General features: G+C 43.1%; 5 protein-coding genes and 1 long non-coding RNA gene across 6 annotated transcripts; 2 read left to right on the forward strand and 4 right to left on the reverse strand.

The window, feature by feature from the left end:
- Positions 1–14504: 14504 nt before the first annotated feature.
- Positions 14505–20483, forward strand: C8H19orf33 (chromosome 8 C19orf33 homolog). The gene is made up of 4 exons (XM_075836059.1): positions 14505–14676; positions 18082–18179; positions 18289–18360; positions 20274–20483. Exons 2-4 carry the CDS (start codon positions 18084–18086, stop codon positions 20379–20381), a joined length of 276 nt encoding a protein of 91 aa, XP_075692174.1. The 5' UTR covers positions 14505–14676; positions 18082–18083; the 3' UTR covers positions 20382–20483.
- Positions 20484–24927: 4444 nt separating this feature from the next.
- YIF1B (Yip1 interacting factor homolog B, membrane trafficking protein) lies at positions 24928–33151 on the reverse strand. The gene is made up of 8 exons (XM_075836066.1): positions 33050–33151; positions 30465–30691; positions 30173–30277; positions 29044–29122; positions 28896–28953; positions 27673–27828; positions 26249–26342; positions 24928–25985 (listed from the first exon to the last, which is right to left on the reverse strand). Exons 1-8 carry the CDS (start codon positions 33075–33077, stop codon positions 25830–25832), a joined length of 903 nt encoding a protein of 300 aa, XP_075692181.1. The 5' UTR covers positions 33078–33151; the 3' UTR covers positions 24928–25829.
- A 2937-nt stretch (positions 33152–36088) lies between these two features.
- LOC142658822 (uncharacterized) lies at positions 36089–37986 on the reverse strand. The gene is made up of 5 exons (XR_012850194.1): positions 37746–37986; positions 36718–37399; positions 36545–36618; positions 36362–36454; positions 36089–36255 (listed from the first exon to the last, which is right to left on the reverse strand). It is a non-coding gene; the product is annotated as an uncharacterized LOC142658822 (long non-coding RNA).
- A 6650-nt stretch (positions 37987–44636) lies between these two features.
- Positions 44637–74064, forward strand: KCNK6 (potassium two pore domain channel subfamily K member 6). The gene is made up of 4 exons (XM_075836060.1): positions 44637–44953; positions 48379–48695; positions 62484–62879; positions 72633–74064. Exons 2-4 carry the CDS (start codon positions 48389–48391, stop codon positions 72854–72856), a joined length of 927 nt encoding a protein of 308 aa, XP_075692175.1. The 5' UTR covers positions 44637–44953; positions 48379–48388; the 3' UTR covers positions 72857–74064.
- A 4209-nt stretch (positions 74065–78273) lies between these two features.
- Positions 78274–92766, reverse strand: LOC142658823 (HHIP-like protein 1). The gene is made up of 9 exons (XM_075834434.1): positions 92310–92766; positions 88053–88699; positions 85881–86024; positions 85105–85433; positions 83252–83378; positions 82821–82966; positions 81868–81949; positions 80933–81015; positions 78274–80432 (listed from the first exon to the last, which is right to left on the reverse strand). The coding sequence occupies exons 1-9, from the start codon at positions 92571–92573 to the stop codon at positions 79525–79527; spliced, it is 2730 nt and encodes a 909-aa protein (XP_075690549.1). The 5' UTR covers positions 92574–92766; the 3' UTR covers positions 78274–79524.
- Positions 92767–96930: 4164 nt separating this feature from the next.
- On the reverse strand, positions 96931–113457 carry LOC142659682 (zinc finger FYVE domain-containing protein 1-like). Its single transcript, XM_075836061.1, has 11 exons — positions 113270–113457; positions 108442–108946; positions 108131–108348; positions 107414–107520; positions 105764–105872; positions 104362–104459; positions 103758–103875; positions 102920–103090; positions 102514–102691; positions 101561–101668; positions 96931–100391 (listed from the first exon to the last, which is right to left on the reverse strand). The coding sequence occupies exons 1-11, from the start codon at positions 113378–113380 to the stop codon at positions 100159–100161; spliced, it is 1956 nt and encodes a 651-aa protein (XP_075692176.1). The 5' UTR covers positions 113381–113457; the 3' UTR covers positions 96931–100158.
- Between the last annotated feature and the right edge of the window lie 16901 nt (positions 113458–130358).

A 130358-nucleotide genomic window follows, 5' to 3' on the forward strand; every position in this document is an offset into this window, starting at 1 on the left:
TGTGAGTGCTGAGCTGCTTCGTGTCTCTTCGGCTTTTTCCGGAAAGCCTATGTATCGGAGTACGGGCTCATAGACTTTCTATTGTGTCCGTACACCGATACATTTATTTCCGTAAAAAGCCGAACAGACACGAAGCGGCTGAGCGCTCACACGAGGACTTCAGCTGCTTCGTTCTAGCGATTGGAGGGGGTCTCAGTGCTCGGACCCCCACCAATCCAAACTTCTGACATGTGACTATGACATGTCAGAAGTTTGTCAAACGTTTCGCTACACTTTAATAAAACGTTTTGTAGGTGGTAACAAACATTACCACCTACAACACGGCAGGTCGCCACCATGCATGAACCCACCGGCGAGAAATGATCAATACTAGAGCTCTACGTGACACTATTCTAGACAGACAGTTTCCAGTTAGTCCAGTTTTATTCTGGCTAGAACATTTTGCGCTTCCCGTCGAGGTCTTTGTCATGTTTGACAGCAAGAATAACATAGCATGCAACATTTTTACATACGTGGTTGGGGAAAAAAACAGGTCCATCAAGTCCAACCTATAATTTTTGCTGTCTAAGGCTACAGGCACACGTTGTGGAATTCGGTGCAGAAAATCTGCATCAAAACCGCAGATAATATCCACACCTAAGGTTGGATACAGTGCAGATTTGGCATGTGTTTTTTTTTACAAAGCCAGGAACGGAACTTAAACAGAAGAAATATATAACGCAAGGTCTTATAGATCCGCACTCCTGGATCCAATTCTGGTTTTGGCGTAAAAAAAAACACATGCAAAATCTGCAGCAAATTTTCACAGTGGGAACCCAACCTAATAGTGCATTTTCTATGCATTTTTAGTTGCAGTTTTTACATTTTGATGCAGAAGTAAGAGCGTTTTTATGCTGCAGATTTTGGTGCGTTGTTTTTTTTTTTTTTTAAGTAGTCAGATACAATTCACAACTGAAACGCAAGATAAATTGACATGCTGCAGATTTTAAAATTATGCACGCAGGTCTATTTACGCGCGGAAAAAAATCTGCAACGTGTAGATGAGATTTCTTGACATTTCACTTACTTTGCTGGTGCTGTATCACGCGGCGGATTTGCCACACTAAAATCTGCGCTGCAAATCCGCACATAATACGAATCGTGTGCATTTGGCCGTCAGACAACTCCACACAACCCCCGACAATCCCTATTATAAGTCAATGGGGTTCCGTCGAGAGACATTTGGATCTGTAGTGTGACTGATCCGGCGCAGCTTCATGGCTTCTGTCATAAACAGAAGCCAAAGCGTAAATGTGAACACAACCGAAAAAACTAAGTGGCAATAAAACCGACATATATAAATACATCCTTAGGCCTCATTTACACGAGCGTGTGCGTTTTGCGCGCGCAAAAAACGCAGCGTTTTGCATGCGCAAAAGGCACTTGACAGCTCCATGTGTCATCCGTGTATGATTCGCGGCTGCGTGATTTTCGCGCAGCCGCCATCATAGAGATGAGGCTAGTCGACGTCAGTCACTGTCCATGGTGCTGAAAGAGTTAACTGATCGGCAGTAACTCTTTCAGCACCCTCGACAGTGAATTCCGATCACCATATCGAGTAACCTGTTTAAAAAAAAAGAGGTTCGTACTTACCGAGAACTTCCCGGCCGTTGCCTTGGTGACGCGTCCTTGGTGACGCGCCTCTCTTGACATCTGGCCCCACCTCCCTGGATGACGCAGCAGTCCATGTGACCGCTGCAGCCTGTGCTTGGCCTGTGATTGGCTGCAGCTGTCACTTGGACTGAATTGTCATCCCGGGAGGTCAGACTGGAGGAAGAAGCCGGGAGTTATCGGTAAGTCAGAACTTTATTTTTTTTACACGTTCACGTATATTGGGATCGGAAGTCACTGTCCAGGGTGCTGAACCAGTTTAACTCTTTCAGCACCCTGCACAGTGACTGTCTCCTGCCGGGTTCGGTCAAAACGAGTTCGGCCGAACCCGGTAAAGTTCGGTTCGCTCATGTCTAAGACACTCAGTTCGGATGTTTGTAAACAGAAAAGCACGTGGTGCTTTTCTGTATACATTCAGTTTGACAGCTCTTGCGCGAATCACGCAGTTCGCACGGAAGTGCTTCCGTGCGACCTTCGTGGTTTTCACGCACCCATTGACTTTAATGGGTGCGTGATGCGCGAAAAACGCACGATTATAGAACATGTCGTGAGTTTTACACAACGCACTCGCGCTGCGCAAAATTCACGCATCGTCTGCACTGCCCCATAGAGTAATATAGGTGCGTACGACACGCGTGAAAAGCACGCGCGTCACACGCGCGTATATTACGCTCGTGTAAATGAGGCCTTAGTCCTTGGACTGTCTTTTTTTCTATTCTATTCAGCTTTTTCCAAATTATATCTGTTTTTGAGAAACCGACACCTATCATAACCGCCTTTAGGCCAGGGCCACTCAGGGATTTCACGAGCTGACATTATTGCACTTTGCTATTGCGGTTAATCGCAGTGCAATTTTGCGTGTTTACGTCACTAATGTTAACCTGACCCATCTGACCCAGCCTCATGAATGGCTAAACTGTCTAGATTTGAAGTGAAACATCTCTTTTCGAGTCAGTATTCAGGGGTTTTGGAAAGCTGGTTGACAACTCCTGTGGAAACTGTTGTATAGGTGGACATATTAGTCGTCATCCAGCTTTCCTAGAAAGCAGAATTTATTTCAGCTGGGCAGGTGTATAATTTAAGATTTTATATATACTGGTAGTGACTTATGTTTGTTTGGGGGGTGCCGTGTATTTCTGAAAGTCACTTGCGGAAGGTTTGTCTGCTTTGCTGTCGTCTTGGAGTGTGTGAGAGGAAAGGCCGCTGCGTGGTGGCAGGTGATTGAGATGAGTCACTGTTTGCTCATACACAATAGACATGAATATTTTACAAGCCTTGGCTTCAGGGTGTGACCTGATCAGATATCGTGAGCTCACCGCACACTGACTTCTAGTTTTCCACTCAAAATGTAAATGGGTATTCCAGCTAATACTATTTTTGATGGGTGATTAATGTTAGATCGGTGGAGGTCTAACCACTGGGACCAGCACCAATTGGTGTAACAGGAGACGCCAGTCCCCCCCTCCCCCCTCCACTAGCACAACTGCAGTGTGGAAGAGTTGTAAAGAACGCAGTTAAAGAGGCTCTGTCACCAGATTTTGCAACCCCTATCTGCTATTGCAGCAGATCGGCGCTGCAATGTAGATAAGAGTAACGTTTTTATTTAAAAAAAACGAGCATTTTTGGCCAAGTTATGACCATTTTTGTATTTATGCAAATGAGGCTTGCAAAAGTCCGAGTGGGCGTGTTTAAAGTAAAAGTCCAAGTGGGCGTGTATTATGTGCGTACATCGGGGCGTTTTTACTTCTTTTACTAGCTGGGCGTTGTGTATAGAAGTATCATCCACTTCTCTTCAGAACGCCCAGCTTCTGGCAGTGCAGACACACAGCGTGTTCTCGAGAGATCACGCTGTGACGTCACTCACTTCCTGCCCCAGGTCCTGCATCGTGTCGGCCACATCGGCTACATTTGATTCTGCAGCAGCATCAGCGTTTGCAGGTAAGTAGCTACATCGACTTACCTGCAAACACCGATGCTGCTGCAGAATCAACTGTAGCCTCTGGTGCCGATGTGTCCTCGCTCGTCCGACACGAAGCAGGACCTGGGGCAGGAAGTGACGTCACAGCGTGATCTCTCGAGAACACGCTGTGTCTGCACTGCCAGAAGCTGGGCGTTCTGAAGAGAAGTGGATGATACTTCTCATCAGAACGCCCAGCTAGTAAAAGAAGTAAAAACGCCCCGATGTACGCACATAATACACACCCGGTTGGACTTTTACTTTTAAACACGCCCACTTGGACTTTTGCAAGCCTCATTTGCATAAATACAAAAATGGTCATAACTTGGCCAAAAATGCTCGTTTTTTAAAAATAAAAACGTTACTGTAATCTACATTGCAGCGCCGATCTGCTGCAATAGCAGATAGGGGTTGCAAAATCTGGTGACAGAGCCTCTTTAAGCGTGCACGCCACCACTCCATACAACTCTGTGGGAGGTACAGATGCAGCAGTGCGCGTTTTAACACATTGACATTTTTCTAATGTAAAGTGGCGGCCATTTTTGCAAAAGTCGCAACTGGATGCAATGCCATATTGGTAGTCATTTTTTAATTAGCTTCTCAGCAATGTACTATAACCTGTCAATTTATTAATAACAGTATAAGGTGACAAAGTGACAGATTAATGTCTGTCATGAGAAACTACTGAAAAAATTATACCGAATATGGTGGCATTTCCTTCAGTCAGGTCAGCCCAAAAAGAAATAAAATTTTAAATGAATCTCCAGGCAAAAACTATAAATCCAGCCTACCCCACCCGAAAGTGTAGCTTGCCTACTGCTCTGTGAGGGCTATACGGAAAGTGATTCAGTATAACTTGTAATTTATTGATATAAACCTCTGATAATTCTGGGCTTAGGAGTCCAGTGGGCGGTCCTACTAAGTAATTGACCGCTATCTATGTATGCACACTTATATAGGGACGGCTGTCAATTATCAAGTAGGATCGCCCACTGGACTCGTAAACCCAGAATAAGTCGCTGTTTAGATCAATAAATTACAAGTCATACTGAATATTTTTCCACAAATCTATATATATATATCAATCTGCTCAGCGTCTCCTGCTGATATTCAATGTATGAGGCTCCCTTTAAAGGGTATATTCAACTTTAAACACCCCTTTACAGCTTATATAATGTACACAGAGTTGTGTAATTTTGTACATACATTGCATTATTTCTTAATCCTGAGTTAGGCCGGACTCACACGAACATGTTCGGTCCGTAATATACGGTCCGTATGTCGGCCACATTTCCCGGACCGAACACACTGCAGGGAGCCGGGCACCTATCTTCATAGTTCTCTATGACGCTGGGTGTCACTGCCTCTCCACGGAACCACTGTCCCTTACTGAAAACATGATTACAGTACAGGACAGTTTTCCCGCAGCGAGGCAGGGACACCTAGCGTCATAGATAATTATGGCGCTAGGAGCCCGGCTCCCTGCAGTGTGTTCGGTCCGGGAAATGCGGTCGACATACGGACCGTATATCACGGACTGAACACGCTCGTGAATCCGGCCTTAGTCTGTATAGTCAAGTGCTGTATTCATACTACTGTATTTTTGCAGCCTCAATTTATCCGCATTTTTGCGGATAAATTGTGGACCCATTCTTTTTTATAAATTCTTTTATTTTCATTTTGTTATTTTATATCACAAAGCGTTTACAGTATACACAACATAGTGCGAAAATGGCAGTGCAAAACATTTAACAGGTCACAGATTAGCTATCAACATCACATAAGTGCATGGGGTCACCTGAGAGTACCATGTCGCTGGAAGCAAATAAATAAGGAATCTCCGATATGCACCCTGAACCCGCAGCCGTGCATGGTATTCCAGTAGCGAGCATGAGAACATGAAAAGGAGGAGAGAGAAGCAGAGACAGTAAGAAGGAGAGGAAAAACGGAGAGGAAAAAAGGTGGAGGGGGTGGGGGGGGGGGGGAGCTGACCTGACACACCGGGTCTAGGTGTGAATTCACACGGCCATGATGGTCTTATATTCCGTGGTTGTTTGGAATCGGATCCATTCACGCCATGTTTTTAGGAAGGAGGCATGGGTCCCCTTCATTGATGCCGTGAGGTCCGCAATTCTCATGATCTCCTGAATCTTGCCGAACCACATGCCCACTGTCGGGGGACAGGACTTTCTCCAAAGTGCAGGAACACACGCCCTAGCCGCGTTCACGCATCTATACGTAGACAGGGGGATCTCACACAAATGGAGCAGGAAGAGGCCCGGGGATCGCGGGAGGGGGAAATCCGTAAATTTTGAGGAAATGCGCCACACCTCGGACCAGATCCCAGTCAGGAGTGGGCAGTCCCAGAAAATATGCATGATTGTACCCACATGGTCCCCACATCTCCAACATAATGGCGAGGCCGCCGGGATCATTGCATGCAATCTGGAAGGCACCCTATACCAACGGGACAGAATCTTGAACCCTGCCTCCTGAAATCTACTGGCCATTGAGGACTTATGCGTCATGGTGAACAGGCGTTCCTGTTGTTCGAGGGTGAATGTCTCGCCCAAGTCCCTCTCCCAGCTATGCAAGTAATGGGGTGGGGGCAAATTGGAGGGTGAAATCAAGAGCATATAGAGTCTGGACAACGAGTGACGAACCGTGCCCTTGCCAGTACATAGGAGTTCAAACGGGGAGCAGTCTTGTAGCTGCGCTCCAGGATGGTCTAATGACGACAGGAAATGTCGCAACTGGGTAACCTGCCATGCCGAGAAAGGGACCGGGTCCGACAGAGACCGTAGTTGAGCGCTCGACATCCACCTCCCATCCCGCTTGAAATGTACTTCCTGTCCCTTACCCGCCCTCAACCATACTTGAAATGGGCCACTATGCAGTCCCGGTGGAAAGGCAGGATTGCCTAAGATCGGAAATAGCGGGGAGGGAGACGGCGAGAACTCCGCCCGTGGAAACACCCGTGCTGCGACTGCAAGGGTGGGACCTATTGTCGGGTGTGTCCGTGCGACCACAGGAACACGTCTGCCCAGCCAAGGTAGTGCCTGCAGGGGGATTGTCAGAAAAGCCTGTTCCATTGATACCCATTCTCTCATCCCGCCGTGTCGGAACCAGTCTAAGATTTGTGCCAAGTGGGAGGCGTGATGGTAGGAGACAAAGTCAGGTAGACCAATGCCCCCCTCCCTCTTTACACGAAAAAGCAAGGATCGGGCGATACGTGCCGGTTTCCCTGCCCATATGAATTTGTGCACAAGGGACAGCAGGGATTGAAAGAACGGGCGCGGGATATGTATCGGTAGGGCCTGTAAGAGATACAGAATCCGTGGTAAAATGTTCATTTTAAAAATCGCACACCTTCCAAACCAGGTAAAGGTGCCCGACGTCCAGGAATCCAGGTCAGTCTTTATACGTTGAAGAAGCAAGGGTGGACCCATTCTTTTCTATGAGTCCAGATGACACATGGATGCACAACAAAGGCTTTTTCTGGTCCGACGGACAGCAACGGACCCGTGGTTTTGCGAATCGCAAAACCAATACTGTCGTGTGTATGAGGCCTTAAGGCCATTTTACACTGGGCAATTATCGGGCAGACAAGCATTCATAGAACACTTGTTGCCGATAATTGCCCTGCGTAAACAGGGCAGCAATCAGCAGATGAACGAGCAAACGCTCATCCATCAGCTGATCGTATCATTTTAAAAAAGTTAGATATTATCGTTGTCGGAAGCACATGTTCCTGTGTAAACATGGAGATGCGTTGCCTGCCGATAAGATAATAATGTATGGGGACGAGCGATCGGAGTAATGACCACTCGTCCCCATCCATAGCTCCATGTGACAGGAGCAAACGAGCGCCGATCAACGATGTCTTGTTGATCGGTGCCTATCTGCTAGCCTTTGGTGAATCAGCATCTCTTTTTTCAGACTAGGGCTCTGTTCACATCTTCGTTGGAGACTCCATTGAAAACCAGATTCTCCCTTCCAGATTCCGTCACGTTTGACAGAAAAAATAATGCAGCACTGACACAATGACAGAACCCAACTGACCCTATTATAAGTCAACGGGGTCTGCCGGGACGCGTCACAGACCCCACTTTCCCATGACGGAACAGAAAAAAGAAGAGGCCGTACTGAAAGAAGAAAAAAGGAATAAGGGAAGGCCTCCATGACTAAAATAGATGGGAGGGACACAGAGTTGGCTGGCCTATGAGAGGAAAGGGGGGGGGGACAGCAGGAGGGCTTGAGTGAGAAGGGGTGGGGATTGAAGGGGATGTACCTGTTTCCTGTTTGTGCTCTCCCTCTCTTCGCCAGGACACAGAAGCAGGAACATGTTTGTTACCCCTGCTGCGTCTGATGAGGAGGCTATGGAGCTGTTGCGGGCCGCGGCAGCCTCTCAGGGTCCTGGATGGCTCGGAGCACGAGTGGCGACGCTGCTGCAGGGACAATCGGGCGCTCCGGTCCAGGAGCGAGCAGAGTCGGCTGGAGCAAGCGGGGAGCGCTCTGTCATGCCGGTGGTCGCGGGGCTGCTGGAGCAGGCCGAGGTACAGGACCGGCGTACCAGGGGGTCGGGCAGGAGAAGAGGAGAGCCCGTTTCCCCCATGACTCAGGCCAGGGCTGGCACTCTCGGCGTGACGCGCAGCACGAGGCGCTCGCGCCCGCCCGCAAGGCTGAGTCCTGAAGACATCCCGCGGGCGCGGCGGCGCAAGAGGAGCCCATCAGTGGACCCTGCAGGCCAGACCCCAGGGCGGCCTGCTGCTGCTCTTTCGTCTGGTCCTGGGAGGAATCCCAAAACGCGGCAGCGCCCGGCGGCAGCGGCGAGGAGGACGCGGCCTTCACTTCCGGTCACATCCTCTCCTTCTTCAGCACGTGGCGGAAGGGCAACGGCGACCCTGCATGGTGATGTGCCAGCCAGAGGGTCGGCTCATGGTGTCGTCGAGGTGGAAACGACCAGAGGTCGCAGGATGAGGTCGGTGGTTGGAGTGCCAGGGACGGAACAGCTTGGAGCTGGTTCAGCGGGACGGATGAGGCATGAACTGGACCTCGGCCAATTGGATGATGCGATGTCACCCCCCCTTTACTCAGACGAAAATCGGAATTCCCCGTGCACACATTGCCAATGCGGACAGCGCCAGAGGGAGTCCGGAGCATTGGAGGACGGTGAGCGGCGGGCCTCTCCACGTGGACATGGGGGTCCGGCTGACGGGTTCACAGCCCCTGGGCAGCCTGGTGAGTTGACACCTACGTTACCATTTCCAGCTTTATTGATGTCGGGTATCGGTGTAGAGGGTGTCGAGGCGGTGGGCGTCGCGGCGGAGTCGGGGGTCCCGTCGCTACAGGCGGGTGCGGGGGATAGTTTGGCGGAGTTAGTGGGATGTTTAAAAGTGTTAGTGGGGCGGCTAGGTGGTTCCCCTTCCCAAGAATCGTCAGGTGTGGCGCCGGCCGCGGTGTGGGGGGGCAGTGTTGGAAGCGCTCCGGTTCGTCAAAACGGTGGGGGGTTGAATGCCGGGGCAGCGGTGGCAGTGGCGGCGGCAGTTCAAACAGACTCGCCAAAGGAGGTTGATAGGGTGCGTCTTGATGATCGTGCGCGCGGGGAGGTTTATGTTTGTTATGAGGGCCCGTTAGGGGCGCATTTAAAGCAGGAGGTAAAGGAAAGGATTTGGAAGGACGAGTATGTGGAGATTTTTTCCTTGCTTCCGCTGGAGAAGTTTAATTTAGATAAAGTGAAGCGGGATGAAACAAAAAAGGATGAGGAAGAAAAGAGACGGTACAGGTTGATTCCAAAAACGTTCGTCAATTGGATGCAGGCTTTTGCAATTTTGGCGAGCGTTATTGGGGAAAAGGCGCCAGATAATTGTTCCGGCTTGTTTTGTTATTTGGATGCGGTGGGGGAGGCGCATCGGGTTTATGGGGGCCAGGCCTGGCTTCGTTACGATGAGCAGTTTCGGCAGAGGAAAGCGGTGCGGCCGAATATACGGTGGGACCATAAGGACATAGCCTTATGGTTGAAAGTGACGGCACTTTATAAGCAGGGGCAGTCCTTTCCCGGGAGCGGGAATGCAGCAGGAACTTCCGGCGGGGGTAGTCAGGCCTCAGGTTCAAAATTTGGGACGTGTTGGCAGTTCAATGAGGGGCAGTGCAAATTTGGAGCGACGTGTAAATTCAAGCATGCGTGTTCACATTGCAGCGGGCAGTCACATGGAGCGTCTAAATGTTTTAAGAAGGGTAAACGACAAGGGGGAGCCAGCGGTGCGTCTGGTTATGGGGGAGACTCCGGTGAAACTCATAAAGATGGCCCCCTTTCTAAGTAGGTACCCCAATAAGGAGGGGGCGCGGTTGATTAGTTTAGGTTTTGGTTACGGTTTCGTTATTCCGCCCCCTTTGCATGAGGTCCCTTTCACGCAGCGCAACCTTAAGTCGGCATATCAGCATGCGGGGGTAGTCTCGGAAAAAATCCGGAAGGAGATTGATCTGGGCAGAATGGCGGGCCCCTTTAGCACGATCCCAGTTCCAGGTTTGGTGGTGTCACCGTTAGGGGTGGTTCCAAAACGAGAAGGTAACAAATTCCGGCTTATTCAGCATTTGTCCTTCCCGAAGGGGGCGTCGGTTAACGATGGCATTGACCAGGATCTCTGTTCTGTGGTCTACACGTCGTTTGATGCGGCGGTAGCGTTGGTACGTGGTTACGGAAGAGGGGCTCTGATGGCAAAAACTGATATTCAAGCGGCGTTTCGTTTGTTGCCGGTTCATCCGGACAGCCAGAGGTTGTTGGGATGTTATTGGGAAGGGGATTATTACATTGATCGATGCCTTCCCATGGGTTGTTCGTTGTCGTGCGCGTACTTTGAGGTGTTTAGTTCTTTTTTGGAATGGGTAGTCAGGGAGGTCGCGGGGGTGGAATCAGTTATTCACTATCTCGACGATTTTTTGTGCGTTGGCCCGTCGTGTTCGGGGGTTTGCGCAAATTTGTTGGAGACGGTCAATTGGGTGTCAAGGGAGTTCGGTGTACCCTTGGCTGTGGAAAAAACTGAGGGTCCGGTGACGACCATTTGTTTTTTGGGAATTACTATCGACTCCGTAGCAATGGAGTGCAGATTGCCGGAGGATAAGTTGGGGGATTTGCGGTTGGTAGTGGAGCGAGCGTGTCGGATTAGGAAAATTACGCTACGTGAATTGCAGTCCTTATTGGGGAAGTTGAATTTTGCCTGCCGCATCATGCCGATGGGCAGAGTTTTTTGTCGGCGGTTGGCAGCGGCGACGGCGGGGGTTCGGGAACCCCATCATTTCATTCGTCTGGCTGCAGAGCACAGGGAAGATTTACAGGTCTGGCTCCATTTTCTGGCACAGTATAATGGGCGCTCTCTTTGGATGTCCCGGGCGTTAGATAGCTTCGATTTGGAATTGTTCACTGACGCGTCGGGGGCGGTGGAGTTCGGGGCGTTCTTTAAAGGTCAATGGTGCGCGGGAAAATGGCCGGTTGCATGGGTGGAGGCGGGACTGACGCGTAACTTGGCCCTACTCGAACTGTTTCCCATCGTGGTGGCGGTCACCATTTGGGGAGACAGGTTCCGGGACAAAAAAGTGCGTTTTCATTGCGACAATTTGGGGGTGGTGATGGCTATAAATAATACTTCGGCGTCGTCCCCTCCAGTGGTTCGCTTGTTGCGTCAGTTGGTGCTTTCCTGTTTGAGTTTAAATGCATGGGTGGTGGCGGTGCATGTTCCCGGGGTAGAGAATTGTATTGCTGATGCGCTTTCTCGCTCGCAGTGGGATCGTTTCCGGCAGCTGGTCCCGGACGCGGAGTTAACAGGGGTGGACTGTCCCAGTCATCTGTGGGAGCTGGTATCCAGGCGGCAGGTGCATTGATTAAACGTTCACTGGCCAGTGCGACGTGGTCGTCGTATGCGGCTGGATGGAGGCAATGGGAGGAGTGGGTGAGATCTTTGGGAGATGTGTGCTCGGATCATGATAGGATGGTGGCCTTGCTGTTTTGGTTGGGGGATGCGTTCGCCCGGGGTTGCACGGTCGCTAAGGTTAATCGCTTCGTGGCGGCCATTGCTTTCGGTTGTAAGTTACGGGGGTTGGCAGATATCACGAAGCGGTTTTTGGTGGGCCAGGCATTGAAAGGGCTGAGACGGGGTGTAGTGGTGAGGGATAAGAGGCGTCCCGTGTCATTTCAATTGTTGTGTTCCCTGGAGGTGGTGGTGCGGCAGGTGTGTCGTTCAGAGTATGAGAGCAAGCTTTTCCGGTTGGCTTTTGCGTTAGCCTTTTTTGGTGCTTTTCGGGTAGGGGAATTGGTTTCCCCCAGTTCGGTGAGAGCGGGGGGCTTGTTGCAGGATAATGTCGATTTGTATGAAGACAGGGTGGAGATAGTGTTGCGAAGGTCCAAAACGGACCAAGGAGGGGCAGGACGTCGAGTGGTTTTGCTGGCGGTCCCAAAGAATCCGGTTTGTCCAGTGTTGTGTGTCAAGGAGTACTTGGCGGGTTTAGATCTCTCAGACGGGCCGTTGCTGCGGCACGAGGATGGCTCGTTTCTGTCGCGGTATCAGTTTATTTCGGTTTTCAGAAAGTGTCTGGTGGCTAGCGGGGTGCAGGCAGAGCAATACTCGTCTCATTCTTTCCGTATAGGGGCAGCGACGGAGGCGGTGAGATGGGGTTTAGATGATGCAGGCGTGCAGCGGATAGGGCGTTGGGAGTCGGCGCGTTTCCGTTCTTATGTGCGCTTGAACATGTTGTGATATCTTGATGTATAGCATGTTCCGGGTGCGTGCGTTTCCGCCTGAGTATTAATGGTACGCGGCAGCAAGAGGTGGTGCGTGTATGTTCTTCATTTGTTTTGCAGGCCGTGACTCATGCATGGTGTGGATTATGGGACATTCTTTTGTGTACTGGGGTGCCCTTCGCGCGGATGTACGGCCGGACGGTCGACAGCTCAGGATTCCGCGGGACGCGGCGGTTGTGAGGTGGATGGGTATACGGGGAATGACATGGAACAGGGTATTGCCCGAGTTTCACAATTTTGTACTGCTTGACAGGGCGCCGGAGGTACTGGTGTTGCATGTGGGAGGCAACGATTTGGGTATACGCCCTTTCCGGGAGTTGGTACGGGACGTCAAGCATGATTTGCTCTGCTTATGGGCAACTTATCCTAAATTGGTGACGGTGTGGTCTGAGATGGTCCCTAGGAAGAACTGGCGGATGGCCCGTTCTGTGGGAAAAATTAACAAGGCTCGCATTAAGGCTAATAGGGCCATATCGAGCTTCGTGACGCGTAATGGTGGGGTTGCGGTGCGCCACTGGGATCTGGAGGCTGGGACAGGCAGCTACTGGAGAGAGGACGGTGTGCACCTCAATGAGGTGGGGATGGATATGTGGAGTCTGGCTTTGACCGATGGAATTGAGCGAGCGGTGGGAGTGTGGAGGAGCTCGCAGGCGTGAGGTGGTCAAGGCCTGTTTCGCTTTGGCGGGGGGGAGTCCTTGAAGTAGGTCGTAAAAAGTGGTGGGGGGGAATGCATCACGGGATGCACCCCCAATTTGTCGGCTTCTTAGGGTGTTACCCCTTTTGAAAGCTGGGTTATATATATTTATATATATATGGTGGTCATCTGCAAAAAGGTAATTTGGTGCTCCTGGGCCGGGTTACGGCTGGGGGTAAGGTATTTGTGGGCAGATGGCCAAAATTAAGTATCGGTGGCTTCAAGGACTTGCCCCTGTCATTCTGGTTGGTTTATAATGTTATGACCCTGATAGGGTTGCAGTGGGTTATTTGTTGTTATGATGTATCCCCTTTTTTGGGGATTCAAAAATTATGGTATTTAAAGTTATTGTTATTTAAATAATAAACGGCTGCTGTGGCCATTAAAATCCAACTCTGTTTCAGTGTCTGCTTTGGGAGGGTAGATTTACATAAGGGGAGAAGCGACTCGACTTATTTGAGTCATGGAATTCACAACGCAGATGGGATCCTCAGCCTAACACATGTGCACCTCAGTTGTATTTTGCTAGTGTACAGGACAGACCATGTGGCCAGCAAGGAATGTGCAGTCTATATACGCAGCTTGAAGTCTTAGGGTATGATCACACGGCAACACCTATTACGTCTGAAATTACGGAGCTGTTTCCAGGAGAAAACAGCTCCTGAATTTCAAACGTTTTGACAAGTGCACCCGTTTTTCGCGGCGTCTTTTACGGGCGTAATTGGAGCTGGTTTTCATTGGAGTCAATGAAAAACGGCTCCAATTACGTCCCAAGAAGTGACATGCACTTCTTTGAGGGGGCGTCTTTTTACTCGCCGTCTTTTGACGGCGGCGCGTAAAAAAAAAGCCTGTCTGCACAGAACACCGTAAGACCCATTGAATTCAATGGGCAGATGTTTGCAGACAATTTGGAGCCGTTTTTTCGGGCGTAATGCAAGGCGTAAAACGCCTGAAGTATGTCCATAAATAGGGCGTGTGAACATACACATCTTACACCGGCCAATTTTTGCCGATGCAACGAGCGCCGAACAACGAGACAGCTCGTTGATCGGCGCCCGTTTGCTCCTGACACAAGGAGCTATGTATGGGGACCAGTGCTCGTTACTCCGATCGCTCGACCCGATATGTACATTATCATGTCAGCAGCACGTCTCCGTTTACACAGGGAGATGTTCTGCCGACAATGATAACACTACAATTTTTTCAACGGATACGATCAGCATTCTGTGAACGCTCATTTGCCCGATAATTGGCCAGTGTAAAAGGGCCTTTATGATTCCCCAGCACCAGATAATTCAGGGTTCCCTCCAGTAAGAATATTTAGCCTGGCTGCTCGTGTTCAGCCTTGCACAATACTTGGTCTGTAACGTGATATATTTAGCCAGGCTGGATGCCGCCTCAGGCTCAGGGGTGTATTCTCCATCATGTCCCCTCCTCCAGCTGCAGGGATAAAGGCTCAGCATTCAAGACACACCTAGCTCTGTGTAGTCAATACAACAGCTGCCTTACCTAATCCCACTACTCAGAGAATTTTCGACCTTACCGGACCCAGAACCAGGCACAAAACAGACTCGTGTGCAGGTAAGAGAAGCCTCATTGTATGCACCACATCTGATCAGTCCTGGGGAAGGGTCTAGGAAGCTGAGATATGAGGCGCTGGTTACTGCAGTTGATTTAGCCTTTGTTCCTGTCTCTTTTGTGATGAAAAGACGTATGGGAGGGGATGCCACAACGGATGACAAATTATGACAATGTATACATATTTTTACAGCAGATGATAATTATAATTATGATTTTATCAGTTGAGTAGACTAGCGGTTCCTATGACGTGTAGATAACATTGTGGTATTTGGTTAATTTCTCTCCCTGGCTAAAATAGCTATTTTGCAGTGTAAGGCTATGTTCACACACTTAGCAAAAAATGTCTGAAAATACTGAGCTGTTTTCAAGGGAAACCAGCTCCTGATTTTCAGACGTTTTTTTAAGCCACTTGCGTTTTTTACGGACGTTTTTGGAGCTGTTTTTCTATAGAGTCAATGAAAAACAGCTCAAAAAGTGACATGCACTTCTTTTTTGCAGGCGTTTTTTTTAATGTGGCTGTTTTTCAAAACGGCCGCGCAAAAAAAACGCCCCATTGGAATAGAATGCCGTATTTCCCATTTAAATCAATGGGTAGATGTTTGGAGGCATTCTGCTTCCGATTTTTAGGCCGTTTACGGCCCGAAAATAAGCCGTGTGCACATACCCTTCAAGTGAATTGCAACTTTTAACACCTTGTATTTTTTTTAGACGCAACGTAATGTGCTGATTCATTTCTTAACATATCTTTACTTTATTTACCTGACACAGATACAAATCTAATGCAGGACATAGTCAAATAATAAAATGCCTGATGCAATATATACGCAGTATGCAATAAGCTCCCCCTAGTGGTGGCTGCAGGCATCCAGGATTTTATAATTTAACTCTACCGCTAGGAAGGGGATTTAGAGCTCTGTACAGAAAAACAGACCTCCAAATGTTATAAAGAGGTATTGAGAAATTAATCAGCCCCAAATTTTGAACCAATTTAGATAAAACAGAAAAGAAAATGGTGTTGAAGGGTGGACATTCAAGGATCAAAATGTTGTAAACATTTTCATACGTGATCACAGGGTTTCTTCTGTGTTAAAGGGACAAGTCTAAATGTGGCCATATACAATCTTGACATCCGGACCTGCTGATTTTGGCAGGATCTGTGCACAGGCAAAAAAGCTAAAAGATGGTCATACACAATAATGTTATCCAGACCTGCCGATTATGGCAAGATTGGCCAACCATCTGAATTGTAAGTAGATCCCTGACTCTTCCTCCGTCAGCAGATGCCAGGGGAGAGAAGAATCAGGCAGCTGGATTTCAACATGCCGATCCTTTTGTTCTCAGGGGAGATAAGCCGCTCCCAGATGGGCTTACTTCCCCCTTCCCATTCAGAATACATGCATGTTTGGCTGAGCCGAGTATGCATTCGCATAAGGGGGGGGGGAGAACCCTGCCAAACAGAATCACATATCTTAATTTCCTGGACCCCTGTGAGATAAGAAAAATTAAGACCTTTCCTTCTTTCCAGAAACAGCGCCACTCTTGCCTATTGGGTGTGACTAATATTGTAGCGACTGTAACGTTCTCAAACCTGAACTATGAATGTAGTTTTAATGAGTGATACATTTAACATGTCGGTTCTTAGTAGGATCGCAGCCTATCAAAGATAATGCCTCCCAAATAACCATATGATCCTTATGAAGATGACGTAATCCATAGGCTAGAACAACATGGTATCAACAACAGTGATACATCACAGGAGAATGGAAAACCGCATGCTCCCCTGGGTGATAGGCGTTGCTAGAGTAGGGGCTGACGGCTATGTATGTGTATGGCTGGTGTAACGCAAGTCTTGATAATAACAGGGTGGCTTATGTCTGTAGGGCACTCCTTAGTTCAGACTTTGACAAATCAATTCATCATTGAATTTTACCTGTGAAACATGGGTGTGTGTGTGTAGTACAGATGTTTTAGAGGCATGTATGAGGCTCAGGCTGGTGCTAGATATCTTCTGCAGCCACACCGCTTAGCAGGCTGCAATCGGAGTTGTGGCTCAAAGAAATGCATTAAGTTCACAATGTAAAGGGGCTAAGCCAACCCGGCAATCATCTGATCGCCAGGTCCGGCTTCTGGCTACATGGTCGTCACTCAAATGTATAGCCGTCCATGTAATACATGGTGAGGTCGGGTCCGACAGAGTGGGAGCTGCTGTTACTCAGCGCCTCTCCACCCAGGCCTATAGAAAGAGAGTCAACCAATGTTGATTACAAACGTGAACTTAAGGGTATGGTCGCACGCTTAATAAAAAAAATTCAAGGGAAAACAGCTCCTGATTTTCAGCCGTTTTTTAAGCAACTCCCGTTTTTCTCAGCGTTTTCTACGGCCGTTTTTCTATTGAGTCAATAGAAAAACGGCCGAAAATAAGCCGTGTGAACATACCCTAACAATGGAGCAGATTTACAAATACTGTCTAAGTTTTAGTCAGTGTAAATTTAGATAAGGCAGTCAGAAAATGCGAAAAATGTATCAAAATGGTGCGTGCTGTATGAAAAATTTGGCGCAACTTGATAGACATGCTAGACTTTCTCTTCCTTATACCCCCTATTAGTTGGCTTAGTTTACGCAATTTTTTTGTGCCATTATTGTCCCAGTGTCTCATTTTAAGCCACACCTATTTTGATAGACCACACCCTTTCCCAATAAGCTACGCCCCCTTGTTGCACATGTCGAAAAAAGTTTCTAAAACAGTTCATAAATGTGGCGCAAGGCATGTACGCTAAAATTCTGGCTCAATTTGACTAGTAAATCTGCCCCCATTATGTGTTAATGTGATGTTTAAACAGAAATAAATTTCCATCTAGAAAAATTGTCTTAAAAAAAAACCCAACAATACAAATACACATATTCTTTAAAAACTATATAAAAATATATAGGTATTACTATAATTATATACGCTAGCTATATTTATGTGTGTGTGTGTGTGTATATATATATATATATATATATATATACACACACAGGTATTTTTCGGTTATGTTATAGTTTTTTATTTCAATGAACACAAACTTTTTTTAGGGTAATTTTTCCTAAACGTAAAGGATTTATATGAGATACCCTAACTGATGTAGATATACATAGGGCATGTTCACACAGGCTATTTTCGGGCCGCAAACGGCCTGAAAAACCGGGGGCAGAACGCCTCCAAACATCTGCCCATTTATTTCAATGGGAAATACAGCGTTCTGTTCCAACAGGCAGTTTTTTTACAACGGCCACGGAAATAAACACCCGCGAAAAAGAAGTGCATGTCACTTCTTGAGCCGTTTTCCATTGACTATAGAAAAACAGCTTGTGAACATACCCTTACAATCAAAATGTAGTGATGTTCTAAATATAATCTTTTATTAGCAATGGACCCAAAGAAACTCGAGGAAGCTAAAAAGCATGGACATGGTGATGTGAAACACGGCGATAAGCATGGAGGAGGGCACTGTAAAGGGCCCAAGGTACAGCAATTTATAGATTGAAACATAATTATAGCAAAGTATATATATATATATATATATATATACACATCAATAAAGTGCAATACTCTAAGACTTCATGTCTTCACAGGGTGAGCACGGCCATTCCAGCAACTCCAGTGATTCCAGCAGCTCCAGTGGAAGTGACTGTGAAAAAGGAAAGGTAAGAGGGCACTCAGCGGGAGATTGGTTAATGCAATGAGGCCGTCAGTAGACAACCATAATACCGCCACATTGCAGACATAAGACTCGAAACCCCCCAGGACTCTACTGAAACTTGAACTTCGATCACTGTAGGGCCATTTGGTTTAGCAGAACGGTGGGAATCCTGGTTTTTTGGCTGTATGAAACCAGCCTAGGCCTCCTTTACAAACGATTTTATTTATTTTTTCGCTTTCAAGTATTTTTGGTGGCGTTTTCTTTCAATTTGTTACATTTGTTTTTCAATTCCTATATAAAATAAAAACGGCAGAAAAAATGACATAGCGAGAGAATGCTGCGCTTAAAAAACAAAAACAAAACAGTACTTACCCGAATAATGCAACTATACACCAGAAAAACATTGAAAATAAAAAGGCAATGTCCGTAGTGCGTTTTATATTTAACTATAGACTTTCACGTAACATCTGGTTGCAAAGAAAAAAAACGCAGGAAAGACAGCTGTATGTGAAACCACCCCGAGGCCGGCTTTCAGCATGAATCTCATCGGACATTTTCATATATGTCAGAAAAAAGGGCATAGCTTTAACTTTGTTTTTTTTAAGGAGGTCTAAAATTCTGCGATTTACTATATATTTTTATAGCAGTCAGTGACCCATTTTCCTGATACACAGCTCCAAATTCCCTGTATAGACACGGGGGTCCTAGAAGCTGTACCCCACTGATCAGCAAGTGATTGCATATCATAGTGACATGACCTCACTCCTTCTGATGGGAAAGCCAGATCTATTAAATGGTTAATGATTATTGGTATTCTCCGTTCTATCGTTCCACCATGGGCTCTACACTATTCCCCTGTCCAAGCCACTGCATTTACTTACAGCCAGACAACCGGCCTGCCTGGCTACTGCAAGGACGTGGACATTGACCAGTTTCTGCAATATTGTTCATGAATCACATCTTAATGGAAAAAAACGAAATCAGATTAAGAACTTGGAATCAACAAGACGTCAGCAGTCCTAATGCGGAAGATACTCTGCACGTTATCGAGTCGTAATAGTCCAAAGGCTTTAGCTTGACAGAAGGTCTTAAAGGAACAATAAGGGTATGTGCACACACACTAATTACGTCCGTAATTGACGGACGTATTTCGGCCGCAAGTACCGGACCGAACACAGTGCAGGGAGCCGGGCTCCTAGCATCATACTTATGTACGACGCTAGGAGTCCCTGCCTCTCTGCAGGACAACTGTCCCGTACTGTAATCATGTTTTCAGTACGGGACAGTTGTCCTGCAGAGAGGCAGGGACTCCTAGCGTCGTACATAAGTATGATGCTAGGAGCCCGGCTCCCTGCACTGTGTTCGGTCCGGTACTTGCGCCCGAAATACGTCCGTCAATTACGGACGTAATTAGTGTGTGTGCACATACACTAAACCTAAAGTTTCTATCTGCTCTAGATTTGCTGTGAAGTTCATTGCAGTCTATTGTTCCCTGTTATCAGCCATTTCAAACAGAAGTATTCTGCAATGACTTTAATGAGGGGTAGTAGGGAAAAAACCCTCTCCCCATGACCCCCAACTTTATCTAATAGATCTCCAGTTCGGAGAACCTCCAGAAATGGCTACATAAAAGTAAAAACCTCTTTGAGATGACCACCCAAAATTGCATTAAATGGTCTAGAGAGGGGTCCAATCAAAGAAATTGGCCAAGTATATAATAGAACTAAAAATCTGTCAGATGAAATATGGAGTGGTTAAAAGGATGGTCTTTGGTAAGGGTTTCACCACCTATTAATTTTTATTTAAAAAAAATAATAGTAAAATTAGTTCTAAGTACTGCCACCTACAGGCCACTGTCCACATAGCACTATAATATCAGATAAGCAAAGGTCCTAAATGGATGTTCCCCCTCTGTAGGCACACGGAGCAGGACATGAGCACAAGAAGAAGGAAAAGAAGGTGCATAAGGAGAAAAAACCAAAAGATAAGAAGGATAAAAAAGAAAAATCTGAGAAGAAACATTAATGAAATATTTTATGTTTTCTCCCTTCCTCAAAATCACTATCAATCCAAAAGCACTGAGGCTGTTATGTTTGATGTGTTAATAAAGGAATCCCTACGCTTAAACTCATTGCATATTATACTTCCTATATACAGATATGATATACTATATAATGCAGTCATTTCTGGATTGACAGATTGAAACTACGGCCGTATGATGTTACCCTTAGGGCGGATTTACACGAGCGTGTGCGTTTTGCGCACGCAAAGAACGCGGCGTTTTGCGTGCGCTAAAGGCACTTAACAGCTCTGTGTGTCATGATCATATGGTGCGCTGCTGCGTGCTTTTTGCGCAGCCGCCATCATTATGACACTCCGTTTGGATGTAAAAGCACGTGGTGCTTTTCTGTTTACAGTCAGTGTTACTGCTGTTGCGCGAATAACGCGCGTCCCACGGAAGTGCTTCCGTGTGGCGCGCGTGATTTTCACGCACCCATTGACTTCAATGGGTGCGTGATGCCCGAAAAACGCCGAAGTATAGAACCTGTCGTGAGTTTTACGCATCGGACTCACGCTGCGCAAAAATCATGGACAGTCTGCACTGCCCCATAGACTTGCATAGGTCCGTCCGACCCGCGTGTAAATCACGTGGGTTGCACGGACGTAAATCACGTTCGTGTAAATCCGCCCTTAGGCCTTATTCAGACGAACATTTTAAACGTCCGTGGGACGGCTGTTGAAATAGCGGCCGTCCCACGGACCTATGTAATTCAATGTGGCCGCTCACACAGCCGTTGTTTCAACGAACCGTGTGAAGGGTCCGTGGGGAAATAGGACATGTCCTATCTTTTCACGCATCCCTCCATAGACTCATTTATGGGGGATGCGTGACATTGCGTCCCGCAGCGCTGAGCACGGATGCACCTCGGACGTGAAAAACTGCAGTTTTTCACGTCCGAGATGCGCCACGCACGTTTGAATAAGGCCTTAGGAACATCATCGTAAAAGCTGCACAGCGTATCCGACCTGGAACCCGCCACACCTTCCGTCCGAAAAAGCACACTACACTACGCAAAGCAGCGCTGGGGTAAAAAAAATAAAAATACCATAATTACCCCCTCTTGCTTCTCTGCACACAGTCCGGTCTCCTATGATGACGTTGCAGGCCATGTCACATGGGATCAAACGTCATCCCAGGAGGCCGGACTGCAGGAAGGAGAGCGTTCTGGGTAAGTAGGATTTATTTTTTTCCTCAGTTGCGATTTTTGAGGTGGAATCGCTTTTATTCCACCGCAAAAGTTGCAACACTTGGCTTTCTGTTGCGGGTTTTGCATCCCCATTGAATAAAATGGGGAGAACCCGCAACAGAAAAATCAACTAAAACGCAACATAAATGGACAAGTTGCGGGTATAATTTCCGCACCGCAGGTCAATTTATTACCATTTACGATGCGTTTTTTTTTTCCCCCCCACAGTGTGGGCATGAGATTTACTAAATCTCATTCACTTTGCTTCTACAGTAAATGCTGCAGAATTTCCACACGGAATTCCATTGTGAAAATTCTGCAGCGTTTATGCCACATGGGAAACCGGCCATAGGCCCCATGCACAAGACCATAATTTTGATCCGCAATTACGGATCAAAATACTGATACCGTACCGTTCTCCCATGCTTTATAATGCGGACCACTGCCCGCGGCCATCCATGCCCGTAATCACAGACCATTCAAATGAAACGGTGACCATGTAATATGTAGCTATAACAAACAGGGGACCCCCTCCCCACCTCTATGTAGACAACCACACCAACAAGTGCTCTGTTTTGAGAATTTCTGGCAGCGCCGTAGTGATGTGGCTTTCTACAGCACCTCCAGTAAGTGAGGCCGTACCTTAAGAGAAGCAACTAGCACTTTATGGGTAGGATCACACATGGCGTAAACACTGCAGATTTTCCGCATTGGATTTCACTGTGGAAAATTCACAGCATAATACAGTAGCAGCAGAGTGGATGAGATTTCAACAAATATCACCACACAGCGGAAAAAAAAAACCACACAAATTGACCTGCGGTGCGTTTTGTTTTTTTCAGCTACAGCAGGTCAATTTATCCTGCGGAATCGCTGCTCTCGTGTTGCGGGTTTTCCACATTGAATTCAACGGTGTGCTTAAACCAGCAGCAAAGCGGTGTGTGTTGCAACGTTTGTGGTGGAATTGCAGCGATTCATCCGCAAAATCGCAAGAAAAATAAGTTATACTTACCCTGAATTCCCTGCTTTTTCTCCAGTACGGCCTCCTGGGATTACGTTTCATCCCATGTGACCGCTGCAGCCAATCACAGGCTGTAGCAGTCACATGGCCTCCAATTTAATTTTAGGAGACCGGACTACACACAGAAGAGGGACGCAGTAAGTACAAACGTGTTTGGTTTTTTTTCAACGCTACTTTTCGCATTTTGCCTGAAAAACCGAACTACAATGTGGAACGGTATTTCAGATGACATTCCTTGTAGGGTTCAGGACGGAAATGCCGTGCAGCTTGACGCAGCATTACGCGCCCTGAACACGCTGTGTGTATTTCTACCCTTCAGGGAACCTTTTACTAGCATTTCACCCCTCACTGGCCGCTGCTGTCAAAGGTTCATTGCGGTTATCCCCTTCTAAACTCCTCCTCTGTCCGTGAATAACGGTCTGCAAAAATTTCACCCCTTTTATGGTAAAAATCTGGCAGTCTCGTTCGTTCCTCTTCTTATGCCCACGCACCAACGAAAACTCGCCTGCCCTGAATGCCGAAAACTCATCTGAGATCGCGAACATGCGTCCGTCAGGTATGGTCCAACAACCTTCCCTGCTTCATCCAGGCCTCGAATCTAGTTACTGCACATGGGCCGCCATGGTGTCCTGTTGCCCGCATGCACCAGGTCATCAATGCGCAAGCGCGGGATTTCATATGTGCTGAGGAGAGGAGCGGTCAATCAAAAGAAAGGAGGCGGGGTTAACTCAGAAAGGCTCGAGGAATGAAGATCTGACTCTTATGCTCATTAGCATACAGCACAGGAAAACGAAAAAACAATCCTAAAAGGCACAGAGCCAAAGAAGAGAATTATAGGCTACGTAGAAATGATTTTTCACCCACTTCCACCAGGTAATGCTGGGGACAGGTTCCCTTTAAATGTAATTTTCTTCCAGCCAGTATATTTCCCAAGGGCACTTGTTTGAAGTCTCTGTACCTTTCTGCTGTATCTCCCTGAGGATTAACAACAATCTTTCCACAGCACTTCACATGAGAAACCTGAACTCCGTAACAACTAGAAATACAAGCCATGTACGCCGAATGGTTGCTATTGTGAAGGAGGGTTTATTTGCTTATATTCTCTGTATTAAATTACATTATGAATTCTCAAGCAGGATGCCAAATTACAAAGATATTTATTCTCCATTATTTTAATGACCTTTCTTCTACATAGTTCTGCTCAAGTCTCAAAGAAATGTGTTATGTGTTTATCGTGTGGCCTTCATGCATCCATGGCTAGTGGGTTGGCTGAACACTCAGACATATAGTGCAACTATTTGTCGTTATCGCAACAAACTTGTAATTGAGTTTGGCAATAAACCCCCAGAGGAGTATTTTGAGCATACCAGCAGCATCTGTGTGTTACTTCTCCCCTCTCAATATATATCGGTACGAAATCTCCTGATTAGGATGCTGGATAAAGTGCCTGGCGTGAGTGTCTGTTGGAACACTCATCTAAATTTCAGTCTAATACATTTTGAGCCATTGACTTCCACAACACTATGACCATACTCTATACACATCACACAAAAATTTTAGTGCCAGGCCCGGCGACATAGATCCTCCAACCTGTGAACGATTGTACGGCTATATCAGAATAGGCAAATGTGCACTTTCCTGTAAAGATGCAAATACACAATAAGGCTTCTTTAATGCAAAAAAAAAAAAAGTAAATAAGTTGAGCAATTACATTCCAGAAACGCAAACACCTGCAGTTCTCAATATCAGCGTTCAGGGGCCACGTGTTCAGAGAGTACATATTGCATTACAGATCCTATTTGATTAAAGAAAATTTAGCAGCGATACAGACGGCAGCGCTCCCGCCATGAATGCAAATGACAGCGCCATTGCTGAGATATTGTCATTTACATACACCCTGCTCCAGACACAACTAATGTCGCTCCCATCACAGATTCTCTTTAAAGAATTTTTTTTTTCCTCTGAGGTTTCTCATTACATTTAAAAATTGTATAAATTGCTCCTTAGTAATAGACTAAAAACATATGAGGACAAATCACAAAGTATCAGTACACACGTATAATCCACAGTCCGCAGCGCAAACACCAGAGGAAAGTCCGCACATGCGATCCCACAATAGATGAAGAGGAGTAACTGTGGCGAGTGCCAATTTGTCTTCTGAGGAACAAACATTTAGACTTTGTAAGCTGTACCTGTAGAAATCCACATATCCCATAGAACAAGCAGATGCACAAAGCACCAGCATGGAAAGCAATAAATGTGTTAAATGGCTGGAAAAAAAAATAAATAAAGAGAAGTCAACTTGACACTGGAAAAGTATTAATTTAATGTACTGATGGGATACAGACTATGGCGGGCGACTCGCAGATAACACTACATTCCAAATCACTCCTGTACAATTCTTTGCCGTCCTATACAGACACTATAGTGACCCCACATCCTATAACAGCCAGACCATACCTATATGGCCCATTTACGTACATTAAAAAAAAAAAAAAAGAAAGTCAGTGTAAGAAGTTCCATGGGACGTTCTCACCATCAAACTTACTAAACTTGTGAAACATTAATTTATCGCAGGTTGTCCAAATCCAATCGTGTGCAGGTTTTTAGTGTGATTGTGACAGGTTCGTAAGTACGTACACTCTACAGATACTTTAAAATGTGTGTAAACTCCCAAGTGTAAAATCAAGGACATAAATAGAGTTCCTCAAACAAAAAGCTACAATCAATTAATGACTTTGGGACTTAATATAATGCGTAAAACATAAAAGGCATTTTTTTTTTTTTTTGTGTCTTCTGTTTTCTAATACCTATTGACTCTTCCTTTGTGAACACAGAAGGCTTGGCCATGTCTAATAGATCCTAAAAGACAATAGGCAGCAGCACAAAGACAAAAGGGGGGCGTCATACAAGGGGGGTCATCAGCAGTAGGTGACGATTCTGCCGACTGCACTTACGAGGATCCCACAACCATCTGAAGAGGACGTCGTCCAGTGACCCAGGTCATCGAGGTTTCTCAAGGAAGAGATGCAGTAGGGACCCCTATACAAATAATATCCAAGCAATGGGGTCCATGCAAAGAAGACAGTACAAAAACAGTTAAGGAAGGATGCCTGTTGGAAGGTGGGAGTGAAGTCATCCTGACATAAGGGTGGAATTCCAATATGGCACCTCTGTCCTTAGAACACGCTTATGGGCAGGGAATCATCTCACTAGGTGGTACGTCAGCCAGTACATGAAGGGGGGCTGCACTGCAGCGATTGCCATAGTCAGGTACATACGCAACTGGTTTCTGGCTCCGCGTACCAGAACGCCCTGTGCTGCAGCTTCTGACAGGATCTTTAACCTCAAGGTCCGAATCTGAGAAGACAAAACAAAAGAGGAAATACTTAGAGACAGATATTATATGCCGTTTCCGTAACTTCCCATAGACTAACATGCACTGCTAATTCTCCTCCATCTCGTAGCTGGGAAGCTATGGGGGACACAGACCCAGTTCTCCCAACAATGAGACCCCGCACCTATCAGACATTTATTGCATATACATAGGATATACCATAAATGTTAATCGTCAGAATACCATTTAATGTTGCAAGTAAAATAGGTCATAGTTAAACACTTACCATGAAAAATACTATGGAGACACAAAACCAACTTAGGACGACGTAGTATCCCGTCTTCCCAAAAAGAAGGCCTGACAGAACTCCTGAGATCATCCTGCATGAGATTGTACAAGGTTAGGCTAGGAGTATTCACAGAACATACACCCCCACTTCCATAGCCAAAGTATCAAATGAAGATATTAAAAGAGGGGGTGCAAATGCAAAACTGCCTCTCCCTAGCAATCTCCTTTACTGCAAATGACTACTGCATAGAGGGATATAATGCAGCTACAAATCAGTGGCCTCAGCTGCCACGTGCCCGTACCACCGCTCAGTGATGGGACCCATGATACCAGGAGTACGGCATGTGACCACAAATTGGCTGCAGCGGTCACATGCCAGCCCCTTGAAAACAAACACCAGGAGGTTCAAAGAAAGGAGTATTTTTTTTTTAGAACATTTGCTGCTGTTTTTTTTTTTTTTTTTTACAGAAGTCTGATAACTTATTTATGTAGGAAAACCAATATAGTCGGCTACATGTCAAGTAGAAGACTGCAGAGCAAGAACGTTATTTGTAGAAATAACTTAAAGAGGCTCTGTCACCAGATTTTGCAACCTCTATCTGCTATTTCAGCAGATCGGCGCTGCAATGTAGATTACAGTAACGTTTTTATTTTTAAAAAACGAGCATTTTTGGCCAAGTTATGACCATTTTTGTAGTTATGCAAATGAGGCTTGCAAAAGTCCAAGTGGGTGTGTTTAAAAGTAAAAGTCCAAGTGGGCGTGTATTATGTGCGTACATCGGGGCGTTTTTAATACTTTCACTAGCTGGGCGTTCTGAAGAGAAGTATCATCCACTTCTCTTCAGAACGCCCAGCTTCTGACAGTGCAGATCTGTGACGTCACTCACAGGTCCTGCATCGTGACGGCCACATCGGCACCAGAGGCTACAGTTGATTCTGCAGCAGCATCAGCGTTTGCAGGTAAGATCGACTTAACTGCAAACGCTGATGCTGCTGCAGAATCAACTGTAGCCTCTGGTGCCGTCACGATGCAGGACCTGTGAGTGACGTCACAGATCTGCACTGTCAGAAGCTGGGCGTTCTGAAGAGAAGAGGATGTTACTTCTCTTCAGAACGCCCAGCTAGTGAAAGTATTAAAAACGCCCCGATGTACGCACATAATACACGCCCACTTGGACTTTTACTTTTAAACACACCCACTTGGACTTTTGCAAGCCTCATTTGCATAACTACAAAAATGGTCATAACTTGGCCAAAAATGCTCGTTTTTTAAAAATAAAAACGTTACTGTAATCTACATTGCAGCGCCTATCTGCTGCAATAGCAGATAGGGGTTGCAAAATCTGGTGACAGAGCCTCTTTAAGCACGAGGTTGCCTACAAAAACAAGGCACTGGTCGGCCTCCACAACCATTTTACTCACCCCACATATTTGTAGCCAGAAAAAGCTATGAGATCCACCGTGGTGAGCTCCGTATTTACACTCACTAGATAGAGACTGAGAAGGACAGCAAACACCTCCACTATGAGCCATGCTAACGCAGAGCTGGCCTGCATGCCCAAGATTTCCGGGGAGAAGCTGAAGATAAGAAGCAATATTATAAACCATGATTATATTACACAACGCACCAGGAGAATAGTCAGCCATTCAAAATTAAGATGACACCTGGTGGTGGAGAGTAACCATTGCAAGTGTGATTCAAAAGCTATGTAAACCTTTGATGTTACGTATGTATGTATGTAAAATATTTTTTCTAAAACATCTTTTTTTTTTTAGATGCAGCTTCTGTGCATCCACTTTGCATAGAAGCTGCATCTCAGCACGTTAATCCAAATCAGTCAGTCTAGCTGACTGACGGCTATGCTCAGAGTGGCTCCGGTGTGCATCTGACCCACAAGATCACCCTACTAATAATCAATTCTAAGTTTATCTACTCATTAGCAGGGTGATGCTGTGTGTCAGATGCGCACAGAAGCCGCTTCCGAGCACAGCCGTCAGTCAGCTGGACTGACGGATTCAGGGTAAAGCGCTGAGATCGTGTCTATGCATAGTAGCTACATCTCAAAAATAAAAGCAACTTTTTAACAAAAATAGATCTTTCATGAAAAAATGCATGCATTTAAAAACAGTACAAAAAAATTAAATTACAGCGAAGGTTTACATGGAGTTTAAGCTTCCCGGTGATGGGTCACAGCTGGTGTCGCTTGTAATCTAACATCATTACAGTGCAAAATAAGGTTTTCAGATTGATGCAACCATGTGCGCACTCTGCCACTCACAACTGCAAGTGTCCCTCATGGGGGACAATGGGAGTCATGTGCATTGTAGGCGGTCACAATTGTAACTACACACTAGTCAAAATGTAGTGTTCAGCACGTCAAAGGAGAATACAGTCCAAAGTATGGTGGACGGTCATGTGCTCTAACCCTTTCACTTCCAAGGACATACGTAATACCTAGTACCGAAACTAAAAATCTTTTTTTAAAGTCCAGGAGCAAAGCTCTAACTTCAGTATTTGGGTCGCAGCCCCCGATTGAGGTCTTTCGGCCCTGATGGTGAAAAACATTAGAACGCTGATCAGATCAGGGGCAAATCTTCCCAGCTTTGGTGTTCTTGACACCGACAATTCACAATACATTACTCACTTGTTCTGCGTTCCCAGAGCCAGCCCAGCAACCAGAATATAAGTGATAAAAGCCATGACTGTAAGACGAAAGAATAGAACATTACAATTTATAAACTTACAACAATTTTATAGCAATAAAATATAGCGCTGCTATTCCAGTAACCCACCTGGAATGTACAGGTCTGGAGCATTCACGTCAAATCGCGGAGCTACAGGGGTATCTTGCTGGTACCGGACTTCCCAGTCCTGAAACGTACAAAGGATAGTTTAAGGAGTATTCAGGTTACAACAAGTTACCCCCTATCCGTAGGGTAATAGGTAATTTGCCGATCGGTGGTTGTCAGACAACTGGGACCCCCCACTGTTTACAAGAACAGGGGGACCCGTACCCCACATTTGAACCGAGCTGCAGGTCGCTTTTGCGTACTGCCGCTCCATTCATTCTCTATGGGAGCGCCGCATATAGCCGAGTACAGCAACCGGAAACTTTGGAAATGCTAAAATAATATATGTAACATGTTAAAAGTTTTTGGGATAGTGTGCAACTGTGATATTAATTACAACTTGACGCATTAGAAGTTAGAAGACAAACATGCAGGGAGGGGATTTTCCATACAGGACTACTGCCAGCATCATTATAATTAAAGAGGACCTGTCATGTCCCCTGAAAAAGAGAATTCTCTGCCATGCCTGTATTGCTCCCTTGCCCCCGATTCCAGCACCATTTTTTAAAGTTGCTAGGTGGCTCAGTGCCCCCACAATTAGCCCATTCAGATATGCGAATTCTTGAATAAATTGACAATTGGCAGTCTCCACCACCCAGATTCAACGGGGCCTGAACTTAAGCCGCTCAGACAGCCCTCTTTAAAAGGGGTTGTCTGAGTTTTGTCATAGCCCCCCACCCCCACCAGAAACAGCGCCACTCTTGCCCGGTCAGGTAATCATAAAAGGGGCTGAGCTGCAATACCAGATACAGTCGATGGACAAGAGTGTCTCTTTAACTATCTGTTAATTTCAAAGACATCTCCACTTTTGAAACTTTTTCTTTCCATGCACTTAAAATCTCCACAGCGGCTTCCAAACAACCACACCAACATGTCAAATGTTAAAGGAATCACCAACAAGCATGGAAAACCACAGAGATCCATGGCCTTCAATGCATATTAGTAGACGGTATCATTTCTGTAGGTCTACCGGCAGTTAAAGCTTCTGGTGGGGAGGGCCACAGATTGGACATTGTGGACGGGGGTAGTCAGCCTCCCTCTGCAGCTCCTACATGGCAGAACGGGACCTTACCTGGTGCATGTAGGGGAAGAGGAGCAGCCCGATCTTTTTTCCAACATAAACTGTGTCGACTGCAAAATAATACTTGAGCTTGTTTACTGGGATTATTCTGTCAATCTGCAAGATATCGAAAAAAAAACTATTACACTCAATCCCCATACGTAAAGAAAGTCTAAAAATGTGATTCTTCCCATGAGGCATTGGATGTTTTTAGTTATTTCCTAGCATAAAACAAAAAGAAATTGAAGAATAAAGGCAAAAATTTACATTTATTCCCAAATATCACCCGACATGATGCACTCACATTTTTGTCCACCATCTCCTTGCCCTGGCTAGCCAAGCTGCTTCCATATGCCATGGCGAAGTTGGACATTGGTTCAGACAGGAAGGCTTGAGTAGGGATGCCCAGAGCAGGAGAGCCATGGTTGAGGTACTCTGTGCCGTGAGGTCCAGGGCTGGCACTTGTATCATCGAACAACTGATGTGGACTGGCCATATTGGGGATGGAGCCTCGAAGGCGCCGCTTTGAAGCTGTTAAAAAAAAAAAGGAACAAAAACAGGTTGGTGAACTCCTTGTACATATCCGATGAATATACAGTCCTATAAAACAGCAGCTAATATCATGCACACAGATGTATAGAATGCTTTATAAAGGTTCCCAGAACTGGATAGAAGTCAGATAAAGCAGTGATCACAGGGACAGGGATTTTTCCCGAGGATTCTTCAGTCTCAGAAGTCTCTTCCCTACGGTCAGTCTTCCTCTGATTCAGTGGATTTGCCATAAAAGTCCCAGATCAATCTGACACCAATCAGCGAGTTCCGATGGCCCTACTCCTTAAAGAGGAGATCGCAACGTACACAGGTGAAATCTAGTGCTACAATTTACAGAGGATGTCTGACCAAGACTGTAGTCCCCTTCGGTGGAGAAATTCCCAGAATAGTCAACTGATCGCCGATGGTCTGGCCCTAATAGGGTACATGGGCAGACGTGGTCTTGATAGGGCACTCCTCTAAAGTGGACCTCTCCTGACAGGTCTGTCTATTTAAGTACTTGCATTGCCCAAGAAATAATTCTGGTGCATCTTTTCTTAGAACTCTGTGTTGTGCCGTTCCTCTGTTATCCCTCCTAAAAATGTATGCATAAATTGACAACAGAGCATTACCATACCCTTGTTAAAGGGAATGTGTTGCCAGAAAAACATGTTTTTTTTTAAAAAATTAAACATTTAGTGTGTGGGTGATTAAACATGGTTCAAATTTTTTTTATTTTTTTCACGAGTCAGGAAATAGTCAGGAAATATTATAAATTAATTCTAATTTATAATACTACCCATTTTTGGTCACTAGATGGAGCTATTCCCAAAATTGCAGCATTGCAACAATGGGTTAAAAGCCCTCGCTCTAGTGAGCTCTCAGCATCCCCCCCTCCTTTATCCTGGCTAGTGCCGGGATAAACGAGGGGTTTGAACGGTGTAACCTCCTACGCTGTGTGTCGCCATTTTTTGAGCTAACACACAACGTAGTAGGTTTACATACAGTAGTAAACACACACAAACAAGAACATACATTGAAATCTCTTACCTGCTCCTGCCGCCGCGGCTCCCTCCGGCCCGTCCGCTCCGTTTGCTGCCGCTGGTCCAAGTGCACAAATCCGGAAGCCGCGACCGGAAGTAGTAATATTACTGTCCGGCCGCGACTTCCGGTCCACAGGAAAATGGCGCCGGACGGCGCCAATTTCGAATTGGACTGTGTGGGAGCGGCGCATGCGCAGTTCCCACACAGACGCCGTACACTGAAGTCAATGGGACGGGAGCCGTTCGCAGTCCCTATGGGACTGTGGCTGCCGTATTCCATGTCTGTATGTGTCGTTAATCGACACAGACAGAAATGGAACAAAAAATGGCAGCCCCCATAGGGAAGAAAAAGTGTAAAAATAAGAAAAAGTAAAACACAAACACACAAATGAATATAAACGTTTTTAATAAAGCACTAACATCTTTAACATATAAAAAAATAATTTGTGATGACACTGTTCCTTTAAGGGGGGGGGGGTTGTCCCTACAGTTAGTATTGATAGGACATTGTCAGTCTGTGTAGAGACACACCCCAACTAGTGGTCATCAATTTATTCATACATTTCTAGGAGGAATAACAGAGGAACAGCACAAAATAGAGTTCTAAGAAATGCTCCAGAACTGACATGTCATGGAGAATACAAGTATTTACTAACAGACACGTCAGGAGAGGGGACAGGTCTTCTTTTAGAAGGCCCCAGATGCAAAGCTCCAACCCAGACACCCCAAGATGTTATTCTTACACCCACTGGGAGAGGAGGTCCGATGACGGTCAATGCAACCAGACCACAAGAAAGTTACTTAGAGCAATAGTCGGATGTCAGGGTCACGAGCGATTATCGTAACAAATGCGCAGTAGCAAATGTATACTCACAGGAGGAAAACATCATTGTTACCACACTCTATGGGGGTTGTAGTACTAATGATCACATTTGGGCCAACGAAAAAAAAATTCCTTAAGACATAAGGGGGGCTCAAATTTACGCTACATTAGCGCCAATTTCTGGTCATGTCTGATAAATTAGCGCTTCGTCCATCTTTACCCCAAATGTCAGTTACTACCACCCATCATGTAGGTCTATGAACCCCATTGCATACTCCACCATAGTTAGTACCAGCCCCTCCCCCCATAACTTGTACCCTCTTTACCTTGAGGCTCTATGTACCACCACTCCCAGCCTCTATCACTAGCAGAATGCACAAAAGCCCACTACTACAGTCCTACTGCGCCATACTTAGTGCAGCGGACTACACCTTTTACCTTGGTATCTCTGCTCCACCCACCACCAACACCCTAAACCCGTCCAATACTTACGGGCCCTAAAGCTGCTCTCACGGTTCATGGCTCCGGTTTGATGACGCGGCCTCGCCTCCTCCTTACCAGGTGACGTAGGCAGCCTACTGACGAATGACAGGGCTGCTGGAACACTGTGTTAATTATAAAGAATGTTAATAAAGCTTGTTCAGTCGTTGAAAAAAAAGAGAACGCACCCAGCTGTGATGTGGCATGGGAGGGGTGTAATGACGTCACGCTAGAGAAGGGAAGAGGACAGGCTAGAACGCGTCATATGACCCGGATAAGAGGGCGCTGTAGTGCTGTCGTGTCAACTCTGATAAGCGCTAGTCGTATTGTTTTGGTAAACCTGCACAATGTGAACTGTACCCAACGGTAAATGTGACCTACTGTAAAGGAGATCTGCCATAAATAAACACACATATCTTGTACATTTTTAAGCATTTTTCGTCATATTTTATAATACTGTACCTAAACCATCTAAAGGTACTGGTAAAAAAATTAGCTTTTTGTATTTCACATGCATTTAAGCATGCAAAAACGCTCGCAAGCGTTTTTTGGCAGCGTTTTAAAGCCTCCTTTGAAATGTTGTTGCAGAAAACACGCCGAGAATTGACATCACTTTTTTTTTCCGCAATGTGTTTTTTAATTATGCCTGCATAAATAAAGACACAGTATGCACTAAAATTCACATTGAAATTAATTGAAAGCTTTAAACATGTGTTGTTTAATGTGTATGTCGGCATGTAAAAATCTCCGAAATGTGTGTCCGAAATACGCTAGAGGCTAAAACTCTTTCTGTCACCACTAGGGGGAGCTCACTGCGTATGGATTTGTTAGTCTCAGGGCCTGTTCACATCAGCGTTGGTTCCGTCGGAGGTTTCCGTCAGGTGAACCCCACAACAGAAAGTCAAACTGAAACCACAGCTTCCGTTTCCGTCACCATTGATATCAATGGTGACGGAAACATTGCTAATGGTTTCCGTTCGTCACCATTCCGGCAGGTTTCCGTTTTTCCGACGGAATCAATAGCGCAGTCGACTCCGCTATTGATTCCGTCAAACGGCTTTATCAGGAAATCGATGTAGCGGAGTACGGGCTCAATAGAGTAAAGTCCCCCAGTGGGACTACAAAAAACAAAGTAAAAAAAAGTTAAATAAAGTGTCAAATAAATAAATGTCCCAAGTAAAAAATAAATTAAAAAAAACACTTTTTCCCCTTACAAAATACTTTATTATGAAAAAGTTACTCATATTTGGTATCGCCGCGTCCGTAACGAACACAACTATAAAATGATTACATTATTTAACCAGCACGGTGAACGCTGTAAAAAATATAATAAAAAAACCGCCAGAATTGCTGTTTTCTGTTCATCCTGCCTTCAAAAGAATTTGATAAAAAGTGATCAAACCGTCACATCTACTCCAAAATGGTACCAATAAAAACTACAAGTCGTCCCGCAAAAAAAAAAGCCCTCATACAGCTGCATCCGTCAAAAAATAAAAAAGTTATGGCTCTTAAAATATGGCGACACAAAAGCAAATAATTTTTTTAAAAAAAATGGGTTTTTACTGTGTAAAAGTAGGAAAACAAAAAATCCATATAAATTTGGTATCGCCGCAATCGTAACGACCCGCTGAATAAAGTTATTATGTTATTTATACCACACGGTAAATGGCGTAAAATTAAGTCCTTATACAGCTATGTAGACGCAAAAATAAAAAAGTTATAGATCTTTGAATGTGACGATTGAAAAACGTAAAAAATTGCTCGGTCTTAAGGTTTAAAATACCTTCGGTATTAAGGGGTGAAAGTAAAAATTTTTAAGACCTCATAGCAAACTAAATACATTTCTAGCAGAAATAACAGGGGAATGGCACAAAAGATGCTCCAGAATAGTGACTTTATGGAAAATACTAAAACAGACATGTCAGGAGAGATGACGGGTCCTCTGTAAGCGTTAACCACTAATGCACCATAGACCTCCAAGGATATTAGAACTTCAGCATCGTGATAATAACCCATTACCGCCATGATGATCTCCCAGGATACAATATTTTCAACATTTCCTGGGCCGTTTAACTTGAAGCCACATTCACTACATACAATGCCACCGATAGCCTGGATCGGCAGCGCATGTAATGGCTCATTCAGACGAGCGTGATTCTCGTCCGTGTGCTGTGCGTTGAAACAACGCACAGCACACCGACCCATTGATTTCAATGGGGCTATTCACACATGCGGGATTTTTCATGCAGCAAGTGTCCGTTGTGTGAAACTCGCTGCATGTGCTATATTGGTGCGTTTTCACGCACCTTGTCGCCCATTGAAGTCAATGGGTGCGTGAAAACGACGGACACACGTGCGTGTGCTGTCCTTGTTTCATGCATCAATTAGATAGAAATAAAAAAAGAAGTGCTTGCGCGGGCGTGAAAAACACACGCCACACGCAAAGCACACTGATGAAAAATTGCAACGCACACGGACAGAAAGCGCAGCATAAATCTGTCATGCTCATGTAAATGTAGCCTAATTGGCTGGAAGATCCAGACACTCAGCATGGGCATTTTACTGGTAAAACCCCGGTATTACTAAGTGCATGCTGTGATTGGCTGTATAGTAGCGCCTCTCTACAGTTCAGTGTGGTACTACATGTCCTGTACTGCTCTAATGACATGTATATAGTGTGGTGATATTTGTGCAGTGTATGACATATATACCGCGTGGCACGTCTCCAATTGTGTGCCATTTATTTGCTGTGTCCAATGTATGTGCTGCGCTTGTCTGACACATGTACAACGTGTATTTGTTGGGAGGGTTTGGGGGTATTTGTGTTCTGCAGCAGCTCAGGTGTGTATTATGTGGTTCTGCAGCAGCTGTGGTGTGTAGTATGATGTTCTGCAGCAGCTGTGGTGTGTAGTATGATGTTATACTGCAGCTGAGGTGTGTATTATGATGTTCTGCAGCAGCTGCGGTGTGTATTATAAGGTTCTGCAGCAGCTGCAGTGTGTAGTGTATATAGTAAACAATAACTCTACAGACCAGATATAAATAGTTTTTATATTTAGGAATAATTTGCCATTGAATAGAATATATGACAACATCCAGGACTGGAGATGTCGCTGTTCTCAGGATCACCGCACATGGTGGGATCAGTGTTCCTATGCAGCAGGTGAGGAATCCTCCGATCATGATGGACGTGACCTGGAAGTGACTTTTATAGATTTCTGAAAAGTGAAAGAGAACATGTTATTATATCACATCTATGGATTCATGATCAAAAGTAAATACAAACTGGAAACTAAAAGAAAGCAAATTCTAATATCCACTTACTTGTAGTTCAGGTCGTCCTGATCCGATTGCTTAATGTTTTCCAGACTTGGTGATTTCTTCCTCCTCAATTATTTTTAGATTTGTAGATTCTTTCTAGAAAAAGGAGAAAATATAAATTATTTTTATGTCACATACAATGTACATCTCATAGGACGCAGATAGAGGAGGGAATAGGTGACTTACCGTCTGGTGTCTTTGGGATCTCGCTGTTCATAGCCCTTCATGCTTGATGAGATGAGACCAAATCTGATGGTAAACTAAGGAGAGACCAAATTGTCAGGAAAATAATGATGATTTTTTTATTTTTTTTGCAGCTTTAATAATAATACAATATTAATGTATCTGCGGTCTCTTACCTGGGCTGGAATATAAGCCGGTCTCTTCCCCTGTCAGCGCCATATTCTTCACTTCCTTCTTGAAGCTTTTAGTTATTTTTAGTGCTTCATTGGAAGCAGCGGGCACGACACAGGGGGCACCGAGGGTTGGAGCGGAGCCAGGTAGAAATGCAGCCCTGATGGAAGTTATGGGAGCACGGCAGCACTGTGATCTGCTCCCCGATCTCATATTCAGTCATACAGATGATACATGACTGCGCCTCCTCTTCAGATGTTACATTTCTTGTTGGGAGGTTCTGGATTTGCAGCGTTCTCCTGCCGGGCCGTGGCGTTGCCTGTGGCGGTGTTGGCAATAAATTCACCCCCCGCCGTGTAATCAGCGTGTAATATAAATAATTTGGATTTTGGGGGTGTTCTGGAGAGCTGATTGGAATATCTCTGGGGCTGCGGTTTGGTGGAATATGACTTGGTCCTGGAAGGTCATATTCAGGTCTGGCTGCAGATCCACCTGCTGGACGGCTGCTCTCTCCTGTTCTCCTGGAGGGCTCCGCAGGGACGGGTCTTTGTGGAGAGCGGCTTCGCTCTCTGGTCCCTACTTGTCCCCTGCGCCGCGGAGGATCTCTGGTCCGTCCCCCTGTCCTCGCAGTGACAGCATTTGTGGCTCTTTGGGTAGACCTCAGTCTTTCAATTAATATGGCCTGACCTAGAAAGAAATTACACATTTTTAAAATATAATAAATTATATCACTTTTTGGCCATAGGGACGGACCTGCTGCTGCTATGGGGTTTAGGGGGAGGGGAACCTCAGCATAGATTAGTGTTCCTTTGGGATGAGTAAATCTGCTCTGTACATCTCTTCTCTGTAGACATCACAAGGCAGGGGTAGAACTGGGCTGAAGGTAAAACTGCCCCCCAAGGGATAGGAATGGGATGTGGAGAATGCGCTGTCTGTCCTAAAACATTGCCCAACAGACCCCGGGGATAACCCCTCCCAGGAAAGCTCCTCTATGGGGGAATATTGTCTATCTCTATCTAAACATTTCACTTACCTTGATTTTCCGGTCGGCTCAGCCATGCGTCATTGTCAGCGATCAGCTGACGCAGCTCTCGGGCACTCATGGCTTAGTAACCCCCGAGGTTGGGTTGTTGGAAAATTGGAGAACTAAGTTCTCAGGAGGCCCCGGTGTTATTGGGGCTTGATCAAAGATCAATAAGAAGCTCGGGAAGTAAACACTAGATATGTAATACAAACTAGTTCACTCTTCCACAAACCAAAATGAAGTATCAGCAAAAGCATCAACTCAGGAAATGGCGCTGATGTCACAGTGCTCAGGCCTTCTATAACTTATTAAGTCATTATGACATCACAGTCTTTTAGAAAAATGGGACCCAAACCCTGATCCATAGCTCTGTGACATCACAGCAGTCAGGCGGCCATATTGCTTGCTGCCAACTACTGAATATCTGAATATGGCTGAGATTTGTTCCTTACTGCACCATATTGTAGAATGGAAATATCTCATCTGCTATAATATAATTTATCCCCTTCCCGACATTTGACAGATGCCTACGTCATAGCCGGGTAGGGGAAGTATGGAACGGGCTCACGGGCTTAGCCTGCTCCATACCTTGTGGGTGTCGGCTCGTTTAGCCCATTAAATGCCGCGGTCAACAGCGAACACTGTATTTAAATCGTTAGAAAGAGGGGGGCGACTCCCTCTAACAGCCCATCACCCCGTCAGCGGGGCAATCGTGGGGTGCCGATGGTTGCTATGGCAGCCTGGGGGCCTAATGAAGGCCCACAGGTCTGCCATCTTTGAGCTCCTATTAAACCCTGCCTCTGGTAGGGCTTAATAGAAGCCTGTCAGAAAGACGATATACTGCAATACGTTAGTATTGCAGTATATAGTTCAAGCGATCCAACGATCACTGGTTCAAGTCCCTTAGGGGGACTAATAAAATAAAGTAAAAATGTACAAAAAATATATATTAAAAGTAAAAAAAAAAAGCTTTTCCCATTTTCCTCCTAAAGTATTGTGAATAAAGAAATAAATAAACATAACTGGTATCGCCGCATCTATAAAAGTCTGAAATATTGCAATATATCATTATTTAACCCACACGGTGTGCGCCGTAAAAATAAATAAATAATTAAAACTCCAGAATCGCAATTTTTTTGGTCACCTTATGTCCCACAAAAAAATTAATAAAAAGTGATCAAAACCTTGGATGTACCCCAAAATGGTTGCATTAAAAGCTACAGCTTATCCCACAAATAATATGCCCTCATGCCGCTTAATCAAGGGAAATATAAAAAGTTATGGCTCTCAGAATTTGGCGACACAAAATAAATTTTATTTTTCACAGTTAGTTTTTTCCTTGTAAAAGTAGTAAAATATAGAAGAAAACTTTATAAATTTGGTATCGCCATAATTGTATTGACCCACAGAATAAAGTAAAAATGTCGTTTTAATTGGACGGTGAATTCCGTAAAAACGAAGCGCAAAAAAACAATGGAGGATTCGCTGTTTTTTTCATTTTCTACCCGACAAATAATTTTTTCCCGTATCCTAGTACATTATATGTGCTGTTAAAAAGTTATGGCTTTTGGAAGGTGGGGAGGAAAAAATTAAATGGACACTAATTGAAAAATGGCTGCGGCGGTAAGGGGTTAAATATAAGCTTGCTCCAAGTTTCTAAAACAGCATCTGATGTTCTGCCTAAGCTGTTTGTTATGCAGTTTTGCTGCAGCTAAGGCTTCGTTCACATCTGTGTCAGGGCTCCGTTCAGTCGTTCCGTCTGTGCTTTCCGTCAAGGGAACCCATGAACGGAGCCCTGACTGAAACTAAAGGAAACCATAGGTTTCCGTTTGCATCACCATTGAGTTTTGCATCACCAGTCGACTCTACTATTGATTCCATCAAAACGACGGAACCCTTGCATAATGGAGGCAAACGGAAACCATTTGCACCGGATCCGTCACCATTGAAACCAATGGTGATGCAAACAGAAACCCATGGTTTCCGTTTGTTTCAGTCAGGGTTTCGTTCATAGGTTCCCCAGAGGCATGGCTTAACAGAGGCAGAGAGAAGGCAGATCTGGAGGCCTTCATTAGGCCCTTGGGCTGCCTTGACAATTATCGTCATGATAGGCTGTCGGAAGGGGCCATCCCCTCTTTCTAGCGCCTTAGATGCCGATGGTTGCGGCATCCATGGAGTTAAACGGCCAAGAACAGTGCGATCACTGTTCCTGCCCGTTAGTCCCAGGTGTCAGATGTAACACACAGCTGACACCCGCAGTGTATGTAGCGGGCACAGTGTGTGAGCCCGCTCCATACATCACCCCCCTCCTGCACCAGGACGTGCTATTACGTCGTGATGCGTGATAGGCTTAACCACTAAACCACTATAGACTACAAGGAGGATGACAGGAGCACTATCACTAACCCCAAACCCACCTCATGTAAAGATGTGTGATGTCATCTATGTAGAAAGTTGGCAAAGTCTGTATTATCGGTAACATTTACTGTCTCTGTTGTGAACTTCAACGGATGTGAAAACCCACCCCCCATTAAACTCCTGCATTTGCCCCTTAATATAGGACCAAAGCCTGAGACTGCATTACTGACAGCATTTCCTGTCATCCGGTGCAGTGTTGTCATGGAGACCTTGTGTGGATCCAAGGAGGGCAAAAAAATGGCCCTCCACTCAAAAGTAAAAATGTGACTACACATTGCAAATGTATAGTCAACATACATGGCAACCTACTCCTAAACGATCTGACTGCCGTCTCTGCGTTTTGGTCCCCTTTTTTTATCTTCCCAAAAATGGGTGCCACAGCCTCAGACTTCCTAATGGAGAGCTTCCTTAGGAAGTTTGAGACTTGCCCCCACTCCCTTCTCTGCCCTTTGATGGACCAGCGTCGATGAGATCTGAGCATAGGGAAGCCTGAGATTGTGGCGGCCATTTTGGGGAGATGAAAACCAAGGACTGGACGCAGGAATGGCGGCGTTAAACTAAAAGTATACGTCTTTGAACGGCAGTAAAAAGTTAAGCAATATATAAGGTCCCATAGGGTTCTTTGATGCCTTTTTTTTTGGCATACATTTGACAGGGTTTCATTATTGTACTTTTTTTTTTACTGAATATTGTAGCCAATTAGTAAAGCAGAATGATAGAGCAGTGTCTCTCAAAGGTTCAAAGCCAAGTACCCCTAACTCAAATAAATCAAAGTACCCCCAAGTCTATGATCACACACTGTGCTGCCCCTGTAAAGACCTTGCGACTACCTCCTGTAAACATGGCATGTATCACAGGTTGAGCACGGAGGATATACAGTGAAGGAAATAAGTATTTGATCCCTTGCTGATTTTGTAAGTTTGCCCACTGTCAAAGACATGAACAGTCTAGAATTTTTAGGGTAGGTTAATTTTACCAGTGAGAGATAGATTATATTTAAAAAAAAACAGAAAATCACATTGTCAAAATTATATATATTTATTTGCATTGTGCACAGAGAAATAAGTATTTGATCCCTTTGGCAAACAAGACTTAATACTTGGTGGCAAAACCCTTGTTGCCAAGTACAGCAGTCAGATGTTTTTTGTAGTTGATGATGAGGTTTGCACACATGTTAGATGGAATTTTGGCCCACTCCTGTTTGCAGATCATCTGTAAATCATTAAGATTTCGAGGCTGTCGCTTGGCAACTCGGATCTTCAGCTCCCTCCATAAGTTTTCGATGGGATTAAGGTCTGGGGACTGGCTAGGCCACTCCATGACCTTAATGTGCTTCTTTTTGAGCCACTCCTTTGTTGCCTTGGCTGTATGTTTTGGGTCATTGTCGTGCTGGAAGACGAAGTCACGAGCCATTTTTAATGTCCTGGTGGAGGGAAGGAGGTTGTCACTCAGGATTTGACGGTACATGGCTCCATCCATTCTCCCATTGATGCGGTGAAGTAGTCCTGTGCCCTTAGCAGAGAAACACCCCCAAAACATAATGTTTCCACCTCCATGCTTGACAGTGGGGACGGTGTTCTTTGGGTCATAGGCAGCATTTCTCTTCCTCCAAACACGGCGAGTAGAGTTAATGCCAAAGAGCTCAATTTTAGTCTCATCTGACCACAGCACCTTCTCCCAATCACTCTCAGAATCCTCCAGATGTTCATTTGCAAACTTCAGACGGGCCTGTACATGTGCCTTCTTGAGCAGGGGGACCTTGCGGGCACTGCAGGATTTTAATCCATTACGGCGTAATGTGTTACCAATGGTTTTCTTGGTGACTGTGGTCCCAGTTGCCTTGAGATCATTAACAAGTTCCCCCCGTGTAGTTTTCGGCTGAGCTCTCACCTTCCTCAGGATCAAGGATACCCCACGAGGTGAGATTTTGCATGGAGCCCCAGATCGATGTCGATTGACTGTCATTTTGTATGTCTTCCATTTTCTTACTATTGCACCAACTGTTGTCTCCTTCTCACCCAGCGTCTTACTTATGGTTTTGTAGCCCATTCCAGCCTTGTGCAGGTCTATGATCTTGTCCCTGACATCCTTAGAAAGCTCTTTGGTCTTGCCCATGTTGTAGAGGTTAGAGTCAGACTGATTCATTGAGTCTGTGGACAGGAGTCTTTTATACAGGTGACCATGTAAGACAGCTGTCTTTAATGCAGGCAACAAGTTGATTTGGAGCGTGTAACTGGTCTGGAGGAGGCTGAACTCTTAATGGTTGGTAGGGGATCAAATACTTATTTCTCTGTGCACAATGCAAATAAATATATATAATTTTGACAATGTGATTTTCTGGTTTTTTTTATATAATCTATCTCTCACTGGTAAAATTAACCTAGCCTAAAAATTCTAGACTGTTCATGACTTTGACAGTGGGCAAACTTACAAAATCAGCAAGGGATCAAATACTTATTTCCTCCACTGTAGGTCCTCAGTTGATCTGAAGACCTGAGTAATCTGTCACAGACTGGTTGCTAGGGAGGAGCTGCCTGGCAACCACATGTAAAAGGCAAGTTAAGAGTTACGAAACACATCCCACCCAAAAATGGGAACACCCAAATAGAGAAACAGAGATGCAACTGTCAAAATAAAATTTCTGCGTCAAACCAAAGTTGCCGTTCAAGGTAAATTGATTTCCCCTAATCCTAGGTTACCTGGAGCACATTCATCCATCACAGATGAATCATGTTCACTTTTAGCAGAACTAGATAATGTGATTCTTAGGGTATGTGCACACACACTAATTACGTCCGTAATTGACGGACGTATTTCGGCCGCAAGTACCGGACCGAACACAGTGCAGGGAGCCGGGCTCCTAGCATCATACTTATGTACGATGCTAGGAGTCCCTGCCTCTCCGTGGAACTACTGTCCCGTACTGTAACCATGTTTTCAGTACGAGACAGTTGTCCTGCAGCGAGGCAGGGACTCCTAGCATCGTACATAACTATGATGCTAGGAGCCCGGCTCCCTGCACTGTGTTCGGTCCGGGACTTGCGGCCGAAATACGTCCGTCAATTACGGACGTAATTAGTGTGTGTGCACATACCCTTACATACATGACTCAGGATGCAGCGGTGACATCACAGTAAGGAGGACTGAGACACTCTCACAAGGACAGTCATTCATTCTTGGTCAGTCACTTAAAACACTATTAGATATAATAACAGTAGACAGTCAGTGATTCATAAATATGATTTTTACGCTGTTGCAGTCGCTGCTTCTTCTTCTTGACTAATTATGGTGCAGCGCTGAGGATGCAGAACAGTGTTTGTCGTTGTTCCTTTAGATTACTATCTTTATTTCTCATAGGAGTTGTCATAGGGACATTGTGTGGATTCAAATGACCATTCACATCAATGTTCACATCCTAACTCCCCTCCTCTGTCTATGTTATTTACTATTTTATCTCTGTTAGCAAGAGAGGAATTGAAAGTAAGAAATGTTACCCTGAGGGCTTATTTACATGAACGTGTAATACATCCGTGCAACGCGCGTGATTTTCACACGCCTCGCACGGACCTATGTTAGTCTATGGGGCCGTTCAGACAGTCCGTGATTTTCACGCAGCGTGTGTCCGCTGCGTAAAACGCGGGACATGTCCTATATTTGTGCGTTGTTCCATGTGACGCACGTGATTCGCGCAACAGCAGTAAAAACTATGAATGAAAACAGAAAAGCACCACGTGCTTTTCTGTTTACAAACATCTAAATAGAGTGTCATAATGATGGCGGCTGCGCGAAAATCACGCATACACGCATCCACGCATCATACGTGGGTGACACACGGAGCTGTTAAGTACCTTTGCGCGCGCACAACGACGCATTTTTTGCACGCGCAAAACGCACACGCTCGTGTAAATCCAGCTTGACCATGATGATATAACAAAATAAAAGCATTTATGATTTCTGGCCATTGGAACAAATAATATTAACACCGTGCAAATGGAAAGTGAATATGTGCCCCTAGTGGTCAGAATGAATAAGTACTGTAGGTTTTCTGTTTCGTTTTTTCTTTTCTCCTCAGGACAAGATAGAGTGCTGCAATCTTTTCTTCTATTTTATTTATCTTGTCATCTATGTCATATTTATCTATCTATCTATCTATCTATCTATCTATCTATCTATCTATCTATCTATCTATCTATCTATCTATCTATCTATCTATCTATCTATCTATCTATCTATCTATCACATATCTATATATCTATCGCTCTCTATTTTTGCTACCTCTTGTTTCTCTTCCTGCACAACTGTCTCTTTTCTAACCCTGCATCTCTCCTCCCTTTTCTTATAATGATCATCTCTCTTTAGCCTCACTTGTCTCTCCTCCTACACACTAGGTCTCTTTCCTCCCTCCCTCAGTGGCTGCTGTCTCTCCTCCCTCCCTGCACTCTCAGGAAGTTCTGACTTTTCCTCTCCTATAAAAGTTTTAGTTGTTCAGAGGTGGAGAGGGCAATAAAGTGAGCAGGAGGGGGAAGGGAGGTGTAGAGAGAGTGGGCACAGTAGACAAGCTGAGGGCACCCACAGGAGACAGAGGTACAAATAGAGAGACGGGTAACTGCTGAGTAGATCTGACTGACGCAGAACAGGGCAGAGACTGGAAAAACTGAGACATAAATATGTATACATAGAGACAGGCAGGTCTGAATGTGAAAAAAAAGAGACATCTAGGATAGAGGTAAAAGGAACCGAGACTGCCTATCTCAAAGAAGGAGCTGAGAGACCTCGAAGAGGCACCAGAGACTGAGCAGGTAAGTGACAGACTTAGTGCTTTACTTCATTAGACATCTCTTTTGCTTGTGTTGTATCTATTTTATTGTGGGATTTCTATGTGTTGCGAAAAACAACTGTTTCCTTCCAAAACACGAGAGAGTCAGTTATTGCAAACCGGAGACTCTACGTCATTTCAAGGGTGTCCTAAGTTTCTGCTAGAAAGAATAGTTTATCATAGAGACCATCAAGGGCAGATATATGAAATACCGTGTGTCTCAATACATCATCTGTTGGCTCAGGACAGGACGCCTCTATAGATGTTGCCTTCAGAAACTTCCTACTACCACTGCCTTATGTATAGTACAGACATATATCCTTGACGTATGTGTTTGTGAATAGTCTTGACATATAAATCTATTTAGTGTCTTTCACCCCAATGAGAAAAGCCAACAGAGATGAGTATCAATGCTAGAACATGTCGGAGAACTTGAACTGAATGACTCATTTAAAGTTATTGATAATTTGCATGGGAAATGTTTATGAGCTGTCCCAAGGCATTTGAATTCAGGGAATTCAGGAAGGATTTGAGAATTCAGAAACTTAGAATAACTACTAGCCAAATGGTAATTATCGGTTCCATGCAGTTTTATAACTTATCTCTATTCGGGCTATGAATTCAAGATGTCTTACAAGAAACCTTGAATTCACAGTAGTGCGGGTCTGAGCCTTTCCTCTTCTTTGAAGACTTGTCTGATGTCAAGTTCTTCTGATGGCTAAAAGTGCTCTATATATCTTCCAATCCTTAGGCGGGTGACCCAATGTGACCTACTTAATGATGTCCCTAAACAGTACATAATATGATGAGGGTAGGATACTGTTCCTTAAACTGGACAATTCATGGCTCATGAGGGCCAGTTAGAGAAACACCACATAGCAGCCAAAATAAAATCATATTCTTCAATCTGTAATACTCGTAACAGTTCTTTAGATCATGGTGTTCATAGAGAACCACATAGCAAAGATAAAAATTAGGCCCTTTTCAGGGGCTACTTGACACCACCACAATCTTAACCACCTGTTATAGAAGGTCCTGGTACCCCCATCACAGCTTCGTGTCTAGAGTACTTGGTATTTTCCACCTCCTTGCTTGCTAATGTTGCGTCACTTGTAGAAGCCACATCCCTGTGCTGCTTTGTCACCAGGGGCATAACTACAGTGTACTGGGCCACATGCCACACTTTAAAATGGGCTCCCCCTGAGCATTGACCCTCTAAATCGGACTTCAAATCAGACATGAAAAATAACCAACAGGCATTTTCTCCTCGCTCCTGGCTTCTCTTGTCGTCACGGGCCAGCACACAATGCCCCCCATTCCAAATCGGGCCCTGGCACACAAGGTCTGTGCCGTACACGCATAAATGGTCTTGTCGTGTCACAATCTTGTGTCCTGAGGCCTGATGTGGTAGAGGGGCCTGTTAGGATCCAGAACAAGTCCCCTTCCCCTGGCAGTTGGTTGCCACTGCCATTGTTACACCACTGCTTCTCATCATCCATTAAAATGGGGACAAGACCAACCTGGTATGTGTCCACTCTCTGTTTAGACGCCTCATAGCAGCCTCTGGTCTATAAGATTTATTACTGGTCCTAGTGGGACTGGGAGACGACAAATGAAATACCTCTGTAAGTTGTAAGTGGTCGATTCAGATAGAATAGAACTAGATGTCCATGTATACCTTGCAGGGCTTTATATACATCTTTACCAAAGATGTTTAATACAATAGCTATAATAAGACACTGTGTAGTAAATGAGTTATTGCAGTTGTATAGTACAACAAGTCTGCAGGGAAGTGCTAAGTACCTTAGAAAATTTACAGTATGTGATCACACCTAGATGCAGAATGAGGGGTCCTAAACTGATGCCTCCCCGGGTTACATGGTGGGACATTCTTTTGTAATTAAAGTATTTCAATTGCTAATAAGTGCATAATGAGTTAATTCTCCAGATGTGCCCCCCACATGACAGGTAACCCCTACATAGTCATCTATAGACTACAATTTTCCTACAAATGGGTTTCTTTCTAAATATGTAAATACCACCATCCAAACCATAACCCTATTCTGAACCGAGCCGATAAAATGCACTGGCGGTCGGTGGGAAACCATCCTGTCTATAGAAGCTCTGAGCAGCGAATACCATCGCTTTCCAACCTGGGCAATAAATGGCACATGTTGGTATAGACATAAGAGACATAACTTCTTACATCACACCATGCTGAATGGTCAACTATATAACTAAAATTATGCGTTGGGATTGTTGATGTGGTAGTAAAAGTGGTTCTTGGGCCCCCTGCTTGTGGCTCTATAGGCTGTTGGCAGCTGATACTATTGAACAGTAGTGGCACCAGAGTAGTCATAACATTGCCAGAACTTGGTACCAGAGTCAAAACCAAATTACTGGCAGTTAAAGTGGATCGGTCAGATATTTATGCTGCCCTGTCTGAGGGCTCCCCGCCTCCCTCCTGACCTCCAGCTTCTCATAGACCCTTTTCTCCCGATTACTGTGCATAGAGCCAAAAGGGTAAATTAGCGACTGGAACTTGGGGCTGAGCATGAATGTATGAATATACTTACTGCGATGGCTGCGCACCGCAGCATAAATATATGACCAATCCCAAGAGCCATATCACCCATATCTGTAATAGGATTTTTCCATTTTAATATTCAGCGGGGCTCAACATCACCCGTCGTATTGGAAAAGGGCTTGCAACTTACAAAAGGTTAGAGAGCTCTGCCATAGCTGATCACAACCCTAAACCCTACAACATCTAAGGCGCTGTTCACATCTGTGTCAGGGCTTTCTGTTGTTCTGCTCCGTCATGGGAGCAGAACAACAAAATTTTTTAGCCGCATGACGGAAACCAATGGTGCCCAATGGAACCCATTAACTTTAATTGGTTTGTCGGGTTTCTGTCACGTGTCTGTTGTTTTGCCGTACATGAAGGAATCTGCGACGGAGGTTCCTTCACGTGGATTTGAACAGAACCTTAGCCCTCTTGCACACAACCGAGTGCCACTGGACATTTTTCACAGCATCCGAGTGGCTCCCGATAGTTTTCATGGACTTATTCACTTCAGTGAAAACGGACCCAACACTCCGATCCGTGTAAAGATAGAACATGTCCTATCTCTCTACGAATCACAGATGAGATTCGGACGGAACACTTGGTCGTGTGCATTAGGCATTACTGTACTATAAGACTTGCTTTACAATAAATGATGTGGTTTCTGGAGGGAATATTTGTCATACTTGTATAGGACAGCATAAAACTTGTAATACTTAGTATGTTGAGTGCAAAGCAGAACATGCTACCAAAGTCAGCATAATTACTACAATATTTTCCAATATCAGCAAATACCAGAAAGTTTAGTAAACTCCAAGTTTTTTCTCTTTTCTTTTATCTAGTTCTTTGGACATGAAGTCCTGGCTGGTGCTTACATTGTTAATAATTGGCTATGTGGCCTATCTTTTTCTGGGTGCATTGGTGGTCTCCTCTATTGAAGCTCCATATGAGGAAAGTTTGCGCCAGGAGCTAAAAAAGCTAAAGCAGATATTTCTTCATAACAGTCCATGTGTGAACGAGAGTGGCTTAGAAGCCTTCCTGGAGAAAGTGATCAGCGCCAACAAGTTTGGGGTCTCAGTGTTGAATAATGCATCTAATGAAAGCAAATGGGACATGGCATCATCCCTCTTCTTCTCCAGCACATTGGTGACCACTGTGGGTGAGTACTAGGGTTTCCGATGGGGTTAATGATCGATTCCATGAATATTTTAATTATTACTAGAAATTGTTTGACAGATGAAGAGTCAATTTACTTTGTGTAATAAGTTGTAGACTATTTTGCATCGTAAAAATAGTATAGAATAATACTAAAGCGCCTTTTTAAAGGCGTGGGCGAGTAACCCAAAGTTGTGTGTTGTTGCATCTTGAATCTAGGTATGATGGCATAATCCAGAACTCCTCAGTCTCTGGACAACTTGGTTGTCCAATGTCCTCCTGTGGTAAGGGTCCATATTCATAGCCTAAGCCATAGCGGAGAGAAGCTTCAAAGAGCATCTCTTTCTCTGAAGGACCCGACATGCCAACATATTACAAAGCCATTGATTTTAAAAGACATTGTGTAATGCTTCATCCGCCCTGTGGAGGAGCTGCAAGCAATTTTAACACTTGAATAATAGGTTCTGCAGATTACAGCTTGTTGTTGGGGGTCCCAGCACAAAGTCAGCAACCCCTTAACCTACAATAAATAATGGTTCCTGTGTTTGATTACTGTCAATAATTGACCCAGTGGCCTCAATGCTGACATTTTGCAAGGCACAATGGGGTTATGGATCAGTTTGTTGAGCTTCTCTGTGTAAGGATATACAGGGTTAACATATACATGCAAATATCCTGGAGACGTTCCCTTATCTTTGCGAGCAGAATGCAGATGGAAATGTTGGGAAGTCCTAGCCCTTTGATAGTGTTTCCACCCTTCATAAACTCGTTTTGCTCTGACAGATCAGTTTATTACCAGTCACATATGCGGTAACACCTGTACTCCGGTTACACTTGGTGAATAAAAGTAAACATAAGAAATATATCAGACTCCATAATCCCATGTATTTCCCTCCAGGGTACTGGAAAATGTCTAGATCTTTGTCCAAACATCTCTATGTGTACACATCTACTAGCTGAGCTTTACCCTTTCATAGAAGATAATCTGCCACACAGCAACAGGTAACAAACTGATAATACAAGAGGCTGCATATGTTCGAGACAGTCAAGTCTAAAGGTTTTGAAAGACGCAATTAGGGACCATCGGATATTACTGAGTCGAGCGAGCTGGGAGAGACAGCCAACTTAAAAAGAACATCCACCCTTAAACATCATTTTCAAATCTAAATAGGTCCAAGATTCAGTGCTGAGAAATTTTCTTAATATATCTTATTCTGCTTATAGACTTTTCCCGATATAGAGCTCCAAAACCCTGCTTAGAAATAATGAAAAATATGAAATTCTGTCTGGAACCACCACTTTGAGGAGCTAAGGAGCGTACTGCATACTGTTTATACACTGAAATCAATGACAAAACAGTATGCAGTACGCTCCCTCTAGTGGTGGCTGCAGGCATAAAGAATTTTATCATTTAGTTCTATGTCTGGAATTGGAGCTCCGTATAACAAAATTAAAAACACAAAGCTCAAACTTCTGCAAAGACATGTTGAGAAATTAATCAGCACAGAATGTTGGACCTAAAAACAACATGGTATTAAAAATTGGAGATTCCCTTTAAGGTTGGGTTTGCATGCAAGGACTAAAGCAATGAATCAGCAGAGAAATTCAGATGACGGCAATAATCAATATGTGTAATTGATCATTATTCGACTTGCACAAAAACTTTCCTGAACCGTTTACTGTGATTATTACAATAGTAATATGTGGACAGTAATAAATGAGAATAAGAAGATGATCTACATTGGAATAAAGCCTATATTATTCTGTATAAACCGACCCTAAGATATAATTAAACTACGACTCGGAAATTGAGAAAAACAAGTTTAATTTAATAGGTCAGGTCCTTCCCATTTCATGTACTATTGACAGTATGTTTAATGGGTCACCTCCCTTTAGAACTAAGAGTAATAACGTCACAGGCAGGTTTACAGGTTTAACTACACTTTTGTGGTAGTCAAAATTTAATATAAGGGAACTAGCGAGTGATGAGTGGCGGAAAATTCCCCTCTGATTTGTAGGAAATGCATTATATTTATGGTGTGTCCTTAGAGCTGGTATTTAGTAGATGGCCATTATATTCGTAAGTCAATGACGATGAGACAAACGGTTTTTTATGTATGTGACCCCGAGCTGGGCTGTGTCTCAGATTTCAGCGTTACTGGAAATACCGTACTGAAAGCCTTGACTGTGCACCCTCCATAGCGTGGCCCCACGTTGACTAAGTGCATCTATGTGTCTTGGCTCAGGGCCCGATCGTAGGTCAGCAGCTTGTTCAGCTTGTAAACATATTACATACTAGTGGAAACAGCAGGGTCAGTGCAGGTCACACTAGATCCATGTGATATACCGTACCGTATATGTTTACATATAGAATTTCATCAACTATATATTACTGAGTTAAAATAAAGTGTATATTTTAGCCCCAACAACAGTAACAACACCATTGATCAATGAACACAAAAAGCATAAAATTGTGACCATAGATATGCAATAACTGCTAGCTGAAAGTTATTTGGTCAGATATTATTATTTGCAATCCCCTAATCTGCAAAGAAGGCGTCATATAAAAATCCTGCAGGATCGGGGCCTCGTACTGCACATGACATCACTCCTCCTGGACCTTTAAAGGGGAATTCCTCACTTGGTTATCAGTCCGGGCGATGTGTTTCCTGGCGTTTGTTCCTGTTGTTTCCTGTAATTTTGCTGTGTTTGACCCGGCTTTTTGTCTTGACTCCGATCGATCTGATTTATCTGTGTACCGACCTCCAACATCAACCTGACCTTGTCTCCTGATGCTGCCCACCTGTTACTGATAGTTCACGCCCATTCACATCTTAAGCCTGAACGCTTATTGGGGACAATCCTGGGGATAGCGACCTGGGAATCTTATCGGCAAAGTCCATACCTGTTAATGCCAAAGAAGAGGGGCATTCCCTAGGCTCCGCACCAACTCAAAAACGGTCCCAGTCATTCTTTGCTAGCTGCCAAACTACTCCTGTGCTGTGCGCAACTCCTTCTCCAACAAGTTTGCATGGTGTCACTCAAGTCACACTACACTATGCTACTCTGCTTCACTGTCCCTGAGACGTCCTGCTACGCTGTGCTACTCTACTACATCGTCCTTAACACGTCATCCAAGTTCCGACTACACTAACCGGGTACCGGCATCCAGGTACGCTCTTAGGCCTATAGTCCAATATGGAGCGTTACAACAATGTTCCAGTCCATGGAAAGAAGGAGCAAAACTTGTTGCCACCGTGTTTTCGTCCCATCACTTGTAGAAGAGAAGGGTGGTATGACTATCTGGCTGATTCTTCTTCTCCTAGGGGATAAGCAAGGGCATGGGTACCGCTATTAATTAGGGACTCGGCAAGGGCATAGGTACCCATGCCCTTGCTTATACCCTAAGTAATTTGTATGTTTGAGTGATTCTCTTTCACCTTTAGATCTAAAGGCTGGAGGGGTCTGCCAACAATGCAGGGATTTGCTGTCTATGGCCAGCTTAATACTATACACGGCCAGTTCTTGTCTGATTAGAGCTGTGTATTGAGGCCACTGATCGGGCAAGAATCCAACCATCCATGAAGGACTTAAGAGCTTTCAGTAATTATTGGATAATCTCCAGGTTATTAACACAATCCTTCTATTACCTATGAGATGGGGGAAGGAGAGTGCTCAATGCTCTGCTGGCTAGATCTCTGAGATCTCACCGGTCCACCGATTTATGTCCACTTTATTAAATTAGGACGTCACGTTCAGACAGGTGATGCTGCTTCCTCCAAATCACTATTGTATTGTATATCATATATAAGGTATATGGTATACATATATAACATTGATGGCTGTGTGGTTTTCACCAGCCAGGGGGGTCCAAAGACAAGTAGATATCTCACTTAATTGTTGTCAGTAAGATAACCGTCGAACTATGGCCGTCTTAAAGATGCCAATTATTAGATTAATGTCGGCCATAACCAACCATTTTGACTGATTTGGAGGACTAGCAGAGAATGTGTCCCCTAGTCCAACAACCTAGCAGATATCTATCAAAAATGGATAGGTTAGATTTTTTTCTATTGGCTGTTCTTGGGCATGCAACTGGTTGTGGACATGGGCATAAATAGTTTATGGGTGAGGGGCAAATGGCAATGTCAGCCAAAATAGGTACTAGCATGTATGAAACCATCACTCAAATACAGGTGATAAAATCTGCTATGCTGTCGGTGGAGTCAACCGGTTGTCTATAAGGTGATTGACCAAACTGTAATGTCTATATGCAGCTTCATCAAACTCTTACTTTTTAGATTTTAGATCATACTATGTTGTTGTCACTGTTCAGTTAATTGTTAGACAATTGTTATATTTGGGTGGATAATATTACCATGCATGAACTATAAATAAAAAAAAAACAATACAAAAAAAATAATTGATATATATATATACAGTAATATATATACAGTATATATAATGATTGAAAAGCAGCAGTTGAATTTGTGACATTAAATAAGAAGCTGTCGCTGCCTTCTACATGCCCAATGAGGAAGCGGGTGATTTCCCAACTGATTTACCTATGATCACCCCTCCTCCACCCCCTCACCCCCGGACACACGCTCTATCTCCTTCTATAGTCTGTATTATCTCTCTGCGCTCAGTGAGGTGGTTTGGCTGGTTCTCTGTACTGCTACACTGCACGGCAGGTATTCATTCTTCTGCTGTGAAATTATTTGTAGCTGGTGGCAGCATTTACTGGTTTCCGCTGTAAACCGTCTAATAATTTAGACAGGATGTGGAAGAGTTCAATTATGCAGAACATTTGCTAGACAAGAGTTGAAAATGTACGATTTCTACTAACACACGAGTACAAAAATACACACAGCTTCATAAATGAAATAGTTTACAAGTATATACACTTAGTACACATTTCGTATAGTGATAAGGTCCTAATGGATGGATTTACAGTACTCGCTAAAGGTCCAATTACGCAGGCTGATTTGTGGCGTGAAAACGAACGGCGATCAATGAGACTGCTCTTTGATCGGCGCTCGTTTGCTCCTTCCACAAGGAGCAATGATCGGTCATGTATGGGGACGAGGGATCATTATTACCATCGTTCCTTGTTTACACAGGTAGATGTGATGCCGACTAGCGACCATTTTACTGGCCATATAAACGAGCACATCAGCCGATGAACGAGCGTTTACTCATTCATCGGCTGATCGTTGCCCTGTTTACACAGGTCAATGATAAGAAACGAGCGTTCATATAAACGCACGTTTGCCCATCATTAGCCCATGTAAAAGGGCCTTAAATTACGGCAAAGGCACCTCCTCTACATAAGAAGACACCAGTATTATAAATGCCACATAGTATGTGGGGGGGGGGGGCCCTCTTACACATTTTGCACAGTGGCCTAAGAGCTGCTTATGCATTTTGGGATCCTGATACTAGAAGTATATATGGGATTTGCTGTATATGCAGTTTTTTTATTATACAAGCATACATTAACCTTAGGCTCACCAAATCTAATCCTTGGGGAACCAGCTACAGAGCAGAGGCTCGCTGTAACATTCATGGACTAAGTCTTGCTTTCAATGTAGATTTGCCCTTTAAGATCCAGTGACAGAACAGAAATGTCTGCCGAGGAAGACTGGTAACTAACAAAGTAAAGATTTTCTTGCTATAGCACTAGCAGTGTAATTATTACTTGTGACATTATTACTGGATGACACAGTGTGATCACACCCTGGACTAATATTTGTGATCAGTTGATAGAGAGCTGCTTGTTTGTCTTGCGTTTGGATTCCGCACATAATAATGAGAACATAGTATGACTGTAGTCTCCAGTCTGTTCATCCTACCTACGGAGGTGTTTTTTTTCCAGCGAGAGGTAAAACCGGCTCGTGGGAAAAAGAAGCGACATGCCCTATTTTTGGGCGTTTTTAGTCTCTGACCTCCCATTGACATCAATGGGAGGCAGAGAATGGTTTTTCGCCAGCGGCGCTCAATGGCTGCGGGCGAAAAATGCGGCAAATGACGTGCAGGCAGATCAGCGGAATTTTGAGGCGGAATTTTGAGGCAGAATTTTCTGCCTGCAAAAAACTCAGTGTGAACAGGGCCTCAAGGTTGAGTGGCTCCTTATCACACAAAAATGGGAAAATATTTATCTATATTCTCCATACTAGAGAGAGACTAAATATAAGCATCTAGGTTAGGAACTAAAAACAACATAGAATCGTTTCAGACAATCCTTACAGATATTAGCTTTAAAGCAACCATGATTTATTTAATCTCAAAATGGCTCCTTCCGGGCACAAGATGGATTCCAACGATCCAAAATGGACGTCACCATACAAGATGGGGTTGTTAACACACATAATTGGCCACTTGGAAAAAAGACGGAGCCATTTGGCATGTGTGAAAGGCACCTTAAGGCTGAGTTCACGCGGGGCGGATATGCTGCGTAAAAGCATGCAGCATATCCGCCCTGTACGCCGCAGGCAATTCTGGGTGAAAAAAACGCACCATGCATGGTGAAGTTTTTCACCCAGAATGTCCGCTGTGAAAAACTGCAGCACTTAGTCATTTCATCCCAGGAAATGTCAAACAATGGGATATCACATCACCAGATATACGATTATATGGGTGCAAGTCTCAACAGAACCTGATCCAAAGTCCCTTGATATAATCCAAATAGAGAGACGAGACAGCACATCCGAAAAATATGGAATTTATTCACCCAAATATGCAACGTTTCAATCCAATAGGACCTTACTTGCTTGAGAATGGTCCTATTGGATTGAAACGTTGCATATTTGGGTGAATAAATTCCTTATTTTTTGGATGTGCTGTCTCGTCTCTCTATTTGGATTCATCCCAGGGGACCGCTGCAGCCTGTGATTACATGCAGCGGCGGTCACATGGGATCAAACTCTGACGTCATCCAGACCGGCCTCCTGGGATGACTTTTATCCCATGTGACCGCCGCACAAGCCAGTGATTGACTGCATCGGTCACATGGAATGAAACGTCATCACAGGACGCCTCACTCGAGAGAGGAACACAGACTTCTGGGTAACTATAAGATTTTTTTTTTTGAGTTTTTTTTGCGGCGGAATTGCTGCGGACCCGCTGCAAAAAAAACACAACAACTGCTATTTGTTGCGGGTTTTACCTCCCCATTTAATTCAATGGGGAAAACCCGCAACAATTAAGCAGTGTTTACGCAAATACAATTGATGTGCTGCGGAATAAAACTCCGCAATTTCTGAGCGTTTTTTTCAGCTCAGTATTTACGCAGTGTGTGGATGACATTGGTTCTATCTCATCCACTCTGCTGTTATAGTATTTACTGCAGATTTCCCGCTATGAAACGTTTGACATTGACCCCAACTGTACTTTATTTCCCCTCATATACACAAAGGCTTCCTTTATTTGGGTAATTACCTGTATAAATTGTATTTGAGTCATATGATTCTTGAGAAATCCAGGTTCTAGGTTTAGCTGCCACTGCTGTATATATGTCACTAATCCCCCTATACCGATCCTCTCCATTACACAAATACACAGCAGCAGGATTGTCATTAACCCCAATAATATAATAAGCAATTAACATATAATAAAATACAGCGACTGGGTCCCAGCTATTTATGTGTGTCTGATGTGGAGGACGCCAGATCTGGTAGAACAAGCCTTTCTCTGTTTACAGCTCTAGAATAAAGTAGCCAAGAACTGGATATGTGGCTTGTTGCGTTGAGGTGGGAGATTAGGACGGTGATCACAGAGGTGTTTGTGTGAACTGGGACATGGGGGATGTGTCGGCTCCGAACTGTAGAAAGGAAATTTTCCAAGAACTACGTATGTACGTTTGGAATAAAGGCTAGTTTCAGAAGGGTGTATTGCACCTGTATTTAAAGGCTATGTAAACCTTTAACATCTTTTTTTACTTTTTTTTATTAAAATTGTGCATCAGTGTGATTGGTGCAACTTCCTAAATACCGGTACATTTTATGAAAAATAATTTTTACTTTTTGCGATACAGCTGCTTTGTATTCTGTATACAGAGCAGCTGTATCGTTCGCTAAGACCTGAAACCGTCAGGTACGCGGGACTGACGGGTTCAGTAACAGCGGGTCCTGCATATCTCTGTCACGCAGAAGCCACCTGTAATCGATCACATCTAAGTTATGAACCTTGATGTGATCGTTAACAGCTCGATCCTGTGTGTCAGAGACACCCAGGACCCGCTGGCACTGAACCCGTCAGTCCCGCTGATCTGACAGATACAGGATTTAGCGCAAGATACAGCTGCTGTATATACAGGATACAAAGCAGCTGTATCTCAAAAATTATTTTTAATAAAATGTATTTAGGAAGTTGAACCAATCACACTGATGCACAATTTTATTTAAAAACAAAACAAAGTCAAAGGTGTACATAGCCTTTAACAGTCCATATTACGGACTTAACACCCGGACCCCCATAGACCAACCATACTTAGGTCACCATAGCACCCCATGGTGGTAAATGTTCAGGAGAACCATAGGGAGTCTAGCTAAAATAGGGGTTTAATAAAACCAACTGAAACTGGCCCAATGGGTCCATACACATGGCAAAGCTATAGGGGGTGCAGGGGTAGCAGATGCCCCAAAGGGCTCTCTTTTACAAACAATGATACCATAAATTATAAGTAGTAGGTGAGGCCCAGGAGCTTCAAGTTTCGCCTCTGTCCATGTATGGTGGCACATGGAGTCCTTATGGTTTTGTGTTATGGACCCATGGGCCCTGCTTCTATGCGAGAATACCTTTGTAATATTGCATGTGATGGAACATGCTACTATTATTTTCCCATGGATTCCCAACAAGAAATAAACTCTCTATTGGAACCCATGATTTTGTTGTTATAGACACATAGATTACTACTGCTCCAACTGCTATGAAGCCTGCAGAATTGTGAATGCAGCTCTAGAGTATCATACATGCTGCAACTCAGGATCAATATAAGATACAAGTTACACTAGGTGTAAACAAAGTCTCTGATCTTTTCAAGTAGATTCTATCTATATGTAAACCTTATAATGGTGCTCAAAGGTGAACATACACTGGGCTCATGCACACGACTGTATTATAGATCAGTGTTGTACGGATCTAATATGGTACCCGGGCTGCTAGGGTCCATACTGTACCTTAGCATGTCTTCTATTTTATACATTAATTCCACATGAAAAAAGATCATGACGTGCTCCATTGCATGCTGTATTACGAAGATATTCGGTCAGAGAATACATTGCCTCATGGAGGTGCCATATATCAGGACAAAAAGTTCCTAGAGTCCGTAATACTGCCGTACAGGGACCACGAACTCGGTGAACCCTAGATCTTCAAGACGTCAGGAGGCTTGGCAGGCTGCTTCTCTATTCTTGCTCTGTCATGTGTAGCTAGAATGTCCGGCATAAGTAATATTTTTGTTTTTGCACATCACCTAAGGAGGCCATACACATTATATGTATGTTAGCTGAACCAGCCAATTTCGGTGGGACTGACCGTCCATCTAAAGTGCATGGTGGTGTCCCAACTCTGCTTTCATGGCTGATGTCAGGGGAGAGAGGGATCGGACTGTTGGATTCCAACATGCCCCATTCTTTTATTTGCAAGAAGATAAGCCACTGCCAGAGGAGTCTGGCAGCGGCTTTAGTCCTTCTCCCTATTGAGAACACACGCAGGCTCGGCCGAGCGTGTATGAGCATGGGGGGGTGGGTTGGGAGAAATAACTATCGGCCGTACGAGTCTTTGGCCCACAGCAATATGAACTTTATAGCATTAGGAAGATGCTGTGTGCTACGTAATAAGAGACAATGGGAATTCATCACAGTTGTGTTCTTCAGCCCTGTGCAGAAGGAAAGTGTCTACCTTGATCTGTGACAATTAGGATGTCACAGATAAATATACCCCCCCCCCCCCCAGATCAGGAAAACAATCCTATACTTATTCTACATCAGCATATGGAGTAGCATGGCAAACTACAGTATGATGATCACCATAAAATGTTTCCTGATGGAACAGGCTTACTGATGCCAATTTATGGTATTTGCCATCAGAAGACTCCCAAATAAATCTATGGGCCATCAATGAAAAGAAAAGTAGGTTTATAGGTAAAATAACGGAACAGAATAATGTAGAGAAAAAAACTCTATTGTAAACAGATCCTAAAAATTACAATGGGAAATTCCAGATTTTGACCTTTTCCCTTTAACGAGATGTAATAGATCATGGTATTGTCCACCGTCACCCTAATAACACCTCTGCCCCGGCCTGACAAGACAATCCTGTGTCTGCAGCAGACATAACCCCATAATGAGTGCCGGCTAAAAACATAGAAGCACACACGGGTCAGTTTACATGAACTTCAGCTCAAAATACCCCAGGGGCTTAAATACCATTGTATCTGTGACCATGTAACATCTAAGGTGAGGGCTACATGACATTGGTATGCAGCATTAGTGCGTGGTAATGCTATAACCCATAGTAGTCCATAGCCAAAGCATTGCAACCACTTTCTAACCACTTCTATCTATCGATCTAGTGGCGGACATACCATTGGTGCAACCTGTGCAGCTGCACAGTGGCCCAGTAGGTTAGGGGGCCCGCTGCCACTTTATAAGCAGATGTAAGGGTTTACCCTAAGATATTCAAGAGCAAAGGGGCGAATATACTGTTCTTGCTCATGGTCTATCTATCTATCTATCTATCTATCTATCTATCTATCTATCTATCTATCTACGTATCTATCTGTCTATCTAATACCAAAAAATGGCGACAGCACTCTGCAAACACTAATGCTACCTAAACACTATATATAAATAAATATGCATTGCTGCGGAATCTACTTACAATGTGAGGTTCTTAGAGCACATTTTGATCAAATCTTGTGAGCCCACCTGCCACAACAAGGCGACCTCTATAAGATGGGTCCCTACGCTGCTCGTACTCCCAGAACTGGGACTAAGCCTACATATACCTGGGGATGGTAGGAACCAGAATTAAACTAATAAAATCACCCAGGGCAGAATAGGAGGAGTGCAAGATCAAAAAATGGAGGCAGTCACTAACCCCAAATATATGAATCACATAAGAGATGACAAAATTTTATCAGCACATTCCAACAAAATGAAACAAAACGTGTAGATGGGTGCAAGAACGCCGGTGACGGCAAATTTATACAACACACAAGAAAATGGCGACAGCACACTGCGAACACTAATGTCACCTAAACACTATAAATAAATACATAAATGGGCATTGCTGCTGATTCTTCTTACAATAGTGACGTTCATTATCTATCTATCTATCTATCTATCTATCTATCTATCTATCTATCTATCTATCTATCTATCTATCTATCTATCTATCTATCTATCTATCTATCTATCCATCTATCTACAGTGAAGGAAATAAGTATTTGATCCCTTGCTGATTTTGTAAGTTTGCCCACTGTCAAAGACATGAACAGTCTAGAATTTTTAGGCTAGGTTAATTTTACCAGTGAGAGATAGATTATATTTAAAAAAAAACAGAAAATCACATAGTCAAAATTATATATATTTATTTGCATTGTGCACAGAGAAATAAGTATTTGATCCCCTACCAACCATTAAGAGTTCAGCCTCCCCCAGACCAGTTACACGCTCCAAATCAACTTGTTGCCTGCAATAAAGACAGCTGTCTTACATGGTCACCTGTATAAAAGACTCCTGTCCACAGACTCAATTAATCAGTCTGACTCTAACCTCTACAACATGGGCAAGACCAAAGAGCTTTCTAAGGATGTCAGGGACAAGATCATAGACCTGCACAAAGCTGGAATGGGCTACAAAACCATAAGTAAGACGCTGGGTGAGAAGGAGACGACTGTTGGTGCAATAGTAAGAAAATGGAAGACATACAAAATGACTGTCAATCGACATCGATCTGGGGCTCCATGCAAAATCTCACCTCGTGGGGTATCCTTGATCCTGAGGATGGTGAGAGCTCAGCCGAAAACTACATGGGGGGAACTTGTTAATGATCTCAAGGCAGCTGGGACCACAGTCACCAAGAAAACCATTGGTAACACATTACGCCGTTGTGGATTAAAATCCTGCAGTGCCCGCAAGGTCCCCCTGCTCAAGAAGGCACATGTACAGGCCCGTCTGAAGTTTGCAAATGAACATCTGGATGATTCTGAGAGTGATTGGGAGAAGGTGCTGTGGTCAGATGAGACTAAAATTGAGCTCTTTGGCATTAACTCAACTCGCCGTGTTTGGAGGAAGAGAAATGCTGCCTATGACCCAAAGAACACCATCCCCACTGTCAAGCATGGAGGTGGAAACATTATGTTTTGGGGGTCTTTCTCTGCTAAGGGCACATATACCGTCAAATCCTGAGTGACAACCTCCTTCCCTCCACCAGGACATTAAAAATGGTTCGTGGCTGGGTCTTGCAGCACGACAATGACCCGAAACATACAGCCAAGGCAACAAAGGAGTGGCTCAAAAAGAAGAACATTAAGGTCATGGAGTGGCCTACCCAGTCTCCAGACCTTAATCCCATCGAAAACTTATGGAGGGAGCTGAAGATCCGAGTTGCCAAGCGACAGCCTCGAAATCTTAATGATTTACAGATGATCTGCAAAGAGGAGTGGGCCAAAATTCCATCTAACATGTGTGCAAACCTCATCATCAACTACAAAAAACGTTGGACTGCTGTGCTTGCCAACAAGGGTTTTGCCACCAAGTATTAAGTCTTGTTTGCCAAAGGGATCAAATACTTATTTCTCTGTGCACAATGCAAATAAATATATATCATTTTGACTATGTGATTTTCTGTTTTTTTTTTTATATATAATTTATCTCTCACTGGTAAAATTAACCTACCCTAAAAATTCTAGACTGTTCATGTCTTTGACAGTGGGCAAACTTACAAAATCAGCAAGGGATCAAATACTTATTTCCTTCACTGTATCTATCTATCTATCTATCTATCTATCTATCTATCTATCTATCTATCTATCTGTCTGTCTGTCTGTCTGTCTGTCTGTCTGTCTGTCTGTCTGTCTGTCTGTCTGTCTGTCTGTCTGTCTATCTATCTATCTATCTATCTATCTATCTATCTATCTATCTATCTATCTATCTATCTATCTATCTGTCTATCTACCTGTCTATCTATCTATCTATCTATCTATCTATCTATCTATCTATCTATCTATCTATCTATCTATCTATCTATCTATCTATCTATCTATCTATCTATCTATCTATCTATCATATATCTATCTATCTGTGATATGAGTAATATTTTACTTCTGCACATAGTAAACTGTTACCGCTTTACGAAAAAAAATCTATAGTCTTACTTAATAGTAAAAGTTTGTACTCTGAAACTCTCTATGAGGAAACTGATCATATGATGAGCCAAGTACCTGCTGACAAGCCCAAAAAAAAAAACTGTGTGTAAAGTAACTAATGCTATATAAGTCACAGTGACTATTCCTCTATATTTGTATTAAGGACCTTATGACAACCCTTATGTTGCAAGTACAATAACTGCAGGCCGAAAGTTGTTGTAAGTAATCCCATCCTTCGACTAATCACCCCGTTAATCGGCTTGCTTGGCTCCTACACTTTTGGGCGATAGTCTGATGAAATAGATAGAATATTCCTAGACAATATATCGCAGAAGGTTGCCTTCTCTGTATGCACGGCCGATGAAGTACGTGCTGTATATACTAATGACTAATAAGTTTCTTGCATTTTCTTTTTAGGTTATGGATATACCACTCCTCTCACAGACTCCGGGAAGGCATTCTGCATCTTCTATGCTCTGGTTGGTGTCCCATTCACAATGCTGGTCCTCAGTGCCGCTGTCCAACGCCTTATGTCCACTTTTACCTACCAGCCAATCCGCTACTTCCAACTTCACAGAGGCTTTGACCGCAAGAAAGTCGCAATGGTTCATATTGTGATCTTGGCTTTGGCAGTGCTGATTCTGTTCCTTGTGGTACCATCTGCAATATTTAGTTCTATAGAGAGTTCTTGGACTTTCCTGGATGCATTTTACTTTTGTTTTATCTCGCTTTGCACAATTGGACTCGGAGACTACGTTCCCGGCGAGCAGAACAACCAATGGCTCCGTCAGCTGTACAAAGTGTCTGTGGCCTGTAAGTACTACGGTCGCGGGATGTAAAAAATAAGATTACAACCAATTTTATGTTTTTTACATACTCTCAATACAATGCGTTATTCTGCCTTGTTATCTGATCAACCAGTTCACTGGAGGTCCCGTTTCAGCAGGATCCAAAAAATATATTCATTGACCTGATTTAGGCGAATGAGCCACATGATGTACACACAACTTCCGGCATAAGGACTCATTCACATGGCAATATTACGGTTCTGAAATACAAATCTAGTGCTACCTATCCCCAAAGAGAACTAAAGATGATCAGATGAAAATATCAGTCTGATAGCACCTATACACATTAGATTGCAGGTAAATCCCACCAAAACTACGGGATCTTCTGACAAAACTGTAATGTGTCTAGGTAACTTAAAAGCTATGTACACTTTTGCTGCTCCAAATCATCGAAAACAAAAAAATTAAGCAACTTTGCAAAAAGTTTTTGCTAAAAAAATCTTCTACCGTTTTGTGTCTACAGCTTCTATGCAGACCTATGTCATGGTCTGAATGTCTGTAGTCTGATTATACAGTTATGTGTTATGGTCCTTTTATAAGGGCCAATGATCGGGCAAACGAGCTTTCATATGAATGCTCATTCCCGATCATTGCCCTGTGTAAACAGGGCAACGATCAGCCGATGAACGGGTAAACGCTCGTTCATCGCTGATCGCATCTTTTATGCAGTAATAAATATTATCGTTGTCGGTAGCACATCTCCCTGTGTAAAGAGCTAGATGTGCTGCTGACATGATGGTAATGCATGGGGACAAGCGATAACGATAGTAGTAATCAATTATTGCTCCTTGTGGAAGGAACGAACAAGCGCCGATCAACGAGCTGTCTTGATTGGCTCCCATTATCATGGCCCATATTGGCCCGTGTAAAGGGATCGTGTAAAAAGAACCGACGAGGGCCGGGTAAACGAGCGTGACGATCAGCGAGACAGCTCGTTGATTGGCGGTCACTTGCTCCGTACCCATACATATATATCATGTTCACACAGGGAGATGTGTTGCCGACAACAATAATATTTTGCCCAACTCCTTAACCCCTTCAGGACTGAGCCTGTTTTGGCCTTCAGGACGAAGCCGATTTTTCAAATCTGACATGTGTCACTTTATGTGGTAATAGCTCCGGAATGCTTTTACCTATCCAAGCGATTCTGAGATTGTTTTCTCGTGACATATTATACTTTATGTTAGTGAAAAAATTTGGTTGATAAATTCAATATTTATTCGTGAAAAACACCAAGATTTGGAGAAAATGTGCAAAAATTAGCATTTTTCTCAATTTAAATGTATCTGCTTGTAAAACAGATAGTAATACCACACAAAATAGCTACTAGTTAACATCCCCCATATGTCTACTTTATGTTGGCATCGTTTTTTGAACATTCTTTTATTTTTCTAGGACGTTACAAGGCTTAGAACTTTAGCAGCAATTTCTCATATTTTCAAGAAAATTTCAAAAGGCGATTTTTGCAAGGACCAATTCAGTTCTGAAGTGGCTTTGAGGGCCTTATATATTAGAAAGTCCCCATAAATCACCCCATTTTGAAAACTGCACCCCTCAAAGTATTCAAAACAGCATTCAGAAAGTGTATTAACCCTTTAGGTGTTTCACAGGAATTAAAGCAAAGTAGAGGTGAAAGTTACAAATTTCATTTTTTTTTTACAAAATTCATTTGTAATACATTTTTTTCTATACCACAGAAGGTTTTACCCGAGAAATGTAACTTATTATTTATTGCCCAGATTCTGCAGTTTTTAGAAATACCCCACATGTGGCCCTAGTGCGGTCATGGACAGAAACACAGGCCTCAGAAGCAAAGGAGCACCTAGTGGATTTTGGGGCCTCCTTTTTTTTAGCATATATTTTAGGTACCATGTCAGGTTTGAAGAGGTCTTGTGGGGCCAAAACAATAAAGACGCCCAAAAGTGACCTCATTTTGGAAACTACACCCCTCAGGGAATTTATCTAGGGGTATAATTAGCATTTTGAACCCACAGTTTTTTTGCTAAATTTATTTGAATTAGTTTGTGAAGATGAAAATCTACTTTTTTTCTGAAAAAACGTAGAAATTTGTAATTTTTTCAAGGAATAAAAGAGAAAAAACACCCCAACATATGTAAAGCAATTTCTCCTGATTATAGCAATACCCCATATGTGGTAATAAACTGCTGTTTGGACCCACAGCAAGACTCAGAAGGGAAGGAGTGCCATTTGGAATTTGAAATTCTGATTTTGCTGGAACAGTTTTCAGTGCCGTGTCGCATTTGAATTGCCCTGGAGGGAACAAAATAGTGGAAACCCATGGAAAGTGACCCCATTTTGGAAACTACACTCATCAAGGAATTTTTCTAGGGGTAAAGTTAGCATTTTGACACCACGGTTATTTTGCTGAATTCATTGGAATTATTCTGTAAAGGTAAAAATCAACTATTTTTCTGAAAAAAGGTAGCCATTTTTAATTTTTACAAGGAATAAAGGATAAAAAGCACCCCAACATTTGTAAAACAATTTCTCCCGATTACGGAAATATACCATTTGTGGTAATAAACTGCTGTTTGGACCCACAGCAAGGCTTAGAAGGGAAGGAGCGCTATTTTGCTTTTGGAGCTCAAATTTTGCTGAAATGGTTTTTGGGTGCCATGTCGCATTTGCAAAGCCCCTTAGAGGCCAAAACAGTGGAAACCCCCCAAAAGTGGAAATTACACCACTTAAAGAATCTATCTAGGGATATAGTGGGCATTTAGACCCCACAAGTCCATTGCAGGATTTATTAGAATTAGGCCATGAAAATGAATATCAACATTTCTTCCACTAAAATGTTGCATTTTTTTCAATTTCACAAAGGATAAAGGGGGTAAAAGCACCCCAACATTTGTAAAGCAATTTCTCCCGAGTACGGCTATACCCCACGTGTGGTCACAAATGGTTTTTCATTAGAAAGTAATTAACCCTTTCTGGACTGATCCATTTTTTTTCTTTTCCTTTTTAGTTTTTTCCTCCCCGCGTTCCAAGAGCCACAACTTTTTTATTTTTCAGTCAATAGAGCGGTATGAGGGCTTATTTATTGAGGGACGAGTGGTCATTTTTATTGGTACCATTTTTTGGTACATACAACTTTTTGAGCACTTTTTATTACATTTTTAGGTACAGCGAAGGTGACCAAAAAAACAGCGATTTTGCCGTTTTAAATTCTTTATTTTTCACGTGAGACGCTCCATACATCACCCCCCACACTAAGACATGCTATGTTGTGGTGCGCGAAGGGGTTAATGCGCAGTGCATGGTGCGGAGTGAAAATTACAATTTTCCACTCATATGCCATTTTAGTGCACTATATGTTATGCCCAGTTTGTGCCACTGAAGACAAATACCTCATAAAATATTAACCGGGTTCTCCCGGGTATGGCGATGCCATATCTGTGGACGTAAACTGGTGTTTGGGCACGCTGCAGGGCTCAGAAGGGAGGGAGCGTCATTTGGCTTTTGGGGCGCAGATGTAGCTTGGTAGTTGTTCTGTTTGGGGTTTTACTGGTGTTTCAGTTTATAATGTGGGGGCATATGTTATCTGTGCAGGGTACATCAGGGTACTTGTTATCTGTGCGGGGTACATCAGGGCATAATAAGAGGGTATAATAATGCAGTAAATAAATAATAATCCGCAGATATGTGGCCGGTGTCGCACTGATAAATGGCGCCCGATCTTATCCGCTTTTGGACACTGCACATTTTGCATCGCCATATTCTGGGAGCCAGAATTTTTTTATTTTTTCTCCACCGGAGCTGTGTGAGGGTTTATTCGTTGCAGGACAATCTGTAGATTTCATTGGTACCATTTTAGGTACTAGAAATTTTTTTGATCACGTTTTATTCCATTTTTTGGCAAGCAAGGTGACCAAAAACCATAAATTCTGACAATGTTTTTTATTAGTTTTTTTATGGCCTTCACCCTGGGCTATAAATGACCATTATACTTTATTCTGCGGGTCGATACGATTACGGCGATACCAGATGTATATAATTTTTTTATGTTTTGCAGCGTTTGTGCAATAAAATCACTTATTTATAAAATAAATTCTTTTTTGTGTCACCATATTCTGAGAGCCATAACGTTTTTATTTTTCAGTCAAAAAAGCGGTGTAAGGGCTTGTTTTTTGCGGGACGGGATGTAGTTTGTATTGGTACCATTTTGGCGTACATGCGACTTTTTGATCACTTTTTATTGTATATTTTGGGAGGGTTGGTAACCAAAATATTGTGATTCGGGCACTGTTTTTCATTTATTTTTTTCGCGGTGTTCACCGTGCGGGAAAAATAATATTACAGTTTTATAGTTGGGGTCGTTACGAACGTGGCGATACCAAATATGTGTACTTTTTTTAACATGTTAATTTTTTTCCTATAATAAAAGAGTTATTATAGGAAAAAAAGCATTCTTTGTTTATGTCACTTCTAACTTTTATTTTTACACTTTTTAAAAACATTTTTATTATCTTTTTTTTACTTTTTTTACTTGTCCCACTAGGGGACACTTAGACTTGCAGCTCTGATCGCTGCTGGAATACATTACACTACACACGTAGTGTAATGCATTCCAACTGTCATTGTGACGTGACAGTCACACTGACAGGAAGCATCGGAGGACCGGCCGGAGGCTGATCCGAGGCTTCCGTACATGGCAACCCGGAGGTCATTGTCTGGCCTCTGGTTGCCATGATAAGGATCGCCAGCCCCCGCAAATACATGTGGGGGGCTGCCGATCCGCTGTAAACCTCTTCGATGTGGTGATCGCAATCGACCACCGCATCGAAGGGGTTAATTGCCGATTTCAGCGGCGACAGGCCGCTGATCGGCAACAGGGAGAGCAGGGCTGACACCCTGCACAGTTAACCGCCGCTGCGGTGTAGCGCCGCGCGGCGGTTAACTGTAAAAGTGCGGGCGTAACTGTACGCCCAGGTGCGCGAAGTTACTGCTCACCTGGACGTACAGTTACGCCAAGGTGCGGGAAGGGGTTAATGACCGCTCACCATCTTTTGACGGCAGGCAGTTCAGGTTCCCAGCCTACAACGACATATTTTTGCGTCGCTGTAGATGAGGCTGATGAACGCTCGTGTGAGCGCTCATCCTCTAAGTAGGAGCTGTAACTAACGACTCCTGATCTCAGAGCAGCCTCCTGAACACAGCTGGGGTCGGAAAACATTCGAACCCCAGCTGTTTAACCCTTTGATTACCGCGGTCCAAATTGTGGGGAAAAAAAATACTATTTCTCTCGCATAAAACAGGGCCTCATACAGCCACATCAATGAAAAAATAAAAAAAGTTATGGCTGTTGAAAGGCAGAGAGTCAAAAACAGAAAAATTTAGCTGGTCATTAAAGAGGCTCTGTCACCAGATTTTGCAACCCCTATCTCCTATTGCAGCAGATCGGCGCTGCAATGTAGATTACAGTAACGTTTTTATTTTTTTTAAAACGAGCATTTTTGGCCAAGTTATGACCATTTTTATATTTATGCAAATGAGGCTTTCTAAGGTACAACTGGGCGTGTTTAAAGTTATGTACAAGTGGGCGTGTATTATGTGTGTACATCTGGGCGTTTTTACTTCTTTTACTAGCTGGGCGTTGTGAATAGAAGCGTATGATGCTGACGAATCAGCATCATCCTCTTCTCTTCGTTAACACCCAGCTTCTGGCAGTGCACAGACACACAGCGTGTTCTCGAGAGATCACGCTGTGACGTCACTTCCTGCCCCAGGTCCTGCATCGTGTCGGACGAGCGAGGACACATCGGCACCAGAGGCTACAGTTGATTCTGCAGCAGCATCGGCGTTTGCAGGTAAGTCGCTTACCTGCAAACGCTGATGCTGCTGCAGAATCAACTGTAGCCTCTGGTGCCGATGTGTCCTCGCTCGTCCGACACGATGCAGGACCTGGGGCAGGAAGTGAGTGACGTCACAGCGTGATCTCTCGAGAACACGCTGTGTGTCTGCACTGCCAGAAGCTGGGTGTTGTGAAGAGAAGAGGATGATGCTGATTCGTCAGCATCATACACTCCTAGTCACAACGCCCAGCTAGTAAAAGAAGTAAAAACGCCCAGATGTACATACACAATACACGCCCAGTTGTACATAACTTTAAACACGCCCAGTTGTACTTTAGAAAGCCTCATTTGCATAAATATAAAAATGCTCATAACTTGGCCAAAAATGCTAATTTTTAAAAAAACAAAACGTTACTGTAATCTACATTGCAGCGCCTATCTGCTGCAATAGGAGATAGGGGTTGCAAAATCTGGTGACAGAGCCTCTTTAAGGTCTTTTCAGGCCCGTTCATTAAGGGGTTAAAATGATGCAATCAGCAGATGAACAAATGTTTGCTCGTTCATTGGCTGATCGTTGCCCTGATTACACAGGTCAATTGTTAGGAAAGAGCGTTCTGTGAACGCTCGTTTGCGGCCAGTGTAAGGCTTCGTGCGTCAGGGCTCCGTTCCGACGTTCCTTCTGAGCTTTCCGTCGGAACGGAGCCCTGACTGACACAAACTGAAACCAAAGGTTTCCGTTTCCATCACCATTGATTTTAATGGTGACGGATCCGGTGCCAATGGTTTCAGTTTGTCTCCATCGTGCAAGGGTTCCATCGTTTTGACAGGATGAATACCGTAGTCGACTACGGAGCCCTGACGCAGATGTGAATATAGCCTAAAAGGGACTTTACTCCCTTCTATCTGCCAATTGTTCTACCTGTCTGTAGATGAGAAAAAAGAGGGACCAGAGTGTGGATTAAGAGGAGCCATACAGATAAGATAGCTCTCGGCTAAACTTTTATCTCCCCGGACCTTCCTGTAAACATTGACACAGCTCTGCTAAATGTAGAGGGATACAAGGCTTATCTTCTGGTTCAACAATGCATGAGGAGTGTTGAAATCCAACATGGTTTATCCTTGTTTCCCCGATATCTCTGGTAGGGAGACAGTCAGCGGGCCCACACACACATAGAGTGTTGGATTCTGACAATCTTGTTAGGATCCGCTAATATTAATCTAATATATATGGGCAGCCCAACACATGACTGCAGGTGTAGACTACACATAGGATTTGTTTGTAACCATTGAGACACATAAATCTGCATAGGAGCTGTAGACACAATACGGTAGGATATTTTTCATCAAAATTGTTTATAACGTTTCTTCATTTTTTTATCTGAGATGCATTGGAGCAATAAAAAAAAAAATGGTTTCAAGCGTGTACATATCGACCAAGTTAAAAGTATGGTGTCAAAGCAAGCAACTTGGTTTGTTACTTTGCTGTCGATGATGTATTGAAGCTTTGTTGACCAAGAAAGTTTATATTGTCATTTAGATAAGGTATAGGGTCTTGGTTCTTTATTTCTCATTATTGATCTAGGCTTTCAATGGATAAGTATTTTCTGTCTTTTATTACCTTTGTTCTTACCCATCTTATTTTGACCTAATCTGAGTAGTTCAGACGAAAGACAAAGCAAAGCCTGATCCTGGGCCTGATCCTGGTTTCCATTGTTACTCAGTAATTATAGTATTCTGTATATCTAGCCCATCTGTAAATAGTAGAAACTCTGTATTGTCATATGAAAGAAGCTCTTAAAGAGGCTCTGTCACCAGATTTTGCAACCCCTATCTGCTATTGCAGCAGATAGGCGCTGCAATGTAGATTACAGTAACGTTTTTATTTTTAAAAAACGAGCATTTTTGGCCAAGTTATGACCATTTTTGTAATTATGCAAATGAGGCTTGCAAAAGTCCAAGTGGGTGTGTTTAAAAGTACAAGTCCAAGTGGGTGTGTATTATGTGCGTACATCGGGGCGTTTTTAATACTTTCACTAGCTGGGCGCTCTGATGAGAAGTAACATCCTCTTCTCTTCAGAACGCCCAGCTTGTGACAGTGCAGATCTGTGACGTCACTCACAGGTCCTGCATCGTGACGGCCACATCGGCAGCAGAGGCTACAGTTGATTCTGCAGCAGCATCAGCCTTTGCAGGTAAATCGATGTAGCTACTTACCTGCAAACGCTGATGCTGCTGCAGAATCAACTGTAGCCTCTGGTGCCGATGTGGCCGTCACGATGCAGGACCTGTGAGTGACGTCACAGATCTGCACTGTCACAAGCTGGGCGTTCTGAAGAGAAGAGGATGTTACTTCTCATCAGAGCGCCCAGCTAGTGAAAGTATTAAAAACGCCCCGATGTACGCACATAATACACACCCACTTGGACTTGTACTTTTAAACACACCCACTTGGACTTTTGCAAGCCTCATTTGCATAACTACAAAAATGGTCATAACTTGGCCAAAAATGCTCGTTTTTTTAAAATAAAAACGTTACTGTAATCTACATTGCAGCGCCTATCTGCTGCAATAGCAGATAGGGGTTGCAAAATCTGGTGACAGAGCCTCTTTAACATACAAAAGGAATGCGTTATCCCATTTTACTTTACACACTAGCTGGTGGTTTGATATTCCAAATCCCGAATGATCTTCCATCTGAAAGACATTTCTTTAAAGGGATTGTCCAGTTAAGGCTTCGTTCACATCTGCGTCAGGGCTCTGTTCCAATGTTCCTTCGGAGCCTTCCGTCGGAACGGAGCCCTGACTGACACAACGGAGACAAACTGAAACCATTAGTACCGGATCCGTCAGCATTGAAATCAATGGTGATGAAAACAGAAACCTGTGGTTTCCATTTGTGTCAGTCAGCGCTCCGTTCCGACGGAAAGCTCAGATGGAACGTCGGAACGAAGTCTAAGAAGAAACATTTTCATATACTCTATTAGTCTGGGTTCACACCTGCGTTGGTGTGTTCCGTTGTTCTGCTCCATCAGAGGAGCAGAAAAGGGAACGACGGAACCCATTGACTTTAATTGGTTCCGTCAGCTTTCGTAAGTAAGGATTGTCCAAAGCGAAAAACCCTAGGAATAGGCATGTTTAGGATGGGTTCACACATAATATTACACAGTTGAACCAGCCTACAAATCCACAGCAAAATCCACAACGAAATCTTTATGTGTTACATGCAGATTTTGGTGTGGATATAGCCATGGATTTCACTCATTGTACTGTAGTGAATGAATTTCACAATGAAAATCTGTAGCAAATTCACAAACAGATCTGAAAATCCCCAGCATGTCTAGAATCCGCTGTGGATTTTTTACGCTGTAAGTGAATGGGGTTGTTAAAACCCAATTTACTTACATTGTACCGTACTTCATTGCAGAATTTCAGTTCAGAATCCGCAGTCGAAATTACACAACAAATACGTGATGTGGCCTTTTGTGTTTGCAGTGGGTGTGTGGAAGTGCAGTTTGAGCGCTGCAGCAACAAACGCTGCAGCCCCTTCAGTTAGCTGGTCTGCGGGGGTGGTGGGAGTCTTATATCCTTAGGATAGGCCATCAATAAAAAAAACTCCGGACAACCTCTTTAAGACTGATAAATGACCAGAAGATTGTGTAATATACATCTGTAAGCCTTCATATTGTCTTCCATTGACTTGTTCTGCACATCTATAACTTTTTAACATTAGTTTTCCTACAGTTTGCCCTTTTTTTGGTCCTCCGTGAATGGTCATTTGCCCTTCCCTTTCATGTCTTTTGGTTCAAGCTCCATCATTTACCATCTGTCATGAGTCAAAACCAGTCCTTGTTTGTATATTCACCCTAAAACATGTGACTTATCTAATGTCTTCTTGTCTTCTTTAGTCTACCTCTTACTTGGTCTTATGGCCATGCTACTGGTCCTCCAGACATTCCACAAAGCCGCTGATCTCCATGGACTAACTGATCTCTTCTACCTCCCTCACCTTCATGATCAAGAAGACCAGGAGCCCATTCTGGAGACTCCAAACTCCACTCTGAATGACAAAGAACCTAAAAGACCACTCACTACAGGGACCCAACCCAGCTATTCCTCGATCAATCGGTAACCTGAGCTATGTACTAACTGGCACCGAGGGAACATTTCAGCCTTGTACATCACAGTAAAAATAACTCATATACCATCCTTCTGAACTCTTCCATGCAAGGAGATTGTGTGACCACTGAGTGACAAGTTATTATGGTTTACATTAGAGTATAGGGAGAATATGTGGATTATGGCTCCTGTTGGAGTAATCTGAATTTAACATATCTGCATTATTTTACATGTTCCACCAATGTTTTACACTACCCCAATATTCTTAACAGGTCATTTTTCTCCGACATACATTTATTATGTACTTTGATTGAAGTAAGAACAAATAGTTAAATATATATATTCTGTTATCACCAATTTAGAAATAGTGTTCTGGAAGGAAGTAATTGGAAGAACAAATCTGTACCCCTACCCTAACTACCACCCATTCAAAGTGGGTACGCTGGATGGAGCAGGGTGTGTAATACATTGGGGCTCATACCAATTTTTTTATTTATTTTTTTGCATTTTGACTGCCTAAGTGGTCAGATGTAGCATTATAGTGAACGGTTCTGTTTTTATTATCTGAAGTCAATGGGGAAGAAACCCAGCATAAAAAATTGCAGTTATTATATCATTTCCTAGAAATGCTTTTTAAAGGGGGGTTTGGATTAGAATAAAACCATTTCAAATACCCTATTAGGAAACCCTTAACTAATTGAGGGGAGGTTACTTTATTGACCAGAGGAAGGAATAACTACAAAAAGCCACCACTACGTGTGTGCGTTACAGAGAAAACCCATTGATTTCAGTGAAAACGGTGCAATGCTTTATTTCTCCTGTGGTGGCACTGCAGGTGAATTAAACACCTGCTGCCAGGCTCCCCCATTGATTACAGCCGATCGGTGGAGGCCTCAGCAGCCGGAGACCCTTTGATCAGTTTATCATCAGAGGACCTTTCTAAGATTGTCCAAAGCAGGTAACCCCCTAAAATAATAATAAAAAAGGATGTAAAACCTTTGTGGTTTGCTGGTTATAATGATGTGGTAATGGCGCGGCTTCCTGCTGCGCTGCCACCTGTACATCCAATTATAATAGAAGAAGCTTTGGCCAAAAATATTATTAACAATTAGCACCTTTATTTTTTTAATGAAACTAATAAAAAGGGAATATAACGTATTTTATAAGTAACTTTTTAACCTGTATGCAGTAAGTATTGCTGTCAGAATGCCTATGGCAGATTATTATGTCGTGATATTCCAGAATGATATGTGTCAGTATTATGCACAATTACAGAGAAATAAGACAGTTTATGAAATTCAGGAGGTGGCAGCAGTTATTTATTTCTATATTTTAGTTTTCCTGGACAATTACAGCGGAGGATATTTATTAAAACGAGTGAAAAACTGAAGGCCTTGCCCATAGCAAATAGTCACAATACTGCTATCATTTTCTAGCCCGCCGTAGAAAAATAAGAGCTGGAATCTGATTAATGATATAGACAACAGAATACCTCCCAATATTTGTGTCCCAAAAGCACAGGGCATGTTAAGCCCTGCCCTGTTTTGGCTGAGGATGCCCCACAAAATGGCATCCAAAACTCCCCTTTAGCCGCCGTTTCGCCATTCACCACATATGTGCCACGAAAAATGTAAATGTTGTGAGGTATGGATAACAGCACAGTTTTTATTTGTGCTTTTACTGTCAGGCGTACGCTTATAATAAAGGGGTTTACTGGTTTGGAAAATTCCCTTCAAATATCACAATAGGAAATGATGAGTTAAAAGAGGGGAGGAGGTCCCATTCAGGGCCCTCATATATCAGTTAAAATAGAAGGCAGCTACAAAAGAGTGTCTCTCTCTCTCTGGAGGACCTGTTATGTCTGTGTATGACATGGACAGTTTCAATGGAAACTGTGTAATACTTCAATTCCCCTGTGGTGGCGCTGCAGGAAAATTGAACATTCAGAAAGAAACATCTATTATGTCGAATTATGCAGGTTTCATTGGTGTCTTATGAGCTGAGTGAATATTTGTCTGTAGTGGCTACCCTGTAAATCAATGTCCAACTCAGGGTCTGACATTGACTTCTTACTTTCTTATGTGGAAAGTCTATCCTTGTATATAATTAGCAAGACACAAAGATGACTGCTGGGTACAATTGATTCTAATCCCGGGGGCACAGCAGATCTGTTTTGTTTCCCAGTACATAAAAGAAAAATCTATAGCAGGTGACACACAAATCTGGTGGCTAGCAATGCAGGTAATGTTAATACTGCCCCCTGTGGAGAATGTAAGATGTGCAGTAAAGGCCCTTTTCCGCGGGACAATTATCGGACAAACAAGTGTTCACAGAACACTCGTTTGCGATCATTGCCCTGTGTAAACAGGGCAAATAGCCTATAGCCTATGAACGGCTGATTGTATTGTTTATACAGCCTAAGGCCCCATGCACTGCGGACACCTTTACGTATCGCGGGCCGTGATTACGGGCATGGCCGTGTGCATGGGGCCTAAAATATTATCATTGTCGGCAGCAGGGAGACTTTCTGCCGAAATGATAGAAAGGTATAATAGGTAGTAATAGGTAGTAACGTGTAATAGGTAGTAACGATCGTTTGTCCCCATACATAGCTCCTTGTGAAAGTAGCAAACGAGCGCCGATCAACGGGCTGTCTCATTGATCAGTGCTCGTTTACACGGCCCTCGTCAGGCAAAGTGGAAAGAAACAACAAGCCAGTATGTTATTTGTAATTGAAACTTGAGCCAAATGGACTCCATAAACTGCAGCTGATTTCCACTTCCTATGTCTTAACTATGACTTCCTGGGCCTTAATGTAGTCCAAATGTATGGCCCCATTGGTTCCATCAATGTTCATACCCCTGAATGATGAACCGGGGTGGCCACCCATAGAGCAGCAGGTGAAATATCTGATTTCCGTCAGATACATCCTGACTGTGCATATTGCCATGCGGTCGAAAGTGACCATACCCATAAGATGTCTCTACCATCTTCCCCATGTCTCTTCCATCTTCCATAAACTTGCATGCTTGACTCGGGTTAAGTGTGCATATTTATTTCAATGGGGAGAGGGGGACAAGTCACACACCTTCGGCAACACATAAGATGACAGATAGTCGAATTCACTGATTTCTGAGGTTTTGGCCGACTATCTGATGTGTATGGGGGTGTCCCGATGTCGGGAGAAAGAAGGATAGGGCATGTTGAAACAACATGCCTGATCCTGTTTCCATAGAGGTGTCTGGCAGCGGCTTATTCCTCTCCCTATTGAAAACACATATATGCTCAGCTGACCTGAGCATGCGTGTGTAAAGGGGGGAATTGGGAGGAATAGCTGTCTAAAGTGTATGGCCACCTTTATTCATAATGAAATTTTGCAAGCCTGATCCTGATTTCCCTCAACATCTACCGCCAGGGGACCACACACATTAGACAGCTGGCGGATGCCTGACATTAATGTGTATGGGCAGACTATAGATGAACCCCTTTAAAGTGGATCAGTCACTAGTTTAGTAATGCCCTATCTCCTAGCTAATCTAATAGGCGCTGTCAACTTATAATACTAGTGAAAATTGTGTCCCAAAAAGTTTATTATTTGAAAAGTTTTTATTTTTATTTTTGTTAGTTTTGTTTCTAAATATGCAAATGAGGCTACACTTGCTAAATGGGCGTCAATACCAGCAATTCTCCTGAGGTGGAGTCTCCTCACAGCCTCTGACACTGTCCTATCAGCATGAAGCTGCTTCACACACTTTGAGAGACTGAGTCTGGAGGGAAGGGGGATCACTTAAAATAGCCATATCTCGGGCTGTGTTTCTGGTGGCATATGAAAGATTAGAATCTCATCTTTCATATGCCAGCAGAACCATTGTTCTAGGTGGTCCACAGCGGGAGTTATGGCTATTTTAAGTGATCCCCTTCCCTCTAGCTCAGGGGAATCGCTGGTGTTGATGCCCATTTGGCAAGTATAGGCTCATTTGCATATTTAGAAAAAAAACTCATAACTTTTAAAATAATAAACGTTTTGGGACACAATTTTGACTAGTATTATCAGCGTGGCAGCGCCTGTTAGATTAGCCTGGAGATAGGGCATTACTAAACTAGTGACAGATCCCCTTTAAGAGTCAGTGAGTGACCATATTTCTATTTTAACTATACTGAACAGGGTGCTGAATAAACTTCTACTGGCACCATGTGTCAATATGCCAAGTGGTTGTTTTTTTTGTAATGAATTATGAACTGAAGCTGTTTATCAGGTGAAGATCTGTATCTGTGCATGAATTTATTGTATACTTTGTAACAACGAATATTTTATAACCATGATCACTGTGTCTATGTATTACGTTTGTTAAATAAATATTACTAGCTCATTTAATATTGTGCCATGTTGTTTTCATAGATAGGTGTCGCTATTCAGGGGTGCACCAGGGGGGAATTCCTAGTACCTGAACCACCCCCCCCCCCCCACCCCGATGAGCCATTCACAAAAAGCAGGGTTAGATGATGAAATCCTTTCTGCTACCACAAGTGGGAGCCAATTTGTGGACAGTCCGTATAATAAAGGGGGCATTTTGCGCCAAGAGGTTAACGCAATAGGAAATAACACAATGGATGCTGGTTACTGGGTTGTACCGGAGAAAATGCCAAAATTACGTCTTCGTGTCTCGGACGTCACTTCACTGCAACTATTAGCAGAAGCTTCACCTCCCCCTTCCCCACGTATGTATTCTGCACATAATACTGACTGCTCTCCGCTCCCTGGTCATTTCTGCTGTCTGGTCCAAATACAGGAGGAAGCAGATAAATTGGTTCCCAATTGAGAGCTCCACCATTTGTACTCGACCTTTGATTTTAGGTCCAAAATTCTGTGCTGATTCCCGTATTTTCGTAATATATCTGTATAGGGGCATCGTATGCAGTGAGCTCCCCCTAGTGGCGGTTAAAGGTAGCTGCTATGAAAGCGAGAGAACAGTTCATTTTCAGGCTCCCTCCCATCACAGGCCTCACTGCCTCTATGATATACATGCCACTGCAAAATCTGCTCTGTATGAACAAGGTCTGCATGAGTACAGCACTGAATTTATTGGTATGATGGATACCACCGATGCCCAACGGACCCCATTGACTCAAAGGACACTTAAACTGGGCTTCAAATAATTCCTCTGGCCAGCTGGTTATAGCCCTTTGCCAGCTCTTCAAAATGCTATAACAAAGTCATTGATTTGCAGAATCAACTATTTATTGAGACACATGCAATGACTATATTCCGCAAACCCTATTGTTATCCGTTTTTATGTGTCAGACATCCCAGCCTATCATGTCACAATACTACAGAACATTATGCCAAATGACAAACTCACATCTGCTGCATCTTTGAAGTTAACAGTGTTTTTCCATCTTGGATCAAGAGAACAAAGGAACAATGGGCCATTCAACCGAAAGGGATTGTGTGGCAGTTCTCCTGCACAGCGGACGGTCGGGATCACCGCTGTGCAGGAGACATCAGTGAAAGAGCCGCATGGTTATCTAGCGTTGTGGCCCATTCAATCTAAGAATCGCTGGGGGTCCTGGCAGTCGAACCCCATTGATCAGTAAGTGTTGGCATAGCCTAGTAGTGGGTTAACCCTTTTAACTATTTGCAGTTAATACTATGTGATTGTAAGGGGTCAGTGGGGGATAGGTCAAATAAAACAATTACTGCTCCAATTTTTCAGCTAACAATTCGGCTTTTATTACACCATGAGGACAATTTCACAACAACATCCAGTGGTGCAATCATGAAGTGCTGAGTGTGAATACCGGACAGCTGACGTGTGACACTCCAGCTACAGACTATAAGAACAGCTGAGTCATTTGTACCTTTCCTCCAGCAAGTCTGAACTGAGCGGAGTGTGCATGACGTGACGTGAGGGTCAGAGGTTTGGGTGCCACAGATATTTCAGCTGTAATCTGCAAAAAGCAACAAAGACACTGGTCCAGCAGATGGACAAGAAAGACGAGCTGCAGACCGGCCGCATGACATTCACTTATACTGTATTTACCCCAATGGGACTGTGGTACTAATTGTAGAGTTGTCCTAAGCCCAGCTGAGGACATTTACCACCTTCAAATAGGTGGCACTATCATGACACCTGTGTAAAGCGCAGCTTCCACCTACTCTAATGACCTATCCATGGTCGAACCTCTGGTTCATGAAGATGTTTAAAGGAGTTGTCTTGTGAAGACAACTCCTTTAAACCATATGTCCATATGCAATCTTAAAGGATATAGACGCCATCTGTCCATGTGCAATCTTAAAGGATATAGACGCCTCTATCTGGTGAACACGAGCTGTCAATGTACTACATAGACGGCCATTCATTAGAATGGCCGCCATGTAATACTACATTTCCCCTGCAGTAGGTGCTGTAGGGAAAATGGCTGTCTGAGGCTTCCCCATCAAAATAAGCTATTTGCTGTGGGGTTGGGAGCCGGCTCCCATATGAACGGAGGTGTCTGTGATGAGACAGCCACTTTAACTCATCCTATTGTACTAGTTTAGAAAATTGGATTCCTATGAAACAAAACCTTCATACAAGGAGCAGATGGGTAATATTGGGTTTGGAGGAAAAAAATGCAACAAATTATGTTTTTGTTCTTCTGAATGTTCTTGAAGTATCAGAAAACCAAGAAAGTTATTGCCTATGTTGGTAGATCCTTATCCAAGTATCTATCCTCCATCCCGCACACCACCCCAACATCCTCATCATGGGCACAGTCATGTTCTCCAATTTTCGATCTTCGGCACTCCAAAAGTGATCTCTCCCAACCTTGACATTTCACCTCATCCAGCAGAATTCTCAGCCCCTTGCCCTCCCCGAATTCTGCTCTTCTGGCCACCTTCAATACATAGGGGTAACCCAACTGCTTGCACACCACATAACCAGCCTTGCTGTCAAATCTGTCATTGCAGACTGTCCCCCATTCTCCATTGATGTGAATTTCCACCCTTCCTCTGTCAGGTTGTTTATCCTCATTAACCAGACGGACTGTCCCATGTTTGATTTTCTTTAAGACCTTTACTTTTTGCTTCTTCAAGACTTTCTTCTTTACTCGCTTAACCCCATGGCCTCTCTTGCCTATGGTTTTGCTTCCTGCTTCGGTTCTTCTTGTAGGAGCTGGTGATGTGACCTTTGGGTGGGGCATGTATCTTGATTTTGACGTTCCCTGCTTGGGAGTGAAGGTTGAGTGTGATCTTCCTTTGGTGGTGGAGAAGACATCTTTTAATTCACTTTGCCAACCTTTGGTGGGAATCCATTGACTTATAGGCCGTGAAGTCACAGTAACCTTTCCTCCTTTCTTGGCCATAGTTAAACTTTTCTCCATCTTTGGGACTGGTGTTAAGCCTTTTCTTGGAGTTGTTGGCTTAGGGACAGGGGCGGCTGTAATATATGCAGGGGTAGTCATTCTCCTGTATGTGGTGCTTGCTGGAAATGTGACAGTAAAGTCCGGTGCTAACGTTGTGCTAAATCTGGTTGTATCATGCAATCTGGATGAGCTTGAGGTTGGAGTAAATTCGGTTGTCATAGTTTTGGACTTTAGAATAAGTTCTGTGGAGAACAAAGAGTTACCAGGTGATGTTATGGTCGGTAAAACAAATTAGGCGGCACCTTAAAATTCGATCATATATTTTTTGATCACTCTATAGATGTCTTTTGCCCAATTTACAACTTAAGACAACCTCCTGCTTGCCATGCACCCTAATTGACGTAACAAGGTATTCATACTAAATATAATTGACATGTCGCTGGCTTTATCATAATTTAGGCCCCCCCCCCACTCATTCAGTTTTGCCTTCGTTTTTTTTTTTTAAACCAACTACATTTTTTTTTTCATGGTCTCAAAATTCAAAAACTGGCGTCCAGTATCTCTGTCCACCCTACAGCCACACAGGCGAAGGAAAAGTATCATCCAAAATGAACAATCTGTACTAGACTGGAATTACATTTACCTTTGTCACCAGATCCCGAAAGTCAATTTCTTATACACAAGACAAACGCATGCATGGCTGCGCCTGTGTCTGGATTTTGTCCTACAGACCATTACTCACTTTGTTTTGGATAGAAATCCACCAGTTTTTCTTTGACAGGGACAGATCGAGGATTAAGTGCACATTTGCCTGGAGTAGCTCTTCTGTGAAGACAAATGAGAAGACCTCTCAGGAGAAATAAATGTATTTGTATGATTCATGTACCCAAGATTTTTTAAATAAAAACTTCCCCCAAGGCCAGACAGTCAGTGGTGATGCATAACACCCATGGTTGCTTAGACTTCTGTCTGCCCTGCACCTTCTGAAGGGTGAACAATTTCCTTCCATTTATTCAAAGAAGATGGAGAAGGTCAGGATTGTGGTAATCACAGGCACATTTTCCAATAAGTCATATAGGGGATTTTTTATTATTATTCCATTAAGAGGCAGACTAAGGGCCCTTTTACACGGGCCAATTGTCAGGCCCATTTCATATGAACGCTCGTACCCGGTTATTGCCCTGTGAAAACAGCTAGCGATCAACCGATGAATGAGAAAACGCTATTTCATCGGCTGATACTGACGTTTATGCAACAAGAAATATTATCGTTGTCGGCAGCACGTCTCCCAGACGTGCTGCTGACATGATTGAAATGTATGGGGACGAGCCATCGTAGTAAGGATCGCTCGTCCCCATACATAGCTCCTTTTGAAAGGAGCAAACCTTGAGCCATCAACGAGCTGTCTCGTTGATCGGCGCTCGTTTTTACGGTCAATATAGGCCAGTGTAAAAGCACCTTAACTGTTACCCCACGAGCGAGCTGAAGAGAAAGGGTTATTTCAGTGACCTCACATAACCTTTAAGCAGGACGACTCACTGCAGTCCATATGGGTTCCTAATACAGAACCATAGGCACACTGTGTGCAACCATCCTCCATGAAGCACTGTATTCTCGCCCTTATTATACCACCCCTAATTCCACCATTGACTAATAAATATATAAGTAGAATATTACTTTGATGGGTCTATGATTTTATACATGACTCCTGCTGCCACTGCTGCGCTGGGCGTTCCCGTGGACAAAAAGTACAGTTCACCTTCAAAGAAAAGAAATAATTGAAGATTAAAACATATTTCATTTTCTAACAAGTGTTGCATTGTGTTCATGGCCTCCAAGTAGTCAAAATTCAAAAAACTAGAAGAAGATCTTGAGGTCAAGACAAGGTTCGTCCAACCAAATCTAGTGGATGATTTTGATTTACAATTGCTTTCTTGAAGAAGTTGGCTAATCTCTAATTTAGCACACACCACACTGATCCTAAAGATTTCTTGACTGGTCATGAGAATTGGCTTCGTTGTCCACCTTTAGAAAAACATGGCTGCTTTCTTCCAAAAACAGCAGCATACGAAGAGCAGATACTAAGAGTGTCTCCTCCTTTGAAGGTTCGTGCATTAGATGGATGGCCTACTGATTTGTATGGGCACCATGTAATGCTTAATTTCACCTGTGGTGGCGCTGCAGGTGAATTGAACACTTGCTGCCAGGTTCTCCGGCAGATTACAGCTGATCGTTGGGGGTCCCAGCAGCGGGACATTCTGTGATCAGCTTATTTTCAGGGGACCCTTCTAACAAATAAGAATTGTAAAAATCGTACAATTAATATTATTTCTACTTGGGACCTAATCATTTGAATTACACCTTCTGCCACAATCACACCACATCCATGATACATACAAAAAAGTGTCTACCTATCATGACCATTTCCTGCAAATCCATCTTTTCCATTATATCTTATATATCCTCCCTCCAACTTCTCTCTATTACTCTATACAGCAATAACTTCATATTGCTTTACATACATATGTCCCTTCCCTTATACTCCACAGATAAATACCTACTATTACATATGACCGCTCCCTCTATTTCCTATGCCTTCATATATCCCATATATTTATATAATGTGTTACCTGCCTCGTCCTCTCCAAATGATATGATATAAGGGTAATAGGCGTTGATGAGTTTGGGGAAGTTGCAGGTTTGACCGGCTCCCATACAGATCTCTGTGTAGTGCCACTGTTTACCATCCTTGTCCTCTCTTAGAGACATTAGGCGTCTGTAACAAAGTTAGAAAATGCTTATAATGTCACGTGCACCACTTAAATGTCCCCCAATTATATATGGACAACCAGTAGGTATTCACATATAAATAAGGTATATGGGGTCATTTCTTTCAAATAAGCCTTAAGGGTCCTTGAAGTCATTGTGATACAGATTGTACAATGAGATCAGCAAGGGCCATGGTTCCCCTGCTGGTGCAATGTGGGGAACACTGGAAGGAGCAATATTTGAGGGTAGAGTTGCACAATATCCTATAAATTATAGTTAGAATTCTTCTCACCCACTCATAAAGTCTCCAAAGATGTAACGACCTGCAAGATTGGGCATTTGACATCCCCGATAGACGTAGCCACCCGTAACTGATTTCCCAATTGAGTGGGGATAGACGAATATTGGTAAGATATCATCTGAAATAGAAAAAATAAGACAGTGAGAATTGAGAGTAACTCAATTCAAATAGCAGTAGCTATAGACATATGGAGTGGTCTCTACAGTCCTTGTGAACTACAATTTCCAGCATCGGGGGGGAATGGGGGTTGTAGTTACACCACAGCTGGTGAGTCACAGGTTGGAGAACGCTGTGCTGATGTATACAACCTTCTTGTTTTATCTTTAATGAATTGCAAGACGAGGATGTTCATGTGATAAGACAGATGTTGGGCCTCTCAGTGATGTGGCTCAGTGTTTCAAGACGTACTGTACACTCAGATACTAGAGGATAAGTTGAGTAATCTTCCCCAGATTTAGGAAAGATATTTCCGTGTATCACAGATGACTTTGTTGGATCCATTGAGATATGTATTGAATCGTGTGCATGTCTGGAAAATATCAACTAACTCTGCTGGGCATACCTCCAGTCATTCAATACACTTCAAAGCCGGAAGCAATAATGATAGTCTATGATATTTTGATTCTTAGGCTCAAATGACTTGGATAAAAGGAAGACTCCACCCAAAAAATGATAATAATGTAAGAACCCCCAATCATCTATATCTGCTTTGCATATGACCAATATTTTATCAACACAGCAAAATACAATTTAGGGAGACCGAATAGGGACAGGGGGTAGGGACTCACTGGAGGCATTACCAAAAGTGTACAACACCACATAAAAATGTGGTATTATATAAGCAAAGAGGAAAAAAATAGATAAAAAGATAAATCAATTAATAGATTAGTTTTCCTAATCCCAAAGCTGCATTCACCTAGGCCCTCGTTTCAAAGATCGGTGAGTACCATGTTCTCTCAATAGTGGTCAGGGGCATAACTATAGGGCATCCAAAGATTGAGATTGCAACTGGGCCCTGGAAAATGTGAGGAAACCAATACTATAAATAAAGTATGATTGTTCAGGGCCTTGTAATAGACTTTGCATTGGGGCCAAGAAGGATTAAGTTGGATCTCTAATAGTGGCCACTACTAGAATGGCTGTTTATGAAATTATAAAGCTTCAGTATTGCTGCATTGCACTCTTTTTCTCTAAAATTACATGAAATTTTTTTCACACCTGGAGCCACAGGGAGCTGATATGAGGCACAGTAAAGGTGCCCATACACATTAGATGAAAGTCAGCCAACTCTTTCCCGATAACAGATGTTGGGGGAAAGCAGGATCGGCATGTTGGATTTCAACATGCTCGATTCTTTGTTACAGTGGGAGATAAGCCGCTGCCAGAGGTGTCATTGAAGTAAACATGCATGCCGCTATAAGAATATGGGCACCTTAACACTAAGCTCTGTCACAGATGGCCCATTTGTCTGCTGTACATAGCTCCCTATGGGGCAAGACACCTTATACCATGGGTGTGTACAAAATTTAGGTTACAGAGATCTCCATTAGGAACATAAAATGGTAAGATTGAAAAAAAGAATGAAGCTCAACCTAAGTATACTATTCCAAATGAAGACTGGTTTAGGTGGGTTATTTTGTATTGGCATGTGAGAAAAGCGGTGGGCCACCCAATTTCCACCTGCTTTTGTCTATACGTTCCACCAGTATAACTTTGATTTTAATTGTCTACATCAGACAATTCTAGAAACCTAGTCCCCTCTAACTTACTTGCCTCCATGCTTGTATCCATGTCATACAGGCGAATTTAACATATAGATCACCATCCAGTTTATAGTTACTTACCAAGTGAAGCGTTGTTACATAACTTCTTGTCGTAACAAGAGAACCCTTCCTTTGCTCTCCAGCCATAATTGCCCCCCTTCTGGATGAGATCCACCTCTTCAAATTTATTCTGGCCTACATCACCGCAAATAATGCGTCCACGACCCTTTCTAGTGATTGGATCTCCCCTGTCCACTGAACATCTCCACATATTCCTGGCACCATAGGCGAAGACCTCAGGCCTTGCTGTACGTTCTCGCAGAAAGGGATTGTCAACTGGTATGCGGTATGGTGGGCCCTTGTCATTTCCTGTCACGTTAATGCGTAGAACTTTGCCCAGGAGAGAGGACCTGTTAATAGACACATCTCCATGACTGTAAATGAGGACAGAACATCTACAATGTGTGTGGATATCCTTTAATAGCCTACTCCATAAGAAGCGAACCATAAGAGAAGCATGTGGCTGTTGAGTGTAAGCACAAGACTCTGAGGGGGTTACAAGTGTCATAAACTCTATATAAAAATCCAAAATCTGTAATGGGGTCCCCAACTGTGACATGTTATTTATAGTATGTTCCCCTTTTATAGCAGATAGGCTGTTAAGCCCCCTCATACACCAGGTCCCAGGTATACCTCTGTGTTCATGTACATGGCCGGCATAGGTAGTGGTAATTTCACCAGGGAAACCAAAATGTTTACATTTCTCCTACCAACTCTTGTTTTCTGGTACTTATGACGAATAGGTTTAATAATAGTAATAATAATAGTATTAATAATAGAAAAATACTTTTACTTACTTGTTTTGGGCATTCCCAAATTCCCCAAATGGGTCTCCAGCTCGTCCACCATCCCCGGTAAATATGTACAAATATCCATCTACTCCAAACAGGATTTGTCCGCCATTGTGGTTAGATGCCGGCTCTGTGACCTCTATGATAATTCTATGGAGTAGACATATTAGGTTATCCTATGTAATTTATCGTAGTTGCATACTATTTAGGTCATGGGCCACCGTCTATGCTCAAGGAATGGATTATGTCTTGTTAAACTCTTGGATGAAATGCAATGATTTCACTTAAAGCGACCCTCCTGTCCCAGGCTAAAATTATAAAAGTGATGGGGTATATGGAGTAATATTACCTGGTGTCCTCCAGTTGCGCCCCCTTGCTGTGGATCCGCTGCTTTGGGGTTCCTGTGTGTTGTCCCAAAATGGCCACAGCGCTTCACAGACTGAGTTTAAGACACTCCCTTTGTTCTCGGACAGGCCAGAACTGCTCACGTGAGCAGCTTTGGCCAATCCGAGAACAGTGGGAGTGTCTCAGACTCGTAGTCTAATAAGTGCTACAGCCAAGTTGGACACAAAGGGGACCGGAAAGTGGCGGATCCAGATGGGCGCAACTGGAGGACACCAGGTAATATTACGCCATATAACCTGTCATATTTAAAATGTTGTCGCGGGACCTGAGGGTCGCTTTAAGTTTAAATTGGTTTTCTAGTTTAGGAAACTAATTTTCTAATACTATGCTATGGAATTCTAAGTTAATAGAAGGGGGTCAAATGTTCAGGACCCTTTTCTAAAACCAAGCATCTCTTGCTCCGGAGGACCTGTCACATCCAATGCTTCATTTCTCCTGCAGTGGTGCTGCAGTAGAATTGAACACTTGGCGCTTGGTTACCCCAATATTCCAACTTATCGTTGGGGGGAACGAACAGCGGGAAACCCTGATCAGATTATCAGGCAACCATTGACACAAAAAGGGATTGCCCAAAGCGAGCAACCCCATTAAAGTACATTTCTAGTCATGCTGTTTTGTATGCTACCGATTTTCGCCATCGAAGAGGCAAAGCTGAAAGTAATCCAATAGTGGTAGGGCCAGCTGTCGTTTTAAGAAATCACATGCCTCACAAATCGCGTATTTTTTAACCGCAATGTTTGAACAGGGTTTTTCTAAATCCAGTCAATTACTACAGCAACCGAACCGCAAAAAGACATTGCGACAGGAAGGTTTTTTATATCTAGGGAGATACAACAGTAATGTGTAAAGAATTTTTTCATGCTTTGTTGTGTGCAGAGCTTTCTTTGCAGTACAATGTATTCCTACCCTGGGTACGTGCATGCTGAGCTCTCCCATCATCCTCCCTTCCTGCTCAGTATATGCAGACTCCTCACCACAAAGTATATATTACATCCAGCCAGACAATTAATATGGAAACAGTTCCGTCACATTCCTCCTCTCGGATTACCCATAGAAATAAATCAGGCCGTACTCTGCAATCACCAAATACCAGATGAGATAAACACAGGGTACAATGACTGTGCTCGCTGATATGGTGGTCAAATGACTGGTGACATACCACAGCTGTGGCTATTCTCATGCCTGAAAAGCCAAATTCCTTGTGTATATGGTAATATCAAAGAAATAGAGAACAAGAATGGTCTGTATGAATCTCTGCTAATGTGTCTCTAGCCCTCCAACACTATATCTGCTGTCTGTGCATTTATAAATCTGGATTTACTACATTTCATCTGCCTATCTCAAGAGCCTTACACTGACATTTATGCGTGCAAAAATGAGAAAAAAAGGGTCTGCTTTTTTTTCTAGAAATAGCGCCACTCTTGTACATAGGCTGCATCTGGTATTACAGCTGAGCCTCAGTCACTTGAATGGGAATAAGCTGCATTACCAGACAAAGCCCATGGACAAGAGTGGCACGGTTATGCAGAATTGGGAAGCACAGCCAGACAACTCCAACTATAGCGGTCGCCTGAAAATTTCCAAGGCAGCCAATCACTTCTCATAAGTTTAGTTGCCTGGGGTTGTCTGATGGTCACCGTGATCATGAGAACTGTTTCCTGATCCTTTCAAATTGGTTCTATCAGGCAATATTCATCTGGTGTCTCTGACTATAACAATTTAGAGGAATTGATGTGTAAAAACACTTCTCCCACCCTTTCCTTATACTGATACCGTTCAGATCTGTGATCCGCCATGTTCAGGTCTTCAGTAGATACATGGAACTCAGAAATTCGTATCCTCTCCTCCTTCTTTGCATAGATAGAGTAGTAAACATAAAACTTTCCATTGTGTCGAAAATAAGGATGGGTGGCAATACCCAGAAAACCCCTTTCATCTCCTGCCCAGGGGGACGTAAGCACAGCTTTGGAGACGTTAAGGAAGGGCTTGTCCACTCGTGAACCATTTGGGAGATAGACCCATACATAACCCATTTGCTCAGCTATGAAGAAGCGATGGGTTCCATCATTGGCGTGCACCATAGCAACTGGATTACGTAGTCCATTGGCTATTTCTTGTAAGCACAGCTGGAGACATCCCTCTTCATCCTCCTTCATGTACCCAAGGCCAGTGTTTAGTTCTGCATTGGTCAAGACATTGGGGTAACAGTAATTGACATCATCTATTGTCAGGAGAAGGCAGAATTTGACAACATCACTTTCTATATCTGATAGGTCCCGGTCTTCAATGATCAGGCTCAGTGTAGATCGGCATCTAAGCCAGAATTCTGTACAGTAGTTACCACATAGACCAGGGAGGTCCCGGAGAGGAGTGTTGGCATCTTCTGCATCATATAAATGGGCTGCATAGGGTGAACATTCCTGATAAAACAGATAAAACATCTTCAAATGGAGCTTATAGGCATACCACATCTAAAAAGTGTTAAATTGTTCTATTTTAGAGCAGTAATATCCAGGAAAATACATAAAGAAGAGGACCTTCAAGTGTTGATTCAGGCACCAATCCCCTCCCCACACCGCTCAAAATACATTATATGGCCATAAGTATATGAATCCCATCAGTACAGGTGTTTCAGCTACACACATTGCAAACAGGTGAATACAATCAAGCACACAGCCATGCAATCTCCATAGACAAACATTAGTAGTAGTATGGGTCGTACTAAAGAGCTCAGTGACATTAAACCTGGCATTGTCATAAGATGCCACCTTTGCCACAAGTCTATTTGTAAAATTTCTGATCTGCAAGATCTGCCCTAGTCACCTGTAAGTCCTATTATTGTAATGTGGAAGCGTCTAGGAGTAACAATAGCTCAGCCACCTAGTAGACCACGCAATTTCACAAATCGGGGGCCCCAAATGCTGACACACGTGGCGTGTAAAAATTTCCTATTCTCAGTTGCATCACTCACTGCGAAATCCCAAACTGACGCTAGAAGTGACATCAGCACAAGAACTATACGTCAGGAGCTTCATGAAATGGGCTTTGATTGGTCGAGCAACTGCACAGAAGCCTAAGGTCACCGTGTGCAACGCCAAGTGTCGGATGGACTGGTGTAAAACAAGCTGACGGGAATCTAGAGCAATGGAAACGTGTTCTGTGGAGTGATGATTCACGTCTCACTATCTGGCAGTCTTATGGAGTAATCTGACTTGACAGATGCCGGGGAACGTTACCTACCGGAATGCATAGTGCCTACTGTAACATTTGGTAGAGGTGGGATAATAGTCGGGGGTTGTTTTTCAGGGTTTGGCCCCTTATTTTCAGTGAAGGGTAATGTTAATGCTACAGCATACAAAGACATTTTACACAATTGTATGATTCGTAACCATTTGGGGCAAACCCTTTCCTGTTCAAGCATGACTGTGCCCCAGTGCTCAAAGCGAGGTCCAATTAGACATGGTTTGGTGAGTTTGGTGTGGAGGAACTAGAGCCCTGACCAAAACCCCATCGAACACCTTTGGGATGATTTGGAACACTAATTGCAAGCCATAACTTCTCGTCTAACATCCCAAATGCTCTTTTGGATGCTGAAGTAAAATCTTTCACAAACACACTCCAAAATATAGTGGAAAGCCTTCGCAGAAGAGTAGAGAGTTATATAGCCACAAAAGAGCGCCCAAATTCCTATTAATGGTTTTGGTTTTGGAATAGGGTCTACAACAACCTCATATAGGTGTGATGGTCAGGTGTCCATCTACTTTTGGCCATAGTGTGTAGAAGGTAATTCTGCTTGGTTGCAATTTTCTATTCCCATCCCATGTAGAAGAAAATCGCAAAACCTTGCCATGTTTGTGAAGGAGGCGTCACAGGTTCACACTACCCATTGGGAAGATGGCACCTACTTGAGGGGCACATATGGCAGCTGCAGTGGCTGTCTTCATGGTACATAAATTACTTCTAATTGCTTGTAAGTTGCTAAATGTGCATATAGACAATGTATTCTATGCATAATTATGTAACAGGTGTAAGTGACTCTTATATTTGCCTATATTGATGTAATTGAAATTGCTGAAATGCTGGAAATAAGCAATGCCAATAAACAGTGTTTCCTGGAGGTGCAGGCAAACATGGAGTCGATGAAAGAGACTATGGGACCTGCGCTTATCGTGGAAATACAGGGTAATAAACACTTGTTAGTGGTCACATTGCCTGCAGGGATGCCCCCCACCATCAGCCCCTTTCTCTAGTCTCTGGCCTCTACGTATATTTGGCTTTCAGACATAGCTTCCCTCTCATCCTCTCACAAGGGGTTTCCTTGAAGACCACAATGGGGCCTTGTACTGCTTCCTCTCATACATGCAGAATATTCCCTGTCCGGACGCCAGCTGTAATATTAACCTTACAATCTACTCTGCCTGCCTGTGATTTGCAGGCAAGCTGAGTGGAAAATTGGGGAAGCACATTAATTATCCCTGGTGTCTGAATAAAACCAACAAAAAATTACCACATTACATGGTGCATCATACACAGTCTAATAAAGGTCTCACAGTCTTCCAACTAGAATGGAAAAGTAGGAGCGAAAGCGGCAAAGAGACGCGTAGAAAAGTGTAGTGACTGGGACAGAAAGGAAGGGGAGAGGGACAAGACCAAGAGGGGGTCAAAGAGGCAGGATGGAGTCACTCGCACTCAGAAAGGAAATAGAGGGATGGGGTTTCTTTTAGAGGAAAAGGAGGAGGAGGAGGGGGCGAGGCAGAAGAAGCTGGATGAGAAGGATGGTGAACGTCTAAGGAAAAAAGGTGAGGCAGCATGGAAGGATAAGAATCCTCACGGGTGAAGATGAGACTGCAACAGGACATATAGCATATACTATAAATAAGAGGACCATGAAAAGCTCTGAAATATCTCGACTATTTGTCCATAAACCTAGACCTTGACCTTACACCAATACTTATAGGATACCTAGACTGACCTTCCCGGCCCTAAATAAAGGAAGACAAAATACAAACTTATATAGATAATCGACGTCAACATGGTAAAAAAAAAACCATTGGTTTTGGCCAGTTTTTGGGACAGGACAGGATAGGACATATATTACATGCGAGTGGCAGGGGAATTCGAGAGGCAATGGAGAGTAGGATAATAGAGAAGGAGGGGTCTTTAGCTGAATGAGGTTTAGATTCATAGGGCAAAAGTCATGAGAGACAGGTACATGAGTTTCGACAACAGACAAGGTAAGAAGGCAAGAAGTTAGGATAGAAAAAATATGGAAAAGGGCAAGAGAGGCAGAAGAAGGTAGAGACAGTAAGCAAATATATACGAGACAATGGACATCAATATAACATGTTGGTTTCAGAGCTCCAAGAACAACATTTTCCATTGCTGCTAATTGTCTGGTTTGTGGAAATTCAGGTAGCGAGAGAAAGGCGGTCTCCGAGAGAAAGTAGACTGAAGAGGTCCCATGGAATATGTGATATGAGCGAAGCATATGATGGACCTTGACCCAGAGTGTAATCATGACAGAGAGAAGTAGTGATAGAGAAGAAGGATATGACACAAAGTTTGGAATGGAAGATAATAGAAAAACAGGATAAGGGTAGAAGAACCAAGTCTATAAAACTTGATCTAGAGTTCACGGAAGTGATAGGTGGTCTGAGTGGCAGAAAAAAATATTAGAAGACGGGAGAGGTATGGGAGCAGTAAAATGGTGACCTAGTGGGCAAGAAAGATACATGGCATGAAAACATTGGTTTAAGAGGACATTAAGAGCAGGGGAAACAAAGAGTTAAGAATAAGAACAAGCAGAAAGGGATAAGAGGGATGACTAACAGGGTAGGTGGGTTAGAGAGGCCAGGGGATTTTAAAAGAAACAGAAAAGGATGTATGAACAGGAGTGAGGATGACATGTGGGTCCATTTTCATACTTGGCATAGGAGAAAGAATAAGAAAAAGACTAAATCCCAGCAATGGATACATAAAGGGTCATTGCTGCTGAGGAGGACCACTAGAGTCACAGGATAGGTTCAATACCTGGCACAGGATGTTCCGGATGTAGTCTCCACAGACGCTGACCCCAGTGTGGTCCAGAAACTCAGTGATGTAGCGGAACCTGTCAGCGATGGCTTTGTCCTGAACTACATCACAGCATCCAAAGGAGGAATAAGCTGTGCAAAAAGCCAGTGGTTTTGAGGGCTGAAATGGGGGCTTGTAATCCAAACACTGTGGGTGACCTCTCACCACCCAGGTGCTGGTGACCAGCACTAGCCAGAAGGTAAGAGCTGAATGGATTGTCATGGATGCCAGCTGAGGGATCTTAGAATGGCACAGTTTTTTATTTCTCCAGACGTCTATACGTTTCCTCTGACTTTTCTTGAACCCAGCTGCACTTTTCTTTGTTCCTCCCTCAAATTACTCATTCTCTTCCCCCTGCCTCCACTATATCTGTGGGAACAGCTCCCTCCATCCTGTCTGTTCTGATGCTTGGAGCTAGACCCCAATGACGGACTGTGCCACCGTGCCTCTAGAAATCTAGAATTATTCCCATTCAAACTCCTCAGTCAGTTCAGATTTTTCCTTAGTTCTCCCATCTTTTCTCTTTTCACACTGTGATGTCTTCTGTATGTCCCTGTCTCTCATACCCGTCTGCCAGCGTCTCTCCCACACCTATTCCTCTCTTGCACTGAGTGTAAGCTCCTCTCTCGTCCTACATGGGGCTGCAGAATATGATCTAGTCCCCTCCTTCTCTTCCTCTTTAATCCAGCCCCAATTGTCTCTCATCACCTTCCAAACTTTCGTCTCATCACAGACCGGGGTCTTCTGGGAAAAGTGCTGATCTAGAATCTAGAAATCATTATACTTTAGTATCTTGGGTAGCGTGTCACCCCATTAACTGAAATGACATTTAATAGGGAAAGATACGGAATGAAAAATACAAATTTCACAAGAAATGCTACTTATATTAGACTAAAGCTCCACAGTAGACTTTTTTTGTAGCGGCTACAAATTTGTCATGAGCTGTCAACATTTGTTGCATTAACATTATTGAATTTTTAACCTCAGGAACGTCTATGGGGAGGAAAAGTCTCCATGATGACTTATAGCTGCATCGAAAACCAACAGTTGTGTTGCGAGTTGCCTGTGCACTTTGCCGCCGCTTATAGACTTATCGGCCCACTCTGTATGCCATGAATTTAATATGGAAGCCATCATTTATTTATTTTTTACATGCTCCAACACATTACGAAGGTCTTCTGCATTTCCTCTATACGTTTTCAGCTGTAAACCTACTCTCTACAAAAATGGAAACTCATCTGTACCTCTAAATCCTGTGCTTGTGAGTTTAGCTGTTTGTGCTTTTTATTTTTCCTGCTTCTAGTTTCTGAGGCAGGAAGTAACTGTCTGACATCCACCATTGTCAGCCATATTAGCTCTCATGTGGCTGCTTTTTCTGTCACCCAGTCACACACATTTAGATAAGGTTTTTCTTTCTTGTAAATATTTTTAGTTATGTTCGAGGCTCCCTGCTAAATTAATTTATATTGAAACTCAAGTTGGAGGATGAACTACAGTATTTACTTCCTTCTTTACCTCCCAGCATTCCTTTTTTTTAACTTTCCCTGGCAGTCAATGCAAAGGGTTAAACTACAACAAAACTCTGCATTTAACACAGATTTTAAGAAAACCTGCTGTGTCTGAACGCACCCTTAAACAGTCTTTTGAACAACGTTCCAGTAAAGGTTTCTTCAAGCACTTCAACAATAGTCAAACCATAGCTTTTTAGAAACTTAAGACACTGGGTGTTGCTGCTCTGTCAAGGCAAATGGCACAACACATGGAAAACATATGTTTGTAATGCTTTTTGGTTTACTTAAAACTAACAAACATTGCTTGTTTACATTGCAAGCCCCTTCCAAGCCTCGAGACCCCAGACATCTCCAGCTTTTAATATAGTGTAACAGCTCTGCATGTATCGCTCAGTGATATCAGCTAACTCCTGGATCACTGTAAGCAGAGATTATATACAGGTCTAAGGTGCTATACACAATTATTATGTTTATTCCCTGATCCCTGTTGACAAATTTCATAGATAGGACTGCCTAACCTGTAGGCACAACTGGACAACCCCTTGATGGAATGTAGCTGCCCGGCGATCAACTGATCGACGGCAGTCAATCTTTTTTAAACCCAGGTGATCAGCTGTCATCACCTCAGAAAGCTTCATGCGGTCGCTCATCTGTAGTAGCACATGACACCTAAATAAATGAATGGCTGCCGTGTAATTCATGGTCACGACCAGTTTGCCAGAAAAGGAGCTGCAATGACATCCATATGTTCTAATAATAGGGAATATGGACAGGGTTTTTGTTACAGATATGGGACAATATGCTACATAATAAAAGGTAACAACCATTTAGTAAAAGATCTCTGATCTGGTGTCTGATAGTCCAGACATTAAGACATTCTGACAATCCAGCAAGTTTTTACCACAAATTTGCAAAATAATTTAGACTTCTATTCATAAATATGTTGCAGATCGGGCACCACAGTTTTGGAACAATTTTAATTGCTCCAATGCAACTTAAATAAATAGGAAGCTACTTTGCAAATAGTCTTTTTCAAAAATGTCTTATTGTTTTGTGAACACAGCTCCGTGTCAACAGTAAGGGTAAGTTCACATGCCCTATTTACGGACGTAATTCAGGCGTTTTACGCCTGGAATTACGCCCAAAAAAACGGCTCCAGAGTGTCGTCAAACATCTGCCCATTGAATTCAATGGGTCTTACGGTGTTCTGTGCAGACGGCCTTTTTTTTTACGCGCCGCTGTCAAAAGACGGCGCATAAAAAGACGGCCGCCTCAAAGAAGTGCATATCACTTCTTGGGACGTAATTGGAGCCGTTTTTCATTGACGCCATAGAAAAACAGCTCCAATTACATCCGTAATGGACGCCGCGAAAAACGTGAGTACAAGCAATTACGTCTGAAATTCAGGAGCTGTTTTTGCCTGAAAACAGCTCCGTAATTTCAGACGTATTTTACGTTTGCATGTGAACATGCCCTTACTGACTAAAAACAATGTGTGTAATCTGATCCTGCAGTTACGTGTGAGTTTACTTTAATATTGCTTACATACATATATACATACACCATTAAAACAATATATATGTATCAGTCCTCGTCATTCAAGACTCTTTATAGATACTAAGGCCCCATGCACACGACCGTAAAAATTCTCCGTAATTTCGGACTGTAATACGGTCCGCAATTAGAGACCCATTCAGTTCTATTGACTGCGGACACCTTTCCTTATCACTTCGAATGGGTGTCCGTGCCGTAGACATTTTCCGAAAATTATGGAACATGTCCATTCTTTTGCATTTTACAGGCCATGCTCCCGTACTTTGCATGGAAGCACGGCCTGAAAATGCGGGCGGCCGTCCGTACCCGCAATTGCAGGCCGTGTGCACGGGGCCTTAATGTATGTGTGCGAAACAATTGCACAGGCAAAGAAGAGGTTAATAGACTGTGGGACCTGAACTGATTCCAGGTGCCAAAAACTATTTTTTGTGTCTATGAGCTGAGCCTCCCCATTCTTTGTCTGTTCTGAGAACATCTACTACTCCTCGGATGACTCAGTGACCTGGAGGAGGTCATGTCTCATGTATTTCTGGTGTAGTAATAAGAACTGAATGGAGGTCATGCATGAAAAATGTTCTAATGGGTTTAAAAACAGTGAAGGAAACTCATCATCTCCATGGATCATTTAACTGCTCCGAAGTTTCATAGCATAGCAACTCAGCCCCATTAAGTTCTCTGCACAACGGTTGCAGGGAAAATGCCGAAGAGACTTTGGTTCCTTTGTTCTCGTGACCCTCTGGTTAGACCCCCGTGATCACCAACGATAGCATACTATAGTGATATGCCATCGCTTGGTAAGACTAGAGTACCCCTTTGAGGCTGGGACTCTACTGAGACCTATCGCAGGCGATGTCTTGTGGTAAGTACCTTGCTATGTTATGCGATATCTCATCATATTTTAGTGGAGGAATAACTTTTTGAGTTAAAAATTAAAATTGCGTTGTGATATTGCAAAAAATCGTGATTACATAACACGCCATGTGATTTCAATAGAAAAAAAATAAAGATCTTGATATGATTTTTTGTGATTTTATTTCACCCCATAGGAATACAATACCCGTGATATTGCACTGCGATCCAACGCGAGTGCATTAGCGTGATCGTCGCTCCATGTTGAGGATAGCCACCAGGGGGTGACCATTCTGGATCTCCATGCTTCTGTCTCTTATAGAGGAAGATGGCTGCAGGACCCTAAATGCTAAGGCCTTAAGTACCACCACCTTAGAGTTGTAGAAGTAATTATTTTTTTTTACCTAGCAGTAAATGGGGGACAATATGACTATACGGAGTATTCCAATTTTCATACATGATTCCCAGGGTCTCCGGCGCTCACATCTTCCTGTTCATTACATATACTGACAAGCTGTTTATATGACATGTTCAATGCAGAAGAACATCTGGTGCGGACCAGCCCCATGCAACAACGAGCAAAAACAAATGCTTAAGTGTCTAGGAAAGTAACAAGGTGCCAGACATTACTGAAAGAAGAAATTTATTCTAAAACCAAAAAATAGAAAATATCACTGTCTCTATACACAGCAACATTGATAATAGGAATGTATCACTGATTGTAGTATCCAAGACAACGCCAAACCTAAAGAAATAATGACGATTCTCAATTATATCATGTAAATATGCCGGACATTATAAAAAGTGAATAAGTCCTTCTGTTATTCTTATGGTGGCCGTTCTCATTAATCTTCCCCTTCTCCCTGGACAGGAGATGGGGATATCTCCCACAGCAGCAAAGGATCGAAGCATGCAGAAATTCAACATGCCCGATCCTCCTTAAGCCCCTATTACTCCGGGCGACTTTGGCCGATGCAGCGAGCGCCGATCATTGAGACATCGTTGATCGGCGCTCGTCTGCTCCTGTCACACGGAGCTATGTATGGGGACTCCGGTCGTTACTCTGATCGCTCGTCCACATGCATTATCATGTCGGCAGCACTTCTCTCTGTTTACACCGGGAGACGTGCTGCTGACAACGATAATATTTTACTTTTTAAAAACGATACGTTCAGCAGATGAAGGAGCGTTTGCTCGTTCATCTGCTGATCGCTGCCCTGTTTACACAGGTCAATTATCGGTAACGAGCGTTCTATGAACACTTGTCTGCCCGATAATCGCCCAGTGCAAAACTCCCCTTTACTCCCAACATCTACAGTTGGGAGGACCCCATACACATTCGATAATTTGCCGATCCTGCCAAAATCATAAGTTTCTGGCGGTTTTGATCTGATGTGTATGGCCAGCTTCATGAATAATCAAAATATTTTAAGTGCCCCATGTGAAATGATAGACAGCTCCAACTCACAGGGCAGAAGTGAAAGTGACTGCGATTTTTCTGCGTCCTCATTTTCTAAAAACCATAACTTTTTTAATTTTTTTTTTCCCAGCGTTCACAGTGCAGGTTAAACAACATGATGATTTTATAGCTCGGGTCATTATAGACGCGGCAATGATGATGGCAGACCTGGGAGCCTTTATTAGGCCCACAGCTGCCATGACAACCCATGGGCACCCCACAATCCAATTGGGCAGGGCCTAATAGGTGTACTTCGATGTCAGACAGAATACAGCTCTGAATTATACAGCCTGTAACTCAGCATCAGTACAAGAAAATGAATGCAATGTATTCACAAGGTAAGTCAACTTTATATACTGTTGAATGATGGGCATGCTCTATTAGTAAGTATTGAGATGCTTTGAAATACAATATATAAATTGTGAATGTTGAACGATGCAATCTACCTTGATTTATTTTATATTATAAACTAATCCGATGTAAAGTGCAACCATTTTCTCTATAATTCTCTGTACATACTTGGCTACTATTAAATGGAGGTGCTGACATAGACCTTCTACAAATTAGGCTTCGTTCACATCTGCGATAGGGTCGCGTTCTGACGTTCCGTCGGAGCGGGACCCTGACACAAACGGAAACCATAGGTTTCCGTTTCCATCACCATTGATTTCAATGGTGACTGATCCGGTGCCAATGGTTTCCATTTGTCACAGTTGTGCAAGGGTTCTGTCGTTTTGATGGAATAGCGTAGTCGACATTGAAATCAATGGTGATAAAACCTTTGGTTTCCATTTGTGTCTGTCAGGGTCCCGCTCCCGCAGATGTGAACGAAGTCTTATACTGAGACCCTGAGATGCTATCATTAAAAAAAAATTATCATAGTAGTAAAATAATAAAAAGCAACAAAGTTAATGATCACAGAATGAGTATAAGCAGTGACTCTCACGCCTGTCCCTGACCCCTTGAGAACACCATCCTTCCCTTTCCTCCCCTGATTCTAGCCTACAGTGGCGTAGATAAGGGGCCTCATAGCGAACATCAAACTAGGTCCACCGTAATAAGGCTGGATTTTTCTACCCAGGATAGAAGGGCCCGGTGTTTGTTTCCCCATATACACACTTTTTACAACCTGTGGGCATATTCTCCACCCCTTGATTAACAATATAGTTTCTCATGTGAGGGGAGTACTGCAAAGGTTCTTTCCACTCAGTAGCAAAGGGTATAGAACCAACCAGGGCTTGGACCCATCTCTCCAAGGGCCATTTAAAAGCGGCACGTTTTGCCTCTATGGCAGTGGTCCTCAACCAGTGGCTCGCAACCTCCTGCAGTGTGGCTCTCCATAGGAACCCTGAGTTATAACCATATGCTCTTGCTACAATATAACATTCTAATTATCAATATTACAGACAGTATCCTATCGCCAGCAAATGACAATTTGGATTATGGGATACCAGTGTGTTAAATTTCAAACTGAAATATTTACCTGCAAATTGAAATCTCAGCATTTTGTGTTTCTCTACGTTTTAATATGTTAACATTTTTTACTTAAATGCGTCTCCCAGACATTCCTCAAAATTAAATGTGGCTTACAAAGTATAAAAGCTTGGGCACTGCTGCTCTATGGCATGTTCACCCTGGCCTCTTGGGCAGTAAAACCGTGTTTTGTGTGGCTAGTTATACAGCATATGGTCTGAAACTAAAGCCCTTGTTAGACGGGGCAATTATCGTACAAATTTTTGTATAATCGTCCGAAAGCAAGAGCTAATCGACACGAGTAATAGCGTGCAATGGTCGAACGAGAAATCATTAGGTTTGTGTAGATTGGTCACATTGAAAGATTATCGTTCGTCGCTGCTACATCCCCTCGTCTAATCAGAAATTTCGTTAGCAGTTTAGAGATGAGATGTGGGCGAACGGGAAACAATCACAGTAACGACTGAACAGCGAAAATCTTGAGCAATTATTGTCACATGTAATAGACGTCTTTTGAACGCGAACGGCTCGCTAAATCGTCACTCGTCGCTCATTCGTGAAAGAATATCTGCCTGTCTACTACGACTCTAAGTACTTCTATACTCTCATTGCATAGGTGGTTAGTGGTTACATTTATATTAAGTTCCACAATTCAATAATTGAGTGACTAAAGAAGATAAGCAGCGGATGTTCAGGGTAAGGGGTTATTTAAGAAAACCTGATTACAGATCTCATTAATATCCCTGACAAAGCTGAGATGAATGAATTAAAAGAGCATGTCCCAGAGCGGCTTTGAATAGTGGTAGTCATTGCGCCACAGCAGCCAATTCCTACAGATCTCCACTATGATTACATGAGGTCTCAGGCATTAGTTGATATAGTCTTCCAAGTCTCTAGTGAGCTCTTCCACTTCTTACATGGACTCATCTGCCAATAAAATAGATCCAAGGCATCACCCGCTTTATAGTCCCTCCTTCTTAATGTTGCAACTCAGGCAGACCCGGACAGGATGATACCACCCGCGTGAAGGGACCGCCCGCTGGAAATCCGAGCACACGTGGCAGAAACCCTGACCACAAGCCCGGCAGTGATGTCTTGACATTTTAGTTGTGAATAGCTTCTTGCACCCATGGCAGTGGGTGATCTCTTGGTCTGACACCCAGTAGCTGGGGCGTGCTGCTTCCTTCACAAAATCTGTAAATTGTTAAAAAAAATAAATAAATATTGAGATGAATTTAAGATAATAATATTCCCCCCCAAAAATGTAAACTTCCAGGAAATTCTACTTTAAGAATGGCTAAAGGGATTGTTGAGGGTTAAAGCGCTTCTCTTGTCCATGGCTCTGCCTGGTGTTGCAGGTCAGCCTCATTCCAGTGAATATTGATGAGATGCAATACCAGACACAGCCCAAGGACAAGGGTGGCGCTATTTTTGGCAAAAGAAAACAGACATTTTTCCTGATTATGGAAAATTCCTTTAAATTCAAGCTGCTGAAAGTGCCCAATGTCTAGTGACAACCACATGTTGGAATTCATCACTACTCATCTGTTTATTGCTACTAAGAAGATTCCGTAGTTATCTGTCCTTTGCAGTTTCTTTTGGTTGTAGGATTGAGCATGCTTGTCATTTAAAGGGATTGTCTGTTTTCAGCAAATGTTATTTTTTAGATAATTAAAAATGTTACAATTTTCTATATATTTTCTGCATTAATTCCTCCCAGTTTTCAAGATCTCTGCTTGTTGTTATTCAATAGGAACCTTCATTGTTTACTTCAAGTGGATAAAAATCTGTCCATGGTAATGTGATGGACACCAAGGTGCTGGGCTCGTTACAATTACAGTATTTGTGTCAGAGTTGTATCTTGGACACACAGGTGAACGGCTCGTTAAAAAACACAACTCTGATACACATACTGTAACTGTAACGAGCCCAGCACCTGTGTGTCCATCACATGAAGAGAACAGAATTTTATCCACTGGAAGTAAATAATAAATATTTCTACTAAATAACAACAAGAAGAGATCTTGAAAACCGTCATAAATAAATATATAAAGTACTGTATATTGGAAAATTAAATGAAGTTTCAATTGTTCAAAAAATAAAATGAATTGACTTAAACTGGAAAAACCGTTTAAACTTTTATAATGATGTCCTAGTTTCTATTACCTGCGTACATTGCACGGACTCTAATTACAACTGATACACTGACCTATGCCTGGTGCAGGCGGTTCCTTGGAGTTGTTTGCATCCCTTTGTCATGCTCCACCCCCTTTAGGTCCTGCACGAGGCATAAATCTTGCCTGGAGTGTCCCTTTAAAACTTAATAAATTAAGACTGAACATAAAAAAAAAAAAAAGCATTACGCAGAGGATATTCTATGGCAGTAGACACCATGTTCAGTGAGCTCTGAGCCATCTCAGTCACTTTGCGAGGTAAGAGATTACTCCCATCATCTTCCACTGCCTGCTGACCTGTTGAATACAACCACAAAGACAGTGAATACAATGTAACATTACACATTACGTTACACATTAACAATACTGAAGTGTTTAGACAGTGAATAGACATTCCACGGGATGTCTATTCACAATCTGTGCACTTCGTTACTGTTTCTGTGGTAGTTACAGCAGAGGAAGCGTAATCTCATTGTAACCTGTCATTTACTGCGTAATCTCGCGAGATTACGCGTCCTCTGCTGTAGCTACCACAGACAGAGTAACGAAGTGCAGAGATTGTGAATAGACATCCCGTGGAATGTCTATTCACTGTCTAAACACTTCAGTATCGTTAATGTGTTAGTATAAGACAGCACATAAGGATCTAGCAGGATCCCTATGCGCTGAGTAAATGAATGGAGAGGAGTGCATGACGCTGATTGGTGACTGATTGGTCAGCGTCATACACTCCTCTGTACAACGCTCACTTGGTCTAAAGTAAAAATACGCCCACTTGGGCATTAAGCAACTCATTAGCATAAATCTAAAAACGCTAATAAAGTGGTAAAAATAGATCGTTTTTTTTAAATAAAAAGCATTACTGTCACCTACATTATAGCGCCGATCTCCTTATGTAGGAGACAGGGCACTTATAATGTGGTGACAGAGCCTCTTTAATAATGGAAATAGTCAGGTAAGCGTTTGTAATGGCCGTAGACTTCAATGGAGAGAGTTACCGGACCACCTCTCCATTTAGTCTCCTTCTGTATGCAGTGTCCTTAGCTTGCAGAATGGGGTCAGAAGACACCTGTTCTCCCAATAGTTATACTAGTCACGGTTTGTCCACATCTATCTCCTGAGATCATCATTCTGTCTCTCACCTTTCCCAGGCCCTTTACTGTGACACTTTTTACAGACACGTACAGGTGAGGGACCCCAGCCTCTCTCAGGAACAGGCATTTTCTGATTGGAGCAGTTATGGCAGAAGCCCTCTCCACAAGCTCGGCAATGATGTTTCTGCTCGGCTGGTTGGAAGACTTTTTTGCATCCATGACACTCCTTTAAGAGGTAGAAAGGAGAATTGGAAAGAGAGGTGTATTTGATGCAGAGATTAGGAGTGTTAGGCAAAAATAAGCATCTATACATATTCATTACGCTTTAATATAAGGGAAAGGTAAAATTATAGGCAACTGGACCAGACCAAGAACTTATAAAATAACCTCTGCATATGAATGGATCACATTTAGTATGGTCGTAGCTTTTCCCCAAAACAAATTTCCAACTTACTGTAATCTCGGCATTGGCTCGCCAATAAGGAGGTGCAACGCGGTCAGTTACCCACGAAGTGACTGCACGAGTGGGCCCAGCACTGTACTCATTCACTGACTGAATGACGAGGGTCACCCCATCCAGAACTCGCTGAGCTGCATTGTGTTGATCCAGAGAGCAAGAGTCACTCTGTAGGCAAATATACAGAAATATGCACAGAAGTGAAACAAGTTGTCATGTTTTATTAGGTAATGGTTAGCAAGCAAGTAAGTGCAAAGTCGAACAAAGAGACAGAGCTCTAGACTAGACTGGCTTATCATGAGAACAGGTGGACTTTAAACAGGGGCACCTACATGATGCCTATAAAGAGTTAAACCAGAGAGCTCTTAGTGATGTCAATTGGAGGAGAGCCATTGTCAGACAATGCTCATCTCCTGTTGGACTGTTCAATTTAACAGGACAGTTAAAGCAGGCTACAGAGCCCAAACACCCCGTGCCACCAAATATTAAAAGGGTCAAGAAACTTCCTCTATTACCCAAGGTAGACAAAGAGTGTCTCTTGCTGCGGAGAACCTGGTACATCTGTGCTTTACATAGACAGAACAATGATTTCAATGGGTACTGTGTAATACTTAAATTCCCCTGTGGTGGCGCTGCAGGGTAATTAAACACTTACTGCCAGGTTCCCCCACAGATTACAATCGATTGTTGGAGGTCCCAGCAACAGGAAACCCTGTGATCAGCTTATGATTGGGGGACCCTTCTAATAAAAAGAGATTGTCCAAATCAGACAACCCCTTTAAATTAAATTCAGTCTTGCTGTATGAACTTAGGTAAAACAATACTTTGCTAGTACCTCAGACCAGACATGACGAACCTCCTGTCGAACAACTGATCCATCTGGGTCTCTATTTCCATACCAATACTGTCGACTGCGGTAAATAATTCCACACATTCGGCATTCAAGAACATACCTGAGGAGCAGAGTTATGGAGGAAAATATTAGGTTGCATGGTACTAGACATTCATTATTTACAGTGCTGGTACAGAATTTCTTAGTGTTAGGTTGGACTAAAAAGGCTGATTAGATTGATGGGCTCACGGTTAGGGTCAGGGCTCCATTAACTGGTGCCCCCCCCCCCCCCCGAGGATGGGAACCCCAGGAGCAAACCAAAAATCACGCAGTATTATTTAGCGGTGTATGGTGGTATTATTTTGGAATTGAATTGCAATAAGTTGCTGGACCTATATGGCGGTATTTGGTAGTATTATTTTGGCACTATACGGCACATGATGTGGGCTGAAATTAGAATAAAAACCGCCTAAAAATGGCAAGTGGGGGGTCCTATTTTGCGTAATGCCTAGGGCCCCCATTTTCTATAAAACCGGCCCTGCCTATTAGCCAAAATTTGAGAGCGAGTTTCACTGGTGTAAGAACAATTTTGAAAATGGAAACGCACCCAGACCAGGCATACTTTGCCAAACCCATCCAAGGGCTGTCTGTGGATGCCAGCGTCTTCGGGATGACCAGCATCTCTCGTCCACTTTCATAACATCGCTGTGAGAGAGAGATATATAATTTATGGGACATTTATTCTGCTTAATACTCTTTTTTTACTACATAATCCTGTACAGCTTTATCACATAAACCCCAGATCATGAACCTCTTGGCAACATCCAACGTGCTATTAAGTTGAATGTAACGTCATCAAAATATGTCGCAGACTCAGGAGATGAGCCAACACCATAAGTGAAAGGTGGTGGCTGTTTCAAACAGGTGGTGGCCGCCTGCAATGATCAGGATCGGAGAAAACTCAGATCCCGTGCGGTTTAACCCCTCAGATGCCGCGGTCAATAGCAATCGCGGCATCTTAGCGGTTACTCTAAGGGAGGGGGCTGGAGGCCTATTGAAAGCCTCCAGGTTTACCTTCTGTGATCTATTTTTAAGCCTTGCTGGTGGCAGGACATAATAGTACAGCAGAGATATAGGCAATACATAAGTATTGCAGTGTATTGCATGAGCAAGCTGGAGATCACATGTTTAATTCCCTAGGGGGACTAAAAAAAAAAGTTAAATAAGGTTTCATAAATGTTTAAAAAATAAGTACAAAAAAATTAACTAAAAAGTAAAAAAAACAAAAAAAAAGTAAAAAAAAGTTAACATAATTGGTATCGCAACGTCCGAAATATTTATATATCATGTTATTTAAACCGCCAGGTGAACGCCGTAGGAAAAAAATTCACAATGCAAGCATTGCTGTTATTAGGTCATCTCACTTCCCAATAAAAAATGGAATAAAAAGTGATCAAAAAGTCTTATTTACCCCAAACAGATAACAATAAAAAATACATCTCACCCGCAAAAAAAATTACCCGTCACATCACTCAATCGAGATAAAAAGAAAAAGAATCACATCTCTTAGAATACGGTAACACCCAAACATTTTTTTACAAATATTTTTTCTTTGTAAAAGTACTAAAGCCTAAAAAAACGATATAAAGTTGGTATCGCCATAATCATATTCACCCGCAGAATATGTAATTTTTACTGCACAGTGAACGCCGTAAAAACGAGACCCCACAAATATTTTTGTTGTAGTTTCCCAGTACTTTATATGGTACCATTAAAAACTACAACAACTACTCCCACAAAGAAACAAGCCCTCACACGACTATGTAAACAGAAAAATTAAAACAGTTATGGCTCATGGAATACGGGGAGAAAAAACGGAAATAAAAAAGTGAAAATTGTCTGCGTCACCTCCACACAGATGTCTCTATCCCTCAAGTCTTCTACCTTTTTCTGTCCCTAGCAGACATACGATATTCCAGTTTCGTGCACTGCTCACCCCCAGAGCTCACCTTGCATATAAAAACTTTGTTGTTATATTCATGGGCGTATTGGCACAAACCATCTGCCAGGTGGGGAACGCCGTCCTTTAGATGGTTCATCCTGTTCTTGCATCTAGACCTGTGGATTATAAATAATATATTTACAATGTTAGAGCGGAGGAGGCAGTGACACAGAGAATTCGTTCACCTCAAAAAATGTCATTGTTTTGCCTTGTGAATTAGAACCGGCAGAATTCGAGCTTCCGTGTTTACCGTCTGGATAGGATGTTTTATATCAATGTGGAATTAGTCACGTGTAATATACAATCATTAGTAAAAAGAATTCTACATGATAAAAACATAGTAAATAATCAACCAAACAGAAGGGGCAGTTTTGCTCCATAAAATGGCATACTATAAGGCCTCGTGCACCCGACCACATTGGTTTTGAGGTCCGCAAAACCTTGGGTCCGTTGCAGTCCATCGGACCGCAAAAGACCCTTGTTGTGCATCTGTGTGTCATCAGGATTCACAACAATTTCACCAGCGGTGTGAACCCGCAAATCCGGACTGTAAAATGACATGTCCTGAGTTTTTGCGTTCCAGATTCGTGGCCCCAGCACTGATCCGTGGAAACCACAGTCTTGTGCATTTTAGCCATAGAAATGAATGGCTCCGCAATTTATCCGCAAAAATTGCGGCCGCTTATGCAAGGTCGTGTGTATGAGGCCTTAGTGATGGGACTTGAACTGTAGTCCTAGTTTTAGATTATGGCCTATACTGCATCCTGATGGAAGTTGAGTGCAAGATCTTCTGGTAAAGACACAACCACCAACTGATCCTCCCACAAATAAGGGTGCCAAAAAAAGCAAACAATCCCAACACTTCTATTCCAAAGAGATGTGCCCCCCAAAAGTACTTCTTATGTGTATTCAGCCACAAAGGCTATAATGGCATCCGTTTTATGTATAGGTCATGAGCTCTTCAATAGCTTTTCATGATGTATCCATTAAATGGATACCATTATAGCCTATGGGTGACCGATGTGAACAGGACCTTAAAGAAAAATATTCCCAACTTATAAAATTCTGCATGATGAGAACTACAATCCTATTGAGTCCTGTTGTAAAAGGTGCGAAGTCCTATTGTACCATACGGGTGAAGGGCTATACCTCGATTGTGCCTTGTAAAGGTGTACAACATCATGGCACCTTAAAGTGTAACTAAGCTTTTGACATGTTATAGTGAGACTCCCACCGATCGCTAAAACAAAGCGGCAGATGCGCTCAGGTGAGCACCGTGCCGCTTAGTTTCTGATCAGCTTTCCTCGGAGCGGTGTATGAGCTCAGCGGAAAGTCTATGGGTTCCAAGGAAAACCGATTAGATACTAAACGGCACAGAGCTCACTTGATCGGTGGGGGTCTCAATGTTCGGATCGCCACCAATCAAAACTTCTGACATGCCACAAGTTTTTAAAAAGTTTAGTTACTCTTTAAAGCAAATAAATTTGCCCACAAAAGGAAAGGGATGTACACAAACAGTGATAGGAGTAAAAAGCTGGATCCCACTGTAAATGTAAGAAGCAACACAATAGCCTGAATACCAAGACCAGCACATAGCGGGAGGATCATCATAACTTAATATTGTTTCCTAATATTTAGCTGTTAGGCACAGAATTACCGGCAGCTCAGGCAACGTAGAGAACATGTGAAGTATTCGTCTGGGAAGAAAGAGGTGATATGAACTTGCTCGTCTGGAATATCCCCTGAGAAACGCTCGCTTAGACTCTGCAAGGAGAACACACAGACATTACACTTTCTATTAAATAAAGCTCAATTATTGTATAATGAAAAGTCATGCAACTTTCTACAATCCTTTGTGTTTCAACTTTTCACCATTTTACAGATCTCTTCTTGCAGCAAACAAATGGAAACATTCTTGTTTAGGGCTCTTGCAGGTTGCCGTATTATAGATCCGTATTGTACAGCCTGTTATGGGCCCGTACTATACCACCGCGTGCCTTAAATTTTAAATGGGGACACACAAATATTTTATTCCCAGATTCATACAAAAAAATTATCACGGCATTGCTTCTAGCGGAGAATATGGTGTCTCACAAAGCCTCAAAAGGTTCAGGTTCTACCAAATGTATGATAGCAAAAAGAGGACAAATGGTGAGTATGACTGCAGGATCAGACTACACAGGGTTTATTTGTAGTCTGTAACCGTAGAAACACATAGCTCTGCATAGAAACTATACACAAAAATTGGAGATTTTTAATTGTCGTTTTACAAAGTTGTTACATTTAAGATGTATAAACAAAATTTGGACATAGCCTTTAAATAGGTGACAACTACAAAATATTCAGCTTTATATGCATCATTCCCATATCATACCTGCAAGGCTGTGAAGACGTGGGCCAGTGGCCTGGATGAACGTGTAGACGTATCCAACACCCGTTTCTTAACGGTCTCTTTTAATTGGGAGAAATCAGTGGGAGGGACTACAGTCTTTGTTCCCACATAGTGGATTGAGCTAAAGGCCTCTGGAGGAGTCCCAAGATCATGGAATCTCTTTAGAAGGTCAATCTCTGCCTGTCCATGGACCTTACTTCCTGTGGAGCATTGGAAAACAGTGTACACATATATAATGTCACCATTATAAATATTGTATCACCAATATACAACATATCAAGAATGTTTCTCACCATGACCCAGCAGATCTGTCCGTAAAGTCTCATGGAAAACAATAAGAGCTGGCCCAAGACTGGATAAATTGACTTCTAAACCACAGCGACTTGATAAGGCTTTCAGCTCTGGGGTAAAGAACTTCAAGTAAGCCTTGGAAGCGTTTCCAAGAAACTGGAACATATCATTGTGTAACCTCTCAGCCCGTGTTCTATATATCACCAGATCTGAAACGGCAAGGACCTTCAAAAGAAGACGTAGCCTCTGGTTTTGTTTGTCAGTTGCCCCAAGAAGACCTTCAGTGTCTAGCAGAACCAGAGACAAGGCTGGGTAGTATGCAGCCCACACACCTATCGTGCAAGAATCCTGAGATGGGGATGTTCTGAAGACCTCAAGACCCCCAAACAACATATGGTTGAGTGTGTGGGACTTCCCATCTCCGGTGTTGCCAAAAATACTGAGAACTTTAACAGGCTCTTGTGGACTACTCCTAAGTTTGGTAATGAGGTCTGACACATCTTTTACCTGGAAAGCAAAAAAAACAAAAAAACAAAAAAAACATTAAAAAAACAGAGATATGGACTGCTGACACTTGGAAGGGTATAATGTGGTAATGGCTACAATTGTAGTTTACGGTCATCTGAGAAAACAGCATGTGGAGCAATGCAAATGCACAATATATGGCAAGTTAATTGGTGAGAACAGGACAGCTAAATCAGTCCTAGTGCAAGGGCCTTGCATTTAGGAGGCCAGATCTCGCCTTCTGTGAGTATGATTTGGGAAGGGGGGTAATGGGATAGGAAACTTACCAAGCCAAACCTTAGGCATGTTCCCTAAATGGCAACACACAGAGTCCCTATGTATTTGTATTACAGGCCCCTAAGTATGCCGCGTGGCACTGTACGGTGTATTCTCCACTTGCTTTTATGGGCGGATTTGGCACAGATTTCTGGAACGCCCATGTGTTTAAAAGCTGAAGTTTAGGTTTTGGGTGGGAATGTACTTGAAGGTCAATGGACAACTGCAAAATCTATTCGATTTTGATACTATTTTTAAGTCCATTACTATTACTTTAAGAATATTACGGCCCTATAGTGTACTACATGTGCCGCTGTATAATGACTCCTGGAGGAACCATATTCTACCCCAGAAGCAATGCTTTTAGGGAATAATACCTCCGTAAATACGGAATGTGATTGAACAAGGCAAAGAAAAATATTTCTGAAGGATTCAGTATGAAGGAGGTACAGTATGGCCCCATTGATGGCTGAGGGTACCGTATAATGGATCTATTAGCCGGGTGCATGAGGCCCAATAGGGAGAAGTATTTTTCACCTATCCACTAAATTGGTCAGAAATGCTGGATCGGTGCGGGTCCGACCACTGAGATCCCCACCTATCGCAAAAATGGAGTCTGCCATTCCCCTGGCTAAGAGGAGATTGAATAGAGCAGCGGCTAGGCCTGCCTCGTGCCACTTTATTCGAAATATATGGGGCTGACGGAAACAACTGAGTGCAATGGATAGGTGAAAAAAGCTTGACGCCGGAGTACCCCTTTAATAAAAAGTTATATTTTTTTCTGTTAGAATGGATTAATAAATGTATTTGTCCATTTGCAACTTTTACAATAAAAGGTGCATCAAAAGAAACGGGACTGTGAGGCTATCCTAATAAATAGCAATGGATAACATTTCTCTTTGTTGGGATTTGTTCTTCTCGTGCTCAGCTGAATTTACAATCTAGTTTTCTGTGCCACTGACAATGTCATTTAGAGAAGTAAATCTCCCAGTGTCATTGTTAATTAGCGCGGTTACCCGTTGGGATACCACTGACCCCAGATGGAGTTCCCCAGGCTCAGCCAAAGGAGCGGCAAGAATAAAAATAACCAATACCCTAATTGTGAGCTATGAAAACAAAAAAATGTATCTGCCCTATATTCCTAATGACACACTTACAGGTATCTCCACCCTAAAACACTATTAACTTTTTTTTTCGTAACCTAAATAGGTCCATATTCTGTGCGGATTCATTTCTTCATATATCTCTATAGTGGTCCGAGTTCCTTTTTCTAAGACATAACTAACTCCACAGCCATAGGCCCAGATTTACGAAGACTGGTGTTTCATATGCCACTCTAAGACAGAAGCCCGCTGGAGTAAGATGCCACAAATTTAGTACATTTTTTGGGCAGCGGGTGGCCCCAGCTAAGCCCTGCACACTTTTTTAAAAAATGGAGATAGCGACGTGACAATAAAAAAAAGTCTTACATTTTGTGCAAAACAAACCAGCATAAACCTATTAATATTCCCCCTGTAGCGTCAAATGATAAAATTCTGGCTGCCTGCAGCCACCACTAGGGGGAGCTTAAGCGCTTGCTGCATACGGTTTTATTATTATGTTTAATGCATGAATAATATTCTGAAAGCTTCAAAATCTCCCCATTTTTGGTCTTAAAGAGATATTCCCATCTCGCACATTTATGGCCTATCCACAGGATAGGCCCAAAATGTCCGATAGATTTGGGTTCCACCTCTGGAACTCGTGCCTATCTCTAGAACGGAGCCCCCTGACCTCTCCTACCTTCTGCCGCTGGGTTTTCCAGGAAACAGCCGAGCACGATTTGCTATGCTGTTTTCGGAACTCCCATAGAAGTGAATCAAAGTTACGGAAAGTGTGTAGCAAAAGGTACTAGGCTATTTCTGGAAAACCCGGCCACCTCGTAACTTAGTGACCAGCGCCCAGCGATAGCGGCAGAAGATGGGACAGGGGTCTCCGTTCTAGAGATATGTTGGTTTCCAGAGGTGGGACTCGCATCTATTGGACAATTATGGCATATCCTATGGATATGCCATAAATATCAGAGATGGGAATACCCCTTTAAGGACTGCAGCATATTTTTTTCATTGTAACAATTTTTATTGTTGTAACCGTATGATGTCTTTTTTTGCAGGGCTTTTTAGGAATCCAATTTTGGGGTTCATTTAAGAATTTGATAACTGTTAATGTTCAATGGTGTTTGTTGCAGGATTGCATTGGCTCTGTTGTAGTATTAGAAGCAGGGGACGCTGTGGTGGGTCAGTATGACTATGATGTAACTTTGTATGATTGCCGCCTCTAAGAGCTGCTTTATTCTATATCTGTGTTGTGAAGTGTATATTATGTGTTATTATGCTGACGTCACACAGGCCTTGCTGGATTTAAAGGGACGGGACATGTCCATATCATCACCTGTATTTTTACCTTACGCATTGCGTATGATGCCTCTCAACTGTCCCAGATTCAGCATGACTTTTATGAAATATTGGTGCAGTCCGAATGTCTTTTGACATGACAAATGCCAGCAGCAGCGATCTATCAGATATTGCTTCAGTCGAGCAGGTCCCCTAAGCAGATTGGCATAAGAAAATACCAGTCTGTGGGAGTTTCCTACTTGCTTGCAGCAGGAACGTGGAGCAGGTAAGTAGCTGGTATAAGGGGCGCTCTGGCTGGTACTCAAGGCTGATTAGAAAGGAGTGGTGGCCCTGGGGCTGTTACTGGGGGGGGGGGGGTATATAGCTGGTTTAGGTAACAAAATGGCAGCTACTGGGGGCTGTATGGAAAGTACTGGAGACTCTGGTTGTAAGGCCCCATGCACACGAACGTAAAAACGCCCGTAATCACGGTGCCCTTAGACTTCTATTGGCCACGGGTACCTCCCCGTTTGCTTACGGGAAGGTGCTTGTGCCGTTGAAAAATATAGAACATGTCCTATTTTAGGCCGTAATTACGGCACGGACAGGCCCATAGAAGACTATGGGGCTCCCGTAATTACGGGAGCGTTGCTAGGCGACGTCAGTGGATAGTCACTGCCCAGGGTGCTGAAAGAGTTAAACGATCGGCAGTAACTCTTTCAGCACCCTGGACAGTGACTATCGATCACAATATAGATCAACCTGTAAAAAAAATAGAAGTTCATATTTACCCAGAACTCCCTGCTTCTTCCTCCAGTCCGGCCTCCCGGGATGACGTTTCAGCCCATGTGACCGCTGCAGCCAATCACAGGCCAATCACAGGCTGCAGCGGTCACATGGACTGCTGCGTCATCCAGGGAGGTCGGGCTGGATGTCGAAAGAGGGACGCGTCACCAAGACAACGGCCGGGTAAGTATGAATTTCTTTTACTTTTACCTCAGAAAGGACTGTCCCTTCTCTCTATCCTGCACTGATAGAGAGAAGGGGCTGCCGATTAGTGTAGTGCAATTTTGCAGCAAAAACGTGCCCGTAAATACTGGTGCAATACGGGTTGAATACGTGTGACCAAGGACCCGTATTTACGGGAGGAAAAAAATACTTTCGTGTGCATGAGGCCTTACTAGGGGCTTTATGGAAGGAGCTTGCGGCTCTGTGGCTGGCACAATGGCAGCTACTAGGAGCGGCATGCACTGCGGGCACTGTAGCTGCTACAAGGAGCACTCTGAATGGTACTGGGGGTGTATGGAAGGCATTGGGGGCTCTGTGGCTGTATGGGCACTGGGGTCTCTGTGGCTGGTATAAGGGGCACTCTGATTGTACTGGGGGTGTATGGAAGGCATTGGGGGCTCTGTAGCTGTATGGGCACTGGGGTCTCTGTGGCTGGTATAAGGGGCACTCTGATTGTACTGGGGGTGTATGGAAGACATTGGGGGCACTGTGACTGTATGGAAGGCACTGGAGATCTGTACAAGGGATAGGGGGGCACTGGGGCAAACACTGGGGGCTTTGTCGCTGCTATTGGGTAACCAAATAAATCTTCCCTCCATATATCTGATTGGTATGATCTATGGATGACCCGAACTTTACACGCCGTGTCCACACTGAACTCTCCTCCTACCTGCAAGTTCTCGTTGTCGTCCACCAGTAAGAAGCTGACATCCTCCTCTGCCTCCTTCACACTCTGGTCACTCTTCATGGTGAGCGGAGGCTCCAGGAGAACTGCAGACATGGTCCAGGCCGGAGTCGGGGGCCAGAAACAGCCGTAACCCACCTACCGCGTACAATCAGCAGACATTGTACTGTGTACTTTCACTTTCAGTGTTTACAAAACATAGCAGAGAGCTGCAGTGTCACCTAGAGGCCAGGCCGCGTTACTGCAAGGGCTTACATGCAGCAATTTGTTATTTTATTAAATTCTGTTTGTTGTAAAACTTTATTATAAATCCAGGAAAAACCTGAATATTTGTCTTCAATGCAGAATGGTAACTTTTTATCATCCACCATATAGGTGTGCCATATTTGTAATATAATAAGTTGGACATTGACTTACAAGGTAGCCACCTATAGGTGGCACTAGAGACACAGTCCCTTCTAGGGAGGAGCGATTTTGCATTCTGTACCTTTAACCCCTTAAAGATACAGACAATTTTAGTATTTTAATTTCCATTGTCACATTTAAAGAGCCATAACTTTTTTTTATTTTTACCTCGACATACCTGTATGAGGGCTAGTTTTGTTTGTGGGAGTAGTCGTAATTTTTAATGGTACCGTATAATGTACTGGCAAACTAAAAAGATATTATTTGTCCGGTGGAATTGGAAAAAAAACTGTGATTCCTCCATTGTTTTTTGGAATTCATTTCACGACGTTCACTGTGTGGTAAAACGACATGCTAACTTTATTTTGCGGGTCAATACCATTGCAGCAATACCAAATATATCGTTTTTTTTGTTTAAAAAGAAATATATTTTGTGTCGCCATATTCTGAGGCCCACAACTTTTTTATTTTTCTGTCTGTGGAGCGGTGTGAGGGCTTGTCTTTTGTGAGGTGAGCTGTAGTTTTTATTAATACCATTTTGGGGGAACTTACTTAGTCATATAGGTTGAAAAAATACGCAGGACATCAAGTTAAACCTCTCTCCATCTATTGCACGTCTTTCATTGCTAGATTCGTTATAATCCTCAATGCCATTTGTCAATAAATAAAATCTAGACCTTTTTATATTATCTGCCATTACTACCTCTTGGGGTAGGGCATTCCATGGTTTGACTACTCTAAGGCTGGATTCACACGAACGTGGCGTTTTTGCGGACGCAAAAACGCGGCGTTTTGCGCGCGCAAAAAACACTTGACAGCTCCGTGTGTCATCCGTGTATGATGCGCGGCTGCGTGATTTTCGCGCAGCCGCCATCATAGAGATGAGGCTAGTCGACGTCAGTCACTGTCCAGGGTGCTGAAAGAGTTAACTGATCGGCAGTAACTCTTTCAGCACCCTCTACAGTGAATTCCGATCACCATATCGAGCAACCTGTTAAAAAAAAAAAAGAGGTTCGTACTTACCGAGAACTTCCCGGCCGTTGCCTTGGTGACGCGTCCTTGGTGACGCGCCTCTCTTGACATCTGGCCCCACCTCCCTGGATGACGCGGCAGTCCATGTGACCGCTGCAGCCTGTGCTTGGCCTGTGATTGGCTGCAGCTGTCACTTGGACTGAATTGTCATCCCGGGAGGTCAGACTGGAGGAAGAAGCCGGGAGTTATCGGTAAGTGAGAACTTCTTTTTTTTTTTTACACGTTCATGTATATTGGGATCGGAAGTCACTGTCCAGGGTGCTGAAACAGTTTAACTCTTTCAGCACCCTGGACAGTGACTATCTCCTGACTTCGCGTACCGGAAATTGTTTTGCCGGGTTCGGCCAAAACGAGTTCGGCCGAACCCGGTGAAGTTCGGTTCGGTTGTCCGGGTTCGCTCTTCTCAAAGACACTCCGTTTGGATGTTTGTAAACAGAAAAGCACGTAGTGCTTTTCTGTTTACATTCATCCTTTTGACAGCTGTTGCGCGAATCACGCAGTTCGCACGGAAGTGCTTTTCACGCACCCATTGACTTCAATGATGCGTGCAAAACGCCGAAAGAACGGACATGTCGTGACTTTTTTTCAGCGGACTCACGCTGAGGAAAAATCACGGACATGTCTGCACGGCCCCATAGACACATATAGGTCCGTGCAACGCGCGTGCAAATCACGCGCGTTGCACGGATGTTTTTCCCGTTCGTCTGAATAAAGCCTTAGGGAATGTGCACAACACCAATTTTCAGGCGTAATGGAGGCATTTTACGCCTCGAATTACGCCTGAAAAGACGGCTCCAATACATCGGCAAACATCTGCCCATTGCTTGCAATGGGTCTTAGGGTATGTTCACACGACAGCGTCCGTAACGGCTGAAATTACGGGGATGTTTTCAGGAGAAAACATCCCCGTAATTTCAGCCGTAACGGCATGTGCAGGTGCTTGAACGCCGTGTCCATTACGGACGTAATTGGCGCTGCTTTTCATTGGAGTCAATGAATAACGGCTCCAATTACGCCCCAAGAAGTGACAGGTCACTTCTTTGACGCGGGCGTCTATTTACGCGCCGTCATTTGACAGCGGCACGTAAATATACGCCTCGTGTGAACAGACAAACGTCAGCCCATTGCTTTCAATGGGCAGATGTTTGTCAACGCTATCGAGGCGCATTTTTCGGACGTAATTCGGGGCAAAAACTTCCGAATTACGTCCGTAATTAGTGTGTGTGAACATACCCTCACAATGTTCTGTGCAGACGAGCTGTCATTTTACGCGTCGCTGTCAAAATACGACGCGTAAAATGACGGCTCGTCAAAAGAAGTGCAGGACACTTCTTGTGACGTTTTTGGAGCCGGTTTTCATTGACTCTATTGAAAACAGCTCCAAAAACGGCCGTAAAAAATGCAGCGAAAAACGTGAGTTGCTTAAAAAACGTCTGAAAATCACGAGCTGTTTTCCCTTGAAAACAGCTCCGTATTTTCAGACATATTTTGTTAATCGTGTGAACATACCCTAACTGTAAAGAACCCTTTCCTATATTGATGTCTGAAACGATGTCTGACATACAATGTATGATCTTTGGTCCTTTGTAGAGTCCTTGGAAAGAACAGGTTATGTGCTAGATCTCTGGATTGACCACACATATACTTATACATGTTAATAAAATCACCTCTAACGGTATTTACACACGATTAACAAAATATGTCTGAAAATACGGAGCTATTTTCAAGGGAAAACAGCTCCTGATTTTCAGACGTTTTTTGAGCAACTCGCGTTTTTCGCTGCGTTTTTTACGGCCGTTTTTGGAGCTGGTTTTCAACAGTCTATGAGAAAACGGCTCCAAAAACGTCCCATGGAGTGTCCTGCACTTCTTTTGATGAGCCGTCATTTTACGCGCCGTATTTTGACAGCGACGCGTAAAATGACATCTCGTCTGCACAGAACATCGTAAGACCCATTGCAAGCAATGGGCAGATGTTTGCCGACGTATTGGAGCCGTCTTTTCAGGCGTAATTGGAGGCGTAAAACGCCTCCATTACGTCTGAAAAGAGGTCGTGTGCACATTCCCTTAGGCGTATTTTCTCCAAGCTGAACAAGCCCAATTTCTCTAGCCTTTCATTGTAAGGGACACCTCTCATCCCATTTAATAATCTAGTCGCCCGCCTTTGAACCCTTTCCAGTTCTCCTATATAATTTTTACAGTGTGGTGCCCAAAACTGAATTCCATAATCAAGATGTGGCCTTACAAGGGATTTATAGAGGGGTAATATTACATTTGAATCACAGGTTTTTATCAATCTTTTTATACACCCTAAAATCCTATTTGCTTTTGCAGCTGCTGCCTGACATTGAGTGCTGCTGCTCAGCTTATTTGTAACCAGAATAACCGGGTCCTTCACTTTTCAATTATCCCCAGTTTTATTTAATTTAATGTATATGTATTAATACTATTTTTGCGTCCTAGGTGCATTACTTTACATTTATCTACATTAAATTCCATCTGCCATGTTTTTCCCATGCTGCCAGCTTATCAAGGTCTTTCTGTAACATTTTATAGTCAAGTTGAGATTTAAGTGTCCTGCAAAGTTTTGTATCGTCAGCAAAAACGGACACCTTGCTATCAACCCCATCCACAAGGTCATTTATAAAGAGATCAACAAGAATTAGGGTATGTTCACACGGCAACGACAATTACGTCTGAAATTACGGAGCTGTTTTCAGGCGAAAACAGCTCCTGAATTTCAGACGTTTTGACAAGTGCACACGTTTTTCGCGGCGTCCATTACGGACGTAATTGGAGCTGTTTTTCTATGGAGTCAATGAAAAATGGCTCCAATTACGTCCCAAGAAGTGACATGCACTTCTTTGAGGCGGCCGTCTTTTTACGCGCCGTCTTTTGACAGCGGCGCGTAAAAAAAAAGACTGTCTGCACAGAACATCGTAAGACCCATTGAATTCAATGGGCAGATGTTTGGAGTCGTTTTTTCGGGAGTAATTCCAGGCGTAAAACGCCTGAATTACGTCCGTAAATAGGGCGTGTGAACCCCTTAGGCCTAACACGATCCTTGTGGTTCCCGCTGCTGACTTCAGCCTATTTTAAGTAAGTACCATTTATAACGACACTTTGTTTTCGGTCCCTTAACCAATTTTTTGCCTACGTGTATACATGTTCTCCCAGTCCCTGCATCTGGCGATTCAGAACAAGACTGTTGTGTGGTACAGTATCAAAAGCTTTTGCAAAATCCAAATAAATCACATCTGCCGCATGACCAACATCCAGATTTGCACTTACCTCCTCAAAGAAACCGAACATGTTGGTGAGGCACGACCTGTTTTTCATGAATCCATGCTGGTTATCAGTTATTAGACTTTTCTTTGCTATGTACTTTTGCAGTTCACCTCTTCGAATACCCTCAAATATTTTACATACCACAGATGTCAAACTAAGGCCGGGTTCACACAGAGTTTTTTGCAGGAGGAAAATCTGCTTCAAAATTCCGTTTGGAATTTTGAGGCAGATTTTCCTCTACCTGCACGCCGATTTTCACTGCCATTGAGCGCTGCAGGCATAAAATGCAGCGAAATACGCTTTCTCTGCCTCCCATTGATGTCAATGGGAAGACAGAGGCGTAAACGCCCAAAGATAGGGCATGTCCCTTCCTTTTCCCGCGAGTCAGTTTTTCCGCTCGCGGGAAAAAAACGCCTCCGCCTCCCATTGAAATCAATGGGAGGCATTTTCGGCCGTTTTTTGGTGCGTTTTCCGCGTAAAAAAAACGTAAAAAAAAAACTCAGTGTGAACTGGCCATTACGGAACGGTAGTTACTCAGTTCCACCTTTTTACCCTTCTTAAATATTGGTACAACATCAGCCGTCGTCCAATCCTGTGGCACTGATCCTGTTACAAGAGAGTCTAAGAAGATGAGATACAACGGTCTGTCCAACACTGAGATCAATTTCCTTAAAGGGGTTTTCCACCTTCTGACAACTGATGACTGTCGTGGAAATGCATCGCTCAAAATATATTAGACTGAAATTTATACGAGTCCCAACAGACTCTCAAGGCCAGACTCCATTAGTCAGAATCCTAATTAGGATATTTCACCGATATATATCGAGAGACGAGAAGAAAACACACAGACACGCTGAAATGTTCAAAATTCTCATCTGAAGGATTTATTACCAAACTCAAACTGTTAAACTGAAATTCAGAAGGGGTGTAGGCTTGAGGTAAACCAATCAGAGACAATGTAACAATATTTGTTATTCAGTAAAAAGCATACAATAAAATACATCATTATAATTCTCCACACATTATGTTTACAGGTTTCTTATCTCTCTTTTGGACAGAATGTCCTCGTGGAGATGGGGGGAGACCTTCCCTCACGCATACTTGCCATCCCCCCATCTCACTCCCATCTCACTCCCTGTCCATCTTCGCATGGGAACCAAGGTCAAAGATAAAACATACGAAATCAACATTACTTGTATTAAAGGAACAATGACTTTTCTATTCACTACAATAAAACCAAGATGGGAACTCCAGACAAGACGCTGCTGCACGAAACTAAATCATTTAAACATTATCATCACTTTCACATAATACATATCTTAGTAATTCGGCCTCCTGCTTGATAATTCACAATGTAATTTCATACAGAGAATATAAGCAAATAAATCATCCTTCACAAACCTCCCTTTTTCTCATATTAAATTACAGAAATTATATATTATGATTATGAAACTCAAACAATATATCAATAGGGCCACAACTAATATGATGCCATCACCAATGTCCGGTTAGGGTATGGGGTCGCACCAGTGTATTGACAAGTCATGTACATCATCGTCCTCTTCTTCTCCTGTCTTCTGATTAGAACACTTGATACTGCTGATGGATTCACTCAGGTCTTTGGTCCTTACTTTGATCTTTGCTGATGTCATCAGGACTTGATTTGGTCTTTTTCATCTGTCAGACACCGTCTCTTTTAGTTTACGTCACCGGGCTATACAAAACACCTCATGCTGTGAGCCTGGTGTGAGATCCCACGTAGGCGGATTAGTGGGGTGTTATTGTGACCCCACAAACCCTCCGCTCATCTGTCTTCTTATCTTGTCTGGGCGGCTGCTTGGAATTGTGACACTGCCGTCAGTTCATGACAAACGCGTTGTACTGGCTCCGGCTGCGCCTGCCGCACCTCAGTAATGGAGTTCATCGTATCAAAAATCTTTTAGTTCATGTTTACTGGCACTTTCTGGGGAACCCCAACCCTTGTCAATTGTTACTAATCTGGTGATAACATCTACGTACTATAAAAGTTGTTCTAAGTACATACAATAACAATGTCAGGCCCTTAAACTAAATCAAACAAACAAACACCTTTTATATAAGAAAAACTTCTCTGTTCCAATGGACAGGGCACCTAGAAGATGTGTAATTATTGGGTACATTTCATATGCACTTGGTGTCACGCTTTCCAGCAGGATTTGTACGTTGATCTGAGCTGATTGCCTGGAACATTTCCAGCTCACCAAAATATACACAGATTCCACATGTTTATCTGACAAATGTCACAAACCAATTTTCCTTACTCTAATTTGTATTGCATGGGGAGGCCTCTCAAGGTCTGTTCTCTTCGTGGGAGGCGGGTATGATAAGGTTGGCACCGGTCTACCAGGACTGTTCTGTAGGCAAATCAAACAGCTCTAACAGAATTTAGCAGCAACAGCTGTAAAGCCTGGGACATACCAATTAGATCTTACCAAATCGATCCTTGCAGTCTTGGGGCATATGTGAGGTCATACACCATCAATGCAAAAGCCATCAAGAGTGCCTTGGGTCTTACCGGTTCACGTTCCCTTATCCGTCCACATTCTGTTAGAATCTGGTTCTCACGCCTTCCGCTCCCAGTTGGACTCGTCCTATGGAGAACAAGCTTTTTCATTGTATAGACATTAATTGATCTTAATCAAATAATTAATTTGAAGAAAAACATTAACAAATAACATCTTTACATCAAACGTTCACATTGAGCAATAACTAGAGATGATACATGCAAACTCATTTTTCTTCTTTATATATATATATACACACACACACACGAACACTGCACAGAATTTTCCTTTCACAATAACAACGACAAAAAAACAAATAACTAAAAATATTTTCAAATGGGAATATTCCACTTCTGTACTTTTTATCTGACGCATGACTCTAATAGTCCAATGCTAAAGCTGGTCCAGAACTTTACATAAAACTTAACTTCAGTATTTAATATTCCCACAGCCCTTCTTAAATACAATTACTAAACAAACTAACTTTGGAATAACATCTGAAGAACTGCTGATATCGTATTGTACAAACATCAGGTCAATACTTGGGATAACACTATTCCCCTGTCACTTACACACAACGTCTGCAGTGGGGAAAATACAGGCCGGGCTTCAGGCCCCCCTGAGAACAGGTCTACACACATGAGCACATTGTCATACACTTCTACCTCGGGTAGTTGTATGTTCTGCAGTCGCTGGGACGGGTAATCTGGCCGGGCTGCACTTTTCACAGGTACCTTTGCTGTTTTACCTATGTCATGCCGTGCGCACATCATGCCGGCTGCTACAAACCTAGTGGTGGCATTATTGTATCCAGGGACAAGCCAATTTACTGACACCTGGCTGCATATACCCTTGTTGTCAGTTCTGTTTTCTCTTGCTCTCTCAAATGGCTTACCCAATGATCCAATAAAGTTCCTACTACCAATGGGCCCATAATTGTGGGCGATGCCAAAAGCGTACCTAGAGTCAGTGTATATGTCGGCCGTCTTACCTTCTGCCAGGTTACAGCCTCAGCGAGCACCTCCAGCTCCGCTCCTTGAGATGAACAAGAAGGTGAGAGTGGTTTCTGGGTAATTTACCTGGTGCCTCGTATCCTGTTCTACACATGCTGTATATGATAAAGTATGTCTACATTACAAATTTACATTGGAAACCCATGTCACATATAGATAGAACATTTCAAAAGGGTGGAGTTTTATTGTTCCACATTTATCTGATGATCCAGAACACTTGTACATCCCACCCACCAGGTCCTGTAAATACCTGATTAATACAAAAACAAACAAAATATGTTACTGAAATCTGGCATAAAAGAAACAATATTCAAACAATTTTTTTTTTTTGTTTTGCCTTCTCCCCATCTAAATCTGTAAAGACTCATCTGTGAGTGACGTCACCTCACCTCCTGTGTAAATTGGCTGGAGGGGGATCTGGAACCATCTACACAGAAAAACCTCAAAATATAAGTTACTGTCATACACATTTAATCTGGGTTACTCCTTGAAACTCATACACATTTTGTAGATCTCCTAGAACCAAATTCATTAATTCAAAACAAAATAAAACACAAAACAAAACTATCTGATCAGTCCCTTCACCATTGGGAAATCTTCAACCCTTTCTCAGCCACTGGGATAGGGCAGTGCTTGGCATAGCTCCCTCTGGCTGTGAAGGGGTCATAAAATTGCCTGTAAAAAGGAGAACAGATCAGTCCCTTCAACATTCCCTCCTATTTGGACTCTGCGAAAGTAATGTAGCAGGGTTCAAAACTACATATCAACATAATGAGATTAGGCACTCTATCGGGGGAGCACTAGTTTAACCCCCTGTAATACACAACAGCCTGGAACAAAAAAGATTACTTTCTCCTGACAAAAATACATTTTATCTTTAAAATGACCTGCAACCATTTACCTGTAAAACATCTCACATTTTAAAAAAATAACATTTAGGCAGCACCATAGCACGTGCCTCATGTGTGAAAACAAAAAACAAGACAATTGTAATTAGTTATTCAATAACACAGAAAATAATATATCTGGTAATATTAATTACTGCAAACCAATAAGCTGTACATAAGAATAGGGAACAGAGGGGGCACATACATGTTCAAGACCCCGTGTCTCACAATATCTGTAGTTTAATACATTTGAATTAACATTAAAACATTCCAACAATAAATCTTATCACATTATAACACATTAATCTGCAGTGTAGCTTTTATCTTTCTACAAACAGATCCAGCCGGCTGTAATATTTTTCTCGCTTGGTGTAGTTACAGACGACTGCGCTGCGCGAAAATAAAACACGTAGAACTGATTTTAACCCCATACACAAAACACTAACATTTTTAGACATTACTGCTGTTAAAAATAGGAAACATACAATATAGTTCTGCTTTTATTGTGGCCATTAGTTTCAAACTTCAGACATGTTACATTACACACATCACACAGATGTCTCATCACATCACACATGTTACATTACACACATCACACAGATGTTTCATCACATCACACATGTTCACATTGCACTCCCCCCGTTCTGACCCACGTTAGTCACTGCAATGTACCTGGCTGCTCCATTTTCTTCACTCTTCCAATGAAAATTTACACCTGTATTTAAATTGTTCTTTCTCACATGCAAACATCCTTCTTACGGCTGCCAGCCTTTTCAACAATTTTTTACAGTGTGTTATTTTGCCTTCACATACTTTATAATTAAAGCCCCAGCTCCTTTTGCTCATTCTAATGTTGGCCGGGACCAGTGCCCCAAAGCATCTTTGTCCAACTTCCTCCTGACCCCATGGTCGGAGAGCAGTAGGGTGATTTCCGGTAAATCCCCCACCTCCAGGCAAACAGGCCACGTTTGCCGACAGATATCTCAGACCAGTCTATCTCCTAGACTGTCTTACCAATACGATATCACAAGTCGTTCCTCCAGACATTCTAGCAGTAGGATCCTCTGATCCCTCACTGGATTGAACATCAAGAACAGACAAAATGCTGCCAATCAACAATTACAAGAGCAAATTCTTCAACACAATCGACATTCATGAACCTCCATTGATTCAAGCAGGAGTTGGTAACACTTCACTTATGCAGAACACTTGCTGCCGGGGGGTGTCTTTCAGTTCATAGAGCCCATGATGTAACATATATCCCAAACTATTTCCTCTAGCACTTTGCAATGGTTTCACATGCAAATTATATTTGGTAACATATATATATTATCCTCCCCGCTCAGCCGTTCACTTTGTGGGTTGTAGTTTAGGGGGCTGTTATGTATGTTGGTGATAATTTCTTTACGGGCTATGGGTCTGATCCAATACCAATGTTCTTCACTGTAATTACTACTACGACACAGGTGGCACCTGGGATAAGTGTCAGGGTCATTCAATGAATACAGGATGTTATATTACAACGGTATTCAATCCAGCGGTCTGATGTTATACTACTACAGACTTAATTACTTGGATGTTATTTTACATCAAAGTGTATATGCCGGATTATCACATGTGCTAGAAATCAGTCTGTACTGATTCCCACCTTATGCCAGTCTGGCAATGCATACAACTGGTTTATGGACCCTTACACACAATATCACTGGCTGGCAATGCGTTAGGAAAATATAAATGATTTTCTAATACAGTATTCAAAGTTTTCCCTATTGCACTGGGTAATGGTATTGAGTGCAAATTCAATATAGACACAATTGCTTCTCCTTGCACTGGATTCTACATTATCAGGACTTAACCATTGAAGCCCCTGTGGTACTACATGATATTACTCATAACTATCCAACTTTCTATGGGTCTGAGCCAATACCAGTCAATACCTCCCAACTATAATCCCAGACAAACGGGTAACAGAACAACTATTAATCCTCAACAATTTTACACAACTAAATAACAAATAACGCTACAACAAAGCAGCAAGCAGAAGTTTTGTTTTTTCCTCACAGTCCAAAACAACTCTTTGCATTTCAAATACTTCACATGTGAGTTACGACTTCTCTCTGCCATGCGCTACGTCACTGCATTCCAAAGGCTTCTCACAATTTTTCCTGGTTAACTATGTATTTGCTGGCAAAAATTCTCTCATGTCTTTCATATCAACAGTTTAAGATCACGTACACACCTGCAATCCTTCATCACACAAAAAGCTTCAACATACCTTTTTGGATCCATCTTTCAACCCACTGACTAAGGAGTCTCGTCCATAGAAGTGACGTTCTGACAGCTGGATTCCAAGGCTTACGCAATACATGTGTGAATGGTGTAAGAATAAGCTCCTTACCTACCGCGGTTTTTGTAATTCACAGATGCAAAGCCAGACCTCTCCAGTGACAGCTTATCAGACGTGCAATCTTCCTGGGTTTTATCGGCACCATTACTGTCGTGGAAATGCATCGCTCAAAATATATTAGACTGAAATTTATACGAGTCCCAACAGACTCTCAAGGCCAGACTCCATTAGTCAGAATCCTAATTAGGATATTTCACCGATATATATCGAGAGACGAGAAGAAAACACACAGACACGCTGAAATGTTCAAAATTCTCATCTGAAGGATTTATTACCAAACTCAAACTGTTAAACTGAAATTCAGAAGGGGTGTAGGCTTGAGGTAAACCAATCAGAGACAATGTAACAATATTTGTTATTCAGTAAAAAGCATACAATAAAATACATCATTATAATTCTCCACACATTATGTTTACAGGTTTCTTATCTCTCTTTTGGACAGAATGTCCTCGTGGAGATGGGGGGAGACCTTCCCTCACGCATACTTGCCATCCCCCCATCTCACTCCCATCTCACTCCCTGTCCATCTTCGCATGGGAACCAAGGTCAAAGATAAAACATACGAAATCAACATTACTTGTATTAAAGGAACAATGACTTTTCTATTCACTACAATAAAACCAAGATGGGAACTCCAGACAAGACGCTGCTGCACGAAACTAAATCATTTAAACATTATCATCACTTTCACATAATACATATCTTAGTAATTCGGCCTCCTGCTTGATAATTCACAATGTAATTTCATACAGAGAATATAAGCAAATAAATCATCCTTCACATGACCTATCCACCAGATAGGTTATCAGTACATGATCTGTGGGGGTCCAACACCCGGGCCGCGCACAGATCAGCTGGTCCGGTGCCTCTGTGCACCGGACGTACATGCCGGAAGCAGTTAGCTCCGGCCACGGAATAGCGGCCGAGCTGCAGTACCGTTCAAGTGAACAGGAGCGGACCTGCAGTTCTGCAGCACGGTCGCTATGCTATGTACAGAGCCAACTATAAAAAGTCGCAAAAACATATTAAAACACAAAAGCTGTTTTTTAATGAATACGCGTTTTTGTATGTTTTTGACGCTTTTTACAGTTTTTTTATGTATTTTTTTGCCTCCCATTGAGTTCAATAGAATACATGACTTGTAAAACGCTCCAAGAATTGACATGGCACATTTTTATTTTTTTCACACAGTGCGTAATTTAGTTATAGACGTGTTAAAAAAACCACGCCAAATGCACTAACGGCGCATTTGTCCACTGATGTCAGTCGAATGCTTTAAATGCCTATTTTGGCACATAAATCGTGCTGAAATACAAGTAAAAAAACGCTCTTTGTTCTGGGCCTTAAGATAAAACATGTTTTATCGGGTGAAAATTGCATAGAAAAAACGCGGCAACACGCAGTAATTTTTTATGCAATTTTTACAGCGCAGCCAGAAACAACTCATGTAAATGCACCGTAACATCTTTTCTCTGCATTGGGATTTGCAAATGTTCTTGTGTATGTATGGATTACCAACAGAAAAAAAGTGCATTCTGCGCAATGCAGCAGCAGGATCGGGGTTTGTTCCTGAAGATTTATGAAACAGACAGATCTCAATTACCCAGGGAGCAGAGGCGGCGGGAGGAGGAGGGGTATTTATTAAAACTTGTACAGGTACATGCGAATAAAAGGTTCTGTCGTCCACCGCTTCCAATCAGATTCATGATTCCTGAGTATAAGAAATATGACAGGGCTCTGATTGGTTGCTGCAATCCTCACCGCCTGCAGATATCTCTGTATACATTGATATAAAAACTGTGCAGAGAGATATCAGAGTGGAGCGCAGTGCGGGTGATTTACTAAACTCTCAACCTTCTGCATGATCAGCAGATCTGAACTAACTGCATTGTAGCGATGGCGGCAGGACTCAGTATTTGCAATGATTAGGCTGGATTCACACGAGCATGTTCGGTCCGTAATGGACGGAACGTATTTCGGCCGCAAGTCCCGGACCGAACACACTGCAGGGAGCCGGGCTCCTAGCATCATAGTTATGTACGATGCTAGGAGTCCCTGCCTCGCTGCCGGACAACTGTCCCGTACTGTAATCATGTTTTCAGTACGGGACAGTTCCATGGAGCCATTGATTTTCACGCGCGTCGCACGGACCTATGTTAGTGAATGGGGCCGTTCAGACAGTCCGTGATTTTCACGCAGCGTGTGTCCGCTGCGTAAAACTCGCGACATGTCCTATACTTGGGTTTTTTTTTGCGCAGCACACGGAAGCACTTCCGTGTGTCGCGCGTGATTTGCGCAACAGTAGATAAAGAAATGAAGGAAAAAATAAAAGCACTTCCTTCATTTCTTTTTCTAAACATCAAAACCGCGTGTCATAAGAGCGGGATGTGCGCGAAAATCACACAGCCACGCACCAAACACTGATGACACACGGAACTGCAACGCGGGCAAAACAGACACGTTTGTTAGAAAAACTATTCACGCACATATAAACTATGTCCAACTTTGTAAGCAATTTTTTTTACTAAATATATTTAGTGTATTTATTTAGTAATTTTAAGCAACTTTCAAAATCACTTACTTTTACTTTTAAAGAAACAGCTTTTATGGATCATGTGCACTTAGAAGCGGTTTCGTTCTGTCAAAGCCGAGTCCGTCAGTTCAGCGTAACTGACGGTTTCAGCTAAGAGCAGGTCCTGCGTTTCTCTGAGGCCGCAGCCATAATCACGGTCCGTGATTATGGGCACGGCAGGCCACGGACAGTCACCCGTGCTCCCATTATAAAGTATAGGAGCATGGTCCGTAAAATAAAAAAATAGGACATGTCCTATTTTTTGCGGTTGCTTTCTAAGGCCCGGACACTTTCCTGTAAATATATAGGAAGGTGTCCGTGAGCAATATAAATGAATGGATCCATACTTTGATCCGCAATTACGGATCCGTGTGCATGGGCTCTGACACACAGGATCCAGCTAATAATGATCACATCTAAGTTATGATCGATTTTAGCTAGATCCTGTGTGTCAGACACACGCAGGACCCGATCTGAGCTGAGCCATCAGTTCAGCTGAACTGACAGACTCGGCTGAGACAGAATGATACAGCTTTTATGTATACAGAACACATAGAAGCCGTTTCTTAAAAAGTAAAAAAAAAAAAAATTTAATCACATTTATTTTGAAAGGTGCTTAAAAAACACTAAATACATTCATTTAACCCTTTCACGCATCAGGGGTAAAAGTATGGAGCGGGCTCACGCGCTGAGCCCGCTCCATACGCTGCAGGTGTCAGCTGTGTTTTACAGCTGACAGCCGTCTCTAACGGCCAGCAACAGTGATCGCGCTGTTCTTGGCCGTTTAACCCCTCATATTATGTGGTCAATTGCGACCGCAGCATCTGAGGCGTCATAAAAAGGGGGTGGCCCTTCTCCAATAGCTCATCTCTGGTTGTCATGGCAGTCCAGGGGCTTAACAGAAGCCTGTAAAAATGACTATACACTGCAATACATTAGTACCAGCGGTCTAATGATCGCTGGTTCAAGTCTCCTAGGGGGATTAAGAAAATGTGTCAAAAAAAGTTTTTAGTACTGGAAAAAAATAAACACAATTGGTATCGCTGCACCTGTAAAAGTCAGAACTATGACAATATTATTTAACGTGCACAGTGAATGCTGTAAAAATATAAAACGCCAGGATCGCTGGTTTTTGGTCTACATAGCGGTAAAAAATAAAATAAAAAGTAATCAAAAAGTTGTATGTACCAAAAAATGTTACCAATAAAAACCACAGCTCGTGCCACAAAAAATAAGCCCTCACACCGCTCAACTGATGAAAAAATAAAAAAGTTATGGCTTTCAGAATATGGAAAAAAAAATAAATTTTTTTTTTCTAAGAAATAGTTTTTCCTATGTAAAAGTAAAACATGAAAGAAACTATATAAATGAAAAAAATGAAAAATAAAAAAAATGGCTTGGACTTTAAGGGGTTAATAAATAAAAAAAATTGCTAACAAAGATGTACATATGCTGCAGACTTTCAAATCCATTGCATGCCCTTCTTCTGGATTTAATTCGGATTTAACCCATTGCAATGCAAATGTTGAAATCTGTTGCAAAATGTGCAGTGAAATCCACAGTAAACACACGTTCTTATTTTGCTGTGGATTTCAACTTTGTGAAGCATGGAGAGCACTAGAGTAAATGACGCCCAAGGCACTGTTCACATCTGCATCTGTCATAGGAGCAGAACAAAAAAACGGAGCAGCCGGATCCGTCACATTATGGACCCAACAGCGCCTAACTGAACTTATTGACTTTTATGGGTTCCGTCAGGTTTCCGTCACGGTGTCTGTCATTTTGCAGGAGGCCAGCAATTGGCTGCAGTGGCAGGTGACGGTGAACGGCACCTGTCAGCAGCAGAATCTTCCGGGACCGGAGCCGTGAAGAACAAGCACTCAGCGCTGGAGGGGGTGAGTATTGTTTTACATTTTATACCATCCCCTGCCCTACTGCCAATTTTAAAAAGTCCCGTATAACCCCTTTAAAGCAGATTCACAGCTGTGGCATTAAAAATGATATTTAATAATATAATATAAATCTGGGTGATGTTTACCTCTATGTATTTTCTTCACTGTTTACTCTTTTTAAAAAAATAAATAAAATAAAAAAATCTGCTCCATTAGGATACAGCAATGTCTTCAGCTTAGCTGCTTTGTCTATTGGAGTCTGAAATCCACCTCTTCTCTCACCAGTTGCCAAAGGTCCGGCTTTATACCTCCCCCATGCTTTACACTGCATCTCTGCCTCTTCAGATTGGCTGATATATATATATATATATATATATATATAAAAAAATAAATTTAAGCCAATTACCGTTACAGCAAAGACAGAACGGACGCCAGAACAGTTGAAATCTCACGCGGTAGTCCCATAAATATTTCTTCAAATGGGGGACCCGAGTACTAGAAAAAAACGCTACAGATTCAATCATTCACCATCCCACTAGTGATTTTCCAGTCTTTTCCTCGTGATGGCCGAATCATGAGCCTACTGAATAATGCATTTTACATGACCTGCCAGGAAGAGTGGAGGAAGGGATATGACAGCTACTCTTAACGCATTTCAGACTCGGAAAAGGGGTTGTCACACTTCAGGCCCATGCCACCATTGTCTCGACAACCTACGTTGGCTCTTTACTATACTAACACTAACTATTCTTGTCCATAGGGGGCAGTATTATAAATACCTGTACAGAAATGTTGTGACTTACAAATTAGTATAAAGTTTAGTAACAATAAGCACGTATATCATGGAAAATGATCTATCTGTATAATAGTTACAACTAGTTCCCACTTGCCGCCACTAGATGTCACTGTGGCCCTTATATTGTCCTGCACCGCCATGTGGGTCAGTTTTATCCTGTAAGAGGATCAAGTCACAGAAGTAGCACATCCTGCCATTAACTCCTTAGCTCCTGGGACTATTATGAATTGTTGTCTATAT

The sequence above is a fragment of the Rhinoderma darwinii genome, chromosome 8 (genome assembly GCF_050947455.1).
Source record: "Rhinoderma darwinii isolate aRhiDar2 chromosome 8, aRhiDar2.hap1, whole genome shotgun sequence".
NCBI lineage: Eukaryota > Metazoa > Chordata > Amphibia > Anura > Rhinodermatidae > Rhinoderma > Rhinoderma darwinii.

Bases quoted from the DNA above. Each gene is read 5' to 3' on its own strand.
- C8H19orf33 (XM_075836059.1), top strand. From the start codon at position 18,084: ATGGACCCAAAGAAACTCGAGGAAGCTAAAAAGCATGGACATGGTGAT. The intron at 18,180-18,288 runs GTACAGCAATTT...ATGTCTTCACAG, and splicing joins GGCACTGTAAAGGGCCCAAG to GGTGAGCACGGCCATTCCAG. The intron at 18,361-20,273 runs GTAAGAGGGCAC...CCCCCTCTGTAG, and splicing joins GTGACTGTGAAAAAGGAAAG to GCACACGGAGCAGGACATGA.
- YIF1B (XM_075836066.1), bottom strand. From the start codon at position 33,077: ATGAACCGTGAGAGCAGCTTTAGGGCCC. The intron at 30,692-33,049 runs GTAAGTATTGGA...TTTTTTTAACAG, and splicing joins TGAGAGCAGCTTTAGGGCCC to CTTCAAAGCGGCGCCTTCGA. The intron at 25,986-26,248 runs GTAAGTGTTTAA...TTGTCTTCTCAG, and splicing joins TCTCCATAGTATTTTTCATG to ATTCGGACCTTGAGGTTAAA.
- KCNK6 (XM_075836060.1), top strand. From the start codon at position 48,389: ATGAAGTCCTGGCTGGTGCTTACATTGTTAATAATTGGCTATGTGGCC. The intron at 48,696-62,483 runs GTGAGTACTAGG...TTTTCTTTTTAG, and splicing joins CACATTGGTGACCACTGTGG to GTTATGGATATACCACTCCT. The intron at 62,880-72,632 runs GTAAGTACTACG...TGTCTTCTTTAG, and splicing joins GTACAAAGTGTCTGTGGCCT to TCTACCTCTTACTTGGTCTT.
- LOC142658823 (XM_075834434.1), bottom strand. From the start codon at position 92,573: ATGACAATCCATTCAGCTCTTACCTTCTGGCTAGTGCTGGTCACCAGC. The intron at 88,700-92,309 runs GTATTGAACCTA...CTGTTTTATCAG, and splicing joins TCCGGAACATCCTGTGCCAG to GAATGTTCACCCTATGCAGC. The intron at 85,434-85,880 runs GTAAGTAAAAGT...GTCTATTAACAG, and splicing joins TTTGGGAATGCCCAAAACAA to GTCCTCTCTCCTGGGCAAAG.
- LOC142659682 (XM_075836061.1), bottom strand. From the start codon at position 113,380: ATGTCTGCAGTTCTCCTGGAGCCTCCGCTCACCATGAAGAGTGACCAG. The intron at 108,947-113,269 runs GTAGGAGGAGAG...TTTGCTTTCCAG, and splicing joins ACGACAACGAGAACTTGCAG to GTAAAAGATGTGTCAGACCT. The intron at 108,349-108,441 runs GTGAGAAACATT...AATGCTCCACAG, and splicing joins GACAGATCTGCTGGGTCATG to GAAGTAAGGTCCATGGACAG.